Genomic DNA, 130,490 nt, shown 5'->3' on the forward strand with positions numbered 1-130,490 from the left:
AAATCATAAAAATAAAATTGTATAAAAAAATAATCTCTTAAATAAAACATAAAACAGAGATAAACAAATAAAGGTTGTTTGATGTACATATATGTGCCATCATGGTCGCTAATAATCCACCAACCTGACATACAATGGACCTTTATGTCCACCTATAAAAGTACAACTCCACTTCCTTTTACTTGCCTTTATGTTCTGAGTCACATTTTTATTCCCTTTTAGGAATGACAATGCAATGATACATCAGGCCAATGGACCAGAAAGATACTTAAAAATCTATTAGCAGAGTACTAATATGAAATAGTTTAGAAATGAATTTCTTTTTTTTTTTTCTTTGCAGTTTGTCCTTTATAGATCCAATTCTTCAGATTCCCTGTTAGATAACAAAAGTGTGGTCCAACATAATGTGAGGCTGTCAAATACACAGTCCTAGTCTTAGGCCTGACACGTTCTAACACTGAGCTGACTCGATGACAGTGGAAAAACATCACGACACACTGTAAGTGCAAAAATAATGGGAATGTATTCACAGACTGCTGAAGTGGTTAGAGATGTGACTTGGAATGAACATAACACGGTCCCTAAGCAGACTCTTCCAGTCCAGTTACGGTGCAGGCCATGAGGGAATGTCAGCCTGCTTTTTAGTGCATATATTCCAGTTGCTTCTACAGAAAATTCAAATGTACAGACAAAACAGTCAAAAAAAAAATAAAAGTGCTACAGTGACAACAATGATAAAGCATCATCAAAAGCTCAAAAGGATGATTTTTGAAGGTAGGTAAGGAAACCGCAGGCTTTCAAAATCTGAGCAAACACCGTCAACAAGTCACGGGAGCTGTCACTTTTTCAAACAATGAAGTTCAAATGAATTCAAACGAACATGTAGTGAATCCGAAAACATCCCAAAAAGTGGAGAAGAAGAGGTGTTCCACCAGTTTAGAAGAATTTCACCTCACCTGGAATAACACATAAAACAGGCTCTGTAATGCCAGAACCTCCTGTATCCTGGAAAATCTGAATAACCTCAGGTTTCTTTTCATTCCTGAAGCCAGGCTGACAGAGAATCACAGCTCTGCTGAGCCATGTGTTCCTTTAACTCTCAGTAGTAATGACTTCACAAGCTTCTTTACAAATAAAATGTAACTATTACAGAAAAAAAAAAAAAAAAACTCATCACCTCCTTCCCACACAGATGTACTGTCCTGTGCTGTGGCCTATTCAGACTGCTTCTCTCCCGTAGATCTCTGAGATAACTTCAACCGTTTCTTCATCTAAACCATCGACTTTTAGGATGATCTACCTTTAATTATCACTTCCACGTTAGATCTAATCAATCTGAGTCAGTTTTATTTCTACAGCACTGAATCATATCAGAAGTGATCTCAGGGCACTTTTAGCCCTTTTAGAGCTAGATCTTGATTCTCCTGTATCAGCTTCTCTGCACTGGCTCCCTGTAAAATCCAGAATAGAATTTAAAATCCTTCTCCTCGCCTACAACACTCCTAATGACCAAACTCCATCGTATCTTCAGGCTCCAGCAGCTCCCAGTATGGGTCCAGGAGGCAGATGCCCTCTCTACGTAAAAGATTAGGCTTAAAAGTCTCTGATAATATTATTATCACTCTAAAACCCAGTCCGACTGCTTTAATACGACAGTGAACACAGCTGTTCCTGCTACCGTACCCGTAATATAATACTGTCAGGTCTTGACCTCACTCTGTAAAGTGTCTTGAGATAATGTATGTTATGATTTGTTGCTATAGAAATAAAAGTACCCTGAACTGAACTGAATGTTCTTGTCTTACTCTAAGATGCAGCTTTACCTTCGTCTTAGATTTTCCCCTCTGTAGTGTCCAAACTAAAATACCTCTTCACATTATTTCTCAGGTGGCTCGTGATCACAGTATCCGTACAAAAGAGCTTCCTACTATATTTACAGCCCTCCAACTCTAGACTTATCTGTATCACTGAACAAATCTTTCCTATTGTCATCACTTCTATCCTTCTATGACAGTGGTGCTCAAATTTGGGTGCAGGCCATCTGGAGGGTGGGTGAGGGGGGGGGGGGGGGGTGGAGCAGGACTAGGGTTGAATGAATATGATATAGAGTGTGCTGCTGCTAGCAAGGCCATTCTCAGTTTAACCAGTTGTGCTAACGACTGAAGGAAGTTAAATTAGCTGCTGAGATGATAATAACACTGTTAATGCTTTAAACTTAATGCTTTCACATCCTCTAGTGCTGCTGTAAAAGAGTCAGCCCTTAGTCTGAATGCAGGGCAAGGGCTCCTGAATTATCAGCCGTCGATCTGGGGGATGCTTGTAACTTTTTTTTTGTTTTGTTTTTTTTAATACAGATCAACATGATGAAGTCAAGTATAGTTGTATTACACCCACAGGTTATGTGTCCAGTCCCACCACTGAAGCCAGTGGATCTGAACTGGAAACATACGACTTGAGTAAAAAAAAAAAAAAAAAGAACTGAACGGTTTCACTTACTGGAGAACTGCGTTCTCTACTGTACCACAGAGAGTGTGTATGTATGCTTGTGAATGTCCTGCATGTGTTTGGGAATGCCTACATGCTATCAGGAATGGACAGAGACCGGGTGTCAGGACCAGGCTGAACAGAGTTTGGGTTTGAAGGACAGCGGTACGTCCTGCGTCGGGGTCAAACAGTGATGTAGTGCTGTCGCAGTTTGGCCATAAGGAACTCGTGGGTTAAATTATGTCTTGTGATTATTCCAACAATCTGAAAGAGATGGCAGATAATAAACCAAAGGTGGGTCAGACACAACATCGACTACATACTCAACTAAAACATGAAACAAGAGTTTTTACTTGGGAGCCTTTGAATGCTCTTTCTGCAGGAAATAAAAACTTCTTTTCAGTGACTACTTACTTCTCCAACAGCATTGACCACTGGTAAGTGTCGCAGGCCCATGGTCCTGAACAGGTTGAACACCTGGGAGATGCGGGTGTTGGGTGACACCGTGTAGGGACATGGGTTCATGTAGGGGGTGACATCCTGGGAAGACAGGACACTGACACTGGATTACTGTTTAAATATCAAATTTGAAATTTGATATTCCACTGAGAAATGTCCTCCTCTAGCTTTTACATCGTGTTTACATCGGACGTACCACGATCATGCGGGGGTTGAGCAGGGAGAGGTCCAAGTCGTGAATGTCAGGGTAACGTGGATAATCTTCAGTCATTTCTGCGTAGGACAGCCTGGGCTGAGACGCACTCTGTGATGGAGGGTATGCAGAGATATTCAGTTGGACGTACATGCTGTGCAAATGTTTTAGGTCATTCTGCAGCAGGACATTTAAGACTCAGGGTAAGGGGCTTAGACAAGTGCTGGTTTAGTGTAGTGTCCTGTGTGTGTGTGTGTGTGTGTGTGTGTGTGTGTGTGTGTGTGTGTGTGTGTGTGTGTGTGCGACTGACCGACTGGTTCTCAGCGTAGCAGACCCCCCTGATGAGCTGGTTGACTAGCTGGGATCGTAGGATGAGGCCGTGGAAGGTGAGGGGCCTGAAGCGCTCTTCCATGGTCCACTCCTCACTGGGAGACTGATCTGGGTACAGGTTGGGGTAGGGAGCATGCCTGCATGTGAACAGCAACAGAACAAGGGGCTGTTTCAGCAATATTACACTGATGGGAACTGGATTTTCCAAACAGTCCCTCACTCATTCAAAAACAATGGCCACTATTTACACTTTAGATTATTCTACTATAGTGCGGCTTTGGACCGGACTGAGATCAGAGGGTCGCCGGTTCGATCCCTTGACAAAGCACAACGGATATGGGTGGTGGTGAAGGAGACACGCCACCCCCCCCGCCCCGCCCCGCCTCTGCAACCATGGCTGTGGTGCTCCTGAGCAAGGCACCCGATCCACCCCCAGCTCCCCGGGCACCTTAGTTGGCAGCCCTCTGCTCCAGTATCTCTGTGGTGTACCTGTGTCTGTCCTACCTCCTCTCTAACATCTGCTGCAGCAGGTCCTCTCCCTCCTCTGTGGGCTCTACCACGGCGCTCTGTTCGTCACAGACATTCCTCAGCTCGCTGGACGGGTACGACTTCATGGACTGGCAGCGTCGCCGCTGTTCCCCCGCACGGGACACAACGCTGGATTTCTACACACAACAGTGAAGGGTAAGTTTACTTTTACGAGTTTATCACACCCCAAGATCCAGTCACTTTGCTGCTTCATCACCTGCTGGGGCACATTAAAAATGTAAAGCCTTTGGATCGACCTGGTTGTTGTCTCTGGAGGAGAGAGCAAAATAAACTGGGCTTTACATATTTTGTCCACTGCTGTTAACACTACACACAGACCTCTACCTCCATCTACTGGCTGGTTACACTGCTGAACACACTTGTACATATAAGTCATGACGGTGCTGCTATTAACAGCAAAACTGAGTAGCATCATTAGGGAAATGTTTCAAATCCACAAGGTCACTCCTGCTTACTGAAATGTCCTTGGTGGGACGCTCAGTCCCTCTTGTCTTTCTCCAGCTCCCTCTGGATTTGAGGCTGGGCTTTAACAGCTAAAACTGTTCAGTGGTACAGAACATACCTTGAAGCGGATGTTGTTGCTGACCAGGATGTTGCCCTTCATGAAGTCCCGCTCGTTCTGCCGGTTTTCAGTGACCACAGGGAAGGCGTGGTAGACGGTGGTGCGCAGGATGCTGACCAGAGACTGGACTCGGGTGTGGGGGTACACGTAGGTCAGGTTGGGCTCCATGATATCACTGGCTGTCAGCCTTAAAAAGAGGAGGGAAACAATACACACCGATAACATGAAGACACAGGATGAGCTGCGATGTTAGGATTCACTCACAATGGCTGTGTGTCAGAGAAGGGTCAGAACAGGAGGAGGGAAAAAACTACTGACAGTTCTATTATATCTATCCAGACAACACAGACCTCTAAAACCATGTCTGTAAATCAGCAGTCCACCATTTTGGGATACTTTATGCACAGTTCAGTAACACAGTGTATGACTGGTAGAGATAGAGTCATAATGGCTTCCATCAAATAACAGGTGATAACGTCCTTTCCCTAACTATTTTTGACCTCTTTACCTCGATGGAAAACATCATGACGTCAAGAAAAGTGGAAGTAGAAAAGACTACAGGCTGCAGAATTACGCAGCAGTGGATGTTACTGACGTGGAATGGTGCGTCGCTTTAAATGATGCTGCCGCGAGGAATTGTGGGATAGCATTTAACCCACTGCTGCATGAAGAAAGTTAGCAAACTGGCACAGGTAAGGACCGAGCATCAGTGTGCCTCAGGAAAACATTAAAACACATTTAAACATAAAACTCTTACTTGTCCATCTCCACCTCAGTCTCCCACTCCAGCAGTGGCACTCCTCTCAGCTGGATGTGGATGTCATAGATGCCCTTGTTGAAGAAATCTCCAGTCCACTTGGCAACCTGATCATCGACAGAAAACCATGTACCAATTGAAATGAAATTGAATGAAATTGTATTGATTAAAAATATAGCACAGTAGCCGATGCTGGAAAAGGCTGAATGCGTAAATATGACGGCATACCATTAGAGTGATCATGATGGGAAGCCCGTATGTGATTTCATTGGTGGATTCAATGAGGATGACAGTCAGACTGATGGTCATTCTGACCACGCCTCCGAGGAAGGCGGCAGCTCCGATGAGAGCAAAAGTCCCCGAGTAGATGTCCATTCCCAGTTTCCTACCAGAGGACGGACACAGAGTAAGAAACAGTATCGCTCCATAGGAGAGAGGAGGCTGATCAGTGACAATGTGTCTCCCACCGTTAGCAGGCTTATGCTAACAGTGATTACAGTCAGCTGAGGTCAGGTCAAAGTCAATGTGTGACAAAGGAGGAAGTGAAAGAAGCTGACAGAACGAGAAGGAAACAATCGTCCAGTCAGCAGATTCCAACACATGTGCTGTGGACCTGCACAGCCAGCAGCCATGTTACCAGCCTCAGACCTGTTAGAAGTTTGTTGACTCGTTTGTGGTTTCCCTTGTATTTTTCATTTTTTGAACATTCCACTTTTTGTGCTTATGCACTTCCTTCATGTGTGTTTTTCTTATGTGGTGGAGGCGTCTGTGAAGATCAGAACACTGTTCTTACACTTTGAGGATGTTGGCGACAAGACGCCCAAAAGCCGCCCCACAGAGCAACGAGGGGACAAAGAGACCGCTGGGCACAGACACACCATAGGTCCAACAGGCCAACAGGAAGTAGAGCACGAAGAACACTGACAGAGTCACAGGGCTGAAGGTACCTGAGAGGAAGGAGGTTGGGAGGAGATGACAGATGTAGTCATTTTCATTTTCATCAGCCTGCACTCACAGAGAGCACGAGAACAGATGGCACCATGGGATCATGGAAATCTTACTAATGTTGCTTATAAAATTATTTATCAAATAAATAAATACTGGACTATGTAAATGAAAATTTAACTGTGTCTTAAATGTCAGGAAATTCAAGGGGAAATTTCAAAATAATATGATTTAGACAGACAACAGAGCTGCTCTGAATGTGTGTGCGCTCATCTCACCATCCTGGTGGAAGAGCTGGTGGATGGCCACTTCCTGTGGGTTGAAGAACAACGTGGCCATGTCATTGTAGGTCTTGTTGGTGCAGAAGTACTGGCGGATGGTGGAATTGATGTCCTCACTGCTGGACACCTAAAACAGATTATAAGATGATAAATACATGACCCTGAATGAAGAGTCTGGTGAGTGGACTGTGTCGCGGTGCCTCAGTTACGTCTCAGTTTTCAAATGTCTGTCACACAAACTCTGCACTGAATGTTTAAATACTGATTCAGAGGAGCTGACTATGTAAGAGGGAACAAGAGAGCAGATACTTACTGTGGTGTTATGAGTTGTGGGGGAGGACAGGTCACGACACTCCCCCAACAGCATGGAAGCTGCAAATATGACCACTGTTGTCACCATGGAAACCAGCAGACTCTCTAGAACTCTGGAAAAGTGAAGAGATCAGATCGACTCGTGTAATGGCTCTCTTCAAAGGAAATCAGTGTCCCATTTTTTAAATATTTTCTTTCCTAAACACAGCTGATGTTACAGACTATCTTTGGCTGACAGATGCCATGTACTGTAGGAGGACGGACTCTTTCATCTGTGAGTAGGTAGCAATCACCTGATAAACTTGGCCTTGGGGTGGATGTGTCTGATGCGATACTTGGCCAAGCACTTGTTCATGCAGTTGAAGAGCGCCCCCAGCAGGCCGCCCACCACACCCATCAGAACAAAAAAGGCCAGGTCCACAGCTGTCCACAGGTGGCAGCTCTTATCTCCATCTGGACACTGATGCGGAATACAGACAGAAATGCTCTTATATTTTATTTAAAAAAATGTGAGTTTCTGTAATCAATAAAAACATTTACTAGAATTAGGATTACCCAAACGTACACTTAAACATACATTTGTCCTAAATGGTGGCACAAGTTCAGAGTTTGACTCTTTACCTTGAACTCTCCAAAGTTGAGCAGGCCAGGCAGCTGGAAGGAGCCCCACTTGTTGAAGTTGATCCCCGAACGGAAGAAGTTGAGGGTGAAAGTGGCCGACATGGAACAGAAGAGCTGGAACAGAAGATGGAACAGAGGAGCTGAGCACCAAAAAATGGTTCATCTCACTCAGTGGTCAGTGCTTCGTGCTATATATGTATAACTGCACAGTTTTCAGAGAAAACATCCACTGATGGCTGCTCACAGTCCTCGATGTCATGTGTTGTGTCACAATGCTCAGTTCATGGAGCTTAATCCTCTAGATTTTGTCTGCAAACCGTACTTCCTGTCCGAAGTATTTAGACCCACTCAAATTAACGCTGAGACAGATAAATAGTAGTCTCCATTATTTCATTGCAAATTGAATGAACTAAAACTCAGAGTCTGAAGAAAAAAAAAATGTGTACGTGTCCAAATTCTTCCAGCCCAGGGTTGAATTTAGTGACATGGGCATTTCTTTTCAGAGCTTTCACAAAACCAGTTGGATCAGATAACTGTCATTCCACATGTTTTAGAAACATCTACAACATCATTAGCTCTGACTACACACTGACACAGTTTCATTGCTCCACTGTGTACAGTTGCTACCCTGTACCACTACACTATACCTACAAAGAACTGGTTGCCTATGGGAGTATAGAAAGTATCATTTGCATAATAAAAGAAATGAAAGACAGAAAAGCAAGTGGAATTGATTATTAGTTCAAATATGTGGGGCCACTAAAGTGATGCTCTGAGCTAAATGTTAACATCAGTGACAAATGTTAATGTGCAGAATTCATCTTCTGGGGAACAGAAGAAGAAGAAGAAGAACCAAAGTGGTGACTGATCAACCAGTCAGCACTAGCATGGCTAAAAACTACGGAGTCAGCAGGAAGAACAGGAAGCTCTGTCAGTGTTCACTGGGGAAGGTTACATACCACTTTCCAAGTGAGGGCCTGGTTCCAAAAAGAGGAGCCCTCCTCCAGACTGAAGAGGGTGCCACCTATAGGAGCACCAAAGGCGGCAGCTACTCCAGCAGCAGCGCCCGCTGACACAAAGTCCCGCTTGTCCCTGAAAAGTAAGGACAACGCAATACGCCATGCTTGACATTATCTGCACCAAAGTCCGGCTTCCAGGAAGGCGATGAACAGTGTGCAGCATCGGTGTGCAGTGTTTCGTTAATAAGAGTGTGTGCCACAGCCATACCTGTCACTGCGGAAGTAGGGAAAATCAAATTTGATCCTCTTGAAAGTGATGCTCTGAAACTGATACGGGGCAGAAAACATCTGATGAGCACACATGGCACACATCAGTGACCGGGGCATTTAACAGGAAGTCATTTGTCAAACAGAATCAAACTCAATGCAGAAAAGTCATATTTTTTTCCCAATAATTCCCTGTTTTTTTCTTAGGGAATTTTTTATACAAAAGAGTATATTTAATATACAAAAGGCTCTAACTTTGTTGTACTCAATGTTCGTCACTGATTGACAGTGTGTTCAAAACGTGTTGCAGTGTACCTGAGGAAGGCCAGCTCCCACAATGGCTCCGCTGTGTATCATCGGTCCTTCTTTCCCCACAAACAGACCTGAGCAGACACACACACACACACACACACTGAGTCAGAGGCACTGTCCACCCACCTGCTCTTCACTGACCCTGACTCATCAGCGGTACAGGACATGATGAGTCACTATATCTTTTTTTCATTTTCAACATCAGACCCTGATAAATGACACAGTATTACCTCATTACTTCATGTGTGTTTGAGTTTCACATAAACAGTTACTGCTGCACATCTGCTCCAACATCAGAGAAGCATTCATTGTTTCTCCTAGTATTTCTGATTTAATGCCGTTTGTACACAACGTTTATTTATACATGTAGAACTTTGGTGCAGTGGTAGAAGAACAACTCAGATCTTTCCTTAAGTACTAACATAATAATGTAATACTTCATTACACGTAAAAGACCCGCATTTAAATTTCTAGTAAAAAAAAGTACAGATGAATTATCATCATACCTTCATGTGCTTAAAGTCTCAGAATTTAAAGTAAAATGTCTCCTGTGACTGGCATATGCACATTCAGTCTGATTTAGGAGAAAAATGTCATCTGTCAGCCACTTCAGTCCAAACACACAACTCTGTGTCATACTTTACCTCCAGCCACGCTGAACAGAACTCCAGCAGCCTTGCACAGAAACGTTCGCAGTCGGACAATCCCAGGAATTTTCACGCCATTCAAGTAACTTTTAATTTCCGGGATCCCCGAACCTGAAGCTACTGGCTGGATGACAGGGCAGAAACAACACAGCATGTTAGCATCCTAACATGATTCTACAGGATAGGATCTTTTAAACAGGGACTGGTAAAACCTCCTGTATCTGAGCGGTCTTACCTCAATGAGGACGAGCACACTGGCAATGAAGACGAAGGTCAGGTTGAATGCCAGGAGCTCCAGCAGAGACAGAGGGAGACAGCCTTTGTCACTGCACTTCTCTACAGCTGGAGGCGTTCAGCTAAGGAAGAATAAAGACCCGCACTGAGGATAATCCCACCTCTCCAGAATTACTACTGAGATGAGCAACCCCTCTGACTGATGAGAAGTGCCTGCTTCTATTGTTATCACAGGGATGTTACTGAGTTAGTAAACAGGACGTACTGTAACTAATTGAGAATGACGAAGAAAGGAGAGATACTGACAAATCTCCAGCAATACAGCAATGATTTGAAAACAGCTGGAATTAATGTGAAGGGAGGGATTTTTCATTAACACAAAAACACCTGTGCATATAATTGTGCAAGCAGACGCCAGTCTTATGCACATTGTACTGAGAGAATGCAGAGCACAGAACAAAAGGGAACAAATTAAGATGTGTATACTGTACACTGCCAGGCCACTTATTTAGGTACATTTTAACAATCTATGATAAGCAATCCAATACAACAGATCTGCTACAAACTCTACATTTAAGAGGATGATTTGAAAACAAAAAAGTAATGAAACGTATGCAACCTAATGCAACTATAGCATTACCTTTAGAAATACCTCTCAATGTAATGGTTTCCAACTGAATCACATGGCAAACTATACCCTCAGTAATAAACACATAATTAAATGAATACCTCTAAACATGAACATTGTTATTTGTATTGAAAAGGTTGAATTTATGCCAGAGTCAATGTATTGGACTGCATTAGATTTTACAGGTGTAACATTTAAAGTGGCCACTGGGTGTAAATGTCTTACAGTCTGGTACAAAAGTTTACAGTTTGACTGTGAGAGGGGACATAGGAAGAAGAATAGTAAAGAAAGTTTTCAAGAAAAGGTTAAAATAGCTGTAGAAAACTTTTAGAATGAAGTCATTATTATACAAACTTCTTATCATATTATCTTATTATATATAATATTATGATTTTTTTCCTCATAAATTTATTTTAGCTGTGTGTTTGTAGTATTATGATTCTCGCAACATTACTAAAAACATGCCTGATTAACAGCAGCCCTGCCACTGCACATCACAGACTGTACATTTTCATAAACACCACTGTGGATCACTACACACTGGTGTGTAGGTGAATTCAGACACATTAAAGGATACAATCACCGACCACAGTAAATTTGATTTTGGTGAAGAGGTGCACAAAGAAATCCACAAACAGGCCCACCTGAAAGAGACACGAAGGTGACATTCCCTGAGCATCTGCAACATGTTGGGACTTAAGAAAACCGAAATATTCCAAAGATACCTACCAGACCCACTGTGACTCCAATAGCAAACACCATTATCCATCGTACCGCTTCATATTTTTTAGCTTTCTATTGAGGAAAACATGTTAAGAAAAAAAAAGTGACATCAGATATTTTAAACTGAGAATAAAAAACACGCAGAAAGGTGGTGTTTATTATGTTTTTCAATCTGTCACTCATTCTTTCCCCAAATTTTTAACACTGAAATCGTTCTGACTTCTTTTTTTTTTCTTTTTTTAAAAAACCTAACTGAAAAGCAGCAGCAACACACACAAATATTCCCATTTTATGTTGCTGTGAGTGGGGGCTGCACTCTCTGCAGACCCAGGACTGACCCTTGTGGAACACCATGTTTAATACCGAGAGGAGCTGAGTTAATTCTTTAATAAGTGACAAATTTCCACTCGTGATAATAACAAGAGAGCATGTTATAAAGCACACCTAGCCTCTGTAGTTCTTACAACAACAGCCTTAGTAATGACCGTATTATCAGGAGCCCTGTCTACATCCTAAACTGAATAAAACACTAACAGCATCTTTCACAGTTTTGCTTTCTCACCATGCAAAACAATAATCACATCCCATCTGCATGCTCTGTAGCTATGTTAGCAACGTCTGAACAGCTGTTCAACAAAAGACAATGTTACCCCGTCTTACCTTGTTGTCCATTCCCTCCAGGACTTCCACATAGGGCTCATTCATGCACCGGTCATAATCCAAGCTCTGTTAAAGCCAAAACAAACACTGTGTAACTATTACCTGGAGTCACACGTCCACTCGCTCTCATCTGTACCAGAGACAGCACAAAACCACCAACACTGACTGGAGATCTTTCTCCTAATGATGGTTTTTGACAAGTTTCTCACCTCATAATCTTTCCTGGGTAGAATCTCATCTTCTTCATCTCGGATTTCCCCAAGGATTGTCTGGGAGGGGGGGGGGGGGGGGGGGGGGGGGGTTATAATACAGTATAATCAGAATACAGACACATCCAGCACAATAGGAACCATTTACCTGAAACTAAGCCAGCCACAAACTGTACACCATCAGCTACTTTCTGATCTTGGTGTAATTCACAAAGGGAAACGCTTCAGAGTTCAGAGCAGCGACGTTACACTGTAAAGAGAATTACTGCCTCATGCATTGTGAATGGATTTAAGATCACTGTGCTTTGTGTGCACGCACTACTACAGACCATCTCGTGATAGGATCACTCCAGCTCAACGCATGTCAACATGTTGACATTAGAGTACTCAGTAGTCATTACTACACTACTACATTATTACATGAGTTCTCATACATATGCATGAGTTATGGGTCGATTCGGTCTTCATTTCTGATCTCAGCTACACACCTGTAAAGTTTCATGAATGCATCATGCACAGTTGCGACGCTATCACTGTCACAAAATCTGTCCACAGACAGACAGACACGTTTACACCTGCTAAAGTCCTCAAAAAGGACCACATCTTGCCATGGTGACACACACACACACAGACACTCACAGACTCACAAGATGAAAACAATACCAGCCCCACTGTCGCGGCTGGTAACAAGACAACGGGACATAGTCGCTGAGCAGCAGGGTGGAGCTAGTCAGCTAGAATATATGGCAGTGAGGAGAACTCAGGAAAAATTCAGAGGAAAAAAACGGATTGGAAAATAACCAAGAGAGTCTTGCTTTGCCCAATTATTTCATCTTTCCTTACCAGTTCTTCTGGTGTCCGCGTCTCTCCTTCTCTGCAGCAACATTGGCAACAAAAACAGTTTCCACAACACGCCATCTTCGTTGTTGTGTCACGCCGCGTTCAGGGTCTATGGCAAAAGCAGCGTCTTTTGAAAAGACCAAAAACCTCTAGAAGAACCTGAAAAAAAATATATTGGTAGGTAGGACATCAGAAAGAAAGGGTTTTTTTTACAGCAGATCGGATCGTGTTGCAAATGTGTCCTAAAATTCAATTTTAAAAAAGCTGTTCATAACACTAAAGCTAGGTCTAAAATCCTTTGATATTTCCGATGATATTTAAAAGCAACATGAGCATCTCTCCCTCACGTGATGCTAAAAGCGGAGGGTTGTTCCAAACTATCAAAACTGCGTGTAATTTACGCACAGGCGCGCATTCTGGAAGAAGCACATCCTCCTGATCACATCATCCACTTGACTGCCATCAGATCTGTTAAGGAGCTGATTTTGTAGTTGTGCATCTAATATTGGGGAATGTGGCGATTCCCCGAATGATGAATGAAACAATGATCAGACAAGGCACTGTGGAGGATCCTCCAGGCTGCATTTGCAGTCTGTGGGGAAAGCCGTAAAGACTGCCTTCTATTGAAACAACTGTTCACTTTTAAGTTTCACATAATCAACATTTGTTTATTGCTGACATTTGGTATTTGTTACGGTCCCTCGGGTTGACAAGGATGAGTATTAATGTCAACTAAATTTAACAAAATAAGCTAGCGCATGTACTGCCTATCAAAACTATTTCGCAAGTATGTATTATCATGTGATTTAGTGAGACATTCATTTAAATGCATAACGTGCCCGTGATAATTGTGAAAAGTTTATTAGAAAGTCTAAGTCAGAGTCAAGTTCATAAATACCATAAAACCACTTCACGAGCCCACGTGAGGAGCGGACTACTCGCTGTTGTCATTCAGTTGTGTCTCAGCTACAGATTTTCCCATATAACACAAATGCAGCACCTGGAGGTTGACGCTCGCCTCACTGCGGCGGGGAGCGGGGGGCCTCTCTCTCTCTCTCTCCGTCTGAGATCCCCACGTTGTAGCGGCTAATGTCCTGTCTTGGATGGAAAACCGTCTGGGACACCCGCAACACAAAAACAATTGGTCGGAGGAGGTGGGAGAAGCAGCGTTTGTGTTATGTGTCTGGGTTTAGATTGAGGCTTGGTGCGGCACACCGTAGCCTGGGCTGCTTCTGTGTTTCTCTTTTATTTCAATAACCAATGGGCTAGCATCGCTTCTGCGCACCTAGCTAGCTGTGCTCAGCCAGCAGAGGTGGTAGGCGGTAATTAGTTTGTTTTTTTTTTATCACGCGTACGTGTGCGCGCGCACGAGTGGGAAACCTGAATATAAAACGAGCGGCTCGTGTCACTCTGTGCTCTTTATCACCATCTGGTACAACTCAGTCACTTTGTAGCTCATCTTTGCGGTGAAGGGACGGAGCAGCAGATCGGTTATGGTGAGGGGAGGGGGGTGTTTGTGCTGATTGATGGATTCTGTACATGAACCGGCGACTGTATACACTGAGAACTTTCTGAGCTGGATGTGTTGTACAGTTTGTTTCCGTACTGTCAAATTATAGCTGCGTATCTCAGGGTCAGAGAGATTTGTTTTGTTTCCTTTTATTAGTATAGTTTGCCACCATGGTGAACCAGGTTCTGCGAGGAGACGGTAATTGGCAGTCATGCAAGAGCGACTCCAGCGGGGCCAGCAACAGCGGCGGGGAGAGCTCCAAGGAGAGCTCCCGGTGTTCGACGCCGGTGCTGGATGCGGACCGCTCGGACAGACTGCGGGACAAGATGCGGAGGAGGATGGAGTCCGGAGATCACTGGTTCTCTCTGGAATTCTTTCCTCCCCGCACAGCCAGTGGAGCTGTCAACCTCATCTCAAGGCATGTGAAATCAAACTGGACTTGAATGTTTTATTCAGGAAACATGGCGCGTGAGAATGAATAAAGCCCATTCAAAGGCCGAACAACAACAACAAAAAATTTGGTGAAAAGTTGCAACTTGTAAATAATTTGGTCTGAACACAAGCTCTTTGTCCTCTGGCAGCCTAGTTCAACACTGGCAGACCAGTAGCTCCAAGAGGCTTTTTGTAATCCTTGCAGCAAAACACCATGCTTAGTTTGCTTATATGTTTTAATTTGGTTAATGAGCACATTATCACCAACCACACAGGAGCTGTCTTGTATTATTACCAAACAACAGCTGGACCATTTATTTTGTGTTTGTGTCACTGTTCATCAGATTTGACCGCATGGGCTCTGGAGGACCCCTGTTCATCGACATTACCTGGCACCCAGCAGGGGACCCGGGCTCAGACAAGGAAACCTCATCCTTGATGATTGCAAGCACAGCGGTCAACTATTGTGGCCTGGAGAGCATCCTCCACCTGACCTGCTGCAACCAGACCAAAGAGAAGATCACTGGCCACCTGGCCAAAGCAAAGCACCTGGGCCTCAAGAACATCATGGCACTTAGAGGAGGTAGGAGAAGTGACATTCTTGGTTAGAGGACTGGTCCCATGCAGTGCAATCTTTTCTCAGTGTTTGGTGGTGTACCTGCAAAATGCTGCTTAAAGAGACAATCACAACCTTTTTTTTCTAAGTCAGTGAAATTCTGGTCATGGCAGAGTATAAGGAAGTTATAAGAGTAAAGTGTTATATTTAATAAAAGTCCTATTATTTTGAGGTAAAGTCATAATCTTACAGGGAAGAAGTCAGTACATTTCAGCTGCCAGCTGATGTGTGATATTGTGTGATGTCTCCATAGACCCAGTGGGAGAAGACTGGGAGGAAGAGGAAGGAGGCTTCAACTATGCCATCGACCTTGTGAAACATATCCGATCAGAGTTTGATGATTATTTTGACATCTGTGTTGCTGGTATGTTTTCAGCCTCTAGATCAGTAATAAACACATTAAGTGGAACTCCACTTGAAGTATTGTTCATTGATTTTTAAATATGCTGGTGTATCCAGGCTACCCCACAGGCCATCCTGAGGCAGAGAGCTATGAAGCGGATCTCAGACACCTAAAGGAGAAGGTGGACGCCGGAGCGGACTTTGTCATCACCCAGTTGTTTTTCAGGGCAGACACTTTCCTCAAGTTTCTGGATGACTGCAGGGCAATTGGTATCACATGTCCCATCTTACCTGGAATCTTCCCCATTCAGGTAACTCACCGCTGCTTCCAGGAACTGGAATGCTGTTATCATTATCTTGTGGAAATCACTGGGTGATCGCTGGCTGAGGTTATATAGGGAAGTTCTTTCTGAGAAAAGCATGTTCACCGAGTCCTACGACTTAAAGAGACAGAAAGATGATTGTGCTTTGTATGACTCCAGTCTTTTGTTGTTTTTATCTGTCACTGCCTTTGGTTGTTTTCACACTCTCACTTTATTTATTTAACTATGACCAGGAAGTAACCTAAGAAAAGCTCTTTGTATTATATCATTGTTTGTTAAGCACATTTATCATACTTCACCTTCCTTTTTAAAACACACACTCACACATATATATTATAGTACTGTAAGTTCACTGGGGTGATGTCTAGGACTTCTTTTGTCCTTTGCTGCTACTTTGTATTGGACTTTTCAGGATTTGAGTAGTGACTACTAACCCGATATCTATTATCAAATCATTTCAAACACAGCATTCGGGATAAAGCTGGACTTTAACCTGTTTCTTTCCAGGGTTACCAGTCCCTGCGTCAGCTTGTCAAACTGTCAAAGCTGGAGGTACCAGGGGAGATCACCAAAGTCGTCGAGCCCATCAAAGACAACGACGCTGCTATCCGTAACTACGGAATCCAGCAGTCAGTAGAGATGTGCCGCGTTCTGCTGGACAGCGGCAAGGTACCAGGCCTCCACTTCTACACACTGAATCGAGAGGTCGCCACCATGGAGGTGCTCCGACAGCTCGGCATGTGGATAGAGGACCCCAGGTCAGCTATCCCTCCGCCTGCTTACAGAACGCTGGTCATTTTAGCAAAAGTCAGGAGTAGTCACGTTTTGATGTGTTGTAACATCAGTTCCCTCTCAGTCAATATCCTGTTCATATCTACTGAGTAATACACAGAGACGACGTCTTCAGATGTAACTTATATAATTATATATTTACATTTCCTGAAGGATCCCAGTGTGGGCACTATACTACTAGTACAACAGCAGCAGAAGTGTGTCTAGAGGGGCAGTGCACCTTTTGTTGTTTTGTTGTTTGTCACTCAAAATGACTCAGATGTTCTTTTTTTCCCCCTCCCGGCCAGGCGGCCTCTTCCCTGGGCAGTAAGTGCCCATCCCAAACGGAAGGTGGAAGATGTTCGACCCATCTTCTGGGCTTCCAGGCCCAAGAGCTACATCTACAGAACCCAGGACTGGGACGAGTTCCCCAACGGCAGATGGTGAGCTCGGTTACACGTGACCTCAACAGATGTTACATTTTACCTGCAGTGGCGATTTCTTTACTTTACTAGTATCAATAATTTTGATGAATAGAGAGTTCTGTGTATTGGTGTTCCTGTACTTGTGTGAAATGGTGAAGCCTACTGTCCAATGACTGCCGTTGTTCATGTCCTCAGGGGAAACTCGTCATCTCCAGCTTTTGGAGAGTTAAACGACTACTACCTGTTCTACTTGAAGAGCAAGTCATCCAAAACTGCACTGCTGCAGATGTGGGGTGAGGAGCTGATGAGCGAAGAAAGCGTCTATGAAGTCTTCACCTGCTACATCACAGCCCAGCCAAACCGCAGCGGACACAAGGTGGACAGATGATGACCGACATGGTTAGCCTAGCTTAGCATGAAGCATCTGTATCTGAGAATCTCTCGCTCTCGCTCTCTCTGAAAGAAAAGCAAACAGACCCTTCCCAAAACGTGGACCTCTTTCTTTAAACCAATGATTTCCCCATAGCTGTGTAGCATTAAGTCATCAAGTGTCAGACAGTATACGGTGCTGATAGCTGAAGCTAAGGTTTCTTCTTCTCCTAGGTGATGTGTCTGCCGTGGAACGATGAGCCCCTGGCCACCGAGACCAACCTGCTGAAGGACGAGCTGGAGAAGGTGAACAGGCGAGGAGTCCTCACCATCAACTCCCAACCCAACATCAACGGCAAACCCTCCACAGACCCCATCGTAGGCTGGGGACCTGCAGGAGGCTACGTCTTCCAGAAGGTGGTGACTTTGGTGACGCAGTGGTTTGGGGCTGTGGAGTGGTTTTTTGTTTTGGTTTTTTTGTCTCATATGTTGCTTTAATGCTCTTGTTTTCCGGCCCCACAGGCCTACCTGGAGTTCTTCACCTCCAGTGAAAACGTTACCGCTCTCCTCAAAGTACTGAAGAAGTATGAGCCCCGTGTCAACTACCACATTGTTAACGTGCATGTAAGTTTGAACAGCAAGCGCCTGTCCCTTTGTGTTCGCGTGCGACTTTACATTATTAATATGTCATAATGAACATGTTTGTGTGCAGGGCCGGAACCTGACCAACGCCCCTGATCTGCAGCCAAACGCTGTGACGTGGGGGATCTTCCCTGGCAGGGAGATTGTTCAACCTACGGTCGTGGACCCAGTCAGCTTTATGTACTGGAAGGTAAGACACATGCTGAGCTGAATGATTTATTACCACATTTTTCTGAATTTATCAGAAGCACATTGTGTTTGACACCAGCAGTTTTTAGCACTGGCCTAGTAGATGTTCCCTTCACCAGAACTGTCCTCATGTTTCCCTCAGGACGAGGCCTTTGCCTTGTGGATCGAGCAGTGGGCCAAGCTCTATGAGGACGAGTCTCCATCACGGATGATCATCAAGTACATCCACGACAACTACTTCCTGGTCAATCTGGTGGACAACGACTTTCCCCTGGAGAGCTGTCTGTGGCAGGTCATTGATGATATGTTTGAGCTGCTGGATGCAGCTCCAGAGCCGCTCAGCAGTGAAACAGTCTGAATAAAATCCACCTTTTCAATCAACTTTTTAGCGAAAGTAAGAACACTGTGGAACTCTCTACATTTTATGCATTACCCATCAAAGCTGCTATTTATAAACTACAGAGCCTAAAGTAAGTGTCAGTGTACTTCACAGTCATTTTAAAGACTTTTTTATAAATGTTTTTGAACATTTGAAGAATGGAAAACAATGGAACAAAATCCAGAGGTTCATACTAAGGACTGTTTTTTGTTTTCTGTCCTGATCAGTAGCTTTGTCCTCTGCAGTTCTTCCAGCTAATAAACTACACATGCTCAGACATGCTGGGGCGTGACCCAGTTACCTTTTTAAAGAGTTCCCTCATGGATAGAGCACACTGAAAAACAACAAACAGGACACAGAACTCTCACAGAATGAATTGCTTGAACTTCTAAAGCTTTTTTTTTTACAAGCTTTACATTTTCATAGGAGAAAATTAATGGTAATTAATGGTTCTGGGTGAAAACCTAGTGTAGGGATGTGAGATGTGTGTGTGAGTGAAAGTCCTTTTTACTCTCATGCTGATGTCATAATACTAAGAATTAGACAAACCGTCTGATGTGGGAGTTGCTGATGACAGATGCACCGCTGCCTTAACATGTTTTTAATGTGCCATATTTATTTGTTCTGCCTGCTTTCTGAAGCTCATTAAAAAGTTTTTCAGTACTGTACAACAAGTCCCCTGTTAATTACTGTGTGTTCCTACGTTATGCAGGAGAGAGTCCAGCACATTTGTGTATTCCTGCTGAATGTGGAGCATTCGCTTTAAGACATACAGTGATTTATGAGGTGTTGAGAGGGAAGCGCCACCACTACATAACCCACGGGTCCAAAGGCCAGACCACAGCACAGAGCATGACACCGCAGCAGCCAGACGACATGGTGGGGATTTTCCACACGTTGAGTAACTCAGCCTATTAACAAATGAACGTACAGATCTTCACCATGCTGAGAAGTGGTGTGGGGTGATGTAGAAAAGTCCACACACTGGAAGCCTTACTTTGACCTGAGGCTTTAGACCAGACCAACCTACATCAGAGCCTGCCGTCGCCTTTGTCACACAGACTTACATCCCAGATGGAAAGGTGCCAAATAGTGTCAGCAGGGCACGCTGACAACACGGTGATCTCATGTATATCAAAATAAGCACAATTTGCACGGCAGCTTATTGCAGAGACAATAATACGAAATCTGGCTGGAAATAAGGGCTTTTATTCTGAGTCTTTAATGTTAGCATGCACACATTTGCTAATCACCACTAGATACCATGCACAGCTGAGGCTGATGGGATGTCAGTTTGCATCTAATGGTCACAAACCAGCATAGGACAAACAAAAAAAAAAATTGACCTGAAGAAAAGTGAAGGAATCACTCAAATTCTCGCAGGTCGCCCTGAGGGGAACACGAGGGGAACATGAATATATGCACCTGTGTGATTTAGTGTCAGCCTAAAGGCCTGACTGTGGACGGTGCAAATCAGGATGCAGCTCCGTCAGCATTACTCTTCCTCACGTAACATTTCATCAGCCAAACTTGTTCTGCCTGCAGTTGTTGGCAGCTGTTTGCTGTTTCCCGGTGACTCAAAGTGAAAGCTTGTTGTTATTTGTTTTTCTGCCCTCAAGGTCAGCGTCACCACTGCTCACTTTCACACATATAACAAGATCTGCTGTCATTTTCATAACAGGCCTAATCATGCCAACCTTAACACCATTACGATAGACAGACATAGATAGATCAAGAACAAAGAAGGAAGACCTAATGTTGTGTTTATCATCCATCAACCCAATAAAATAAAATACTTTAATAATGACCTCAGACAATGTTACTCTTTTTTTTTTTATTTACTTTTGTTGTAAATATAGTTTTATTTTTGTTGAAATGTTTTTTTTTTTTAGAATCATAATCCCCATGTGTAATATTCGGTCAGTATTACACAAGCCAGTTTTCAGGTCGTGCAGTTCGCTGCTCCGTCAGCCCTAACGTGGTGTCATGTTACAACATGCAGCATGCACGCAGCTTCTTTTCACGTGTGGAGCCCACTTCACGCTGACACACTGTGGACCTGACAACATCATCAGCTTCTAGAAAGGCCCCAGTGTTTTAAACTACTAAATCAGACCTGAGAGGAAATTGGTGCACAATAAATAATTACTATAACTATAACTAATAACTATAACATGAATATATGGTAATATATCTCACTTTTGTAGTATAACAATTATAAGTCATTGTTATCTATATTCAGTTATCAGTTATTAGAACATGTTCAATCCCACCAGTTCTAGAAGCTCTAAAAGTGCTGTTGCTGGCTTTGGCTTAGAAATTCAACCTTTAAATGGGGAAAAAAAATGGATTAATCTTTATCAGTGTCATGTGACTAGTGTGAAAAATGCCTACGTGGAAGCTCTGAGGTCGTCACACAGGGGAAAATGGTCCTGCTACGGTGGAAGGATAACAGTGTTGCAACCATGCTGCTGAGGTGCCTGTGGACAAGGTGTAAGCAAAGCTGGCATTTAGTTATGATGGTTAAGGTTTGGCTGAAGGGACTAGGGAAAAACAGGAGCCAGGTGAAAACCAACACTCCATTTGAAGCATTCACCTCCAGCTGGACACCCTCTGGGTCTGGGAGGGCTGCGGGCCTGGGGCTCTGTCAGGGACAGAGATGAGTGAGAGGGACAAAGTAAAGGACCAGGTCAAACGAGTTCAGTGATGGTCCTTTCAGACTGCTGCTGTAAAGGCTGAACACTGGTTACTGTACTTACCTGATGATTACTATACACACAGTTATCACAGCAGTACTAGATCACAATAATTTATACTGGCAGAAAGTGAAACTTACTCTTTTGAGGTAACACATGGACTAACTGAATCTCTTCATAGGCAGTAGCTGCTTATTATATTAAAAATATATTTAAAAATAATATATCAGATTAAATGTAAATGACACATGAACCTCAGTCTGGTCTGACATTTACAAAAAAATGTTCACGCTGTGTTCATGTTGAAGGTCATCCCCTGTTCTATAGCCATCTAAAGAGTGTGATGTCTTGTCCTGTGTACTGCTTGAGACACACGACAGTGTCCAGGGATGATCCATTATTGTCCTCCTCTGATTATCTGATTATTGATGATGAAAGTCTCACCTTTACATCATCTCTCTGATGAAGGAGGTGCAGCGCAGCGAGCTGTGACACTCACCTGTTTCAACAGTTCCAAAGACACTTCAGTCTTCAGGGGTGTGAGCTATACGTGCTGGAGCTGTTGGACTCTCCCAGGGTGAGACCGTCTACCTCCACCATGTCCCCAGCAGAGGGCGCTTCGTACTTAGTGTTGCTGATATAGTTTTCATCTTGTGTGTGTGTGTGTGTGTGTGTGTGTGTCTGTGTGTGTGTGTGTGTGTGCGTGTGTGTGCGTGTGTGTGTGTGTGTGCGTGTGTGTGTGTGTGTGTGTGTGTGTGTGTGTGTGTGTGTGTGTGTGTGTGTGTGTAAATGTGGTCCTGGAGACACCTACTGCAGCAGGAACCACCACAAAGGTGGATTTGTGGATTTGAGGAGCAGGTGTTTGACACCATGAGACTGAGGACTCAAGGTGAAAGAATGTAAATTTGACTATTGATTAGTCAATGTTGATCTTTCATCCACACTGAAATCTGACCTTTTCCAGAACTGACAGGACTTTGAATATGTTTACACAAAAATGTACTCTTCCCACCTTCCTCTCTGCACCATTGTTGTCAGCTTACCGGCAGCTGTAATAACTTTTTTTTGGCCAACGGGTGTTTACGGTTAGGCCCTAACCGTTAGGGCCACATCACCGCCTGTTGGTTTGGTATGTGATATATAAGAATAACAACAATAAAAAACTGATTTTAAAAACACACGTGACTAATATTCCCACTTTTTTTTCTTGAAAAATGCCACTTCACTATCATACTACAAATATCTTTATCCTCTATCTATAACGTTGTCATATCAACCTTTTTTTTTTTTCTCAAATGAATTTGACTTGATTTCTCTCATCTTGACAATGCCCTAATACTCTGTGCACCATCCATGAACTAGATTTATACATGCAGCAAACTACCCTGCTTCTATAGTCTTTACTGAACTGTTAGAGTCACGTCACAGGAAGCTGGTCATCATCACTCCTTTATTTTCTAAAACACTGTATAGTTTATCCGTTTGGTCACAGCACTTTCATAATGTACAAATTACATTCATTTTATGAATTCAGGAATGAATTCATTAATGGGTCAATTCTGTCTGTGTTCAAGTCCTGCTGTTGCAATGGTTCTCAGATATGACATGTAAACTTGAATTTAGCAACTTTAGCTACATTTCGTGTGTAAATGTTCTTGTGGATTAAGAAGATGTTCTGATCCGTGTGGAGAAACAGTTTCATTGCAACAGCAAACCTTTTGAATAGAGCTCAGACAAACTGAATATACACAGTATTTCAAGGTTAATCTTATATATAAATATTATAAAATATTACACCTCTGAGTATAACAGGACAAAGGAATACACTACATATAGAAACATAACTGTGTATATATGAGGAAGCATGCTGACTTCAGTAGGTTCGTTAATTATACAGTAAATATTCACAGGTTATAATATTTACTGTGTGACTTTACTCTAAAACCAGTTATGATGAAACCCATCTATACCAGAAATATACAGAACTTGGTTGAAAATAATGATTTAATAATGATAAAGATGAAATAACTGACACTAAATTATAACCTAAACAAAGAGTTATAAATCCTGTTTGTTTGTTTAGTGTCACTGACGCTGGAAAAAGTCAACTAATTGTGTCGCCACAGACATTTTCATGATTTAACCAAGTCTCTCTGTCAGACAGAGAATGTGCACATTTCCCAAAATGTTGGACTTTTTCCTCTTAACTTTGTATAAAGGAATGTGACGTGTCTGTGAGCTCCACAGTCATTTTACTGTAAAACTGATGAACAGCAGAAAGCACACACACACACAAACACACACACACACACACATTCAAATACGGGCTGTTTGCAACTAACCAACATGGAATCAAAACCTTTAACAGTTACATTCATGATAATATGAGATAATAAAAAAGTTCTTTTCATATTCAGACGGTGAGTCAAAACATGTACAGTATCAGTACAGTGTGTCAGAATTTTAAGGAACTAAGCTGGAAATCAAATTTCCATCCGCATGTGCTACAGAGCAAATCTGACCCAAACATCCAGAAAATTGGCAAAAGATAAATATTTTGTTTGAGTTTTCATCTACTGCTGAACCAAGACAGAAAATGGAACTGCATAACAGATGAGATGAGAAATGGAGAGTTTCAAATCAACTGAAGGTTCATGTTTTCTATTCTATTTAATCACTTCTTTAATCAGCGTAATCAATCATTCATTTTAAATTCCTATGGGACACCATACTTATCAGCATGGTACCTGCTGGATACAGACTTCCTGGGCTACAGACTGAGCCCAGAGTAACTAACAGTGATGTCCTCAGTCAGGTTAGTTTATGGGATAAACATTAAAATTGATAATATTCCAGCAGTGTACCCCAGAGTAACCGGTCACTCTGCTGCGTGTGCATGTACGGCACGTTTCAAAGGTCGGGGTCATCCCCCCTGAGGGTGCTGAACTCTTCAGGGGCCGAGTACTTGTCACTACCCTGACCAGCTGACTGGCGGAAGCCCGCTGCGATTTCATCAAAGGTGCGGCCCTTGGTCTCTGGCACCTTGAAGTAGGTGAAGACGAAGAACCCGAGCAGCAGGACGGTGAAGATGATGAAGACGTATGGACCACAGAGTTGCTGCGTCAAAGGTAAAACATCATTTCTTTTAAATAATGGACACAAGCCACAGCATGACCATGCAGCGCAACAGTAACAGGAAGGTTGATGGCATTTGTGGACTGAAGTTAAACTGTAATTAATGTGCAATGCCAGCATCATTTTAAATCAAAACTGTCGTACCTCAACATACTGGAAGCACATCCCCACTAAGAAGTTGGCAGACCAATTGGAGCAACCAGCGACTGCAATTGCAGCAGGTCGGGGCCCCTGGCTGAAGAGCTCGGCTACAATGAACCACGGGATGGGGCCGGGGCCAATTTCAAAAAATGCTACAAAGCTGAAGATGGCTGCGATGCTGACGTAGGACATCCATCTGAGCTGGTCCTGAGGAACACAGCACCACGCAGATGCTTTCAGTCGCTGTGTTTGAAAAGCCTGACAGACTGAGTAAAAGGTGATCTCAAAAACTTACCAACAGCGACATGGCAACAGTTAGAAAAACTGCTGAAACTGCCATCCCCATCAAACCGATGAGCTGAAGCGGTCTCCTGCCCATTCGCTCCACCACAAACAGCTGCATCAAGGAAGAGGACGCATCTTATTACAGAACGAAGGTAAATGTTACCGGAATCCTGGACTTAAATGGTTATGGTTTCAAATGGTTCTTTGTAGGACTTACAGAAACCACAGTGAAGGCAGTGTTGACCACTCCTGCTCCAATGGTTGCATAGACGGGCTGGGACACACCTGCTCGCTCAAAGATCCCAGTCGAGTAGTAAAACACCTGAAGACAATGACATAACACAGGGAACAGTTTAGCTCCTTTACACTAGTTGGAGTTTGTGTTGGAGTGCATATGAGCTGTCATGTAGACTTTAGACTGGACACCTGAAAACTAAAAGCTGGACTCCCTGAAACTAGAACCTGAAACTACAGCTTATCTGTACGGGTCCTGGTGGCAGCAGGCTGAACAAAGCCCACCAGGTCTTTCTGGGGGAACCCAACGCATCCAATGCCTGATGGGATATACAGTCCTCTGGGTCTTAACAGGGCCTCAGGAGCAGTGGCTATAGTCTGGCACCTTCTGGGGCTTCCAGGGTGTCTGGGCTCATTCTCAGAGATACAGAGAGGAGGCCACACACCCTGTGAAGGACTGCACCGCCTCATTCAGTCAGACAGCTGTCAAAGTCCTGACACACTCAAGAGCTTCAATTTCAGGTTCAGCTTCATCTACACCGCGACAGTCTGATAGTAGCCTGCACCCCCCTCCACCACTGACAGCACCAGTCCACCTGCTGAGCTTATAATCTCCCTTAACTCACCTCCTCTTGTGAAGTCAGGCTGTCTTGTGAAAAAAGGCAGTACCAACTAATGCTCATAACATATTTGTGTGGTAATACTTCACATCCTCCTATTTAGTTAGACAGTTTGTTCTGCCCTCTAGTTCATGTAATGATAGAAGTTGTTTTATTATAAATTCTCAGGGCAAATATTTAGAATGGCAGTACACAGTTTATAACCATTTAAGGAGCGGTACATAAACTATTGTCTAGTTATAAGCAGCAACAAGGACATTTTAAGTTTTTATAAATGTTTTTGTTAACAATTATAACTTCTCCTATAAAGTCATTCTATGTTTCTGCTTACAGTTACATTATATTGTGTTATAAAGCACTTATTAAATATTCATATAGTGCTTATAAATGCTAAACAAGGAAAAGCTTTGCCTGTTTTGGGACTGGGTATCTACAGTGATCAGTTCAAAAATACTACAATAACAACAATAACTGAGTGTAAATCACCAGCTGTAATTTACTGTCACCAAACATCATCCTGCAAAACCAACAAGTAACTACTGAGGTCCTACTGGAGAATTCACAAGTAGTTAGTTAATAATTGTGATCAGACCAGCTGGTCTGGGACCAACACCCATGCCACGTTCAAAGTTACTTAAACCACCTTTCTTCCCCATTCTGATGCTCAGTTTGAACTTCAGCAGCTCATCTTGACCATGTGACCATAAGTTACTGCCATGTGATTGGCTGATTGGATAATTGGGTTGAAGCAGTTGAACGAGTGTACCTAATAAAGTGGCCAGTGAGTGTATTGTGGGAAAGAATCTACCCGTGCAAATGGATGTTTATGGCACTCGCTCTTTGGTCCTTTAACTTACAGCATTGATTCCAGACAGCTGCTGTGAGAGCTGCAGCATGATGGCAACAAAGATGGGCTGGCGGTAGCTGGGGGAGCGGAACAGCTCGGGGATGGTCACCGTCTTCTCCCTCTTCATCAGCTGGCTCTCCTCCTTCATCTCCTGTATGTCCTCATTCACCTCGTCGGTGCCCCGCAGCTTCATCAAAACTGGAAGACAAGTAGTTCGGATTACATCTATGTCAGCACGGAAACGGGATTTATAAAGCTGTCACACACTGATGCGTCTGGCAGGACGTGTGTGTGTGCGTGTGTGCATGCGTGTGTGTGTGCGTTCGTGCGTGTATGTGTGTGCGTGTCTCACTGCTTCGGGCCTTGCTCTCCTCGTTGCAGTTGATGAGGAGGTATCGGGGGCTCTCGGGACAAAGGGGCAGCAGGACACACTGCAGCACTGCTGGCAGCAGAGTAAAACCCAACAGGAGGGGCCACAGGGAGGCATTTCCCATGATGGATTCAACCCCAAAGATCTACACAACACACACAACACACTGCTTACACACACTATATACAACCCAGTAGAGTACACATAGCATTACATTTGTTAGTCATAACCAATCAGGAACATTCTTTAAGACCCAGTTCAGGTTCAGCACAGATGGACAAACAAACAACACACATTCTTAAGAGTCTTACATTAGCAGCAACAACCTGGATGCAAACAAGTTCCTGTACATGTTGGTGGAATTTTGGTCAGTTTAAATTTGCACAATTGAAGTCGCCGGCAATGATGATTCCCTGTCGTTTTTTTTTTTTGGTGGTGGTGGGGGGGGCGGGGGGGGGTTGTTTTGTTTTTTGTTTTTGCAGTTTAAGACTTCTACAATGACAAAATCACTAAAGTATATGCACCATTGTAATAACTTTATTTTGGATTCATATATGAAATTTATGGCTCCATCATTTGCGGACGTCTGGTGGTGTAACAGACCACAGGAGCTGCAGCCAAGAAGAAAAAATTTTAAGCACACTGTCCTTGTCATTCACTTTACCAGGTACATTTATTTTCTTTTTTGGGATTTTAATTGTATTTAATAGCTGCTGCATAAATTTGTACATTGCAAAATATATTTTAAAACTCTTACGTGCGACAAAAATTAGAGAGATGGCTTAAATGCTGGGTTCTAATTTTAGAACGTGATATAATGTTTCTAATTGTTGATGACATCAGGAGAATCTCAGTGCTGATAGGCTTTCACAGCGCCATGCAAAGTTTTCGCTCAATTTGAAATATTTCCAACTCTATTCGTGTCTACTCACGTTGCCCGAAGCAAATTCGTTCACTATTCGCCGTCTTTGCATTGATTTTTGTATGTTAGTGCGCCGCAGGAAAAAGTCGCTTCATGTTTGATCTGAACAAACCTTTAAATAAAGTAATGTAAACACACCAGGCCGTTATTGACCGCATTTTAACACCTTCAGCCCTGCCAGATACATCATTACAAACATTACCCGTGTTGTGCAATCATGAATGAATCATGAATTGTCGTGACCCACAGAACCTGATGGACATGGACACAATAATCTAATTACGGCCAATAATCAGGGTAAGGCCTAAGTCCAATTAAGATGTTTTGTGCTTGCCACACTTTGAGTCCAAATGTCCTACTTGAAGCACAGGACATTTGTTTGTAGTCTAAATAAACAATGGAGTAAAGAATATAAATACAACAAATACAATGTATTTTATTTATTATATGTGAATATTACCAGATATACAGTATATATATTTTTTTTTTTATTATTGTAGAATGAAGCATCTTACCAATACAAAAACATGTTATCAAGCAGCTGGACTGATGTCAGTGTTTCAAAACTGGACAGACAGTTGGACTGAAGTGTTTCCATGACTCTACCAGTCACATCAGCTACACTAAGTCACATCAGCACCTTAATCACATTAGGGCTGGATTATTGTGTGCATGTTCACACAGCTGTTGTATATTCTAGTCAACATCCCCAAGTTTCCCAAGATACCAACTACTGTATTTCAGCCTGAGTTCTGGGGCATTTATTTACCTCAGCAGCAGAGAACTGGCTCTTTATGTCGCTAATAGACTTGGCTTAGAGACAGATGTAGACAGACAAATGTAAAAATGTTTTACCAGTTGATAAATTCAGTGTAATGCTTATCTTCACAGTACTTTTTGACTTTTGTTGAACTACAAAGGTCCCAAGCTTTCAAATTAAAGCCTGGAAAGACAGGGATCTGCTCCTGGCAGACTTTTCATGTGAAACAACTGGACAGGAAGTGCTGATTTTCATGTTGCTTAACACCAGACAAAAAAAATCAGCAAAGTAGGTAAGGATCTCACCTGTGCCACGAGAATGCCGATCACCACACCAAGCTGATGCAGAGTGCCTAATGCTCCGCGGAGAGACGTGGGTGAGATTTCTTCAACGTACATGGGCACAAAGCCAGTGGAGAGACCAGAGTAGAGACCCACTACGAAACGGCCAGTGATGAGCATCTCGAAGGAAGCAGCCAGCTTGGAGAAGCCCATAAACGCAGCAGCAACAAAGGCGAGTACATTGGCCATGAGCATGCAGTTCCTCCTTTAGAGATAAGAGGGTTCATTAATGGTTTGTTTGTCATTTTTAGTTAAGGTGTGATTAATAACGTTTATTAATAATGTTGATGGTGATGGGAAGAGTTATACCTGCCAAAGCGGTTGACTAAGACGCCAACAGAGAAGGAGCCGAGCATCCCCCCCACGGAGAAGATGGCCACAGAGAGAGACCACAGAGCTGTTAGAGTGGTCTGAGAGATGGGCTCAGAAAACCTGCTGTTCCACGTCTCATTGTAGAAGCTCTCAATGATCTGAAACACAGAACACACAGTAGGCTCAATGTGTCAGATGAATTAAAAACAGATTAAACTTCTAAACTTCTCCAGTTTCTTCTTGGTCAGTCGCCTCTTTCATCCACACTGAAATGTCTCAACACCCCACTTTAACTATTGGATTCATTTCCATGACATTTGCTACAGACGTTCATGATCCCCAGAGGATGAATCCTACTGACTTTGACGATCCTTTGACATTTCCTCCAGCACCACCAGTAGGTCAACGTTTTAACTGTCCAGTACTTCGGTCAAGTGGTACAGTAAGTGCAATCATAATGCCCTCAAAACCTGCTGCATATTCTCATTAACGTGCTAGTTAGGAAAATAACCTTTGTTATGTTGTTGTTTTAAACCTCTGACGTTACTATACAAAATACTCACACTCTGAGGAGCATTGATGACACCTGTGTTGTAGCCAAACTGGAAAGAGCCAATCACAGCTGTCCCCACAGCCATCATCAGATGGGGTGTCACCTGTCGTTATAGCAGAGAAACACAGTTGAAGGTTTGCATTTAACAAGACAGCTCACCCATGATGGTGAAAAAGGTCTCACAGTTTAAACAGGAGCGTTTCACTTCGGTTCTGTAGAATCAAAGACGTCCAACAGATATTTAACAGGCTTGTCACACTGCTCTGTGGGTGTTTATTAACCCAGCTGTCCTTCAAATCACTACGAAGACAGCAGAGACCAAAAAGTCTTTGGTCAGTTGCTGTCATGGGATGTGAGGCACGATGTGACGATGTGAGGGAAAGTTTGAGGGACAGAAAGCTGGTGAATTCATAACTGACAGGTGTCAGTTCGGATAAATTATAATTAAATCAGTTATCACAAAGAAATGAACTTTTTTTTAGGTATTAAAAAAAAAGAATAATAATTGCAAGTATGGCCATTCTCAGCTTCCGTAATTCCCCAAAAATCTTTAGGAATACATTTAGCTTTCTTTTTGTGACTTTTAATCAGCAGGGGTTGTCTAAGGTCGACTGATCGACTGATCGATTAAAGGTTTGTCGATTTTTACACAAAACTGCAAAAACAATATGCTTAGTGTAGTGCTTACAGGCGGTGGTTCACAGAATAAGAATGAATTAGGAATTTCAGAATAATGTGGAGTTAGTGAGTGAGTGTGTGTGTGTGGTTCCGAGGGCCCATGTTCTGCAGGGCCCATGTTCTGCAGGGACCATACTGCTTCTTAGAGGAACTTCATCCCAGATAAATGTTATTTATAATTTTTAATTTTTTTTTTTTTTATCATTTATTGTTGCCACTGTCTCAAAACTGTCTGAACACTAATCGAGCCTCTCTTCCATAATCAGTCAGTCGATAACGTGATGCGCGGATCACACAGCAGTTACCTTGTCGCTGAGCTCCATGCCGGCTTCTTGGCCCTCTCACAAACTCCAGACTTCCCCTTCCAGACTATGAAAGAATCCGGATCATTAGAAAGTCAGTCAAGTCAGAAAGTCTGCAGTCTACAGCGGCATGCCGTCATGACGCCGTCCGTGGTATCATTCAGTCCGATATCAGTGTAAACAAATGTTTCTCAGTTTCTTCCTCCATTCACCTGCTGAGGTAAGCGGCTTAGTGACGTCAGCGTTAAGTGGATCTTAATGGGCTGCCGTGCCTCCGAGAGGAGTGGGATCACCGCGCTGATTGGCTCAGAGGGAAACACTGCGGGGGGGGGGTCAGAGCGGGAATACATTAACAGATTCATAATCCAGGATATGGATCAGGTATTGATCACAAATATTCCCGATCATATAAAAAGAGGCTTCAGTGTGTGGCAGTAATTTTGAGGCCAATTCAGAGGGATTGACCTGTTAGAGGTAAATACCTAGGGTGAATTTGTGGAAAACTTCAGGACTGACCTGAGAATGATAAGGTTTCGATCAAAGTAATTCAGTGATGATTGTCAGTAGGATTCCCCTAACAGCTTGTTTGTCATGCATAAAGGTCTTTAACAGAAACAATTAGACTATAAGTCTAAAGTCAGATCCAACCTTCCTCAGTTTTTTCAGTGATGAAAGCACATAGGTTTTGCCAGAAATTCTTTGCAGCTGGGCAATGCCAAAATAAATGCACAGCAGTTTCAGATCTTTCATTGCTCTTTCAAAAGGAATTGGCCCAGACAGTCTGTATTACATCATCGGGGGGGTGTTTACAGGCAGTGCTGCCAACTTGGCGTCTTTCATCACTAGATTTACTGACCTTTCAGAGCCTTCAGTGACTCTTTGGTCTCATTCAGTTCAGCTTCTACCTTTCTCTCTCTGTGACTGATCCTTTGACAGGTAAATGCAGCTGAAACCACAACACGGCTGTTCTCCTTGTCGTGGTTATAAAATCAGGATTTTAGCAGCAGCAGAGCAGCAGTGTCTGCTGGTTAACATGGAGTCTGTGATAATTCCACAGTTACCTGACTGAGTAAGACAATGTTTATGGTTGTTTTGTTAAAAAAACAAACCTGCTACCAGGGCACAGAGACAGGGCCAGTTTATTATCAGGATACAACCTGCATCAGCTCACCGTGGTTGTGTGTACACAGTCCAGCACAATCCACGTAGTCCCGTGCTGTTGAATTTACAATCAATATGAACCATAAATCCTTCTAAAGGAGAGTAGAATGTTTTATTTAGTTTTGTATTTCTTCGAGGAGAAGGAAATCTTATAGGTTCATTAGCTGATTCTGGTTTTTGCTTCAGTATGAATTCTGACTGGGGTCAGTCATGGATGTGGGCTTGTGTCATTTTAAACAGTTGGAACAGTGGGAATCCCCCAGAGACCATGATAACATTCCTGAATAATTTCACGGTTTGGTATAAACTACTCACTCCGGTGCTATATTTACGCACAGATGTGACCAGAGGGGCCCCAATTCAATCCAGCATCACTGCACTGTGTGTGTGTGTGTGTGTGTGTGTGTGTGTGTGTGTGTGTGTGTGTGTGTGTGTGTGTGTGTGTGTGTGTGTGTGTGTGTGTGTGTGTAGCAGTCCCTCGTGTTGGTCCAGGTGAGAAGCTGTAGCTACCTCTCACTAATCCACTGAGCACAGCAGCTATTTATACGTCCAACTCAGCAGAGTCACTGTCTTGAGACTGTCTCACTCATGCCAACGTGCCTGACATGTGATCTGATGTTGTGGCTGCTTGTTAACACCTCGTTATACAAGCATGGTGCGACTTCATCAAACAGAAAATTCCCATACTCAAGTCAACGCTTTTCCATAAGTTTCAGTTCAACATTGAACATGAAAATGAACACATGAATATGTATGTGTGCTTGCAGTGTGAGAATGTCGGGGGTTGGGTGGTGTCCAACGTGGTCATCCTATCACATCAGACATCAGTAGTGGTTGTAGCAGGTCAGACGATGTCAGCCGTGGTCACCATAGATTTCAGTGCATTAGCATGCTAACATTTGCTAATTAGCACCAAACACAATGCACAGCTGAGGCTGATGGGAGTGTCAGTCATTCTGCAGATATTCCATCATGAACCAAAGTCCTGATCACAGCACTAGATGAAAAGTTAATCGATCGTCGATCAAACGATCAGCTTTCTTCCTGAGACAGTCGGTGCCAAACGTCATGACAATCCATTTAATACCAACTCACTCATGTTGCTCTGTCATATCATATCATGTATATATCATTATTACTACCACAATCATGGCATGGCGACCCCTGCAATGATGGTTATCTATTCATTTAATTTAATCTGCTTTTCATAATGAGACAGATGAGAAGATCTCCTCCTTAAAAATGTTATCATACAGAGAACAATCAAAATAATATTCCAAAAATATCATGTTGTGTCTCGTCCATGCACAGCAGACCTACGTGTCTTTACTAATTGAATTACTCCTCTCAGCTGCTGAATGTGTGTTTTTGCTGTCATCTGACTCTACCTCTGTTAGGATTAGACTCTTCTCTGTCCCTCATCCCTCGTGTCTCCTCTGTCTTCCCCTCCCGTGTGTCTTGTTTGTCCTTGTTTTGTCCTTTTACCTGTTTGTGTGTGTAAGAGTGTGTGTTGCGGCCTGGGTGTGGTGGCCCAGATTGTCTTCCCACCAATTCTCCTGCACGCCTGTTCCTCATCTCGTCATCCACCCGCCTCCAAAGCTGCTCTGTATAAGGACCAGTTCATCTCTCCATTCTTTGCCACTTCATCGCTTCATCACTTCCTCAGAGGTATTTATGTTCATCTGTGCTACTCAGTGTTTTCTCCTCATGCTAGTCTTTCTGGAGTTCATCATTGTTTTTTCCTGTGCCACAGGTTCACCTGCACCTACCACAGGAGAAGCTGCTCTTCATTCACTACATTCTATCCCTAACAAAGGACTGTGCTTCACATCTATGACTGGTCTCCGGTGTTGAGTTCAGCGCTTTGGGTTCTAAGGATTTACAAACTATAACGAACACTGTGTGCTTGATTTTATTTATTTGGTCACAATGTGGAAATGACAGAAAACCAACAAACCATCAGAGCTCAGTTTATCCATTTACAACCTGTGAATGTAGCTTCCACTCAGGGAAATGGTTTCCAACTTTAAAAGAAAGAAACAGATATTGTTTAAACCAAATCAAAAGAAATCCAGTACTATTGCAATACAGTACAAATCCGATGAAGCACAAATACAGCACAGTATATGCTACAGTACATGGCTGTGGCACATCTATGGGGTGAACAAAACAGAATAACACTGCCCTGTAAAATCCCTATACAGCACTGGTGCTAACAGGTTGTTAGCACCAGCCTGTTAAATACATAAAGACAAATAAAAATAGAAAAGAGCAACTGATTATTTACAGTGATTTTATTTTCCCAATGTTTGTACTACACTTTTATGACCTGGTTACACAAGAGGGCGCTATTCTCTCAAATACTGTCAGACTGTGTGGCTGTTGTGAAAGTCGTTAGTGCTGCTGGAGATATTGATCGGGGTTATCTCAGCTTGTTCTTAGAGACAGCACATTTCTAACAGAAACTATGTTCCTCAAGCCATTGTGTTTGAAAACTTGTGTTTACCCCATGGGGAGTGTCTACTGAAAGGCTCTAGAGACTTGCATTATGGGAAATGTAGGATCCAGAGTTTTTTGGACTAAAAGTCTGAATATTGTAGCCTCTGCTTCTTTGATTTTGACAGTTCTTGTTTTAATCTGTCTCTTGTGAGTCTTTCAGCTTTATGGAAATGACACACTAAATCACTGAGGTACCCCTTTAACCTATCATTCACCAGAGGAAAACTCCAGCTGCTGATTCAGTGGTAGAATAATGTTCTATTAACATCCTGTACTGAACAACTAGAGAAGTACCTCTAGCTGTGGCTCAGGTGGAAGGTCAGTAGTTCAATCCCTGACTCTTCCGGTCCTCATGTCGAAGTGTCTTTGGGCATTGATGGCTCCACTAGTGAAGAAAGACTAGAAATTATACTTCTCTGCTGTTTCCTAGTATTACTGCCTATTTAACTTTTATATTCTTCATACTTTCTTTATCCAGGGTGTTGTCCGCTGAACCAAAACTCTTCTTTTCAGCAGTGGGCTTCCAGACATCACGTAACACGAAAAGAAAGAAGAATTCTGAGTGATTTTACATGTGGAGAAATCATTCCTAATGTTCTGTACACCATAAATCACATAAAGGAGGTTTTAATATCTTGAGGAACATTGTTAGAGCAGCCAAACCTCCACACACACACACACACACACACACACACACACACACACACACACACACACACACACACACACACACACACACACACACACACACACACAGTGAGTAGAGCAAGCCTACACACACAGCTGAAACTGTGCTGCTGTGTGGAAACAGTACATCAAAATAACCGTGGGAATGTCTGTGTGCTGGACCATGTGTTGTTTCAGCCAGCTCTGTTCAGCTGCAGGCCTCAGGTCACCTCGGACACTTCTTGGAGAACACGGGTTTATATATTTACTTTCTGTGGAACGTTTCCACATTGATCTAATAGAGCTAGATTTTTCCAGTTTGCCTCGATTTGCAGAGCTGCCCACCACAAGCCGCCAGGCTCTTATGCAACCTCTGTGCTGATCACCTCTCCATATTTCCACTGTTAGCACGATTCCGAGGTCAGGAGCAGGAAGAGAGAGTTGAAACATGGAAAACAATTCAATAGGCCCAGTGTGTATGAGCAGACTTTAGAAGCCACGTGAACTCCCCACACAGCAATCCATCACCAGGGGCCTGAGAGAAAGTCACACTTAACTTGTTTTCTTTTTTTTCTCCTTTTTTTTTTGGAAAGGAAGAGGAGTGCCTATACATGTGACATCACAAGAAACGTGAAACCGTCATTTTCAGCAGACCTCCCTCTTCACTGCCCGCTCCCACATTTGCTCCCCTCTCCCCCAACCTCTCCCTGAGGCGCTCTGTGCTTCTCTGCTGGGCTCCAAAAACAGGCCAGTGTAATCACCTTCCCAGCCCAAACTACACCCTCTGATCCAGGACTTCACCACGCAAGTTCTCCCTCTGCTTCAGAGAGTCAGCTGGACCTGTTTCTGGAGGTAAGCCACTCCATTCTTCTTGGCTGAGCTGGAGCTCACTGTACTGCCACGTGGTTTGACCACTTGAGAAGGTCTGCTCAGGAAGAGTGACAGACCACGGGAGAGGAGCAGAGCAGAGCTTTGTTACAGACACCAACCGGTGCTCAGAGGCTTTGATTCTGAAAGGTTAATCAGAGCTAGGACACAGATAGTGCAGCTGTCCTCCAGATGTAATCACTTCCTGACAATCTGTTCTCTATGAGCCTTTTATTTATTTATTTTGCTATAAACTTACCTAAAGTAATTTAACTAACTACAAAAGAGCTTGAGCATGATACTTCTTGAGATTCTAATATAATTTCAAGCAATTTTCATATTTATTAACTCCATATGTTTGGTACTGGTTATTTTCTAAATGAATTACTAATGTTACGTAAAGTAATTTTAACTTTGTTAACAAAGTCAGGGGGCAGCATTAAGGGTTTTTATGCAGCAGTGAGGTGATGGCTTCTACTGTAGTGTACAAATATGGATTTTCCTCTTTGTGATATTTTATTTTCTATCATTTTTCATAAATGGCAAATGAGAGAACAAATTACTATGGGGGAACAGTTCAACGCACTCATTTACTTTTGACGTATATGTCATTGCTATAAATAAATGCAGAAAATACCAAAATAACAACAACAACAAAACAAGCAGTTTTGTTAGTGTTATGAGGTAAATATGAGCCACAGCTGATGCTTGCCATGCTGTAGGTCTCAGATAGAGGTTAATGTGCTGCTCATTAAAAAAACAGACTAAAACACAAAAAGGTGGAAGTATTACATAAGATGTAAATCTACACATTCCTTACTGGGAAAACAGGGCAGGGCCACAGCCAGGCACACATTGTACACTATATGTTCCCTCTCACCTCACTGTGTGTGTGGCAGACTCTGTATACTGTCCCAGTCGGGTGAAAACACAGTCTGTGTCTGTGTTTTCTATGCAGTGAAATTTAGGTAAAGTGTTAAAGGGTCAAATGTTCTGTGTTTCAAAACCCTTTTTTTAATCTCAAAAGATTACAAATGTGAAATTCAGACATGTTGAGGAACAAAGGGAATCATCAACTTAAAGGAATTTCCTCAGAAGAATAGTTCAGTATTTGAGGAAATACAGTGATTGACTTTCTCTTCAAGAGTGAGATGTTTAGATGGAAATAAATCTCATGTCTGTGTGTTAACTGCAGAGCAGAAGTCAGGATGTGGTTAGCCTAGCTTAGCGTAAAGACTGGAAGGAGGGGGAGACAAAGAGAAAACTAAAAAAAAAAACAGATTAAACAGATACAACATGTGAATCAGTGAGCTTTAGGGGAGTTGGTAGGAGTATTTTTGAACTGTGGACAGAGCCTGGCTGTTTTCTGACTAGCTGTTTTCCCTTGCTTCCAGTCTTTTTGCTAAGCTAGGCTAATCACATCCTGACAGCCCTGTACCTCTGAACACCTGAATGTTTCACTGTCAGAAAGAAAGCCAGGGTACTCCCTAACATCAAACTATTCCTCTAACTACCTTTCACTACCCAACATCTGTCCAGTTCAGAGAAATCATTTCACTTTCTATGTTACGAATGTTTTACACCAGCTGGTTCCCATGTTGGCCAGATTAAGTTAAACCCACACATGGACGGTGAAGACATGTATTGTGTGCTGTAAATTGTCAAGTTGAAACAACTTCCATATACTGTTTGGTCTGGTTTTTCTTGCATTAATCAAGCGGAAGCAGAGGCTGTCAGACAGAAAAGCGTCTGCCTACAGCTGTAAATGTGTCTTTTGGCCAAAAAGCATTGGCAAGAAACTCCTGAGCCTGATTGGTGCACAGGATGGGTGTGTGTACCTGCATCACAAGACGTCAGATAGCGTGCAGCCAACAGCCAACAGAAACTGTTTGGCTTTGATATACTCTCCTCTCACAGACTATTTTATTGTGTAATATTGCGTTATATTCATTAAGAAACAGAAATGTCATCTTTTAGCCATGTTCAATCAATCAGACATGGAATCCAATCAGTTATGATGGGAACACAGTTTGGAATTTAGAGCCCTGGTCAGGCTTAACAAGGGGGGGGGGGGTTAAGTATTATTTCAGTGAGGCCAGTGCTTTGTGAAAAAAATATCCTTTGAATGCACAGACAGGCAGAACCTGATCCTGATCTGAAACCCTCAAATCCACAGTTCAAGTGGGAGGTGTCCAATTTACATGGCTGACTTACAGTGACACTTTTCAATTTATAAGTTTATGTTTAAGTGGAGCTTTGATATATATATGTTATACATTATGTTTGTATACATGTTCCAACAGCTCTGCTACCACCTGAACCTGCTGCATGACCACATTATACTAAATGTATTTATTGAAATCATTAAAACTAAAATTTGTTTGAGTCCTCTCTGGGAAACATGAATATACTAAGTAATGTCCATAAAGTGCAATGAGACCATGAAGATGTCAAATGTGCATCTGAACAGGAACAGTATTTACAAATAAAGTCCATGTGACAATTACTGTACAAAATGTCAGTGTCTGAGGATCCAGCTCAGTCATGTTTGAGCAGGGAGGTCATTCTCAGCTGTTATCACACTGCCTGTCATTTGTGAGGCCTACAGGGAAAAGATATCCACAGCTCGAGCTGTTCAGAGTTGGCTCCACTCTGGCCTCTTATCTATAGAGCCACGTTGCTTTTCAGTGGGGTTTGGGAAATGTTTTGTGCCACCAGTACAAAACGTAACTTTGACATATTGCACTTTTGGCTAAGGTTTCTGCAATTGTATTATTTCTACACTGTTGCCCATAAAGTTGGAACAATTTTGTTTTCAGACACATTCCTCTTTTTATTCCTATTTATACACATCAGTGACCACATTGCTGCTTGTTTAGCTGAATATTTAAAGTCTGTTGAAAGCTATAGCTAAATAGATACCAAATTCAAAAATTGCTGTTCAGATACAGGGCTCAGACACTGGATAAAATGCAGTCAAACAAACCCAGCACACAGACATGTTCCAGTGAATTTGGCATATTTTTTTCCTCAAAATTTTTTTTAAACTAATAATTGATTATCAAAATGTTAGTAGAATCATTTTTCTGTCATTAAACCAACTGACTAATTAGCCTTGTAACGTTTTAGCCAGTTTTTAATGGTGGAAACTTTACACAATGATATCAACTGTAACCAAAAGTGAATAAAATAATGTGGTAGTGTTTGACCTGAAGTGTCTGTGGATGAATACTGCAATGCTTGTTGATCAGCTCTTCCATTGGTACTTGCAAACCAAACACAGGCACGTGGAGAGGGGTGTGTTTGTAGTGAGTGTGTGGGCGCAGATGTGTACTTTGACACTGATGACATGGGGCTGAATGTAACTGATGAACCACTTGTGTAATTCACTATCTCACTTTATCAATTTTCTCTCACTGAATGCTGTTTCATGAATCAGAAATCATGGGATAAGACATGGAGAGTTACACCTTTTCAATATGGATAGTGGAAATATATGTGTGTCTGTGTGTATATGTATATGTATACACACACACACATATATGCACATAAATACGGCCACTATAAAATGATTAAAATATGCAAACACTGATTTTTAGTTTATTGCATTCTCTTTCTTCTTTCAGATTTCACTTCTCAATATCTTTTCATTCATCTGAAATTTTCCAAGAAATAACTTTGCCCCAGCTGAACCTGTCACAAGTATGGAACTGCAAAAGCTATCAAATGGTCACCACCACGAAGCTGCTGTGGCTGTGGAGGGAGGGTAAGTTTCCTATGAGTGCCCTACTACACCGACTATCTATGAATTCATAGTAAATCAAGCATGTTCATATTTTAAAGCTGAAGAACTGTTTCTTGTTTTGTTTGGGATGGATATTGCAGAGTCCCACCAGAGAAAGAAATGTTCCTGCAGCACAAGAGCGATGGATCAAAGCGACCTCAGTTCACAGATGTGAGTATGAATGAAGCAGAAGTCATGTGTTCATTTCATATGCTAAGGGAGAACTGAACCTCAGGTTGTCTCTGTATGATATGTGAGTCCGATGCTGTGTTGCACAGCCTTGGACACTATATTTAGCTGACTTCTCATTTTGCAACATTGTGCAGCCGAACATGAAATAATGTCTAATGTCTTTTTCAGTTTGAGGGTAAAACTTCATTTGGGATGTCTGTCTTCAACCTGAGCAACGCCATCATGGGCAGCGGCATCCTGGGTTTGTCGTATGCCATGTCAAACACTGGCATTATCCTTTTCCTGTAAGTAACAGAGATATGCACACTCTTTATACAAACACTTAGAGAGTGCAACTGAATGTGGGACACAAACCCACACATACATCCCATACCTCAGTGGTTCCCTGAAAAAGACAGACAGTAGACAAACAGACGCACGAGGAGGAGACAAGGTAAATATTACACAACATTTACTGCTTATAGCACATGTACAGTAGTCATGATCCACAATGAATCAGTCATTTGTACATCCAAATCAATACCTTGTGTCAAATAGAACACAACATTATGTTTCATAACCCCCTCACTCTCTGTCCTTGTTTCCTGTCTCTCTTTAGACAAATAATCTTATAATCTTATGAAAACAAATAATCAAGGCAAATAATCTTATGAAAACACTGTGTTTACCAGCCAAAACCTGAAACATACTCACACATCACAGGCCAAAATCAGAATAAAATATTAATATTAATCCCAGTTGGGTCTTTAAGGATGTCCACTGCTTATTTTGCACTGCTTGGCAAAATCCAAATGTGGGCCTCTAACAGCTAAAACTGGCCAGGAAAGACAAACACGGTTTTGTAATGTTTCTGGGCAGGTCAGAGACTCAGATGCAGAGAAAGACTCGGGACACAAAGTAAAGTTCAAAAGGCAAAGTCTTTCACTGGAAAGCCAGGCAGCCCTACACAGGTAAAAACAGCCCAAACCAAACTAACAAATCCAGACAGGAAGTACACAAAAGTACAACAAGCAGAAAACAAAGCTAAGTCACCTACTAACAGAGATTAACACCAGGAAAAAGCTGCAAAGGAATGATCAGACAGGGGAACAAGGAAACCAGGAGAGTACATATATGTGGCTGGCTGGTGATAGTAATCACAGTAACAATAACCATTGCACTGATCATGGTCATACAAACACCATCAGGAAACAGAGAGTGGTCTTCTGTGTTCAAGTCTGATGTGTTATTGACCAGTGAATGAAGACTAATGATGGACCCCATTTCCAAAAGCATCTTGAGGCAAAAGTATGTAAACTTTGAGAGAAGAAATACTGCCTTCTTCCTGTTACAGGTTTAAGTAGAATTTGTAAAACACCCTCGGCTCAGTTCAGTGCACTCAGGGCTTTTCCAGCTACAGTCTTACTTGGTTTTAAATCCACTAGCTCATGGTGGCTAATGTTTGCTTATGTTAATGTAACTTCAGAAAAATATTTCTGTGTAACTGACATTACTGAGTCGATACAGTGCTACTGTTACACTTCATTTAACCATTTACCCCATATTGTCACTTGTGGCCACAGGGGCCTCTATTCAGTTACATAAGCTGACATAACAGCTAAGATGACTTCCCATTGTAAGTCTGTTACAGTCTAAGACTGTCTTAGCCCACAGATGCTTTTCAGAAACAGGAATTCAACATGGTTGAGCAGCACTTTCTGACTTAATGAGCTAACTCCATTAAGAGCTAATACGTGGAATACATTCATTTCCCCTCAAGAGAATCCTAGTCATAACTTTTAGTGACATTCCAGTACTACGACAGTGAGATTGACTGTCCAAGAGCCAAGAGCGATCTAATGTAGACTCAAGCCATGTATAATAACCAGAGGTGACTGTATGGTTGACAGAATCCCACTGAATCCACAGAGTTTTACCCAAACTGGGTCATCAGCCATCACATCCCTCAAAGGTTAAAGCAGTGATTTAGTTGATAACAATAAATTAAAATAAAGTAACAGCAGCAACCACGAAGCATTTAATCAATGAATGGGGCATATGATAATACTAAACCTTTGATAGGACATTAGTTCACAATATGACTGAGCACAAACTTAGCTAAGCCTTGGGACCACATGATATTACAACATACAATATTACAGTGTAATGAGGATATCTTGGTGGGGGGCATCCCTGGATCCATAAAGTCCACATTGTGATCCTCATTGTCCACTTATTGACGAGTGTCTTCTGCTGGCAATCCATTAAAATAACTGGAGAAGGTGACTGGTTGATCCCAATTCCTACACTGTAAATTGACACCTGGCACCACCAACTGTCACTTTCTGCCACCTGTTAGACAAATCAAACAGACATCTTCCAAAGCTACTGTCTTTTTTAGCACAAATGTCCCCCTTCATGTTCCTTACTGAGCTGCAGAAATGAAAAGGAGGAATGATTACTTCAAGACAGACTTTGAAAAATTGTGAACCCTTCCTTTAAGTGAGCATGGCAGGCATGTCCAACTATTTCTAAAACACACCACAGATGTCCTCCAGACATTGAAATAGCACCATGTTGACCCTTACAGCTTCTTTAGTCAAATTACACTTTAAATGAAGCAGCCTTAAACTGGCGGTTGCAGCAGTTGTGTCACGTTGGCTGGACTACTGTAAGGCCTTTTTTTACTCAGCTCCCTTAGAGCCACATCTCTCCAGTGGTAGTGACACTGTAATGGCTGATTGTAGCGTTTAGGATTCATTCCCAAGGCTTCAAAGCTGTGAAGTACAATACTGACACAAATCAATGCATAAGAAGTGACAGTAATGACATTACACACCATACCTGTTGTATGTTACAGGATCCTGTTGACATGCATTGCTTGTCTGTCCTGTTACTCCATCCATCTGCTGCTACGCAGTGCAGGAGTTGTGGGTAAGATTTTATTTCATTTAGAAAATATGGTCAGAAACCTGAGATTTGTCTCATAGTTCAAACTTTTCACAAGGCCTGTGTCTTTGTCTTTTTACTTCCCTTCCTTTGTATATAAGGCCAGCTCAGGTAGTAATGCTGTTAAAGTGTCTGTCCACAGTCTGTTAACACGGCTCTTTGTTATTGGTCTTTTCAGGCATTCGTGCCTATGAGCAGCTGGGCCTCAGAGCTTTTGGTCATCCAGGGAAGATTCTAGCAGCTGTCATCATAACGTTACATAACATTGGAGGTGAGAAACTGGTATAGAGGTGTGCTATTTGAAATGTTTATGTCAAATGAATAGATGGAGAAGGTGATGGTACGTTTAGCCACAGGAACCAAATGCACCAGAATGTCACTGTTTTGAGGGAACGTGTAAATACACGTGTTTATCAGTGTGTACACTGATAAAAGCTCTTCCCTCAGACTGTCTCTGTCTTTCTCTCCTACAGCCATGTCCAGCTACCTATTCATAGTGAAATATGAGTTACCACTGGTCATCCAAGCTTTTCTTGGCCAGACATCTAACTCTGAGTGAGTACCACTAACGGCTATGAAATCTACAAAATGTATTATCACTTTGATAAGTGTCAGACAGAGGTCCAAAATAAAAGAAGAAAAAACAAAAACCATCAATGTATCAGTCTGTCTCAGTACTTCCTCACCATGACTGTTCTTGTTTATTATTGTAACTATTACGACCAAGGTCCTCCAACCTTAACCCGGTACTTATTTGAACCCAAACCATGATCTTTCCCTGAACCTAACCACATTGCTTTAGTGCCTAAACCTAACCGAACCATGACCATTCCATAAGCTTACCCGCATGTTTATATTGCAACCATGACAACAAAGGTGTACGCCAGCTGCCATAGGAGACACTCCCATAGGTCACCTCAGTGGGTATGTACAAATGATCTATAGGTTAGTGCTGGAGCAACAACCTATATGGTCGTTTGTCCGTACCTTTGTTTTGTTGTTTGTCCGGCTCCAACCAGAACGACCTAGATGGCCATTCTGGTTGGCGCACTTGTTGGTGTCACGACTATGGGGAACAAGGACTAGGACCCAAACGCAAGAACCCTCAAGACAGGCAAAAAGGTGGAACTAAAAGTCTTTTAATAAACCAAAATTCACTGGAAGAGTCCAGGGCAAGGGAACAAAACTCAGACAACCAAAACTCATCCACTTGGGAGAAAAAACACCAAGGAACAAAACTAAACAAAAATACAAAAGTCCTTACTTGAAACAAAAGAAACCGAGGTAAGTCCATGAGGGGGAAAACGCAAGACACAGGAACATGAACAAACACAGGGGCATGGCGCAGACTCAGGCATGGAGACGGACATGGGCATGGAACACAGACTTGGGCATGGAACACAGACTTGGGCATGGAACACAAACGAACCGACAAGAACACAGGGAAAAGACGAGACTTAAATACACAAGGCAATGGGCAACAGGTGAAACCAATTAGGGCGGGGCAGACAATCACAAAAGGAGGGAAACAAGACAAAGACAGGAAGTAGAACAAGACAAGATACACAAGGGCAGTGATTTCAAAATAAAACAGGAACTATAAACAAAACTTAAACTAAACAAGAGTTCAGAAGTCCAAAAGAGTTCAGAGAACAACCCCCTTAGGGGCTAGTCATGACAGTACCCCCCCCTAAAGGGCCGGATACCAGACGGCCCATAGTCAGACCCGTTGTATTACACAGGGTGGGCGGAGGGGGTCTGGAGGAGGGAGTCAGGGGCCAGCAATCAGAGAGCTGGTGAGAGAGGCAAGAGACCTCAGGTGGACGGCCTAGGTGCCAAACCCAGGCAGGGCAGGAAACTTCAGGCGGATGACCTGGAGGTTGAGCCAGGGCAGGACAGGAGACCTCAGGTGGACGACCTGAAGGTTGAACTGGAGCAGATGAGGTGACCTCAGGGGGCCAACCCAGAGGCCAGACAGACTGGTGAAGACGCTGGGGAGGCCGACCACCAGGCTGGACAGACAGGTGATGGCGCCCGGGAGAATGACCAGACAGGTGAAGAAGCTCAGATAGCCAACATGCAGGACGACGGCGGCAAAGGCGAGCCACCACTGGAGGTGAGGCTGGAGGGCGACGGGGGTGAAGACGAGTCCCCTCCGGAGATGAGGAGGCAGCTGGCTGGGGAACAGGTGTCGGCCGGATCGCCAACAGGAGTTGTGAAGCAGGTGTTGGCCGGACCACCGACTGGAGTAGGGGAGCAGGTGTCGGCCGTGCCGCCGAATGGACACGTGGAGCAGGTGTCGGCCGGACCGCCGGCTGGAGTCGAGGAGCAGGTGTCGGCCGGACCGCTCACTGCAGACGTGAGGCAGATGTCGACCGGGCCGCCGACAGGAAGCGTGGAGTAGGTGTCGGCTGGGCGCGTGGAGCAGGTGTCGAGGAGCAGAAGTCGGCCAGGCCGCTGACAGCACCGCTGACTGGAGGCGAGGGACAGGAGTCAGCCGGACTGCCCACTGGAGGCGAGGAGCTGATGTCGGACGGACCGCCGACAGCACCGCTGACTGGAGGCGAGGGACAGGAGTGGGCCGGACTGCCCACTGGAGGCGAGGAGCTGATGTCGCGCGGACCGCCGACTGGAGACGTGAAGCAAGTGTCAGTCGGGCCGCTGATGTCAGCCAGACCGCTGGCAGGAGACGTGAAGCAGGTGTCAGCCAGACTGCCAACTAGAGACGTGGGGCAAATGTCGGCCGGACCGCTGACGGGAGACATGAAGCAGGGGTCAGCCAGGCCGCCGACTGGAGACAAGGAACAGGAGTCGACCGGACCGCTGACTGGAGGCGAGGAGCTGATGTCAGCCGGGCCGCCGAGCGGAGACATGAAGCAGGTGTCAGCCAGGCCGCCGACTGGAGACGTGGGGCAAGCGTCGGCCGGACTGCTGACGGGAGACGTGAAGCAAGTGTCAGCCGGGCTGCTGACTGGAGACATGGCCACGATCCCCGATGCAGGGACAGGGGAGACGGGCTGGAGGCTAGTAGGCCAGAGGCTAGCTGACTGGGAGGCTGGCTGAGAGTTTACATTACCCCCAAGACACTTGAAAAGTTCCTTAGCAAAACCCTGGGTGTCGACCAGAGCTGGATCTGATAGGGACACCCCCATCGGTTCAGCTAGCTCTGGAAACAACTCCACCAACCAGAGTTTTTCTAAAACCAGCTGTCGGAGCAATTTCCAGGCCAAATTCCTCGCCCAGTTGCTTGTGGGCGGCCGCTGGAACTCAAGCACAAAATCCAGATGACGGGAGACATTTGAAAGCTCTCCACTGATCTCTTTCATTTCTGCAAGGTCTTGCGACATGGATAAGAGCTTGATCTTCAAATCAGCAACACAAATGGGGTTTGCTGGGTCCATACTGGTCGGTTCGTTCTGTCACGACTATGGGGAACAAGGACTAGGACCCAAACGCAAGAACCCTCAAGACAGGCAAAAAGGTGGAACTAAAAGTCTTTTAATAAACCAAAATTCACTGGAAGAGTCCAGGGCAAGGGAACAAAACTCAGACAACCAAAACTCATCCACTTGGGAGAAAAAACACCAAGGAACAAAACTAAACAAAAATACAAAAGTCCTTACTTGAAACAAAAGAAACCGAGGTAAGTCCATGAGGGGGAAAACGCAAGACACAGGAACATGAACAAACACAGGGGCATGGCGCAGACTCAGGCATGGAGACGGACATGGGCATGGAACACAGACTTGGGCATGGAACACAAACGAACCGACAAGAACACAGGGAAAAGACGAGACTTAAATACACAAGGCAATGGGCAACAGGTGAAACCAATTAGGGCGGGGCAGACAATCACAAAAGGAGGGAAACAAGACAAAGACAGGAAGTAGAACAAGACAAGATACACAAGGGCAGTGATTTCAAAATAAAACAGGAACTATAAACAAAACTTAAACTAAACAAGAGTTCAGAAGTCCAAAAGAGTTCAGAGAACAACCCCCTTAGGGGCTAGTCATGACAGTTGGTGCTTGGACAACAATGGAGCTTGGCACATAGTGACTTTCTTTTGTGCTGCCATGTTTACTATGTTCCCACTCTACAAAAAAAAGTATTGCTTAGATCTTTTAGTTTTTTCAAAGTAAATGGACACAGGCAAGTTTGTGACCACTGACAGACATCACAGCCATTTGTCTTTGTGTATGTGCAGGAAAAATGCTAATTCATCACATGTATACATTTGACTTCCTGTCTGTGGAACAAATTGAAAATGTTTTAGAAAGGAGCAGAGGTCTCTTTTGTTCCTTTGACTTCACTTTTGGTTGTATGGTTTTACACTGTTTGTGAGTTTGCTTCACCGTATGTGTGTGATGTCTTGTGCTCTGCACCCAGCTCCTGGTTCATGAATGGAAACTACCTCATCATCATTGTCACAGTCTGCATCATCTTCCCTCTGGCTATGATGAAACACCTGGGTATGCTCCTTCTGTTTAACTTCATCATAGTCAACAACTTGATGGCTTTAAGTAATGCTTTTAACAGTTTTCGTACAAGGAGGCAATGAATTACTTCCTTCCCTTAGAAAGAACTCAGCCCCCGTGTTTCCTTATTGTGTGGTGGAAACTGTATCTGACACAGACTTCACAAAGTCACGGAGGAGAGAAAAGACTGGTTCTACTCTCCAATATAATTCAAAAAGCCAAAGTAAATGCACATAAAAAATGCTGTAAAACACTAACACTTGGACTGTAGTAACACTGCCTACATGGGGTTTTTATTTTGATGTGTGTCTGTGGGTTGTTTCTTGCGTTCTGCAGGGTATCTTGGTTACACCAGTGGATTCTCTCTCTCCTGCATGGTCTTCTTCCTCTCTGCGGTGAGTCTGTGGGTCATCACACATAATGTTATGGCTACTGTCACAGCACAGTTAGTGCTGGAGCAACGATTGTTGTTAACTCTGAGGAAACAAATTACCATTAAGTTATAGTCGCTACTACCAGGCAACAAGATACACTGAGTGTCAACCCTGTCTCCGAGAACTTTTCTGTATTAATCCAGACCGGGATCTTTTACTTGACCTTAACCAAGAGCCTAAACATGTGAGAGTCTAAATGTAACTATAAAAAGTGTAATAATGCTATAGTCACAGCAACAAAACAAAAATCTTATCTAATTTCCAGGAGACAGGGTAGCACTATTCATACTATGGGCAAAAAGCAACACTGGATGGTTCCATAATCAAAAGTATTAAAACTGTCCTTTTAAACCTAGTAAAAAGTTGACATGCACAAAGAATTATCAACAACTCTGAAGTTCCCCTCAGCTCTGCTAAAGTTTTAGCCCTTTTCAGCTCGTTGTTTTGGTTTCACAACAACAACCTGACTATTTATGGTTCAGTCTCAGTGTTCCCATCAACCTTGTTTCCAGCAGCAGACAGCTGTTAATAAAAAGCTTTAAATAAAATCACTGCTCACTGTCCAAACAGCAGACAGATGCAGTCAGAGAGCAGCTGGAGAACATATTGGAGCATTTAGCTGCTAAAGAGCCAGATATGTACCTCAGGAGTTGGTGGAGACCAAAAACAGAGCTAAAAGAGAGGGGATATTGGGAATTTATTAGGTTGACACATACATGACTCCTGTTTGCTTACACATTTACCAACACAATGTCACTGTCATGCAGATATATGGACAAGCATGCTGGCAGGTAGACAGGGACTCAAAGACAACAGGTTACCAGACACAGGTTAGGAGGTCAACATCTTTGAGATGCACGCTTCCCTCGAGCTATTTACTTTTTGGAAATAGCTGGGCGAGTGCCCATTGGACAGTTCAAGTGAAAACTAGTATAGTCTCTGTGTCACTTTCAGCTTATTCTTCTCAGTATCTCCAGGCTGAATCCCCCTGACTGACAGGGATGAGTTACCCTCACCAGCTGCTGTAGTGTACTGTTTGACCCTTTTGGAAAGGTATGCAAAAACCCAATATATATGGAGACAAGGCAGAGAAGAGTTAAAATACCAAACAAACAACATATGTTGTTTGTTTGGTTCCAAAAATCACCAAAAGGTATGTTATTTAGTTACCAAAGGCAGAAAAGGCAGAAGTTGTTATGCCTCCTCAGACTCACTCTCTCTGTCACATCAGGTTATTTACAAGAGATTCAACATTGCCTGCCCTCTGGAGGTGTTTGGAAACTACTCTGTGAACGCAGCCGTCCCTGAAGACACATGCACCGCCAAACTCTTCACCATCAACCAAGAGGTCAGAGATGAACTCCCTGAATTTCAAGCACAAACACAAAAAATAACCATTTGCATTTGAACAGTGCATTTCTAATGAGATCTGTTTAGAGGAGTGCAGCGTGCTCTGAACACGTGCACGGTCTGAAACTATTTGTGGATGCATCAAATTACACAGAGCACATGGCCACGTGTGTTCAGAGTTCGTATACTTCCTGGAAAACAACCAAGTTAAGTCCCTCTGTCACTTGATTTGCAGACGGCGTATACCATCCCCATCCTGGCATTTGCTTTTGTATGTCACCCTGAAGTGCTTCCCATCTACACTGAACTGAGCAAGTAAGATTCACACATCACAGCACATATACAAGACATGAAAACACACTCTTGATTCATTTAAAGCACTTAGTTTCATATTTGGGAACTGTAGCACTACAAGGGGGTGTATGTTTAAATATAACTTTCCCTGAAATTAAACCATAGCAATAGCCATGCATCTCTCTCATGCCCTCATGTGCCATATTGCTAAAACATCTGCCCTCTTGTTTCCCTAAAGCCCAACCAAGAGAAGAATGCAGAATATTGGCAACGTTTCCATCCTGGGCATGTTCGTCATGTACTTCTTCACTGCCATATTTGGTTACCTGACCTTCTACGGTGAGAGCAGAATCCCTTTAACTCAGCTGCAACACGCAGCTCAGTTCAATGACAATGAGAAGTCACAGATGCTATAATTGTGTCTGTGTGTGTTTGTGTGCGTGTACAGGGAACACTGAAGCAGAGCTCCTCCATACCTACAGTAAGGTGGACCTAATGGACACTCTCATCCTGTGTGTCCGCCTGGCTGTCCTGGTGGCTGTCACTCTGACTGTACCTGTGGTCCTGTTTCCTGTGAGAACCTGTCTTGCCTTCACTCACACACACACACATCCATCCGACACAGGTTACTCTGTGGCAGTGACATACTTGTGTGTCGTGTATTAAATGAAATACAGAAGTGGGCAGGGTTCAAATCATGTTCAAATAAAGAGTCTTGCAGAGACATGTAAAGGCCTGTCTCTGAGGAAGACCAAGTGAAAACACTGAGGAGGAGGTGGAGGTACCTGTGGTACAGTAATTCACATAGAAAATTCACTATAATGTGCATTTCCACAGCAAAAATACATCAGTACAACAACAGAGATGTATCTACTGCCATCTACTTCCTGTAGAGGTTTCACATTAAAAGCTTAAGAGGAAAGGGAATGAGTATGGAAGGTTTTTGAAATGAAACATCTGTGCAGGAAGGTTCAACAAACACTATTGTCACTTACAATTAATTTACATGTCCATTTGGTAAATTTCTCCAATAAAAACAAAAAACAAAAACAGAAAAAAACTCAATTATGACTTATTATATCATAACTACAAGATCTGGATCATTTTCTAATACAAAAGGTGTTGTTTCTGACACAGCTGCTCTATATTATAAAGTTGTTTGATTCATTGACTTGATGTGACACCTGAGCGGCATCATGTGCCTCCTGTGTGTGTGTGTCTCCTTCAGATCCGTCGTGCCCTCCTGCAGCTGCTGTTCCCAGGGAAACCCTTCCACTGGCTCCGTCACATTGCCATCGCCGCTTGTCTGCTGTTCGCTGTCAACCTGCTGGTCATTTTTGTTCCCAACATTCGAGACATCTTTGGCATCACTGGTGGGATATTAGACTTACGAGCAAATAAAAAAGGGATATTTGTAAAAAAAAACAACTGTATAATAAACTCCAATATGACACTGATTAAGTGCACTGAACAAATCCCTGAATACATGTCCCAAAAAAAAAAGTCAGCGCTCGAATCTCTGATGTCTGAAGACCACAAACTGAGCCAGAAGAATTAAAGGACTTATGTCAGCAAGACCTTCAGTAGGCTCAGCTGCTGTGATGGTATCATTATAGGACTGACTTCAGTTCTCAGGCCTTTGTCTGGCTTCTGATCTGGAAACATTCTGAACTGTCCAGAAGGTCCAAACCCCCAGTAAACCTGAGCTCTGCTCCAACTCTCAGTACATTTAAACTTTTATGTTTGTCACTGCATTTTTCATATTATTTAATATTACTTTATAAGTTTTCACATAGACTTCTGTTTCTTTTATATCTCATTTTTATGTCTGATTTAAAGCTCCTCAGTTGCCTTTAGCAAGTGCAGCAGTCCAAAGTTAAAAAAGTTAAACTAAGCCCACATAACAAACACAGCAAACAGACTCAGTGATGTCAGTTGCTTTATTGTCAAAGCACTGTAAACACACAGCAAAGTGCAGCACACTGTGTTTTAAAATGTAATGATTTTTGTGCCTCGTCTGTGTGTCCCAGGAGCAACTACTGCTCCCAGTCTGATCTTCATCCTTCCTGGACTGTTCTACATCCGCATCATCCCCACCGACCAGGAACCCATGACCTCCAGACCAAAGATCCAGGTGGGTTCACTGAGAGGGGGGACACTCAAACAAAAGCAGGACCTGCTGATTCTGTATTGACGCGTCTCCTTTGGGTTTTTCAGGCTGCGTGTTTCACAGCACTGGGTTTCATATTCATGACCATGAGCCTGACATTCATCGGGCTGGACTGGACGAGCGGAGAAAAGCGAAGTCTTGGCGGCCATTAAAGTGCACCTCCCAATCCCTACAGCAACAGCAGCCCACTGCTGCGCCCCTCCTCCAGTCCTTTGGATAGGAACCAAGACTCAACCCACTGCTGGAAGGATCAGGGCTTTGGTGGGACTGTTTTCATTAATCACATGGACAGTCTGTTCCTCCAGAGTGTTGAGAGGAGCCCGGTTTTGTCCTGTCACCCACCCAGGTTGATATAAACCACCAGGATCCATCACAGGTGGAGTTCCTCTGTTCTACATGAAGAGCTGATGTAGACGTGTAGACCATGGAAATCCCTCAACCACGAAAAGTTTTGTTCCTCAGCAGGAGATAAATGTGGTGTATAGTAACTGTCATATTGAAAGCAAATTGGGGCAAATGTCTAAAATAAGAAATGAAAAAACGTGTTTAATTATCAGTTTGATGGAGAAAAATGATTTGGTGCTGCTGACGGTGCTTGTTCAAAATGCTGCTGAAAAATAGATCCCAATTATTTCTGCTCATCAGGAAGCTGTACAGTATGAGGCAACCAATTGAATGCATTCACATAATTGGCTTCAATTGATGTGCTGTGTGTTGTAATTCTGCAGAGGAGTGTTTGGCAAACTGGAAAAAAAAAAAAAGATGTGGTTCAATCAGCCAAAGTGACATTAAGTTTATACAACTGTGAACCAATGAATTTGGTATAATTGATTTGTGAATTTATTCTGCACAGCATGTGTGGATATTGTTTAATAAAGATTCACAAAAGATGAATCCTGTCTGTTTTGATTTGTGGGTGTAAGCCATTTATATCTGCACTAAATAAACACACACTGTGTTTCGGAGTCTCTCTGTTCTCAAAAACTGCTCAGTGCTGCTTCAAGAAAGAAGAAGAAATCACTTCATTAAAGGAACAGCATTATTAGAGGGCACAACCCAACCCAACCCAATCCAGTCCAGACCAGCACTGTCACCTCACAGCAAGAAGGTTCTGGGTTTGAATCCACTTTCTGTGTGGAGTTTGCATGTTCTCCCTGTGAAGCTGGCGGCTTCCTCCCACCGTCCTAAAGACCGATTAGGTTAAATGGTACATTGTTCACAGGTGTGAATGTGAGAGTGAAATCATCACGTTTCATTGGCAAAATTAAAGTGAATTAGTTTCAAGTGCAGGATAATAAAACTTTATGACCTTATAAGAGACAACACATAGACTACACAAAGCTCCAGTATCAAAATTTAAAAAAAAAAACAAAACAAAAAAAACCACTGACTTAACACAGATAATATAGGTGGTGTTAAATAATAACGTGTTGTTATTCATGCACCAATTTTCTGGTGCATAAACATGATTATAAAACTCTATAATACTACAGTAAACTGATCATGTTTCTAAAGGTCTTACTCAAGAGACATTGCACATTATGAGCAACTTATGAACATCATCAAGTTGTGTAATATTGTAAAATATTGATGACATGATAAAACGTAATACTTGACTTCACTTGCTATGCTGTGAGCTCAGCTTGTCTGACGTCTCTAGTTACATACTTACTTTTCATTTTCTCGCCTTTCTCTTACTTTTTAAATTTTACATGTTTGTTTCAAAGCTCACCCCCCTGCCTGTCACTCTGTCCTAACTTTCAAGAAACCTATAAGACATTAAGTTACATTAATGTCAAGCGACATATTTGAACCTAAGAGACTGTTCTGTGGTGTTGATAATGTAGATGACATCAGGTCCACTCATCACGTCCATTCCAATCCAAGTTTGTAAGGCATCTTTATTTAAGCTGGTGCCATATATACAACAATACTTTGCTGATGAGGCTGGACGACATTATTGATGGACTACATTCAAATGCCATTCACTCAACATTTTCAGTTCAAATATAATCATGACGACAAAGGAACTGCTAATGTCTGTCTGCTGGAATAATTCCTGTTAAAAAAACAAACAAACAAAAAAAAAACCTCCAAGTCAAAGATTTGATTTGAATCAACATATGAAAACGTTCGATACAGCGACAGGAATGACTGTGAATTTAAACAGGAGAGGTGTGACAGCACCCTCTGCTGTCCAGTGTCACGTTTCATTTAGCTACAGAGCAATCAAACCAGAGCGTGGACCCTCAGAGAGCGTGTCCAGCCACACAGATCAGTTTGAAATGAAAAACTAATTTTCTTCTCCATCCATCCGTCCATCCATCCGTCCATCCACACAGGCTGTGCATTAAAACGCCAGATTAGTTTCCACGGTACAAAAATCAGCTTGCCTTTCTAAAGAAAAGCAGGTCTCCAATGGCAACAGAGGGCAGTGTTAATGAACAGCAGTCTCTTCAGTGTGAAACCTGGAGTGCTGTTTCAGTCCCATTCAGCTCCATGTTTTTCCTACAGCTTCGGCCTCAGCAGGCAGAGCAGAGCGAAGCAGGACTGCCTTCAGCCTTCTCGCACTTTGGCAGCGAGTGCAGAGTTCTCCTGTCGAATGGCCTTGTAGTCGTCCAGAATCCTCTCCAGGTTGGTCACAGTTTTGTTGCCGTTTTCTGTCTCAATCTGTGGACAATTTAAGACACCAGTGGAAAAAAAAAAATGTAGTACCCACTTACATTTCTGTGTGTTCAATGCAGAGATTCTGCAGGTCTGAGACAGGTTTAGGTAGGGGTGTGAGGGGGGACCGCTAACAGAAGTGAAAAAATACACCGTGCATAGAGTCTGAAATTTAATCCTTCAACTCCCAAAAGACAAGGTGTGGATCTGCCAGGTCCTATGCTGCAGAGCTCTGACCTTTGGTGCACTGGTGTGATACAAGGTGTACAACAAGATGGGAAGGTGGTGAGATGCCATGTCCACTGTCATGTTGTTCAGTCTGACTGAGAAAAGGTTTGACTCAATACCTAAATATACTGTGTATGTCTGTGTTGTTTCTTATGCACATTTGAAGATGCACACGTACATGCTAAGGGTGCACCGTCCTGCCAATTAAGTACAGAGAGGATGTAATACCGGCTCTCAAACACACACTGCAACTCTGAACTTCTCTAGTCATTACCTGGAGGAGCTGTAAGTGTCACCACAAATGTCCACGCCAGCTGAACTGGTCATTAAATTGACTCTATCCTTCCAGCTCGCAGGTAAAACTCTGTGTGAGGTCTGACTGAGCTGATGTGTGAATAGAGCAGCTCATTGTCCAGAGAATTCACAGCGAGCGAGTGTGTTGATGACGTTTCTATCCTGCCTCCTGCACACTCCACCCAGGCTCCACCAATCACCTAAACCAGTGGTGTCCTAACTGTTCCACAAAGGGCCGGTGTGGCTGCAGGTTTTTGTTTTCATGAGATGATGTAGTAATATTAGGTTTATTTTACATGTGTTTTGGTTGGAAATGGTGCAAAGAGGGCTCTCCTACTCTGAGACACAGGTTGGACATTGGTGAAGACCTGTGGGTTATGAAAAGACTCAGACCTGTTAAACAATCAGAGCTTAATGAAAAACGGGGAAATGGACTGTAAACAAACCACACCACAAACACACCACTATCACCTTTATATAAAGACTGACACATCAGTAACATTATGTGGGACACCTCACTGACACTCACCTTCTTCTAAAGACGGTGTCAGGGTTTGTATTTCTATATTAGTTAAATCCACCTGTTCTATGTAAATGATGTAGGCTAACGGTTCCCAGCTGCCTCCAGTCTTTATGCTAAGCTACACAAACCACACCCTGCAGCTCTCTGTACTGAACACAGAGGGGACACTCGTACTGGCTCTGTATAACAAAGCAAATTAATATTTGATAAAATGTTGTGTTGTCGTCACGGATAAATGAACAGATCCTACCTGCTCCTCCAGATCTCGAATCTCTCTCAAGATTGTACCCGTGTCCTCGATGGTTTGGATCAGCTGATTACAGTTCTACAGAAGGAGGACAGACAGACATGTAACATGCTCTCTGATAAGAACGTCAGGTAACACAAACTATGAGGGATCCACAGAAACACGATGACCTACTTCATGCAGGGCAGCCAGGTACTTGTAGGATTTGCGGACAGACTCGTCTTTTTTGGCGTCCTACAAAAATAAACAAGAGAAAATCTGGTTTGTTCAAAAGCACATACATAAAATGACAGAATCATAGACTGACTCTGGAAAGTGTTTCAACCTCTCCACTTTTCCACCTTGTTCATTTTGTTGTGTAGTGAACTGAACTTTGATATTTGTGTTTATGTATTAAGCATTACTTCATCCAGTGAACTGTTTTGACAGCTGGAGAAGTAGAGGTGTGAACTGTGGTTTTGCTTTAGAGTGGTACTGGTTACACAACATCAGAGGTCTAGTTTGAAGAACTAAACAGTTCACCAAAAAAAAGAAGAAGAAGAAAAAAAAAAAAAGAAGAAACAACTCAGCTACCTTGAAGACCAGCTCATCGGTCACAGCAAAGGTTCTGTCCAGCTTCCCAGTCAGGTTGTTGATCTCCTTCTGGAGCTCCTTAGTGTCTGACAAAATCTGCCAAGGAGAGTCAGCACAGTGCTGATGATGTTACAGCTCATACACAGTATACAGTCACAGCTTAGTCTGACTGAGTGCAGTGACGACACTGAAATGAACTGTCTGACAGACGTCTACCTGTCTCTACAGACAAACTGGATCTTTTCAAACTAGCATTCATTTGCTTTCTGGCTGACTTCATGTGTTGGTTATGCTCTAAAAAAATCTCTTCTCTCATCTTCTTCTGATTTGCTTGTAATCGTACCTTTGTAATTTCCTCCTTCTGTTTCTTGATGTTGCTGACGATCTCTAGAATCCTCTGAGTGTATGCTGACCGAGACACATCCTGAGGAAGGTTTTCTAACTCTGTTACCTACGACGGAAGAGAGCAGACACGACACAGTCAAACACACATTCAGCAGCATTCGAACTCACTGTGCAGAGAGATTAACTGTAAACTAACTCAGCTGTGACTGGATTAATACACCTGCATCCATAAGGATTAGCTGACAGTGTTAGGTCCATTACCAGCTGTTTGTATGTCTCCTCCTTCTTCCTGGCTTCCTCTGTGGACACACGGATTTTGTCATGCAGAGACTTGATTTCAGACAGCTTCCTGGATGACTCCAGCTAAAGAAAACGGAGACAAATGAACAGAATCTAAATGTGTTTTGTTTTTTTTTTTTTACTTTTTACTTTAACAAACATCTGTTCTAAGGACCCACTTACGTCCTGGTTGCTGCAGATTTCTTTGAGTCTGCGGTGCTCGTCGATCAGCGGAGCACGGTGCTTCTCCCACTGTGAGGCCAGGTTCACCACCCGCTTGGCGCTGGCCTCTACCAAAGCCTGGTGAGAGAACACATTGGTTTCCAGCAAATCTGAGCCCTCGTGGGTCTGATGCCATGTGTCCACTCAGCAAACTATCAGAGCTCTCACTCAGCCCTCCTACCTGAAGCTTCAGCAGGTTGTTGTCTGCGTCTGGCAACAGGTCGATAGTTTTCTTCTTCACCTGCGTCTTCTCCTCTTTTTCGGAGTTCCCCAGCTCCCTCTGCTTCAACTCATCCAACACCTACACCAACACACACCACACATTTGAAATCAACAATCATCCATCTACGTTCATTTTGTTCTACTTCGTTTGCATGTGCCAACACAGGCTCAGTTCAGTGTGTGTGTCTGTGTTTTACCTGTGTATTAGTGACACTCATGTGCTTCATGTCTGCTGTGAGCTGGTCAACATCACTGCACAGCTGCTGTAACTGCTGCTGGAGTGAGGCCAGCTCCTCCTGCTGACGGAGCTGGATATCACCCTCTGACTGACGCCCAGAGGGGATGGAGCTGGTCACTGCTGCTGACTCCTGGAGGGAGGGAACACACACACACACATACTGTAACTGTAAGGACAATTGATGACATAATGCATTCCCTAGCCTCTTACCCTAATCCTGTCCTCACACAGTATCTGCTGTCATTTATAGCTAAACACAAGGTGTTTAGTTATTTAGTAACAAAGTACAGACATTTAGGAAACTGTCTTAAAAGTAAGACTATTAAGCATGTGGCCTCTGACCTCTACTGGAGAACATGCCCAGGACATGAGCTCATCCGTGGAAAGTTCACTGACTCGCTTTCCAAAACTTTCCCTATAAAAGATAATCACTGGAATCTTCACCTCCACACAGCTGCTGTGACACCGTCTTCCCTTCTCCTGACGCCACCGCGCCGACTCAGCTTCTACCGCTCCACAGACACACACAGTACACAGCTGTTCTCCTAACTGTGTGAACTGAGAACCTACATCAGGCTTCTCTATCCAAACACGACCCTGAATTCATCACCACTTTTTCCAGCTGATTCTGGTTCTTTTCTACCTCAGATCAGGTTCCTTCTTTCCTGAAGTTAATTTGCCCCCTGACATTAATAAGCGTTTAAATGTTATTAATGCTATATTTCCCCAGATTAAGCTAATCTCCCCTACAGGTCCATGCAGTATTTTTTAACGCTCTGCTGGTGCAGTGATCCTCACCTGTGTGAAGGTGAACTTCTGTGTGTGGGTAAAGTGGGTTCCCTTGGTCAGGATGTGGTCTGAGGGGGCGGAGCCTCTGAAGGCCTGCAGTAGCTCAGACAGGTCAGAGGTTGAGCGAGGACCTCCAAAGGCACTTTCAGGGGAGGGCAGCGCAGCAGAACGCAGCTGCTCCTCGATGCGTTTCCGCAGCCGGGTCAGTTTCCTTGACTGATACTCCTGTTTGACAGACAAACTCCTTTAACATGGATGATGATTCATAATAAACATGTATACATATACACACATGCACAGTACATGTTCATGTTTTCATGCAACTGCATGATCAGGCGTCAATCACCTGACAATATACTGTATGTACACAGGATCAAAAACACAGTAACAGACATATAATGGAAAAGTGTCTGGAACGGAAATATGACTGTATCCAGTGTGATGATGACAGTGAGTGTGATGATTTGCCTGTGGAGTGAGGCGAGACAGGAGTCCCTGACTGTTCCACTCGTTGTCCCACTCCTGAGCAGCACTCAGCTCAGCGGTATGCTGCTCGAGCAGGGACGCTGCCACAGAGGCATGATGGGAAGGCTGGGCGGTCACAGGAGGAAGAATGTCTCGCTGGTAGTCCTTCACTTCTGAAATCACAGTGTAATAGAGAAATTAAATGAACAGAGTAAACACACACACATATACACACACTTTATTCCAATTCCTTCAGCACGTAGTGTGTGTGTGTGTGTGTGTGTGTGTGTGTGTGTGTGTGTGTGTGTGTGTGTGTGTGTGTGTGTGTGTGTGTGTGTGTGTGTGTGTGCGTGCAGTAGGAGGCCTACCTTTCAGCTGCTTCTTTCCTGGACCTTTAGTGCAGTGTGGTAAACTGAGGGGCTGAGCGTGGAAGCTGTGCAATGCTCCTGGACTCTAAACAGGAAAAAAAAACATGTAACTCTGTCAGGAATCAACTGATTCTCTATTTAAGGATACACTGATTAACATCACGCATCCAGAGGCTGAGACTAAAGTCACAATCAGGACACAATCACTATTTCTGCCACTAGAAATATTCCAACTCCAAGTTCCTAAGTCCTGATTACTTGCTGGCAGTTAAGTTGCCTTCTGTATGAGTGAGTTTCTTTACATAATACACAGTCAGCCTGCATTAAAATGAGTTTGAGTGAACTTTGCATCAAGTCCAAAAATACTCCAATGTAAACCATGTTGGGTGAATTGTTGGCATTCAGATGCTTTGCTTAAATAACGGTAGCAACACTACAGACAGAAGTACAGCTCTGTTACAACGTTTACAAGATTACTTAAGTACATAAGTATAAAGAGAAAACGGATTCAAAGTATCACAAGTAAAAGGACTCATCAGGCACATTATGTATAATTCTATACATACATACATACACTGAAATACTTAAGCAAAGCACGAGCACATAAATGAACTCAGTTACATTCCACCAAAGAATAATCTGATATGTTTAACTGAGTGATACAACAGATTTGGGTCGTTACAGCTGTTTTTTTTTTTCAGTTATATTTCTGGAGAATCACATTTCTTCCATTAGTTTCACAAGGCAGATTACTGTCAATACTACAATACCCATAAGCCTCTTCTGCTGCTGCTGCAATGTACTTAACAGTTAGCTCATCTTTCGTACTGATGATTCAGTTCTAAAGTAGAAACAAACCACTCAAACTGATGTTAACTGACTTCTCTTTCTACGTCGTGTGTCTCTGTGGACCCTGACTCACGGCCAAACACTCAGTCCCAGCACTGACTGAGACTCATGGCTGCTGTTTAACTTGTCTGCTTCCAAAACAACACAGCAGGTCATTTTGAGGGCAGCTTTACAGAGGACATAAACACAAGTTTGCAAATAGCTTTATGCAGCCAGTCTGACTGATCTAAAGAAGCTATGGTCCCAATCCTGCTGATGGACATGAGACATCCTCATGTATTGAAGCTTTTTTTTTTCAGACACCAAAATACAACTTTAAAGAGTTTACTTGTGTTTCACCATGCAGTGGCAGTCTGCAGTTCATTGGCAGCCAGGGGACAGCCAGCTGGGCTTTGATGGCAGCAGCAATGGCTCTCTGGAGGACCACTGATTTACCTGTAGGGTGAAAAGACAGCTTTGGATGACTCGAGTTTCTTAATCTGTCGTCATACAATGTTTTCTTTTACACCTCTAGACATGTAACACACAGATTTCTTGGATAGGATTTTGATTTCTTATATGTGACTGACTGGTGTCTACTTTTTAAATTTTATTTTTAGGAATTTTTGGCCGTCATTGGATAACTGGAAGTGAAGAGGGAGACAGGAAATGAAGGAATAAGGGGGAAGGGGGGTTTAGATCACTGTCCTGCTGAACGAGTGAAATGTTGTCCAGTGAACACTGATGCACTTGAGTGAACCTGAGTATATAATGTTCTTGTTTACCCCCATCAGCAGTGAAACCATCAGTAACTGTCAGTATGCCAGGTCCATTGGAGACATCCGTTACTTTATTTCAAAGTGAATGTGATAAAGCTCAGAGCCTGAACAACAAAATGTGTGTACCTGTCCAAATACTTATGGCCTGGGCTGTAGTTTAAGCTTCTTAGCCATTATGATGTAATTACACATGGACTAAAATGTTTATCTTAACATACCTTAGTCATGAGATGATCTTGAAACATCTTTTTGTTTGTTTGTTTTCTGTTGCAGGACCCTTTCTTCTATTCTGACCTGATGTCAGTCATTTCTCTTAACATTATTTTTACTAACCTGTATCTGCCTCTCAGTTTTCAGAGAACTTGCAGTGATGATTATCTACAAGGCCCATAAATAAGCCAGTCCTGTCCTAAAGATACTGATAGAAACACACAACATGGGGAGGAGGAGGCTTTCTGCTCACCGTCATATCTTGCCTGTACAAAACACACTGTGTCTGTTATACAGTGCGTTAGAAATGTAACACACATTTGGTCCATGTCAGCTATGTTTTGCTGATCCAAAAAAAAAAGGTGGTACTCAGTAACAAAAGCCGCCAACTTTATTCCTCTTCAGATTACGACACGTCTTCAAAATCACAGTTAGGGTTAACGCTGAGTTTACTCATAGTTTGTTTTGACAACAGTGAAAAGTCTCAGACAAAAAAATAATAACTATATGACAGACACAAACCAGGATGACAGCAGCTTGCATTATGGCATATTTGTTTGCAAATGAGACAGCAAATGTATCAACATAGCAATACGTGTAGACTTTTTTCCTTTCTTGATATGAACCTGTGTGTATGACAGGCAGACTGGTCTCCATACCTGTTGGCTGGTCTGAGGCCTCTGCGCTCTCTCTGGGCAGCTTCTCCACCATGAACATGAGCAGGGAGCGGATCTCTGGCTCGTTGCTGTACAGAAAAGTCTGGTAGCCGATCTCTCCTTTATAACCAATGTCCTGTAAACCAACATGATATATTAGGAAACTCCTGAGGAACTACAGGCAGTGCTTCTACATAGTTTTTTTTCATAAGGAATACAGGATAACATCTTATTAAACTACACTGACACACTTTCCACTCAATAGATTTACTGATTTACTGCTTTTATCACTATTCTTAGAAACATTTTGATAATATGGGTTCTGTATCTTCTTCCTAATAATTGAAGTCAGTGTTTCCCATAGACCAGTTTATGAAATACGGACAGACTGGGTGATATACTTCATTCATCTTGAATAAGGGAGAGTTGTGTTACCTGACAGGCCTGTGCCAGGCTCATGCCCACTCTGAAGCGGGCAGACATGCCTGGAGGAAGGGAGGTGGGCAGCGCGCTGCCCAGGCCTGGATCGATCACCCGGATACATCTGACCACCGCCTCCACTATCAGCTCACTGCTGAACTGTCTGACACTGTCCACCTCCTCACTCACCTCCCTGCGGGTCACAGATCAAACATTAACGTGCTGTCAGTTACACAGATACCTACACTGCTGTGATGGGCTGGTTTAGCTGCTGCCGACGCTGTAGTTCAGTACATGAATGCTTTCTGACAGAGATGTTGCTAACCACCAACTTTAACATGAGTCGGCTAACGTCCCTTCAGTAACTAGTGGTAGGGTTGGCACTGAATTCATAAATAGCTGTGGATACTTACGTTCCGACTTGTTTAAGGGCGTGAATCAAGATTTTGTCAACTTCCTCCATGGCGGACGTTTCTCCGAAGACAAACTAGCTAAGAGCTTCTAACTGCACGTGTGGTGCTAGCGGGGTTATTGAATAACACCAAGGTGGCTGATATTAGTGAGGGTTTCCCGGGGAAGAAGGCAGAGAGCGAGCTTCCATCTTCTGTTAGCCAGGAACTAGCTACTAGTTAATTAGCCAGGCTGCCACTCCTCAGTGCCCCAACAAAATCCATCGTAACTCTGCGCTGCATCTGAGGCGTCTTGCTACGAACAAGCTTGGATGTAATGAAAGAATCTGTTGCATTCCCTCCCAAAAAAAAAAAGAACCTGGACGGGACTGTCTGCTACCAGCGTAACAAACCTGACATTTCTGTGTCTTGTGTGGAAATGAAGTAATAAAGGAATATAGCGGTGGTGTTTCTGGGAGATGGAGTTTCCTCTCGGCCTACTGTAGTCGTGAGCAAATAGAAAATGAGTAACCAAGAAATACACTTCCCAGCGTGCACCAAAAGCGACAGTCTCATGACCGGATGGGTGCTGGAGAGTTGGATGGATATTTGGTTGGGGGGCTGTCAGATGTGTGAGTGAGTGTACATCAGCTGATCTCATTTTCTTCTCCAGTGAAAACGGTAGTTACTGGATGTAACTCGAGTTCTATGAGCGCGTGATCTGGCCTCGGTTCGTTATTGGTTAATCCATTCGAGGCACTGTCTGAGCACCCAGAGACAGATCTGTGAACTCACCCACTCAGGGGGTAGAGACTGCACACTGTGGTCCCCTCATAAGAGATAATGGAATTCAACGTGTCAGAGGGCTACACGCCTACTCATAGAACTAGAGTGACCTCCAGTAACTTCTGTTTCTCTTTCATATGTGCTCTGACCTCTATTAGTTAACACTGAAAGTGGAGAATGAGACACTGAACCAGCAGTCATGACTCTGATGTATGACTGCACAAAGGTGGAAGTGGAAGACCAAGATGTAGCCAAGCAGATGTGTGATTGATGTGGAGGTGAACATAACCATGGGAAATGCAAAGAAGGAGTTAAACTTCAGTGTTGCTACTATGGAGGCGAGCACTGTTCGGCCTACCAAGGGTTTGAAGTCAGCAAGGAGGCAGCAGAGATGCAGGGAGTTACAGTTTCCCAGGGGATCACATAGTCAGAGGCAGTGAAGAGGGTGAAGCACATACAGGCAGATGATATGGGTTTGGTGTGTATTTATGATGGAAAGGGTACAAGATGTAACCATTCACAGAATAAAGGAAGTGCAGTTAATCTGACTCTCACATCCACTGCAGATTTTAGAACATGGGGAATTTTAAACCAGTCAACAGTAGGCAATGAAAAGTCATTTGCTTCTCTAAACACCATTTATCCATTGTCATTTCCATTGTCAGTACACAGCTGAATTACTTTATTAGTTTACTACTTCTTGATAGTCTTAGCATTGCAATGGGTAGAAGAAAATAATCAACCCAGTGTTGTGATCACTTCTGATAGCTTTTCAGTGCTTGTTTGCATTAAATTAAGTAAAGTCATCAGGCAGGATACTGTGTTTGAAATCTGCCATGTGCCACTCAGGCTACATTATAAGGGACTGCATATTGGATAAATGAGACAGATGATGTATGGGCTAAACGATCATTGGTTAGAACCATCATATACAAATTGCCTGTGCAAAGTCTGGCAGGAATACTGGGACTTAAGAGACAAAGGAAGATATCTTTACAGTATTTACTCTACAGGAAACTGACAAACATGGATTGCAAGAGGTATGATGAAGAAAGAAGTAAATGGTAGAAAACACAGTATCACGATGGGAAGTCTGTGCAGTTACTTGAGAGTAACAAGAAGAGAATTTGTTTTGGGTTTTTTTCTTGCTATTGTTCAATCCAGCAGGTGGCGGTATTGCACCTATGAGGTGGTTTGCCAACCGCCAAGAAAACCCAAAAGAAGAAGAGAAACTCGACCAGTGCTCCCCCCTCGTAATGTTATTGATCACCATGTCGGCGTAGAAGGAAAACAAACCTCAGAACAACCGTCCTGTTCCAACACGGAGTCTTTAAAATGGCAGGCGAGGAGGAGCGGGGGGTGGTCCGTGTCAAAGTCAAGGTAGGATGACCATGGTTTGAGCAACAAATAGTGTGCCAGCGTCAGCTAGGTAGCTAGCAAACCCGTTGTCCTGTTTATTCAGTTGTCTGCTTGATGTTTGCTAGCTGTCTGTCAAACACGCATTCGGGTGCTACACGTCGACAGACACACCTGTAACAGTGGCTGTGGGACAGTGTGTTTGGCGGGAGCGACGCTACCTGCGAATTTATCGTGTTGTTTATTATCGCCAGCATCGTAGGTTTCACTGAGTCCAGTCTGTGACAGCTGGGGGAGGGGGGGGGTGCGAATCGGTTCTTTCTGTCACGTTATTTGGGCCGACTTCAACACCTAGTTATAACTGACACTCATCTGTGAAAACATTATCAATATCCAGGTTCAGGCTCGGTCCAAAGCAGTGAACCCTCACAGACTTGAGCTGACGTCACCTGCCTTCTCAGCAAGTGCGTGCGTGCATACACTGGACCTCGCTTCGTGACGTCACACGTTACCTGGAGCAGAGGCATTGTGTGATACTGTATGTTTACGGTCACGATAAGACAAACCACATACAGTTCTTTATTAATAGCTGTTTGTATTGCATACGGTGCACTAGAGTCGGACAGTAACAGCGCGGTCTCTCAGGGAACGGCAGAGCACAGCTTATTGCTCTGAGCATTGGTTCAGTGATTTCGCATGTGGTTTTGTACGTTTGCCATATCCTGATGTATATGTTGAAATCCATAAAGCATATTTCTTATTATAGTAATAATTATTTCAACCACACAACCCCGCTTTTCTATAAATAATGTTTAAGCACACATTGATTATGTATGCATGTACTAAAATGGCTTTCTTGACTCAGGTGTTGATGGACACTGTTGTCCCCATAGTGCAGTGCACAGTGGACATGGAGTCAGTAATCACCCAGGGAAAAACTTTTAAAAAATGTGGACACTGGGGTGACAGCTTTGTTGTCCGCTCACAAAACAATGTAACAAACACAGAAACAAAAATATTTTTGATAACCTTGCAAATCTAAATATGATGTACACGCCTTCTGTACTTTAACTCTCACATACTAACCACCACCAGTATATTAAGAACGGCAGTGCATAGACTATGTTCTACTGTTTATAGACTATTCTGTATTATAACATACTTTACGGTATTATGTCATGTAATGGAGTTTAGACTGTTGTTGCTGCCACCTCCTTCCATGTTTATCATTAGAATCAGGGTTTCTTTTTTGATTGGTATTGTATGCTTGATTGTTATTGTATTGTTATTGTTGTTATGTGTCAGTGATGGTATTTTAGAGAATGGGATGTGATGCCTTTCAGAAATGTGATGGAGCACTTCCTGTGGAGTTTCGCTCCTTTGCGGTTGATCCTCAGATAACTTCCCTGGAGGTCCTGCAGCACATTCTTATCAGAGCCTTTGATTTGAACGGGTAAGAGGTGATCACCCTGGCTAAACTATTGTTAGACACAAATAGTATTGGACTTTGTCCTAACAAGAGTTACAGTACGCGTGTCAGCATTTCCTTTTGTGTGTCTTTCAAAACAGGAAGCGGAACTTTGGGATCAGTTACCTGTCTCGAGATCGGAGTGGTGCTGAAATGTATCTGCCTCTGGTGGCTGACTGGGATTTGGATGTTGCATTTGTCAGTGCTGCCAAACCATATCTGCAGCTCAAGATGGACATAAAGCCTTCAGAAGACAGTGAGAACACCAGTGTGTCAATAAACCTACTTACAAAACCTAAAAGCTTAAAGGAAAACTGCAAAACTTTGGAGGTCACAGCGTATTACATCATGTATACCACATATTATCCATGTATTAACCTAAACTGCAAAAGATGTTGACCAAGAGGAAAAAGGATTCTAGATATCACCAAGAGACATTTGGATTGTAGATCCAGGAGAGTTGTATTAGTTGCCCAATAATTATAGAAGTTATTTTTTGTAAAGCACTCACTTCAGCAGATTTACACTTATGCAGCTGGGGTTCACACAGTTTAAAAAGAAGAAATGGGGGAGTGTGAGGGCCATTCCCAAAGCTTCAGCTTCTGTTTCTTGAAGTAGCTCACGGTGGACTTTGAGGTTTGCACAAAACAGGAACTGTGGATTTTGTCCCCCATCATTTCCATTAGCAAGGGATCTTTTAATGAACAGCAGCAATGATTACAGCAGCAAAAACAAGTGGCTATTCCTTTGAAGCAGGGAGTATAACGTAGAGGTAGAACTGAAATGGATGATTGTTAAATCTGCTACTTTTTGTTCAACTGCAGGTCCTGTTATGGAGGACTGGGACATCATAAGCCCCAAAGACGTGATTGGCTCTGAGCAGCTTCTTGCAGAGAGGACTAAGTCTTTAGCATCTGCAGCTCTTCCCTTCACCCAGTCTCTACTGTCCCAGGTTCCTCCACCTTCTTTAACCTTCCTCATATAGTCTTTTTTACCCTCAACCTCCTATGAGTCAGGGTCTTTGCTTATGTGCTTGTTTCACCTTTGTTCAGGTGGGCCGGACTTTGTCTAGAGTCCAGCAGGCCTTCAGCTGGTCGTACGGGGAGGAGATCAAGCCTTTCAAGCCTCCTCTGAGCGACGCCGAGTTTCACAGTTACCTCAATGGACAGGGCCAGTTGACACGACCGGAGGAACTCAGACTGCGGATCTACCATGGTGGTGTGGAACCTTCACTGCGCAAGGTGCAGCCCCTGAGTTTTATTAGCATTACATACCAATCCCATATACTGCAGGCTTTCCCCAAATAATCAGGGTTGCATGTCAGTTAAATGTGATTGATTATGATTATGACTCTGATTCTGCTTCTGATCTGATCACACAGGAAAAGAAACCAAAATCAGCTGAAACCACCATGTTTTTTCAGCAGATTTAGGCTGCTGTAAACAGTCATTTGTCTTTAGTGATTATGCTAATGTTTATGGTTATGTTTCCCTCTCTGTCCTTCAGAGAACAAAGCAATAACAGCACCATTTTCTGCCTGTGTCTCATCCACACAGAAACACGTGCAAATTTTAATTAGATAATGAAGTGAAAAATCATGTATTCATATTTTAAATTATGTAATTAATATTCTATGACTGTGAATCCATGAACTTTTGCATTGTCTGCTGTCTTGTTAGGTTGTTTGGCGGTACCTCCTGAACGTCTACCCTGATGGGCTGAGTGGACAGGAAAGGATGGACTACATGAAGAGGAAGACGAGGGAGTATGACCAACTGAAGAGAGAGTGGACGGCCAGGGTCAGCCACGAAGACCTTGAATTTATCCGTGGAAACGTTCTCAAAGACGTCCTGAGGACGGACCGGGCTCACCCATACTATGCAGGCTCAGAAGACAGTCCACATTTGACTGCCCTTACAGACCTGCTCACCACATTTGCCATCACACACCCACAGGTTTGTAGAAATGTTCAGTCAGTTGGCTTATACAACTTTCCCAGCATGCACTGGTGCAGTATACTTACGGATGTAGTCTCATTTTGTCCATGTGTTGTTAGTGGTGTTACCGTATTTCACATTGTGCTTCACAACATTTTTACTGTTTCCACACTTGATGTCTTACCGTACAGTTATTACACACAGTTATTACAAGTGAATGAGTTGAGACCACAAGTGATCGACTGATCAATTGAATTCTGTGTGTAGAGATGAGTGTGTGCATGATAAATTAGGCTCCTGGTCTACCACTGAACTAAAAGAATTCTGTTAATGAATATGTGGTTTCTTTGAATTTTCCTATAATCTGACAACTAATCTTATTCTGAAAAGCATGCGAATATCTACATGATTTAATTGTTATTGTGTGTGAACTGCTGACCTCTGTGACTTTGTGTGGATGTGTTGTTTTTCAGATATCATACTGTCAAGGCATGAGTGACATCGCCTCCCCTATACTTGCAGTAATGGACAACGAGGCACATGCCTTCATTTGCTTTTGTGGCATCATGAAACGTTTGGAGGGGAACTTCCGGCCAGATGGACAGCTCATGTCCATTAAGTTCCAGCATCTAAAGCTGCTGCTGCAGTACTCTGATCCTGAATTCTACTCTTACCTGGTGTCCCGAGGAGCTGACGACCTCTTCTTCTGTTACCGCTGGCTGCTTCTGGAGCTCAAGAGAGAATTTGCGTTCGACGATGCTTTGAGGATGCTTGAGGTCACGTGGAGCTCCCTGCCCCCGGATCCCCCTGAAACAGAAGTGGAGCTTCTCGGACCACCACTGGAGCCTGATGAAACGGCGACCTGCAGAGACAAAGACAAGACAGTGGAGAACTGCCAGGAAGATGATAAGGAGCAGAAAGAGAAGCAGCGCAGGCGACATATGCTGAGACCTTCAAGAGAAGAACCAGATGTGAGCAGGAACGCTTTCATAGAAGAAAAAGACAGGCAAAACACAGGTGCTGGAAAAGGAAGTGAGGGCAGCGATTGTGAAATTCATCAAGTGGACATGGAAAAGGCAGATTCACAGGCTCCTGCTTTTGAAAGGCAAACTAGTTTTGGAGAGTTTAAATACTATACTGCCCGCAATGAAGACAGCTTTGATATGGAAGATGCTGAGCAGCCACAGGGTTTGGTGGCTTCAAAGGCAGTGGTGACCATCCCAAGACGCCAGTCCACAGTTGACAGTGAGGAGGACCCGGGAGAGAGAACGCCTCTCATAAAAAACTGTGAAAATGGTTTCTCTCCAATGTCATCACCTCCCCTCTTTCCTAACGGCCTACCAATGTGGAAAACTGGCTCCTCAGTCTCTCCCACATCTTCAGCCTCACCCTCCAGCTGGCCAGGAGCTTCTCCAGACTCTCCTCCAAAGTCCGCTTCCCCTTCCACAACCAATGGAAGAGAAGCCTTACCAAGAATCTCCCCACAAGTATTGACTTCCTCTGCCCAAGTGCTCAGCAGCACAGGGATCAACTCTCCGACAACCCCCACAGTAAAAACATCTGTTGCGTCTCCCTCCCACACTCAGAATCGATCCCTACTCTCCTCACCTATTTTGTCCTTTGGAAGGGGCCCATCGCTGTCTGGCAGCAGGTTGTCCTCCAACAATCTCCCTTCCCCGGGAAACAAATCCCCCAGCACCACGGCTAACACGCCCAGTTCTTTGAAAGCTGAGACCACCAGCATCAAACCGTGTTCCCTGCCGCCTCCTCAAGAGTTTGGCAAAGGCAATCCCTTCATGCTGTTTCTGTGCCTGTCCATCCTGCTGGAGCACCGAGACCACATCATCAAGAACAGCTTGGATTACAACGAGCTGGCCATGCACTTTGATCGCCTTGTGCGGCGCCACAACCTGAGCAGGGTGCTGCAGCGGGCCAAGGCCTTATTTGCAGACTACTTGCAGAGTGAGGTGTGGGACTCAGAAGAAGGGGATGAGGTTAGCTCGGACTCCCCGACAACGGCTACCGCTGCTCAACACTCCCCTTCTTCAGTCATCTCTGCGCGGCCCATTTACAGCCCTTTAGCATCGCCTCAGTCGTCATCTCCAAACTCAACCTATAACCTCGCAACCACCATTCCCTCCCCAACAGCTCAAGTTTCCCTTTCCCCCACTTCCTGATTACATCATGCATCATTGGCTTCTCATCCTCAGTGAACTCGTCAGAAGACTGTGGCCCATTGGAGGTGTCGATCTTTTTTTTAGTCAGCCTTCCACATTGAATTGGGCTGTTATTAATCTTCTCGTTCTGTGTATGCTTGAATATATATTTATATTCCTTATGTCAATAGTCATTGTAATGTTTTATTTTTTTCCCATCAGCCCCTTCGGTCGATGGAAGGGTTGTCTGTCCTTGAATAGGGGATGAAAGAGCTTCATTTCTCGTCGTGTCCTCTGAGGTTGCTGGTGCGTGACATTGTTAAACCCTGTGATGTAGGCGTTTGACTGTCATACAGTTGCGAGTTTTGCCAGAACCAACAAAAGTTTAGCCACTTGGTGCATTTAGCCTGCGTTGCCCTCTTTATTAACTTTGTTTACAAGCTCATGTTATGTCCAGTAAGCCACGTAAGTGTCTTAACTAAAGCACTCAATTTACATCAGTTGAAAACCTAAAGAGAAATCCAAACTCTGATTAGCTGAAAGTTGAGGTTTCAATAGTTCGTTTGTCCATAAAGACTTTTTACAGAAACAGCTCTTGTTAACCGAGGTCAGTCAAAACAAACGATGATGACAAAGCCAGCACACATACTTAGCTAAGCTTCCTGACCCAGCCTGTCACCACTAACCTTAAAGGATAAATCAATAATACATTTTCACAAGGTAAAAAAAAAATCCACTTCATAAAGATATAGAGAAGAAAACTGGAGTTCCTGCTGAGGTCTGAGATCATAGACACACACTGTCACTGTGTACGTCGCTAGCTAGCTTCAGCTAACATCTGTAACGTCACTGGCTGTTTGAGGCCAAGAAACACAGACTGCACAAACCAGTCCAAATGTTCAAATTCCTGTGAACAACAAAAGAACACACTTTAAAGGCCCGATTACACCAGCACTTTAAACAGTGAAATTTTAGACCTATGTCCGCTGATTTTCAAAGGGATAACCGCAACGGCTGTGAAGGAGAGCTCTTGCGTAGAGTTCATGTTTACATGAACTTTTGACACACAAATCGGCAGCGTTAACAAATTCAGACTGCCTTCACACTGCTGACCTTTTGAGGAAACAGAGCTACAGAGTCCTGAATAGAGGAACCTAACCTGTAAGCTGTGTCTTGCCATCCAGCCTTGTGTAAACAGCTTTGTGTATAAGCTGCTCAACAAAAGAGCTGCAGTCAGTTGTTGCCTTTATTTAACTGTGTTAACTTATTTCAGGAGGGAGACGGGAATGAATTTCTCTGTGCCATTTTCTGGTGTGACCGGGCACTAAAGCCTGAAACCCTTCCAGCACTTGGGCCTCTAGAGAGTGGTGTCATCAGGAGCATGTCAGGTTGGGTGTGGAGACAACAGATTTAGAACAGAGAGCCTTTCATTACAGCCAGAGTCTCAAAGATATGGGCATTTTTACCAGACAGGGAGGCTCTGACAGAGATAGAGCCTGTTGGGTTGCATTATGGGAAATGGAGGATCCAGTGTTTTTGGAGTTTGACAGGTCCGAGCTTTATGAAAATGAAAGACTAAATCAGTGGAGTACTTTATTTTTAGCGCACACATTCAAGACACATTGCTGCTGTGAACCAGTGCTGTCTGTTGGACTTTTCTTTTTACTCTTCTGAAGTGCTATTGCATCTGGACTTGATGGCCTGGTGAGATGCCCAGAGACCTGGGTCTGAACAGAGTAATGTTGCAGTGGCCCATACATTCCACCACTCATTGATTCCCTTTCATACCATGTATGTTTTACGCTGTAGATGATCCAAAATGAATTAATGTCCTTTTTTTTTTGCCTCTCACCTTAATGCTTGATCTTTTTTTCCTATTTCTGTTGTCAGCAAACCAAAACTTTGCAAAGGTTTCATGTTGCTTCAGTGTCTTACTGCTTGTGTAAGGAAAAAAAAGTGGTTACACGATTTACATTTGATTTACAGTGCAGTATAAGTAAGGTTAGGTTGAGGGGATGTGAGAGATTTTGGGTTAGTGCAATAAATATGCATCAGTGACATGTTGAGAAGGGGGTTTACATTACCCCGAACAACTCAAAACAGTCACAGGTGTTTGTTTTTATTGAGTTTTTTATTCTTTTTTTTTTGGTTTTTCTTTGTTTAGTTCTGAAGATGACTCAGCCAATCACAAAGTCTCAAGTCCGACTTTGGTACGTAGTTAGGGTCTCCGTAGTTACAACAGGATGGAACTGCTGATCCTTCTTGTACTGAATTGATGACATCACATAAAATAGCGACATCTTGTCATGTCGTCACGTTACAGCACAAAGACATGTGGATGCAGCACTGTAGGGAGCAGTGAGGTGCTGATCTGCGTGAACAGCTGATACACCGTATGTGCTGGACTCATGCATTCAAACCACCACCGTAGCAAAGCAAGTACTGTACATGATTAAATGCTTTGGTGGGTCATTATTCTGTGACGTATCGTTTTATTTCTCTGGTTATTGCTGTTTCCCAAAGACTGTCTTTTTTTTTTTTGCTCTGTGTTGTGATTTCAGTGAAACCATGGATAGGTTTGTCTGAACGAGACGGATGTGATGCACAGTTGCAGGTTTCACATGACGGTCTTGTGTGGTTCCGTGTGTGGTTCCTTAAAGAAGAGAGGAAGTAGTAACTGATTCTTATTCAGTATCCTTACAGCTGATTCTTCAGTGTCATAGACAGATTATAATGTGGGATATATTAAACATATTAGCACATGTGCAACCTTTTGGCAGAGAAGTGCCTCACTTGTTTTAATCAGTAGCCTTGATTTCCATTTTGTTTTGTGCGCTTAGCCACTGTCTACATTGTGTCGTCATACATGCTGAGCTAAAAGCCAGTTTCAGGGCTGGCAGATATTGGAATTAAATAATGTGACTGGATTGTACCGATGATGCTTTCATACATGGTGTTCACTCCAGAAGGAAAGTCATCATCTAACAAGATTTCACTGACTCTGCATATTTCTACACGGTTCTTAATTTCATTGCCTCATTGACTTTTTCTGGAAGCCTCTTCCTGGCACTGTAGTGCGCATATTTTTGATATGATAGATGTGAGAAGGCAAGATGTAACTAAACTTTCCACTGCAGTGGACATCATCCATCCAAAAGGTTGATCCTGTGTCTCCATTTGGTCCAAAAATGGATCAAATGCTGCTAAAACTGTGATGTAATATTTCATTTGTGTCATTGAAAGGGCTGAAGAGCTGTTTTCAAATGTTTAAAATTCATTGATATTCAGATCGGGACACAAGAAAACCACCAGTCAGAAACACTACGCTTGTGTATCATGGAACCATAATATTAGTTTGTGTTTGTTGTTGTTGTTGTTGTTCCTCAAATCCCCAGATTTTCTCTCAGCTCACTGTTGATTTTTCAGCAGTGTGGGAAAATACGGGGATATATGGACACCAGAGCAAAGTCAGGAAGTGTCTCTCTCCTTTTTGTTTTCTCAACATTGTTTACTTTATTCTTGGTTCTGAGTGGCCTGTATTGTGTGTTCTCAGTAGTCTGTCATGCAGAAGACCAAACAGGATGTCTGGAGATGTGCGATGGCTCCACCTCCAAAAGGGAAATCCCTCTCTGACCAGTGCTTCTGTTTAAAGCAGAAACTAAAGTACTCTCATGTCTTTAGAAAGACCCTTGTGATTATTGTGATTATTACTCTCACACTTCGTTCGGCCTCCTTTTGTATATCAGTATTTAATAGCATATTTAAAAAGAACTGAAGTAACTGGACTAGCTGGACTATGAGCTTACAATATGTGCATTTGTAAAGAAAAAAAACTTGATTTGTTTATCTCATTAAATTATATATGTGCACAAAGTTAAACTTTTTAATCATACAACACACAACAGTGTTACTGATTGTATATTGGACACAAATAAATTATAATCAATGAAACTGATTGGGTGAATTGTTGTGTTTTTGAGTTGACTGAAAAATTCTTCAAAATCCTGAGAGGTCAGCTGTGTATATTTGGAGTTTGATGCTTTGTTGCTAATAATGTTCTTTATTCACACAAGCTGAAAATCCCTGTAACTCATTGGTGATTGTAGCAGAGTTCAGATTTCACATAAGCAGCATGAGCTAAATACTGTAAAGAGCTGAACATGTGGTAATGTTTGTTGTGTCAGCCTTACACTTTACTTCCTGTAAACCTAACCAGAAAGGCCTCTTCCTCTGTGGACTGAGTTCATCTCCAGAATAAAGGATCATCCTCTGAGGACCATAAGTATCCTCAGTGAATGTCCTGCTGTGGGTAATTCTTCTCTAAACCAAAGTTAAAACACAGCAGAGTGATACTGTCAGGTCTAACATGAAAGAACACACTGCAATTCATGTAATAATAGAGAAGACCACAGTTTCACCACAGACCGTACTGCTGCTAAATCCTCAGGGTGCATTACCGTCGATCAGCTCCTGGTGGCGGTAATGGTCTGCTAAATGAGGATGAAGAAGAAGCACGATCTTGTTTCCGGTTCCGGGTCAACCATATTTTTCCACAAACAGTCAAAATGTTGACCCGACTGTCACGGTTCGGGCCCGTTCTTCCCCGGTTACTCGCTCGTCCACCGGCACGCTTCGTCTCCCACTCAAAACCGTCTAGTGCCGCTGGCTCGACCGCTGTGACGGAGCTGCACCCCGCTGCGGACAAGGCTGGACACGGGGAGGTCAGCGAGTATGTCAAGGTGAGTTGCTGTGCATGATACGCTAACGTGACTCTCCGTGAAGGTTCACCACCCTAGCAAAGGTTTATTTAACACATGCAGACAGCGGTGGGCTAACTGGTGAGAATACGCCGTGACACCAATATGCATGAACCCGCGGTGAACTGTACCAGCTAGCTAACGTTAGCTAGCTAAAGCTACAGGGACAGTCCAGTGTTCTCAGGTTACTGAGGAGTTCAGCCTCGGTTGGTGGACATCAGTCACAGTGTTTGTCTCTGTGCTTTGTGACACTGATCAGCAGGAGAAGCAGGAACCATATCAAACATTTACCAGTGGAAAACACACGGTCCTGTCCACGGCCACACAAGAAACTCTGCACTCTCTGTCTGTGTGCAGCATCAAACCTCACTACATCTCAGGGCTGCAACCAAGAGCTATTAGAAATATTGATTACTCATCACTGTCGATTATTTTCTCGGTTAGTCAGTTAGTGGTTTGGTCTATAAAAAGTAGTGTAATTGAAAAATGCCCACTACAGTTTTCCAAAGGATTGGAATCGATCATTGATTAATATGTATTGATGTCTCCACGACATCAATTCATATACACCTAAAAAACCCCGTTATTATTGTTATACATTTAGGGCTTGGTGAATTGTGATGTGGACAGCCACCAGCATTCTTAGCAATGGACCTATTTGAGTCACACTGTGTAACTGAGAGAAAGTCATTTGGATTAAACCAGTGTGTCCCATCTCCTACATGGAAAAGTGTCCGCAGGCCTCTGGATGAACTGCTTCTCTGTAAAAGATGTGTCAGATTCCATGGTTTCATGATTGACTTTACTCTGATTCAGCACAGTGTTTTGTTTCCTTCTGTAAATTGTGGTTTTTAGTAAGATTGTTGGGATTATCATGATCATAAGGTGTTTGCCAGGAAATCCACTGATTAGCTATTGGATCCTCTAGATGCAGCTGTGTTTAACCTAAAATTACACTTCTAACAGAGACTGTAAGGGTCAGGAGGAAGACCTGAACATTTGCCCTGTTTCTCTTGTGTATAATTTGTTCCTCCTTATGTTTGGTCAGAATCCAGATTACCATGGCTTCTCCAGTGATCCTGTGGTGGACGAGTGGAACATGAGGGTGGGCTTCTTCTTTGGAATCTCATTGGCTCTTGTCGTCGGAGCAGCATTTATCCACTATTTACCAGATCACGGGTGAGTTCCCACTTCTTCATCTCTTCTTATCTGCTGTCAGTTTTGGTGTTACATGCGCGATGACAGTGATCAAGACATTTTTTCTGAGCCATGGTTTCCTCTCAAAGGACAGATGCTTTTCTTTTAGATACTTTTCATGTGACGTAGCTTTGGTATCACACCCACTTTGTATCATTGAGCATAGACTAAATAGTAGAAACATGGAAGCAGGATCAGCACGTGTGATTGGTTGGCCAGCAAACGCTGCAGCTGAACATACAGATTAGACCTCAGTGGAAGAATTCAGTGTTTCGAAGGTTTTTGGGGTTAGCAGTCAAGCTGGAGTTTATTATCAATGCTAAGTAGTAAAAGTTTCTTTCTCTCTTACTGTGTGTGTGTGTGTGTGTGTTCCAGAATGCGGCAGTGGGCCAGAAGGGAGGCAGAGCGTGTGATCCAGCAGAGGGAGAACGAGGGTCTTCCTCTCATCGATGAGAACTACTATGACCCGAGCAAGATTGTTCTGCCCTCAGCTGGAGAGGAGTAGGATGTCCAACATCCACTCACTGTATTTCATGGTTATTGTATTCCGCTGTAATAGAATAAATGATGTACTTGTTGAATTGTGTAATTGTTGCGTGTGGACAATGACTCATTGAAAAAGAAATCTGAATGTTTCCTAATCACAAATGCCAGCTTCCAGTGTTTGACAGTTTCCAGTGATCAGAACCAAAGAAAAAGAACTGAGCTTTGATTCATTTCTTATTCAACCTACTGATTTTTTTTTTAATCATTCATGGGTTTTCACTCGTGAATAAATAAATGATGCACTGATATTTTAATCTTTCTTAAATAAAATCAACCTGATAATATCACTTTCACAAATGAGAAAATTAATTGGCACAAGTTATTAAAGAAAAGAACTGTCTAATGTATTGACAATGAAAAGATCTGTTGGTTGCAGCCTTCCGGTTCTTCTATGATGGGATAATAGACCTTTCCAGAGGTTTTGTATGTATTAGTTTACACATAGAAAAGAATTAAAACAAATGAATAAAACGTGATCCCTCTTAAAGACCAGGGCCACAAGATGGAGGATCCCACATAGCTGATATTCTACTTCAGTAGATCACGTTTCTGACAAATGATACAGCATGGACCTGGAGCTTTTGGGGCCCTTGCACCTCTTTGCTCTGTTGGTAATTCAGCCTTGACTTTAACCAGGCTGGCTCAAAGATAATCAGCTCAGCTTAGCAGAGCAGCAGTAACTGCGTCTTAATTGTTGGTTCTACTGGAAGTCATGTGATTTAGTGTGGTTACGCTGACTATCTGCTACACAGCTTGTTGGTCACTGTGAAAACTTTAAAACAAAACTTGTGTTATAAACGTTACACCTTTCATTCTACACATCACTTCCACCATCAGTTATCTGCATGTCTCCGGGCAGAGACGTCCATCATGAGAAACATCTGAAACCCACCCTCTGCAGTCCGGTGTTCATGGTTTCCGTGGGCACCTGAACGCAGCACAGGTGCGTCGCCACAATGCGCATGAGCGCCGCGCTCAAAGCGGAAACCTGGCGCCAAGTGTTCAGACTCAAGTCTGTGTCTTCAGTAACGACAGTTCACTGCGGCGGAAGGAGTCTGTTAAATAAAACACTACGTCTGTTCAGTCCGTTGCTAGCCTGAGCTAAGAGACGCAGAATGCCTTCACTGACTCTGCGTGGAGTGACCGTTAATTTCCCTTTTCCTCCATATGACTGTCAGAAAGACTACATGAGCAAAGTGATTGAATGTCTTCAGAGGGTGAGTAGTTTTCTTAGTAATGAAAGCAAACTGCACAGCCGCTACACTGCTGCTAACCGAGCTGCCATGGCTCATCAGTGTACTATTGTTCAGAAAAACAACATCATTCTCGCTTTGTTAGAAAGCTTCTACACTCCCCTGTGTGATAGACGTTTGTTGATGTGCATAAATCTTAGTGTTTACTAGGTAACCATAGTTATCAGACACCTCAGAGCACATGGCATACAGCAGGTTGGGTCTTTATGTTGATAACAGCTGCTTGATGGAGCAGCAGAACCATGAACTTGGGAAACACCATATTCTTAACTCCTGCTGATAATGAAGAAAACATCTCAGACTTTGGCAGTAGCTCTGTCTACTCGTGCAACCAGTGTCCACGTCTGCCTGTTTGTTCCAGAAGACGAATGGGGTTCTGGAGAGTCCCACAGGAACCGGTAAAACCCTGTGTCTGCTGTGTGCCACCCTGGCATGGAGGGAGCACTTCAAGGACACCATCTCTGCCCGCAAGATAGCAGAGAGGCTGCAAGGGGGGGAGATGTTCCCGAACACACCGCTGGCATCCTGGGGGACAGCTGCTACCGACGGGGACACGCCGAGTAAGTTCATGTCCCACAAAGCTCAGTACACGTAAACGAAGAGGCCTATAATCCTGTAGCAGCCTGTCCCTGTTTCATAGGCACCAGACTGGTGATTCAGTTCTCCTCTTTGGAGCAGACCAACTACAACCACTGACCAACTACATCACTGTGCTTCCTGTAACTGAAATATAATGTGCCTATTGTGTGCTCTCATTGTCTTCCAGCCTACTACACTGATGTCCCCAAGATCATATATGCATCCAGGACACACTCTCAGCTCACACAGGTTATCAGTGAGTTAAAGAACAGTTCATACAGGTAAACTCTGTTATCTCATCAGTACAAGATGTACACAACACTCAACACTGAAGAGCTGAGCTGTCAGTATCAGGCCATTCAGGTAAACCCACATGTCCATTTAACCCTCATGTCTCTGGTGGTTTCAGGCCAAAGGTGTGTGTGCTGGGGTCAAGAGAGCAGCTGTGTATCAACCAGGAAGTGATGCGCCAGGAGAGTAACCACGTCAAGGTGAGCAGAGTACACTGTTGGCTTGTTCGGGCTGTAAATTCAGAGGAGAATCATCTTAAAGATGCAGACACATCCCAAAAACCAACAGGGCTCTCTAACAACATCAGGAGGACGTTTTAAAAAGCTACTGCTGGGTTTGCGTGGATGCACTGATTGACTGACTGTGTGTTGATGTGTCTCTTTTAAAGAATCTGCTAATACACAAAAAATGTGGTTCTGGTCTTGGGGGACAGGTGGTACTGAACTGGTCCTCACAGATGTTAGTGTAATTAAATGCTGTTGATTCCATGGAATCAAATGTTTTTCAGGTCCATATGTGCAGAGGGAAAGTTTCCACCAGGTCATGTGTCTACTACAATAATGTTGAAGGTAAAGGTTAAACACTTGGAAGAGCTACATACCTAGATTATGAGTGACATAATGACTTGACATGTCTTAATAATAAACAGACTTTAAGTTATGTTTCATTATCAGTACTTAAAATGTTAAGAACATCGGGCCATGGCATAAAAATTTAAGATGCTACTTCTTCCTTCTCTAGAGAAGAGCACTGACAAGGACTTGGTGAACTCCATCCTCGATGTTGAAGACTTGGTCAAGTTCGGCAGCAAACAGAGGTAGGATTTGTGTTTTCATGCTCTTCTGCTCGTCTGTTTCACTAACAAGTCTTTGTCCTGCTTCATTAGGAGCGAAAGAGCTGCTGCACAGCGTTTGCTAGATAGTTGTGTGCGGAGCGTACGGCTGCAGCTAACAGTCAGTTTGGACTGTAAAATGTCAGAAAACACTGAAAGCGTCATATATCAGAATCAGTGCTCCTGACAGTGGATTTGTATAAAGATCTGATGAGGGACAGACTTTGCAAACCAGACTCTGGGTTATGTGACATTCATCTCTGCTCTGTGCTTATGTACTCCCTGTTTTATTTTTATATTTGCATAACTAAAGAGTGTGTGGAGATATATTTAATATTTGTGAGCTGCTTTAAGTGCCGTAGCTGACTTTGTAATTAGCTATCTAGCTGGTAAGATAGCATTAGCATGAATCACCATGACAGTCACCCTAACACTCACTGAACAAAAATCCATCAACCAACCCAGAGACCATGGTAGCCATCTGGCATATCCCAGCTACCCACCACAACACCCTAGGTGTAGGATAAAGGTTGTTGCACTCACTTAGCAGACCCCTCTGAACACCTTAGCTTCCACTTCACAAACACCCCAGCAACCTCCCACATAACCACACAGCCTGGATCTGATTGATAACTGTCCAACAACCATAACAGGATCTGGAACAATGGTTCTGGTGTCGTTTATGGTGGACAGCAGAGCAGAGGTCAGTGGGGAGCAGGTGGAGCTCAAATATGGAACATTATAAATGTGTTCAATGGGCATAAAGATGCAGAAAAGCAGGCGAGCTGTTTTTCCTGTTCAGTGCTGGTATGTCTTACTTATAGTAGATGCAGTATTGCTCTAGGAACAATGTTTTGTTTTCATGTCCTCTGTTATTCAGCTCTGTGAGACGAGTCTTTTTTGCTTTTGCTCCTTGTTGAACATTCTTCTCCAGGGTCTGTCCTTACTACCTCTCCCGTTCCATAAAGCAGCAGGCAGATATTATTTTCATGCCATACAACTACCTGCTGGATCCAAAGGTGAGCTCACTCATTTTCACATTGACCTGTACTGTTGGTGCCTCAGTCAGTCCATGCCACTCTGTTTACTTGGTGCATTTTGGAGCAATATTTTATTTCAACATATAAATGTATGTATTCTGTTCTCTGTCCTTGTTCAGAGCCGCAGGGCGCACAATATTGAGCTGAACGGAGCTGTGGTCATTTTTGATGAAGCTCATAATGTGGTAAGACAATATCTTGGATGTTAACACTGTTGTAATGTCATAATTGATTGATTCACACTTTCCTTAATTCCCCAAATATATTTATAGTGATAGATTGATTGTTGGTTCTTAACCATGTTTTAAAAAAAAGAGTTGAATTTAGAGCAGCTTGGCTTAATTAGAGATCTGAAGATGTTTCTTCCTGAAACGCCTTCAAGATCTTCAGCCAGTTCTTGGAGAGCCATGACCTGGATGACTGACAACCTTAACCATCTAAGAACACCTCTGTCTTTAACGTCTTTATACTCAGGACATGAGCAAATCGCACAAATGGAGATGATGGCACACACTTTCACAGTTTAAGAGAGAAGTTTAAAGCCCGCCTACTTTCACAGCTGGCCAATCACCATGTGAAGTGGGCCTGACTGTCTGTTTCTGTTGTCTGCAGGAAAAGACGTGTGAAGAGGTAACATCGTTTGACCTCACTCCCTATGATGTGGCCTCAGCCATTACCGCTGTAGACAGGCTGCTGGTGGACCAGGCTAAACAAGTCAGCCATGGAGACTCTGTGACGGAGGACTTCAACGTGGAGTCCCTCACCTCTGGTCAGGATGCTTATTTGTCTCAACCACTGAAGTTATGCACAAACAAGGAGGGATTTATGGTGTTTTACTGACAACATATTGAAAACATATTTAAATGTCATAAATGAATCTATCCATGCATGTAGTGAAATTTCTGCTGCTAATATTTTTTTTGTTTCAGGTTTAAAAATAGAATTAGACACCATTGCTAAAATCAAACGTAAGTATTCTTTAAGGAATAAAGAAGCTAAATAAGCCTTATTTTATAGGTTTACGATAATCATCTCACTCATCAATGCTTTGCTCTGTGGGATTTTCCCAAACTGCTTTTGTCTGCTTTGACAGAGATTCTGCTGGATCTGGAGGCTGCTATTGATTCCTATGACGTTCCAAGTGACAAAGGCATCACAAAACCTGGAATGTACGTCAAAGTGTGGTACTAGATAGGAAGCAGAGTGCAACAGTTTTGCTTTGCTAACTGCTTCAGTGTCTGTCAATGGATCAGTCCTTCTGTCATGCACCTGCTCTCACCTGCTGGTTAGACTGATAGATTCGATTATATTAGGTTGATAAAACCTAATGAATGAATTCTAAATATGAATGAAGTGTCTTCTGTCCGTCTCCTTCTCTGTCTGTCTCAGCTTCATCTATGAGCTGTTAGAGAGAGCTCACCTGACCTACAGCAGCAAGACAGCTGTGTATGAAGCTCTGGAGCAGATCATTGGATGCTTTGCAGGACGTCAGTATGGTTTGATTTCTTCATATTACTGTTTTTTAAACGTGTTGCTTGATTTAGGCTCTGTTATATTTTCTGACGTCCAGCTAGAGATGCATTTTTGACCAATGGTCTCATTTCCTCTCATACCTACATTTAAGTAGCAACTGTATGTAAACCAATAGTATTATGCTTTAGTACTCGTCCTTACTCATGTCATACAGGGACTCATTGTCTGCTGACTGTATCATTCAGACCTTGTTCCAGTAAATAATCATATGTTTCTCATCAGGGACAGGAGTATTCCTGAACACAAGTGGACTGCAGAAGCTGGCTGATATCATACAGGTATGCTACAGGGTGGAGATAAAGGAGGAGTTGGATATTATTTACACCGACCCTGGGGGACAGATAACATAACTTCAGTTTTGTCTGAGTTTAATAGCAGGAAGTAGCAGGTCATCCAGATTTCTGTGTCCCTAAGGCATGTTTGAAGTTTAGCAGCAACAATAAATCTTCCTTTCTTTCCTTGTCTTGAAGCTGGTGTTCTGCGGTGAACCATCAGAAAAAGACAGACAGCAGCAGATGCAGTCCAACACGTCTAACTTTAAGGTGCATATTCATCAAAACCCATGAACTGACAATAAAGGAGGTGATTGTTATGTATATAGTGACATCAGCTGTCACATCTGTCTGTTTGGCTCAGGTTCATATCCACAAAGACACCAGCTATCACAAGAAAAAGAACACCGATGTGTGGGCTCCATCCTCATCAAAGAAACAAGGTAATGACACCCTTGACCTCCTGGAATATGATATTCATTCAACTACAGCTACAGCTAACTTCTCTAAACATAGATTTAGAGAAGTTAGATCCTAAATGTTAGATCCTAAAAAGTATTTTTCTGAACTTTTCTGTGTGGATATCAGACTCAGAGGATAAACTCAGGTTAAAGGTTTAGTTTAGCTTGTTATTAGTTAGTCTCACTCGCCTTCCTGTACTCTGACTGTGTAAACCTGGTTAAATGGGTCTTATGTGTTCCTTGGCATCTTCTAGGCAACATTCTGAGTTACTGGTGCTTCTCTCCTGGCTTCAGCATGCAGGACCTGAAGAGTCAGGGTGTTCGCTGCATCATTCTGACCAGCGGCACCCTCTCTCCCCTGACCTCATTTACCTCTGAGATGAGGATGTAAGTTACCCTTTTACCTTTTTCTCCTCAAAGCTCATTTTCCTCACAGATGCACAATTATGCAGTGCAACACTATAGACTCGTGCCTGAAATCAACAGCTGCTATAATAAAGGGACTAACTCAACAAAGTGGATTTTGTGTTAACCCTTTGCCTGACTCGCTCAAACCAAGTACAGATCAGTGTAATTTTTAGCTCTGCCAGCTCCTGGTACGGTGATGTTGGTCTGCCCAGTCATCCTTCTGATGTTGATCCAAACTGACATAACTCAGCAGAGGGTAGATGAGCCTCATAAAGAGCAGCTGAGCTGAGCTCTTGGCGAGACACCAGCATCTGCAAAGTGCCAGAACGGCAAAGCAGCCAACTCCTCATCAGAATCATCAGGACTTGTTATCGAAGAACATCAAAATTCTAAGCTTTCCAGCATTTTTGCAGTCAGCCCTAAGGCATTATTAATTTTGTTGGACTAACAGCAGGTAAACGTCGACCTGGATCTCAGTGTGTTTTTGTCCTTGGTGTTCTTGTAGAGAATTCCCAGTGTGTCTGGAGAACAGCCATGTGATTGAGCGGGACCAGATCTTTGTTAGCATCATTGAACGAGGCCCAGATGGAGAGCAGTTAAGTTCAGCTTTTGATAGAAGGTCAGTATTCTGTTCTACATTCTATAGTACATTCTAAGTATTTTATTCTACATTCAGTTCTACAGTCTTCTGTTCTGCATTCTTCTTCTACAACATACTCGTCTGCGTTCTATTCTATAGCAATCTGTTTTGCTTTCTTTTTCTACAGCATTCTCATCTGCATTCTATTCTACAGTATTCTGTTCTAAGTTATATTTTACAGTGTTCTACGTTCTCTAGGACAGAATTCTGTTCTACGTTCTATTCTACAGCATTCTGTTCTGCGTTCTCTTCTGCAGTATTCTATGTTCTATTATACAGTATTCTCTTCTAAGTTCTATTTTACAGTATTCTGGGTTCTATTCTATAGCATTCTGTTCTGTGTTCTATTCTACAGCATTCCGTTCTATGTTCTATTTTACAGCCTTCTGTTCTATGTTCTATTCTACAGTATTCTGTTCTGCGTTCAATTCTACAGTATTCCGTTCTCTGTTCTATTTTACAGTATTCCGTTTTACGTTCTGTTCAACAGTATTCTGCTCTACGTTCTGTTCTACAGCAATCCGTTCTACGTTCTATTCTCCAGCATTCTGTTCTGTGTTCTAGTCTACAGTATTCTGTTCTGTGTTCTATTCTACAGCATTCTGTTCTGTGTTCTATTCTACAGTATTCTGTTCTGCGTTCTATTCTACAGCATTCTGTTCTACGTTCCATTCTACAGTATTCCGTTCTATGTTCTATTCTACAGTATTCTGTTCTACGTTTTCTTCTACAGCATTCCGTTCTACGTTCTATTCTACAGCATTCCATTCTACGTTCTCTTCTTCAGCATTCCGTTCTACGTTCTCTTCTACAGTATTCTGTTCTACGTTCGGTTCTACAGTATTCTGTTCTGTGTTCTCTTCTACACTGTTCTGTTCTATGTTGTATTCTACAGCGTTCTGTTCTACGTTCTCTTATACAGCATTCCGTTCTACGTTCTATAATATTCTGTTCTACGTTCTCTTCTACAGCATTCCGTTCTACATTCTCTTCTACAGTATTCTATGTTCTATTCTACAGTATTCTCTTCTAAGTTCTATTCTATAGCATTCTGTTCTACGTTCTATTCTACAGTATTCCGTTGTACGTTCTCTTCTACAGCATTACATTCTACATTCTATTTTACAATATTCTGTTCTGCGTTCTATTCTACAGTATTCCGTTCTACGTTCTATTCTACAGTATTCTATGTTCTGCATTCTATTCTACAGTATTCAGTTTTATGTTCTATTTTACAGCATTCCGTTCTACGTTCTCTTCTACAGGATTCTGTTCTACGTTCGGTTCTACAGTATTCTGTTCTGTGTTCTCTTCTACACTGTTCTGTTCTATGTTCTATTCTACAGCATTCTGTTCTACGTTCTCTTCTACAGCATTCCGTTCTATGTTCTCTTCTACAGTATTCTATGTTCTATCCTACAGTATTCTGCGTTCTATTCTATAGCATTCCGTTCTACGTTCTATTCTACAGTATTCCGTTCTGCGTTCTATTCTACAGTATTCCGTTCTACGTTCTATTCTACAGTATTCCGTTGTACGTTCTCTTCTACAGCATTCCATTCTACGTTCTCTTCTACAGTATTCTGTTCTATGTTCGGTTCTACAGTATTCTGTTCTGTGTTCTCTTCTACACTGTTCTGTTCTATGTTCTATTCTACAGCATTCTGTTCTACGTTCTCTTCTACAGTATTCTATGTTCTATTCTACAGTATTCTGTTCTGTGTTCTCTTCTACACTGTTCTGTTCTATGTTCTATTCTACAGCATTCTGTTCTACGTTCTCTTCTACAGTATTCTATGTTCTATTCTACAGTATTCTGTTCTGTGTTCTCTTCTACAGCATTCTATGTTCTATCCTACAGTATTCTGCGTTCTATTCTACAGTATTCCGTTCTACGTTCTATTCTACAGTATTCCGTTGTACGTTCTCTTCTACAGCATTCTGTTCTACGTTCTCTTCTACAGTATTCTATGTTCTCTTCTACACTGTTCTGTTCTATGTTCTATTCTACAGCATTCTGTTCTACGTTCTCTTCTACAGTATTCTATGTTCTATTCTACAGTATTCTGTTCTGTGTTCTCTTCTACAGCATTCCGTTCTACGTTCTCTTCTACAGTATTCTATGTTCTATCCTACAGTATTCTGCGTTCTATTCTATAGCATTCCGTTCTACGTTCTATTCTACAGTATTCCGTTCTGCGTTCTATTCTTCAGTATTCCGTTCTACGTTCTATTCTACAGTATTCCGTTGTACGTTCTCTTCTACAGCATTCTGTTCTACGTTCTCTTCTACAGTATTCTATGTTCTATTCTACAGTATTCTGTTCTGTGTTCTCTTCTACAGCATTCCGTTCTATGTTCTATTCTACAGTATTCTGTTCTACGTTCTGTTCTACAGCATTCCGTCCTACGTTCTATTCTACAGCATTCCGTTCTACGTTCTATTCTACAGCATTCCGTTCTATGTTCTATTCTACAGTATTTTGTTCTACGTTCTCTTCTACAGCATTCCATTCTACGTTCTATTCTACAGTATTCTGTTCTACGTTCTATTCTACAGCATTCTGTTCTGCGTTCTCTTCTACAGTGTTCTATGTTCTATTATACAGTATTCTCTTCTAAGTTCTATTTTACAGTATTCTGCGTTCTATTCTATAGCATTCTGTTCTGTTCTCTTCTACAGCATTCCGTTCTGTGTTCTATTTTGCAGCATTCCGTTCTACATTCTATTCTACAGTATTCTGTTCTATGTTCGGTTCTACAGTATTCTGTTCTGTGTTCTATTCTACAGTATTTTGTTCTAAGTTCTATTCTACAGAATTCTGTTCTGCGTTCTATTCTACAGTATTCCGTTTTGCGTTCTCTTCTACAGTATTCCATTCTACGTTCTATTCTATAATATTCTGTTCTACGTTCTCTTCTACAGCATTCTGTTCTACGTTCTCTTCTACAGTATTCTATGTTCTATCCTACAGTGTACTCTTCTAAGTTGTATTTTTCTTTATTCTGCGTTCTATTCAATAGCATTCTGTTCTGTGTTCTCTTCTACAGCATTCTGTTCTACGTTCTATTCTACAGCATTCCGTTCTACGTTCTATTCTACAATATTCTGTTCTACGTTCTATTCTACAGCATTCTCTTCTGCGTTCTCTTCTGCAGTATTCTATGTTCTATTTTACAGTATTCTGCGTTCTATTCTATAGCATTCTGTTCTTTTCTCTTCTACAGCTCTACGTTCTATTTTACAGAATTCTTTATTCTACAGTATTCTATTCTACATTCGGTTCTACAGTATTGTGTTCTACGTTCTCATTTACAGTATTCTACATCCTATTATACAGTATTCCCATCTAAGTTTTATTTTACAGTATTCTACGTTCTATTCTACAGCATACCTTTCTACCTTCTATTCTACAGTATTCTGTTCTACGTTTTCTTCTATAGCATTCCGTTCTACGTTCTATTTTACAATATTCTGTTCTGCGTTCTATTCTACAGTATTGCGTTCTGCGTTCTACAGCATTCCGTTCTACGTTCTATTCTACCGTATTCTGTTCTACGTTCTCTTCTACAGCATTCCGTTCTACTTTCAATTCTACAGTATTTTGTTTTACGTTCTCTTCTGCAGCATTCCATTCTACGTTCTATTCTACAATGTTCTGTTCTACGTTCTATTCTACAGCATTCTGTTCTGCACTCTTCTACAGTATTCTATGTTCTATTATACAGTATTCTCTTCTAAGTTCTATTTTACAGTATTCTGCGTTCTATTCTATAGCATTCTGTTCTGTTCTCTTCTACAGCATTCCGTTCTACGTTCTATTTTGCAGCATTCCGTTCTACGTTCTATTTTACAGCATTTCGTTCTACATTCTATTCTACCGTATTCTGTTCTACGTTCTCTTCTACAGCATTCCGTTCTACGTTCTATTTTACAGGATTTTTTATTCTACAGTATTCCGTTCTACGTTCTGTTCTACAGTATTGTGTTCTACATTCTCTTCTACAGTATTTTTTTCTAAGTTCTATTCTACAGAATTCTGTTCTGCGTTCTATTCTACAGTATTCCGTTCTGCGTTCTGTTCTACAGTATTGTGTTCTACATTCTCTTTTACAGTATTCTACATCCTATTATACAGTATTCCCATCTAAGTTTTATTTTACAGTATTCTACGTTCTATTCTACAGCATTCTGTTCTGTGTTCTGTGTTCTACAGTATTCTATTTACTATTATACAGTATTCTCTTCTAAGTTCTATTTTATAGTATTCTGCGTTCTTTTCTATAACATTTTGTTCTGCATTCTCTTCTACAGCCTTATGTTCTACGTTCTATTCTACAGCATTCGGTTCTACGTTCTACTCTACAGCATTCCGTTCTGCGTTCTCTTCTACAGTATCCCATGTTCTATTATACAGTATTATCTTCTAAGTTGTATTTTACTTTATTCTGCGTTCTATTCTATAGCATTCTGTTCTACGTTCTGTGCAACAGTATTCTGTTCTACATTCTGTTCTACAGCATTCTGTTCTACGTTCTCTTCTACAGCATTCCGTTCTACTTTCTGTTCTACAGCATTCTGTTCTACGTTCTATTCTACAGCATTCCGTTCTACGTTATGTTCTATAGCATTCCATTCTACGTTCTATTCTGCAGCATTCTGTTCTGCGTTCTATTCTACAGTATTCTGTTCTGCGTTCTATTCTATAGCATTCTGTTTTACGTTCTATTCTACAGCATTCCGTTCTGCGTTCTATTCTACAGTATTCTGTTCTGCGTTCTATTCTGCAGTATTCCGTTCTACGTTCTATTCTACATAATTTTGTTCTACGTTCTCTCCTACAGCATTCCGTTCTACGTTCTATTCTACAATTTTCTGTTCTTCATTCGGTTCTACAGTATTCTGTTCTGCCTTCTATTCTACAGTATTCTATGTTTTTTATACAGTATTTTTTCTACGTTCTATTCTACAGTGTTCTACGTTTTATTGAACAGTATTCTCTTCTACGTGTTATTCTATGTACACACGCTCTCGTAATCTGTCTTGTGATGAAGATTAAAGTCATGGTGTGAAAAGTCATCATAGCACCATTCTGCTCATGTTTTGCTGAGCTTTCTGATGTCCAGATGTCTTTCACAGAAATATCCACGTTCTCATATACCAACTGCATCTGATGTGTTGGGTTTATTTTATTCCATCATGGTTTACTCTTACATCTGATATAAGTGCCTGATGGCCTGACTCGGCCTTTGGAGAAGTTTAATATTTAAACTTTTTAATATTCAAACAAGTCAACTCTGACAATGACAGTGATGATTAATCTAAAACTACCGATCTTTCCTTCTGTGATAGGTTTGTTCCTGAAAATATGACGTCTTTAGGCAACACTGTGGGTAAGACCAAACATTATGCCGTGTGTACTGTATGGAAATATTTTTATTCTGCGTCATTTCTGTCGTCATCCCTATATGAACGTCTCTCTTATTGTGTTCTCTCCTCAGCCAACCTGAGCCGTGTGGTTCCTCATGGACTGCTAGTGTTTTTCCCCTCCTTCCCTTTGATGGAAAAAACTCTTGAGTTCTGGAGAGTAAGTGGAAATGTGGCTCTCAGGAAATCATATCACTTTTATCGTGTCATATTTTTGTTGATTTATTTATTAGAGATGTTCCAAAACTTTTCTGAATTGAATGTTGAAATATCAGCCACAGTGTGTGTGTGTTCTTTCTCATTAGGCAAATGGTCATGCAGATCGCATAGACAGCATCAAACCCATTTTTGTTGAACCTAAGGGAAAGGGCACCTTCACTGAGGTGAGTGTGGTTTAATTAAATATCTGTAAACCACTCTTTAGACAATGTCCAGGTTTCCAGACCTTTACAGGTCTCACAGTATTTCATGAGCTGGACATGGTGATGAGTTGGTAACAATATCTGATCTCTTTGTCTGGCCTTAGGTTATGGAGGGATATTACAGCAAAGTCAATGATCCAGCATCCAAAGGGGGATCCTTCTTTGCTGTGTGTCGAGGGAAGGTGAGGTTATTATGTGTTCATGGAGTCTGGAGAAATGTTGCAGAATATACTCTTTCTACTTTGGCACCAAACTTTTATATCCAAAAGATAGAATGTCTTCAGTGTCCCCATCACCTCTCCTTGCTATTTCTGTGCCAGGCTAGCGAGGGTCTGGATTTTGCCGACACCTTTGGTCGGGGTGTCATCATCACCGGCCTTCCCTTCCCTCCCAAGATGGACCCTCGAGTCATCCTGAAGATGCAGTTCTTGGATGAGATGAGCAGGAAGAAAGCTCCTGGGCTGAAGGTGAGGGAAACTGCTTAATGAGTCTTACTGAAAAGGCTTGATGATGTTTTCTTGGTTCAGTCTAAGCATGGTTGTCTGTGTCTTCCTCTGTGTGTGTGTGTGGACAGTACCTGTCTGGGCAGGAGTGGTACAAACAGCAGGCTTTCAGGGCTGTGAACCAGGCCATTGGCAGAGTCATTCGCCATAAAGAGGACTATGGAGCCATCTTCCTGTGTGACCAGAGGTCAGACTTCTGACTTCTATTATACAGTATTCTCTTCTAAGTTCAATTTTACAGTGTTCTGCGTTTTATTGAACAGTATTCTCTTCTATGTTTTATTCTATGTACACATGCTTTAATCTGTCTTGTGATGACGTCCTGGCAAGAACCACCTGTACAAACATATCCATCCTGAAGTGGATGGATATGTATTCTGTAAGCTGAACGTGAAGTGTAAAATCTGTGGAGTAATTAAACAAACTTTTAGCTTTACTAACATCAGTCAGACAGAACTGATCTGTTCAACAATGATGAAGGTGATTAAATCTATCTTCTCCCACAGGTTTAAGTCCTCTGATGCCCGGGCCCAGCTTCCCTCATGGGTTAGGCCTTATGTGCGGCCCTATGACGGCTTCGGAAATGTGGTCCGGGACGTCTCCCAGTTCTTCAGGGTTGCAAATAAAATGGTGGGTCCTAGCACGCACACATTTCGCCAAAAGGATTAACTGACTCAGTGCCCTTTGGTGTGGTTTGGCAACAGTTGGGTTTATATATATATATATATATATATATATATATATATATATATATATATATATATATATATATATATATATATATATATATATATATATATATATATATATATATATATATATATAGTACACCCATCAACTGTCTTCTCTCTCTTCACACTAATACATGTCCCAAAGTCTCAGGACAGTGTCCTCCAGGATGACGAAACATGAACTGGAGTCACATGTTTCATGTTTATCTTGTAGTGTTATGAAGCAGAATAAATGTCTCTTAAATGAATGGTAGACCTCTCTCACAGGAGGTGTCTGTCTTTCAGAGAAGTGTAACAATAGCAGTCATAACAAATAATGTTTTGATGTAACAGAGGCCTATGGTAGAAAAGAAGACTGCTGCAGAGAGCTGTGGGGCAGTGTGTTTGCTGAATACCCAGCCCTCTGGCTTCCCTTCCCACTCATCCTCCCAAAGCTCCCACACCCAGAAGGCCAAGGCGCTGGACGCCCACCTTCCCAGCCTGAAGAGGAGGAGGCTCAGTGAGTATAAATATAAAGGGAATGTTTCCATGACTCCTTCAAATCCTGAAACAGTTCACAGAGGAGAAGTTAATCCTTAAAGTGTTTTTTTAACCTCTAATTTTGGTCTTTGTGATCAGATGGACACACTGGAGCCAACGGGATGGACAGGATCTGTATTGAGTATGAGTGCGAGGTGCAGGAGGGTCAGAAGAGACCAACAAACCTGCTGGATGCTCTGGAGCGAGGCGACCGTCACAATGGAGGAGATGACGATGGAGTGGTGGGAGAAGAGAAGGTAGTGTGTTTTCTGTGAGACGCTGTGGTCTGTCCTACAAGTCCAAAGCTGTTCTCTGTTTTTAATATGTATTAGTTTGTACATCTCCATAATTTTATTTCCAACAGAGCTATATTCATTTGTTCAACTGTGTATTTTTCTTTTGAAGGCAAACCGTTTGTCCACACTGTCTCTTCAGTATGACAAGAGGATGGATGATGAGTTGCGTGGAGGAAGACGTAAAATCAAACTAGTCCAAGAGCAGGTGCGTGTTACGCTTAACACTTCCAGGTTCTGATGGTTAGATTTTCTGTTTTTAGATGCTTTACGAGCAGAGCTGAACGGCCTCTCAGCAGCAGCTCCAGTCACAGTCTCCTCCTGGATCTGTTCCCGTCACAGTGCTGCTGCTGTGCACTTATCAATCAAATCAAATCACGTTTATATAAATATTGGATGGTATGTGATAAAGTTTTGTGGAGAGAAAACGTCCTCACACTTGGCAGCGGTCAGCTCCAGGCCAGGCAGCAGCAACAGGACTGAGAACTGAATTCATTGTGTGGAACAGGACTTTAGGACTGTCAGATTTTTTATTTATTTTTTTTTTTTTTTGGAGATGATGGAGGCAAAATGTTTCGGTCTTGCAGCTTTGACAGATTGCTGGTAACTTGCCAGGCAGCAGCTTTTCAATATCTCAGATCAAACCTGTAGCACAGCTGCAGGTTTCCTGACTTTCACAGAGGGGCAACAGAGTCCAAGTCTCCACTTATTGAATTAGATAATTGATCTGTTCTCTATTCTCAATTGAAAGAGTTGGACCTTAAAGCTACTTAACTGGGAGGAAACTCTGTAAACTCAGACAGTAATGTGGCTCTTTCATTTTCTGTGATTCTGTTTGGAGATTTAACCCAAACAACAATGAATGCTTTACATTTTACATTATACACACATCAAATCAGGTCACAAGGTTCCAGTTTATTGTTGTACGTTGTTAAACCCTGTGTAATTTTGGCTGAGTTGATTTGACATGACAAAAATAATAATTTTATGTCATAACTTTTAAGTTTATGTCAGTGTATTTAGTTTCCACAGTTGATGATCGGATTCGTATTTATGATTGAATGTGTTTCCAATGTGCTAATTGCTAATGTAAGCAGTGTATGTTTCTCTGTTGATGGTGAAGAAAGCGAGCGTGTCGGAGGACGTGTCTGAGGAAGGTAAAGCCAGCAGGGCTAAGAGGTTCCTGGCAGAGATGAAGAAGTCGCTGTGCCAGGTCAGCTTTGATCGCATCGTACAGGCTCTCCAGACCTACAAGAAGACCGACAACCTGGACGTCCTGCTGACTGAGACAGCTGTCCTAAGTGAGGACAGTCATACCCACAGTCTGCTCCGCGGTACGTCTTCTGCTGTGATGAACACAGAGGCATCTTATGAAACCCACACATTTTACACTGGGATTTTACTGAGCTTCACATTGTGGTGAATCACAGTCTGCTAAGACTCATACTGTTTTATTTTGATTCAGTGTCAGTGTCTTATTATACTGTGGGTTTAATGGGAGGTGACAGGGTTTGACAGTGCTCAGAGTGCTCCAACAGGTTAAACTGGCCATGTTGATCAGCCAATCACGGGACTGATATTGTGGTTGATCCAAACACAAATTATGAAAATCGAAGAAAAAAAAATCGAGTGATGTTTCTTCATGTTTCTTCCTGGGCTTAAACAATGTGTGTTAGTCTTTTCGTGTGTTGTGTTGTGTTGTTGACTCTAACACAGCCACTGTGTCGCAGGCTTCTACCAGTTTGTTCGTCCACATCATAAGAAGAGCTTTGATGAGAAATGCCAGGAGCTGACCGGACAAGGCTGTGGATACAAAGCTGATCACTCACTGTCAAAGGATGAGAAGAAGGCACTGATGGTGCAGAATGGTATGATGCATTCATCCTAACCCAGCTCTGCACTCTTCTTTATATGTCTGGAAATGTGTTTAACAGGACAAAGCTCAAACATGCATTATTTTTTAGTTTATGTGTAATTTGTTCCATAAAGTTTTAGAAATTTGTGAGAAATGATATTTATTTCATAAAGTGCAAGGGTGGTCATCAGTGACCAACCATACAAACCTGGAAGATTGTTAGTTATTTTAGTTTGCAATGATATAAAACAAAGAAGAGCAGGACATTTTCACATTACATGAACTGGACTGAACGGGCCGAGTTTCAGTCTCCGCTTCATGCTTGTTCTGTTTCTGACAACACAAACACAGAAACATGCAATACAACACGATGATATCATGAACATACCAGTTACTGGGTTATGTTGTCTAGTGACATTTAGCAATTTTTGAGCAGTCTTCATCTACTCACATTTGAAAGTACAAGAATTTTCACTTGTCATGTTTTCCAACATGATAAAGAGGAAAAATCAGGTTGTTCTGAAGGCAGAAACTGCTCCTACTCTGCCTTTCTGCTTGATATTTGTGTTTTTGATTAAAGTCAGAACTGATCTGTGTCTTTGTATTGATTATTGATTTTTCCATTGAACATGGAAACAACAACAAATGAGGGGTTGATGAGGGTTAATCTGTGCTGATTCCTGTTGACAGATGAGTTCACTGACAGTACAGTAGGAAAGAAAGACACAATCTGTGACTGTTATGTTTTGTTTTCTTCAAGCTCCAGACACACAGCCTGCTGTGGGTCTAACCTCCTCCACTGGGACGTCTACCTGCAGTCAGCTAAATACACAGCAGCTCAACAGAGGGGGACACCACCTAAACCAGCAAGGATTAAGAGAACCTCAGACTGGTAGGACATAACATCCTTTAACCACTGGTGCTACGTACAGTGAAATGGTCCTTTAACCTCTATAGTCTCCAGAGGAGAGCAACCACAGTATATATGACATGAAAAACACAAGAAGCGGGTAGCTCCTGCTTGTATAGTTGTTAGCACATGTTGACAGAAGAAGCTCTCCTCTACTGTCCTCCCATGTTCATCAGGCTCTGCTCCAAAGAGTGAGCTCCACGCCGCTTTTCTGGCTGATGTGAAAAAAGCTCTGGGAGCAGAAAAATCAGCTCAGCTCTTCAAGGCCATTCACAGCTACAAGAAGACGGACAACTACGAAAACCTGGTGACCACAGTGGTGAGCTTATTCACAGAGAGAGATGAGGACTTCGGTCTTCTAGTCAGTAAGTTCCTTCAGATCACGTCATGTGTTCATGTTCTTGTACAGTTTTGAGGTTTGAACCCCAGTTTCCTGTCAGTGGTTCTCACTGTTCACTCTCTTTCATATTTCTTCTCTTAAGGATTTGGCGTGTTTATTCGCCCTCAGCATAAGAAGCAGTACAAAGAGATGTTGGATGCTTTGATAGGTCAGTCAGCATCTGCTGCTGATGTTCCTGCTGTGAGTGAAGACCAGCAATGCAAAGGTGAAGGACAACTCAGTGTATCATAGTACATATATATATATAATTTCCTATATCTTGCTTTATATTTTTGAGAAGAGCTCAGAGGTTACTGAAATCATTAGGAATCCTCCTTAGTGAGACTATTAATATCCAACCTTTCGGCAGTGCATCTGGTACATGTGAGTGGTTGATAGTTACTGATATTTTCACTGCACCACAGTGCTGGGCAAACCCTCTGATCTCAAGGGAAAATGCTAAAAGGAAAATCCTACCAAGGTTTAGATAAGAAGATCAGTCAGTACAGAGGCTACTAGTTTTCCCCTGTTTCCAGTCCTGGGCCTAGCTAAACACACAACTTAGAGAACACTTTCAGTTTGTTATTTTGCAGTCTCATGCTAAATTCATTTTACCCTTCATCAGTGTACACTCAGTGTCCCATAATACTGGTATATTCAGTTGATTGGACGTGATCTGAAAGTAGCAGAGCAGAAACCAAGCTATGAGGTTGAAGGAGCTGCCTGCAGAGTTCAGAGGCAGGGTTGACCTGTGGTGTATTGAAGGTTCCCCAGAGAACAGAGGCCTCCGTGATTCTTAGGATGGAGCAAGTTTGGAACAGCCAAGACCCTTTCTAGAGCTGGCAGCCTGGCCAAACTGAAGCAGCTGGATGACTTTGTACTGAAGTCTTCTTTAAAATCACTGACGATAGAGGTTGTTTCTAGAAAAATGAGAGTTCTCTGTGTTTTTGGGTCAGATATGTGAGGCTGGTGTATCAGCCTCCTCTGCTGTTTGCCACTGTCTTCTTTTACACTGTCTCTGACGGTAGATCTGTGTGTCCTTACAGATGTCAGTTCCCACATACACAGTGTTATTATTTACAGGATGAAATGCTCTATCATATCAAGTTTATAATTCCTTTTGGTTTTTTTTTCCAGTTTCATCACTACCTCCTTTGAGGACACAAAGCAAAGTTACCAGTTTTTTCTCAAGCAGCCAGAAAGATTAGAATCGGAGATGATGGAACGTGGTGTTCGTATTTCAAACAACACCTGGCTGTTACTGCTGACAAAACCATGATCTGGCCAGGTTCTGTTCCGTGACTGTAATGTGGCCGTGGAGGTGTCTTAACACCGAAGCTGGATCTGTTGCGGCTGGGAAGTACACTGCACTACTGGACTTTTAATGTATCTACTCAGCAGTGAAGTGGAGATCACTCATTTACTATGCCTTCTGGGATAAGGACTGTGATGTCTTATATCAGTGTCATGAAAAGTGAAAATGTACTTTTGAGAAATAAAACATATTTATATTTTTTTACTTAATTAAAGTCACAAAATCAGCTCATGGCTCAGGTTTCTTTTCTGTAACTCCAGCAGCTGTTCTGCTGCTCATTTGTAATGAGTGGCCACACTGGTCAGCCACAACATTACAACCAGTGACCAGCTTTAATGTTGTGGCTTAATGGTGGGTTGTCCTGTGCTTTTCGGTTTCCCGGTTTGGAAAAAAAAAACGTTTAAATAAAGCAAGTTTTTCATGGAATGGGTGAGATCACCCATATTCCTGTATCACTACAGTCACGGGTGGATTAGCCCACTAGAGGGCCCCAAAGAAACACTGAGCTGGGACAGTTGCTTGTTTTCCTGGTTAAGTGCTGCTGTATTCACACTGCAAACACTTCTCAGTATCTTGTTATGACACAATAAGCAATTGAATAGTAGTAAAATATATCAATCAATTTTTTAAAAATCAAATTTTACTTAATGTCTGTGGGCCTTTCTAAAAACTCAATCCCCGAGCCAGAAATGGACATCACGCGGTGTTCATTCAGTTATCGCGATAGTTCCTTTTAGCACAGGATTTCCAACATGGCAGGCAGTAAGTTGCTGTTAGAAGGAAGAGTTAGTGTAAAAGGCTTTATTTTAGGGCTCAGCGTACTTATAATCCCACTGATCAGAACCTGGTTTGGACATCTTGACTGGGTCTTTGATTATCTGACGGAAACTCCTGGGAAAGTAGCGATTTGCGTCCACATTGCAGTTATCAACGGCCTCTTGCTGATCATATACAGGGGACCTCTGTACAAGGTAAGCATTGACGTTAGGCAGCCAACTTCCTGTCTCGATGCTGATTTTATCTCCTTTTGACCAAAGCACACACACGTATTATTAGTGCTGTCCAGCAGTAAAGTCTTTCATCTGCAACAAGCTAATGTTGCGGGGTCTGACATAACTAACTTCGCCATGTAAATCTTAATGTTGCACTGCTAATGTTTGCTAGCTTAACCAAATCAAATAGCTAGCTAACAGTAGCTGCCTCTTTAGTTAATCTTCTTAGCTAAATAGGAACGAGACAGCTGGAGTTGATGTGCTCAAGATAGAAACCTAAGCCAGGCAAAGCTGCAGGGGCTTACTCTCTGTTTGCCACTTGGTATGTTCAATTTTATATCATAAGTAACCCTGGCACGTTTTTGATGTGCCGTGGAAACACTGAGACACAGAACCCAACCCAGAAATCTGGTAATTTAGTGTTGAATTTAATTTGCCTGTATATCATGATTTGCGGTATTTCATGAATAACCAGGCTCCTGGTACAAATTCGGCGGAACCCATTAAATAAAACAGTAATTACACCAACTGTGGCTAAAAAGAGCCACAGTTGTAGAGTTGGTTTTCTACTCTACACCTTTGAAGATGGTGAAAAAGCAGCCAGCGTTAAGAGTGAAGTCTGTTGATTTGTAAAACACCTTTTTCCATATAATGCATAATGCTAAGGGGTTTCCTGGAGTGGGAGTCCACAGTGTTGTCCCCTGAAACCAGTTCATCTGAGCTAGCAATTTGGCCATCTGGTCTTGGGGCTGTGTATTTTGTTTGTGTAGGTAACGCTGGCTGTTGTTGTTGTTGTTGATATTCTAGGTTGCCGTGAGAGCCTGCTTTCTGGGAGTTACTTTTGGCTGTGGCTTAATTATAAGCTTCTCTGATACCACTTGGACACATTTTGGCTGGTAAGTAGATACAAACGTCACTAGTCTTTTAGTACAGTCAGCTGGACCAGTGCAGCTGGTCCAAAATGCTGCTGCTGCCAGAGTCCTGACTAACACCAGAAAAATGGACCACATTACAGCTGTCCACAAATCACTGCACTGGCTTCCTGTGAGTCAAAGGATACAGTTTAAAGTTCTACTCTTGGTCTACAAAGCACTGAATGGTCTCGGACCAAAATATTTCATGGACCTACTGGTTCCTTATGAAGCATCCAGACCCCTTAGATCATCAGGGACATGCCTACTGTGTGTTCCTAGGGTCAGGACTAAACAAAGTAAAGCAGGATTCAGTTATTCTGCCCCTCACTTGTGGAATAAACTTCCAGAATACCTGAGGTCAGTCCAAACACTGAGTTTATTTAAGTCAGGCCTGAAAACACACTTGTTTACTGAAACATTCTCTTAAATTGTCTTAACTGCACTCTTCTTATTATTTTACTATTTTCTATTTTTTTCTGCTCCAATGTTTTAATATATTGCTTTTATTCTATGATTTTTATGTAATCTGTAAAGCACTATGAATTACCTTGTGTATGAATGGTGCTATATAAATAAACCTTGCCTTGCCTACAGTCAGTCATGGTCAGTCAATAGAATCAGATCAGAATCAGAAAAACTTTATTAATCTCCATAGGGAAATTCTTTTGTTACGGTCAAACTCCCAGTTGAAAATGAAGAAAATGTAACGTATAAATGAGAAAAAATGTTTCTAAAATATAGATATTATATTATTATAATATATTTGTTGAATCACAGTGAATTAAATTAGACTGAGAACCTGAATTGTGATAATTCCTCTGTGAATTTTTCAGTTCTACAGAGATGAGTGTTGAACCAGGGCGTTGTCCCATATTTTGACAGCAGGATGTGTGTTGTGTAATCCAGGCCTGCAGCAGCTGAACATGTGTAGTTGTGTAGTAACAGCGACTCTCTGCAGGTACATGTGCTCCCTGTCGTTCTTCCATTACTCTGAGTACCTGGTGACGGCCATCATCAACCCTCGCAGCCTGTCCCTGGACTCCTTCCTGCTCAACCACAGTGTGGAGTACACCCTGGCTGCTGTCTCATCATGGGTGGAGTTCACTGTGGAGAAGCTGACCTTTCCAGGTTGGTTCATACACTCAATCCACTCGGAACTGTCATGTGTTTTTTATGTTTTTTTGGGGGGGGGGGGGGTTCACTTAAATTTTTATTGTTTTTTTTTCCAACATACAAAAAAATGTAATTCAGTGTAATAAAGTGTAATGCAAGCTCAGAATGTGAGTAATTAGTTTGGTAATTGGCTTAGGAAGTGTATCCACTTAATTTTTTATAGAAATCAAACTCCCTGAGTCTTAAAATATATGTCATTTTCTCAGAATGATTGAATTCTAGGGCAGCTCCAAAAGATACGAGAATGGTGCGCATCTGCACTGCCACATTTTCTCCAACAAAACTGGCACTGTGAAAGTTGTTTACTTTTTAAATGAGGAGTGATATTGAGCCGAATGATTCTCTTCCAATTAAATTCTCTCCATTTCAGAGAGTTCGTGGAAGTTTGAAGTGAGTGGCAGGTTTGATGCCATTCTTCCATTCTTTACATAAAATGATGTATTATTTAGACTACATATATCTATATATCTACCACTGGATTATTATTCTCTGCAGCCCTATCTCTGATTACTTTATTATAGTGATCTCTTATTTGAAGATATAGAAAGAGATCTTGATACCTTAAGGAAAACATGTTTTTCAGTTCCTGAAAACTCCTCATCATGTTATTTTTTTTACTACCATACAAAATACGGTCAAGCATTTTTCCATCCACACTTTAAAGGTTGAGTCATACCTCCCCGGCTTGAAGTCTGACTGTCTAGGGCAATCCATCTTAATAATTTCTGGGAATTTCCCATTTGCAATCGTTTAACAAGAGTGAACCATGTTTCTAATGTGAATGTTGTTATTGGGATACACCTATCTCCTAGGATCGCTTGGACTTTAAAACCAGGGATGCCGGTCTCAATCATCTTCCATTTCACATTATAGACATTCTCACACCAGTTACACAGGGGCTTCAGCTGTGCTGCATAGTAGTACATCTTCAAATTTGGCAGTGCCATTCCACCTTTTTCTTTTGGACGCTGTAGAGTAGAAAAACGTATTCTGGGTCGTTGACCTCCCCAAATGAATCTTGATATTATTTTATCCCAAGCTGAGAACTGTTGACACCTCTATTGGGAGGGAATGAAAATAAGTACAAATATCGTGGTAGAATATTCATTTTCACCACATTTATCTTACTACTAAAGTCCAGCGGGTAGGTAGACCATCTTTCTAGGTCCTGCTTAATGTTTTCATTGAAGAAAAGTGGGGACTGAGGCAGCAACCCTGCCTCGTTCCTCTGCTTAACTCCAATCGGTCTGACAGAGAACCATTTACTTTAATTCCAACTGTTGCTTGTTGATAAATTGCTCTAATACATTTTATCGAGTCTTTATTAAAGCCAAATCTTTCTAATGATTGGTATAAAAATTCCCAACTGACCCTATCAAAAGCCTTTTCAGCATCAAGGCTGTGTATTTTATGTTTATGGCACACAAAAGATATGCCTGTCATATAAGCAACATAACATTTAGCTCAAGACATGTACAGACAGGACATGGATGAGTTACTAGTGTAATGGCTAAGTCATGGCGAGTCTCTGATCTTGTTCCAAGCCAGGAGACTCTTTGCGAGAACTCTAGCGTTACAGTTTGTGCTCTGCTCACTCATTTGATGTCGACACAGCTCTTTCAGGAAAAGGTGACATCACATACATCTGTGGACCAGTCAGATTTGAGAAATATCAGAATTCGAATCTGATGACATTGGTGTGGTTGTTTGCTTAAGTTCCCGGAAAAGGTTGAGACTTTACAACATATTGTCAGATCTGAGCATCACATGTGTTCATGGAGCTCTAACTGGACCTAATCAAGGTCTGCATTAACATTTGCAAGTAACTAAAGTTAGAAATAAGTAAAACTGAAAGGATTGTAGATGCGCAGTCACATTTCATGGGCTGAGAAGGCAGAAACACTAGTTTATAAAGCTAAAACCTGTCGCTCCAACCTGAAAATGAGATGAGCCACAGAAAATATCCAGTATTTATCTGACACCCTGCTGTAACAGCCGGAGTCTGCTGACTTATCACCAGATTGTTTTATAAGCTACTTGATCCAAATCAAGAAGGTGCTGATTCACTACAGTTAAGCTGATCAGCTTCAAACTGTGATTTTGGTGGAGATGACAATCCACTTGGATCATACAGTGGTGTTACAGAGTGGACTTTCCCTCACCTTTGTATACAGCCAGTTTTTACTGTTTTGTGTCCTTAATTTAACTTTTTTTTTAGATTGTAAATATGCTATTTTTTGCACATTTTCTTGTACTTGAATTACATGCACACCTCTTGTTTTTCTGCACTTTATCCTTTTTCCTGTTTTTCTTGTGAGCTGCTTAACAAGTAAACTTCCCCGTCGTGGGATCGATAAAGTCTTATCTTACTAATTGTCTCTGGTTGAGTAGAGGGAACACAGTGACTGCCATAAACTTACCGCATTAACCTTAGTTAGTTACAGCTGAAATAATCAGCCACCGGTCATCATTGTTCAGCCAGTGAAAGGGAGTCTTGCTAACTTTACCTGAGTCTTTTTCAGGTATAGTTAGCAGGACGTTTGTACTTTGATGCATGTCCTTCTCCTCCTCTCCTCCATTCCTAGCTGTCCTATCTTCCTCCTTTTCCTCCTTTCACCCAGCCCGGCCATCGGCAGGAGGGTCCCCCATCTGAGCCAGGTTCTGCTCAAGGTTTCTTCCTGTTAAAGGGACTTTTTCTTGCCACTGTCGCCTTAAGTGCTGATCTGGGGTCAGGCTCTGGGTCTCTGTAAAGCACTTTGAGACAATTTTGATTGTGGAAGGAGCTATATAAATAAAATTGAATTGAATTGAATTGAATTGTTTCTTAATTTTAAAAAAAAGTGAGGAGAGAAAAAAAAGAATGGACAAGAGATTTGTATGTGTCAGACTTTAATGAATGTGGGTATTGTGCCAATTGGAAACCAGATCCAAAATCACAGCCCAGCTCTGGTTGCCTGGGAGACACCACTATCATTAAAATCCACCGTCCTGACGAGGCAGAATAGCTGAGTCATTCAGTTATGAATTTTCAGTGTTTCAGAGAAGTGAGATTTTAAACCAGATTCTCAGGATCTGATTCCACGCTGTGCACAGTGCAACAGAAGGACACAGTCAAAGAAGCTGAAGTTCTCCTAAGTAGGAGACATCTTGCAATGTTTGTATTCTCTGATTTTTCAGTGAGGTCTGTGGTTTAAACCATTTTTAATGAGGTAACTGAACATTTAATGGAATAAACCATGTTATTCTCTCTCTCTCTCTCTCTCTCTCTCTCTCTCTCTCTCTCTCTCTCTCTCCCTCTCTCTCTCTCTCTCAGAGCTGAAGCAGCTGAGCTGGTTGAGCTTTGTGGGTCTGCTCATGGTGCTGTGTGGTGAGGGCCTGCGTAAGTCGGCCATGTTGACCGCCGGGTCCAACTTCAACCACATCGTCCAGAATGAGAAGGCCCAGAGCCACGTGCTGGTCACTGGCGGGGTCTACTCCTACTTCAGACACCCCTCCTATGTGGGCTGGTTCTACTGGAGCATAGGAACACAGGTGAGCTCCAGCAGCACTGCTCAGCCTCGTGTTCGCTTCATTCTCTGTCACCATAGCGATGTTAAAGAGTCACATGATGAAGGATAAGCCCTTGGCAGAAATCTAAAAGTCAGAGCAAAACCTGGTCCAGCTCTGTTGGTGCTTGCCCCTTTGAATAGCTGATAGATGAAATCATAATATAATGGCTTGCTGTTGTGTGGCTGTGCAGAGACATGTCCCACATGGTTGTGTTTTGTGGACTGATGACTCTGCTGCCTGTTGCAGGTCATGCTGTGTAACCCGGTGTGTATATTGGGCTACACGATAGCCAGCTGGAGGTTCTTCCGGGAGCGGATCGAGGAGGAGGAGCTCTCTCTCATCCATTTCTTTGCCGAGGACTATGTGGAGTACAAGAAGAAGGTTCCCACCGGGCTGCCCTTCATCTCAGGCATCCGTGTCAACTAGTCCCAGGAACTGGATGCTGGATGTAACAGACTTACAGCACTAAAGCAGGTCAGACCTGGTGGGTTTGTGGCGTCATGCCGTTGACGGCTGCCCTTCCGGAGGGAAACCCTGCAGCTGGGTGAGAGCCTGTAGCTCACAGACAGAGACTGTGACAGCTAGGGGGGGGACGGCGGCGGGCAGCTGGGCTGCTGTTTTTCTACCAACCTCCAAAATCCAGTTAAAGACCAGACAACCTCCACTACGCTCCATGTATTCCAGTAACAGCCACCCTATCTGTTTCAGTTCTGTTTGTGTTTGCATGCTAAGGCCATGCGTAGTGTTCTCACTGATGACCTGCTGTGTTGAAGAGTGCTTTGGTGTCACACATCAGCAGAACAGGAAGTGACGGTTCCCTGAAGTTTCCATGTTTGAGTTTCACAGGAATCCACCAGGTTCAGTAGCTGTCTGTGTGATAGGCTAGTTTCTACCACTTTTTTTTTTTCTACCACCATTTTTAAACCGAACCAAAGCTTAAAGGAATACTCCCCGATCACCCGCTGTAGTAGAGCCCTTCACTGGCCCTCTCAATGTCCAGTATCTACGACTCATCCCTGGACATTCTGCCGAGTCAGGTCTGGTAGGGTCCCCTTGTATGCCTGCAGGTCTCAGATCTGTGCGTGTCATCATTTGAAGGCTGATGGAGACTTGAGGCAGCTGCGGGTTTTTCTTTTTGTTTTGTTTCGGTTCAAGTAGGTTTTCCACGGGTCTCTCTCCAGATCAGTTCGGCAGTGAGTCAGCCACATCAGAATCTCTGTACACGCATCTCAAACCTCATCTGCAGCATAACCCACCTCCATCACAGCTGCTCCACACCAGAGATCAGATCTGTCTTCTATATATTCAGCGGGGTATTCCTTTAAGTGACCCTGATCATTTCATTTGTGCTTTTGTGAGCCTCTCTTTCACTACAGCCCGTGGGCTCCTGAAGCTGTCCACGAAAAGACAAAATCTCTGAGACACTGTTTGCAGCACTGTCTCAGAGATTGTTCAGAGTTTGTCTCTGTAATGTTTGGGTCCCAGAAGCAAAGCCTGAAAAATAGTTTTGTTCATTTCTAATAGTTTTACTTTTCTTTTTTTTTTTTTTTTTTTTTAATTTTCGCACTCAGAATGTCTTATTTGATTTAAATTTTATTCATGTCTTCAAAAGGGGGGGGGGGGGGGGGGGGGGGAGTGCAAAATTCCTAAAAGCCCATTATTTTGCACCCATATGATATCAATGATTTTCTAGTTTCAATACAATATTTTATTAATTTTGTACTGATACTGGAGCTGTGTACCACCCAGGGAGCTTTAAATGTTCCTGGAAATTGCTGATGTGTAGTTATGAAGGGCACACAGGGTTTGGAAAAATACCAGAACAGAGGATTAGAACAGAAATATCTCATTCGCCTTAGTTTTTGGACCCTTTGATCATATAGACCAGGTCTGAACCTGGTGCTGCTACAACCTCACCTGATATAACAGGGAATGACCCCAGCTAACACAGGGTGTACGAGTGGATCCAAACTATGGTAAAGGGAACAATAGGAGACTTTTTTTTTTATCCTCAGTCGTTAATAATCGTTATAATTATGATAGAACGATTAAACTGTGTAAGGAAAGTAAAAGGTTTTTGAAAGTGTTTTAAATGTAGTCAGTGATGAAGCTCCATCACTTACAGCTGACTGAATATAAGGCCTGTAGCAACCTGGTTTATGTCTGACCCTGATGTCCACGTCCTTAATGCCTCAGTTTGCCGCTGAGGAACGGTGGGCGGGTCTCTTGAGAGATGAACGCGAAGTCATTTCACTGATGCATGTTTGTGTTTCACCCTCTGAGCACTGTCTGTGTTGACATCACTTCCTGTGCTGTAGCCTCTTTTGTGTTTCCTTTTTTTCTTTTTCTCCATTGTTTAATTTTAAATTTTATTTCATTAATTTTTTTGTGATGCGTCACCATCCTGATCCATGTCTTGTCATTTCCACCAGCATCGGTTTATCACAGTGTTTGTCCAGTTTTCAAGAAACCAACCAAATGACTGACTCTGCAGCTTTCTCTCCGTATGTCTGTCTCTCTGTCCATCTGTCTGTCTGTCCATCTGTCTCTTTGATCTCAGTGGCCTCACTGTGCCGCTCTTCACTCCCCAAAATCCTGATTTCATAGTGTGTTGGAGACATTGGTGCGACAGAAGCAAAGAGTCTCTGTGGGTGAAACTAAACAAAACCAGGTCTAAACCTCGTGTGTGTGTGAAACTGAGGTGGTAGCTAAATGTCACTAGTTTCAGCCCTTTATCTGTTTGCTTCTCTCCTCCTCTCTGCGCTCGCATACACAGTCATTTCATCCAGCTGAATTCACAGTAAAGCTGTTCTCACTGACTGCCCATTAAGATCCATGTTAACCAGCAGACACTGCTGCTCTGCTGCTGCTAAAATCCTGATTTTAGAAGTTAAAGAGAACAGCTGTGTGAGAGAGAAAGGTAGAGGCTCAGTAGAATGAGACCAAAGAGTCACTGAAGGGTCTGACACTAAGTTGGAAACCCTGCCTGTAAACCCCCCTGGTTTGTCTTCATCACTCAGTCGGTCAGACCCTGCTGTTGTGGTCACGTATTATGGTTTAGGAGAAGGAATCTATTTATTGAGAGTGTGGAGGCTGAGTTTAGGAATCCAGCATGTTTTTTGGAAGATTGTTCCATTGGTCAACTCATGTACAAACAAATGAAAAACATCAACATCAAAATGATAATGGACGTCTTTGCTATCACAAATATAACCACTGTAAAATGAAACAGAGGTGAAATGCTGTGATAGTTTCACAGCCAGGAAGGAAAGGAAAACTAATCTGTGAAACTCGGGCAAATAAATCCTGCAGTGTGATCTGTATAAGCACCAGGCATCATACTCTAAACATGAACATTGTCTGTTACCTTCACTCAACATGGTGTTTGATAATGTTAGAATGTTATGTCTGTATGCTGCAGTTGTAGCATGATAACTACCATCACTTCACAGTCTGCGTTTAAGCTTCAGAGCCTGCTAATTCCCACTGATCCCAACACTCAGGACCCGACTTCATTCATTTCAGTTTTCATTTTGACCAGTGGCACAGTCTGCTGAGTACTGGACTTCTGTAACACAGTCAGAGAATGCGTGTGTGTGTGTGTGTGCGTGCGTGTGTTTTGGAGCGGGGGGGTGAAGAGTGTTTTACAAGTGAGAGTTTAAAGTGACACACTCGTAGCATATCTGTGAAGTGCACTGTATAGGGTTAGATAATGAAACTACTGTATGCAAGGTGTTGAGGTAATGAGGCGACGGCTGCAGCATGGCACCACAGTGGAGTTTTGGATATGTTGCACTTTTACTGTATAGAGTACCATTTATCATAGGCCTGTATGAAACAGTATGTCACTGACTGGAAACTCTTGGCTGATTACTGTGCATTTATTCACAAAGCAGATTTTCTCAACACCATTTATGTGAAATAAAATCAAAGCAGTTACTATTAAAGCTCTGTCTGTGTGAGTCTCATTCTGCTGAACACTGTTTTTCAGCACTGTTTTAACTGTCTGTCCTTTTTTTTTAACGGATGGAAGAGAAATGTCCCTGACACATCATATAATTGGAAAAAGCGCAGGTAAACAGTGTTTGACACTGCAGTGTTTGTGCTTATGTATGTATACAGTGTTTTTCATGCAGAGTAGATCATAAAATAAGCAGCAGCATTTAAGCGACTCTAGTGTGTGAAGCCAAAAAGGCATGCTTTCAAATATGAAAATGAAGTTCTGCAGTGAGTCTTAATGAAATTACATCAAATTTTCCAGAACTTCAGACTAACTTCACATTACCAGTGGTTGTTCCAAAACAGAGTCAGAGTTGTGTCCCTATTCTCAGCTTTAAGTCCAACATGTCAGTCCTACACCTGGGTTGTCCCTCGTCACAGGTACTGACAAGGTGGATGAACTTCTCTGGTTCCTCTGGGAAGCTGATCTGAATCTTAAGCCTAAACTCAACATGTGATGATAATGAGATCATTATTGTCTCATTAGGTAGAATAAGGATGACTGGACCAAAGAGTCTCTAACTGATGTGAGGGAGGATGGAGGAACAGATCAACAATAAACAATCATAAGTCAATATATATCCATGCATTTATCATAACTAAGAATAATACACAAAGTGCATAAACTGACTTGTGTACTATTTTCAAGATCCTGTTTATAAAACAAGTAAATACAGGATAATAAAATATAAACCACTTTCCCCTTTAACTTGGAACAGTTTGCTTCACTTACAGGTTTCAGCTTTATCTCACACGTCAGGAGACTCAGTGGCTCCAGCACAGAGAATAATCTGCTTCCATACAACTCTGCCTGACTCAGAGGTCGATATGTCAAACAGCTGCTCCAAAAGTACGAGGTCTACGAGTGCTTTGCAGTTTTACAGGCTCTCAGACTCCTGGGGGAGGAACAAGACTCTGATCAGAAGCTTCTTGAGGAAAACCAAAGAGGCACTAAGGCCGGGAAAGAACCCACCTCTTCATCTGTGACAGGCTGTGACTGACACAGCTGTGACTGACTCAGAGTCAGTCAGCGATGACATCAGAAAATCTCACTTCTGCTTTTACTCTACGGTTGTATTTCATAGAAGTTTATTGAATAAGTGGGGGGTGTCAGTAAACCTTAGGCTGTATACGCAATAACATATACAACAGCTATGAATGTGAAACTTACAGCAGCCAATAGCAGGGTAGCAGGGAGTGTATACACCAAGGGGGCAGTTGTAGGTTTCAGCAGTGAGGATCACTTCCGCGTTCAAAAAGCTGCAGTTCCCCGGCTGCTGCTGGGGGCTGGCTCCAGAAGTGAGCAATTGTCCATTGACCCCCATGTTAAAATAGCCAACTTTACAGCCAAAAAAAAATGTATTTACAACCTGGTACATTTTTTGTTTTTGGTCTCTATTGATAGTTTCCACCTCCGTGAACACTGTGAGGGGGGTGATTTTTTTTTGTACAACAACCGTTTTAGTGTTATTTAGGCTTAAAATTCTTACATAAATTAGGGCGTGGTTACGTTGAGTGACAGCCCGTAGACAGGCACTGGCAGTTAGCTCTTTGCTAAAGCATCGGCTGGGCTAGGCGGCTACATCCAGAGGCCTCCGGCTACCTCCAGCGGTTGGCAGGGGCTGCAGTGTCTGTGTTTGTTTGCCAATGTTCGGATAGGTTTTTGTAACAGTATGGCTTGTTGTAGTGTAGTCTGTACTAACCGACCGTCTAAGGAGTCTGTGTTGCAGTTTTTCCGGTAAGTAAATTTCTCTCTATTTTACCTGGATGTTTGAACTAATTAGCATGTATTAGCATATTTTGCCGCTAGCTTATGACTTCATTGCCGATTTATTGCGGGAATACAAGGCTACAATTTTATTTCGTCTCATTTTTCTGTTTAAAAAGTCCGACATTGCATGGACAGAGCAGCTCCGTTAGTAAGCGGCTGCTGTTGTTTGTGTGCTGCTCTAACTGGATAGTGGATGGAGGCAGCAGTGAAAGCCGGTAAATATTAAAAAAAATTAATATATTATTATCATTATTTTGGTGGTAATCATTAATAATAATGTTTTAACATACGTTATACATATAACGTTTTAATATATTTTATCAATATGAAATAATAACGGGGACTGTTGTGTGGTGGATGTAGCTGCGTGTAGCTGCTGATTAGCCTTAGGCTAGCTCAGTTGCTCCGAGCTAAGTGTACGGGTTCCCGGCCAGCTGACCCCGGCTGACCCGTAGGGTAACCGCCAAATATGGAAAGTACACTCCCACTAAAATCCAAGATGGCACAGCTCAAATGCCCATGGTTTGGTCACAAAACCGACTCCCCGAAACCAATGGGTGATGTCACGGGTGCTACGTCCATGTCTTATACAGTCTATGGTATACACACACACACACACACACAAAACAAACCCAGTGTGTAGATTCTGTATCAACATAGTTTGTGGTGTGGTTTGGTTTGGTTTTCGTTATTCTTTTTACCATTTGTTAAATATCTCGTTAATCAACCTCAGATTGCCAGATTCGATCGATGATGCATCGTTTGACTTGTTCATGTAGCGCATGCGCACGAATCCCTCTTCCTTTCTGCTAGCTTCTCCGCCATGGCGCCTATTGTAAGTAAAAAAACGCGTAGTAATAAATCCACCGAAACGGCTGATTTTCCTTTGTGAAAGTCGGAGAAAACGCGCGGGGTGAAAGCACGGCTCTGTAGTGACAGTCGTGGTGAGGGTTCCGGGTTCGGGGTCGGCTCTGAGGTGTTTTAATAAGCACATATGTAGCTGAGTTTTTTTCCGTGGCCTATGGCCGCGTCTCCGCCACGGTTAGCTAAGCTGCTTCTGCGGGGACTGAAGCTCACCACGTTGTTACCTCAGCCAGGCTGCATGAACGGACGGCTGCGTGACAGCCCTTTGTTTAACAGCCTGCGATGATAATACACCTGTAGAGGCTGTTGTTGTCTAATGAGATAGTACACGTAGCTTTCCCCGTTTGTTGCTCCGACAGCTGTGTGAAAGCCGAGCCGAGCTCTGAGAAATGTCCGAGAAGGACCTAAGGTTTCCTTTGCTAATGGGTAAAGTCAGCGCGTCTGCTAACACCGAGCCTTTGAATATAAAATCCATTTATTTTTCTTGACAGCTCCGGTTTAAAACACATTGCTGCTGAATCTTAAAGATAGATTCAGGTTTTTGACTCAACAGCTGCTTTGTTTAGCAAGACCTGTGTGTTGGGCAAGTAGCAACACAACGCGTCTGTCTGCTTTACATGTGTGGTGTGACATTCTTCCTGAGGAGGAAGAGTTGAGTGTGTTGATTGTTTGGTTTTGTTTTGGCAGCAGAAGAAGCAGAACACCGGTAAAGGTGCTAAGAAGAAGAAGCAGGTCCTGAAGTTCACACTGGACTGCACCCACCCTGTTGAAGATGGCATCATGGATGCTGCCAACTTTGTAAGTTCACCACTAATCAGACGTCAGTGTGTTTCAGTCCATTCAGCGCTATTTTAATACAGACAGAAGTTACAGTGATCAGTCTCAACAGTGTGAAAAGCAGCTTATATGGTGTCTGTGTGTGTGATGTTTCCAGGAGCAGTTTCTTCAGGAGCGCATTAAGGTGAATGGGAAAGCCGGCAACCTGGGTGGTGGTGTGGTCTCCATCGAGAGGAGCAAGAGCAAGATTACAGTGTCCTCTGAGGTTCCCTTCTCCAAAAGGTAAGAACCAGTCACACTGCACTCCCTGCTGTGAGCTGTGCTGCCCTGTGGACTCAGGGTCCCAGTATTTTACACACTGAGCTGTGTGAGCTGAATCCACATTGACCTGCAGCATCACTGACGATCATATAGATTCCATCCATTTCCACCTGGTGTTAACATAGCAGTCTCTATCTTGATAGTCTGAACACATTCACAAAAAAAAAACAACATTGCCTGTCATGTTGTGAGGTCACCTGACTCCCTGTCTGCTGAAGCTGCCTGGTAAAAGCTAAAAGTATAAACAAAAAACATCCGTCCATGGCTACGAGGTTGGTTCAAGGTGAACTGTACCTCGTCTGGGAAGTGGGCGAGAGCAGGGAGCAGGAAAAAATACTCACATCCTGTTAGATCTGTGAGATTTAATAAACTGTTATCAGACCTGTCTGATTAGCCTGCACTGAGACTCCAGCTGTTTTAATGATGTTCTTCTGTGGCCTGTTAAAATGCCATATATTCAGTGTGTGATCATCATGACAGTGTTTAGGATTTAACCTCCATGTTACACCATCATTTATGCGTTCAGCCTCTCTGACTGGTTAAAGAGGCCTGTGGGTCACGTTATTATTCAGATAACTGATCCAGATACAGATCACATGTTCAAACCAGGTGGAAACTGACCATTGATTAAATGATTGCCTGTTGCTAATGACCCTGCTGATTTTAAGTTGATTGATTGAGCAGCAAGGATAAAATGTATTGGCGAATAGTACAAGCTGCTGATCTGTCTGCTGTGGTAATTCACTAACCTCAGCTCAGTCTGCTCTACAAACTGCTCTCATGTCACACGAGGACTTTTAACACCAGACTAGTCTCCGTCCTCAGTAACTCAGTGCAGGCTCTTAGTCAGCCTTTCTTTGTCAAAGTTGTAAAATGTAATGGAAAAAGCACTGTAAACTACAAGTGTGGCATCACTGTCATAACATGGTTTCATCCATGTCCATAAAACTCATCAACATGCTCTATAGATGTGAGCAGCTCCAATTAGTTTTGTCTCAGTAGTGATACACACTGTGCTCTCTCATGAATTCTTAGTGAGAGGCTTCACTCTGAAAACCTGAACGAGCACTGAGCTGTTAATGAAGAGCTGTTGTTGGACCATCAGTGTTGGATTTATTTATTTATTGTTGGGATGGACCTTTATTTGCTTTCTTGGTCCCACTCTCATGTCTGGACCGTGGAAGTGAAGACAGATTTCTGTTCTGAAATCTCATTCATAAAAGCACAAAGAGCCGCTGCTGTTTCCTGGTTCACTGTTTGACCGTTTCCAGTCTTTACGCTAAGCTAAGCTAACCGACTGCTGATGGACGCTTCGTATTCACCAACAGAGTGCTGTCAGTTCTCTCATGCTACATTACCAGTCTCACATAATGTCTGCAGAGAAGCTCCGTTGGTCAGGTGAACACTGGACTCCTCGTACCTGTTCATCTCAAAGTGTGTCTTACAAAGTGTTGTTGTTGTTTTTCTTTTGTTTTGAAGATACCTGAAGTATCTGACCAAGAAGTACCTGAAGAAGAACAATCTTCGTGACTGGCTGCGCGTTGTGGCCAACACCAAGGAGAGCTACGAGCTCCGCTACTTCCAGATCAACCAGGATGAAGAGGAGGAAGAGGATGAGGATTAAACTGACAATTCACCTGATTTTGTACATTTAAAATAAATCTTGTTTACAGTACAGAAGCTGGTCTCAGGTGTTTTCTTTGAGGTTCTCTGTCAGTGTGTCACAGACGCACTGATCTGTCAAACCCGAGACATCATGTGCTTAAAACTACAATATTCACAGCTACAAATCAACAAATGCTGAACACTGAAAATATTATGCTCAGCACATGGTTCATGTGATGTGGTTGAAGGCGTTGACTTTTGTGATGCCAGGTAAGGACTTCCACATTCAGGTAAAGTGAATGCTATCAGTGAGTGGCTGTGAGTGTTGCATCTGCTCCTGCACACAGGTAAAACTGAACATGGTGAAAATGTACCCAAATAAATGCAGTTTTAAGATAAAGAAAAATATTAAGAAAAATCGATTTCCATGAATCTTTATTTAACCATTTCAATGAAAAAAAAAACAAAACAATAGAGCCCAGAGAAATTTCACTATAAAAAAAGAAAGCAGTACAGAGAGGAGGAAAACACCTTTGATGTTTGTAAAACAAGGACATGCCTTCTTTTACCCAGCACACCCTGATGCACTGAACCATTTCCAGACAGCTCATTATTGGTTCTAAAAAAATCTGACCTGCTTGTGAAACTGCTTTGAGCATTGGAATAGTTAATATTACTCAAATTAGCAAAAACAAGAGCTTGTAGACACTGTGGTCTTGGAAGGACTGAGGTGTGCATCCTCGATGCAAACACTGAAGACTGAAGAGGACAACAAAAGGAATGTAACATCGCGTGGAGTGCACCCAGAACATTGTGTTCCAAATCCTGATTGTAATCTGTGGCAGCTACGCGCACACATACACACACACGCACACAACACACACACACCTGTTTATACTGCCGTATACATTAAATCAGAATGATCAGCTGATCCTCTGAACAACACAAACAAGACTTCCATATCCTGAACATACATGTAGAAAAAGGCACAGGTATGGAGTGTTGGTCTTTGAAAACCCCTTAGTAGGAAAAGACTGAGGGTTCTGCTGTAGCACCCGTAAAATGTGACAAACAACTCTATCATTACAAATACTGCAACAAAGAAAACAACAGAACAAGAGACATGAAGACATCAACGTTTGGCTGTAGTACAAAATGGAAAAGGGTTTTGGGAAGCACAACTCTGCTGGGTGTGAAGTGCTTGGAGCAAACCGTTGCCGGTTCACTCGAGGTGGGAAGTGTAGATATCTGACCGTTCACTGTGACGGCTGGACCATCCAGAAGATCTGTCTGTCTCCAGTCCCACTTTCTCTGATTTCAGTGTCCAAATTGGTGCAGAACAGGTTTGCTGGTAGTTGAGATGTGTGGATATCTTTCAGACTTTTGAGTACCTGCCCCCCCCCCGCCCCCCCAACTCAACCATCCCACTTATAGCACACCACCATGACCAGTGGGGACCACACAGGCCAGGTGTTCCTGAGGAGCTTCGCTGGTCTCTGCTCCAGTGAAAGAGGTTGAGGTGTTGCTGTTGCGGGCGCACTTAGATTGTTCGGGGGTTGTACTCGGGCAGCTTCTTCAGCTTCTCCTGTTCCTGCTGAGTGTCCTGTCTGGCGATAACCATGGAGTGAGCGTAGCCCATCACCACCTGCAGAAAACACATGAGACTCAGCCGTCTGCTCCGAAAGGACCAGGACACGTCCCTGCTTCAAACCTCAGCTGTGACACAGCATCTCACAGTTACACCTTTTATTCTCTGAGACCCTCTGAACTGCAGGTATGATAACATGTACAGAGACCCCTGTGCTGAGTGAAGTCCACGTCTGCATGAAGACAGGCAGGTACTGCTACACAGGTAATCCATTTACTGTAATGTCTCAGCTCATCATTGCTTTAATCTGAAGTTGTGTTCAAACTCAAAGTGAATTTAAGAAGAAGAAGAAGTGTTTACATGAATACCTGCAAAACTAATGACATGTCCATCAGCCTGAGCTGTGTTTACTGCTAAACAGTCTTTCTTTTTTTGATACTCCATTTCCAGTCCATGGTGTGGACAGAGTGTCAACACAGAGAAAAACAACTGCAGGTTCAAATTCAGCAGCTCAGTGTGGACATTCTCTGAGGGGTGGACGATGTGTTCACAGTTTCCTCCATTAGGAGCTGATCACTGCTTTTTATTTTATTACCTGCTCGATGTAGATGCCATCCAAGGTCTTGACCTCCTGGGCAGTGGTGGAGGATTTAGGTTTGTTGTCTCCATATCCCTTAAGGACAAAGGACAAGATACCATCAGCACCTGCTTATCACAACAGGAAATGCTCTACTATCAACCAGTCTTCTGTCAGTATCCGCACTTATTTTCTTGGGGACAGTAAAAGGCTTCACTGTGATTAAAAACACAGCTGTCCTGAAGACAGCGCCACATGTCATGACCCCGCCGTGGCTGAGGCCTCGGGTCTTACCAGCTCTCCAAATGTGGGCGAGGGGCCCCAGCTGATCGTACTCTCATCTGCAGCAATGATGATGCTGCTCTTCCTGTTAGACACAAACACACAGTCAGACTGGGATCAGGACACAGTCATGTTGTCCATATTCTGTACTACTACTACTACTAGAGGGCAGAGCCTGTCTAAACACATTCCCCTGTTGGTGAATTCTACTGTGTGTGTGTGTGTGTGTGTGTGTCTGTGAAACCTAAGACGTGTGTCAAACAAACTGCTTAACTGGACTTATTGAACATTGTCTGAGTGATGGACTTTGTCTGAAGCACACTGAGGGTCAGAGAGATTTGACCCCTGGTAACCAGAATGATAAAGTGTCCACACAAATGAACAAACACTCTGTGTGACTGAGAGACTGAAGAACACATAAGGTCAGCACTCACCCGCAGGCCAGACTGCGGATCTTCCAGCCACACAGATCCTGCACAGCTTTGGGGTACATGGTTGACTCTCTGGAGGTGTTTGTCACGCCCCAGAAAAACAGCCCCCCTGCAAATACAACGCTGATCACACTTCTACACGCACAGCAGCACACAAACACCATCATTTATCATCAACATTACTTTGTGATGTGCTCTGCTCTTACCCATCTCATTGACAGCGAAGGAACACTGGTAGCCTGTATAGATCTGACTGGCTCCACGTCCAGGGAAGTCAAACAGTTTGACCAGGCGGGGAACCATCTCGTCCTTCTGCTCAGTGTGGCCCAGGCGCCCGTAACCACCAAAGCCCCAGCTGAACACTCGCTTCTGAGAGTCCAGCACCAGCTACAAACACACACACACACATTTTAATGATTAGCATAAATGATAGCAGCATTATTTCATAAGCTTTCTTAGAATCATCATTGGAAAAACTATTGTTTCATTGTATGTAGTTGTCATGAGACTGAGTGTATTTTCTCACTGTGTGGTTACCCCCGCAGGCCACATCTCGGACCACCACGTTGGGCACGGGCATGACCTGGCCATCCTTGGACTTCTCAATGAAGATGGCGACGCGGCGAGGGATGAGCTCGCAGTCAAACTCGATGCGCTGAGCGCGAGCTATGAACTTCCCATCACTGTTGTGACCTGCCATCAGACACAAAGAAGTAGGTATAGAAAAACCCAACCAGTTACATGCTTCTGAGGTCACCACCGATGTCTGCTGCTGGCAAAGACACATCACATTAAAACTAAACATGGCAAAGATGGGAAATAAAAAGCAGTAAGAGCGACTGCACGTTGTGAGCGTACCCAGCTGTCCATACTCCGGGCAGCCAAAGGAGTACAGGTTTCCTTTGCAGTCCACCACCATACTGAATTCAGCACCGCAGGCCACCTTCACCAGGGGCTGGCCATTGTAGGAAATCTAAAAGGAGAGAGAAACACACACATACAGATGACGCCTCTGAAAGGCCAGTGAGTTGGCTGAAGTTTACAGTGTGTTGGTCTCGTTTGTTGGTGATGGAGTTTGGTGCTCCACTGACGTAGGTAAGCCTGTAGGTGATGGGGTTTGAAGAACAAAATACTTCACCTTTGTCTTGCGAAAGCTAATTATTAAATCATCAAACAATATGCTCAAACACTGCCTTGAACTGCCAGATTAGTCTAGTATGTGCGAGCTTGACACTGTCCAGGTGTTTACACACAGCTGAGCTCCATCTTTTTTTTTTATTTTGTACAAATGATCTTAAAAAAAAAAAATCTAAATTCTATTTTTTGGCATCTGTGAATCGATTCAGAAGACATGAATCGATTTACAAGATAAAAAATCTCTGGCGTGTGTCAGTGGTGGCTTACCGGTGCTGGGCTGAGGACTGCATCAGTCTGGTTTCCTTGGCCAAGCTGGCCCAGCTTGTTCTCACCAAAAGAGTATGCAGTGCCATCCTCTGTGGGGAAATAATGACAGCAGCATTTACCAACCATCACATTCTGTTAATAGGACCCGTGCTGGTTTACATTCCAACCAATGACTACAGCAAATCAACAGCAGCTCAGTGAAATCAGCTGCTGTGGAGTTTGGCAGGAATGAAAACACAGACGTCTCTGATGATAAGCTCACCTGTAAGTGCCAGGGTGTGATTGCGTCCACAGGCGGCAGCAACAATCACATGATCTGCCAGGGCCTCGATTAACTTGGGGGCCTCCAGGCGCTTGGTGTCGCCGTGACCCAGCTGACCTTTGTCGTTACGACCTGAGGAAGCCAGAAAGCAAACTCAGTGATGGATAACTCCACCCACTCTGAACTCAAACCTGCATACAAGTCCACTTCCTTACAGTCAGTGATCAGAGCTGTACGTACTGGATATGAACCCATAACCTCTGGGGGTGTGGCTTATACAGGAAAATTGTTTGCACCTGAATGCAGCATGTTACTTACCCCAGCTCCACAGCTTGCCCTCAGTGGTCATGAGGAGACTGTGTGCAGCACAGGGACCAGACACCACACAGCTAACCTGGACATCATTCAGACAGCCGTAGCGGTGAGGACCCCACAGATTCTGGCCCAGGTGGCGGAAAGCAGCTTGAAACACAGATCAACACACACATTTTTTATATTTGAAAACAGACAAACTACAGTGACCAGCAGAGTCAGGAAATTACTGAAAAAAAAAAAATCAATCTATATATTTGTGAAGTGTTTTTGAAGGTTTAATTCTTCAGTAGGAACTAATGGGTCTGGAGCTGAGAGGCACAGACAGGGCAGAAAAATCAAAAGGCACTGAGAGACAGACTAACACATTGTTGGTTTGGATCTGCCCATGGGATTTGTTGACGAAGAAGGAAGACTATAGAGCAGCACCAGCTTTATGTATTAAACTAGAATTATAGCCTGATGGTCACCAGTTCAGTATACAACCAAATATGAAATACGGTCACAACCTGCCTCTCTGTTCCTGAGTTATGCTTTTGGAAAATGGCCAGAAAATTGTTTTTTTTTTTTTGCAGAACAACATGATCTCTAAGTGAAGCTGACCTTTCAGATATAAAATGTCATCCCTTCATTTGTGTGACATTTTGTCATAATTAGCCTAATGTTTTTTGTGTCACAGCAACTTTGACTTTTCACCACCTAATTCTAATCAGTTCATCCTTGAGTCCAAATGAACGTTTGTGCCAAATCTGAAGAAATTCCCTCATGCTGTTCCTGAGATATGTAGTTCACGAGAACGGGACAGACTGATGGACAACGTGAAAAACATAATGTCTTAGACCATGGCTGTCACTGGCGCAGAGGCACAATAAGTAAGAGTTTTTATAGACGACAATGTTTATATTTCTTAAAGCTATTTGAAAAAGTTGTACTGTTTCCATTCACTTTCAATGGAGGCGGATCAATTAAAGACAAACTGCTGCCACACGTTCACAAGAAGTGCTAAAAATACCCAGCTAAACCTTTCCAGAGTATCTGTAAGTGCACAACAAAAGAATGATTTGAGTGTGAGTTCGGTGCTCTGGCAGGCACAGCATCTCACCCATCTAGAGATGGGCTTTGTCTATGCAGCTGCTCCTGCTGACACCCCAACCCCCCCATTCAGTCTCAACAAAGCTGATTTATCAGTGTGTACCAGAGTAGGAGACAAGGATAGAACAAGGCAATGCAAAGCCTGCCCCAGGCATCAGTGGGCCTGCTGCAGCAGGGGGGGGGGGCAGAACAGAGCATGCATACATATGAATGGACATTACTGTCACAATCAATTAATGGGATCTCACTGATTTGAACACATATGTTGCCTGTGCAACCCAAACAAAGACCCACATGTATGCCTAACATGTGGGCATCCTTACTCATTTCTTTCTCTGCTGCAAACACACTGGAAAATCTCATCAATGCTTTATTGATTCTGTCTGGCCATACAATTTCCTCCATTTCCTCCATATGCCACGGATCAGGAAGACAGCCAGGTAGAGAACCTGTTTATCCATCCGCCCTGTGCAGAATCCCAGGCTACAGTGGAGGTTGCCAGACACAGTGAGCATGGCTTTTTGTTTTGGTCTGGACAATGATACTAAACCTGGCAACCCCACTGTGACAGCAATGCTCCAGGAAGCTGTACACTGTACACAAGAAACAGCTGCAGTGTGAAACTCCCCTTAAAAGTTGTTGACACATGAGCTGATTAGTTCAAAGATAATTGTTGTGCTCACTTAAGTCAGGGTTCAAAATTTTATCCTGAAAATAGGATCAACATCTGCTCACTCTCTTGCATGGAGAAATGATAATGGCAGTAACTTCAAAAGACTTAGATGTGAGATATTAATCATTGTTGTTGTCAAGGTTTAAATAGTACCAAAGTATGGAAATCAGTAACTGAGATGCATCAGCAGCTAAAAAAAAAGGGAAGTTATCAGGCACAGTCATCTGTCCTATGCTGGACCCCACCCCACTACTTGCTATAAAAATATTCTACCTTGTTGTTTGGGCACCTCCTTTCTTCCAATCAAATCCCAGTTGGTTGCTCCAAAGATGAGCATCTGACCTTTTACCTTTGGGCACTCAAGTTTCTGTAGAAAGAGAACAAGGTGGTCAATAACATAAAAAAAAAAAGCTTATTATTTCAACAAACAGCTGCATCTCTGATTTGATTAAAGGAACATTCTGACATTTGGGAAACTAGATTTTGGTCATCTTGATTATCAAGTTTGAAAATATGCTCATTACTCTGTTTTTTTTCCCTGAACCTTTATCTAAACCTTGAACAACAAGGACTTTTAATCATTATATTGACAGTAACTATCCTTCTGCAATCTTAGAAACAAAGAATCCATTAGTGTAGACACTGTGGACATAACTAAGCACCTGGACACCAAGAACAAACCACACCACCACCCTTCCTGTAAAGAATACTTCCTTTCATCAGAAAACAGATACAAGATGCTGTATAATACTAAATTCCATGTAAAGTGTCAGACTGTCCTAGATTATAAGGAAAACAATACTAAAACACAAATACTCGCTGGCTGGAAGTCGTTATGAGGTACTAATTCAATATCCTGAATTCTTACTAAGTCAGAATCATGAGATAATTAATTTAATCCCTGTCACCCCCCCCCCCCCCCCCCAGGCCCCACTAAAACAACTTATCTTCCTGGCATTCACAGATGGAAGCAAGGTATAAATTAAACAAATGTTTTCAATTACAAACACATCATTCTGACAGTTTCCTTAAAATAGTCAGTGGGTTAGTTTTCGGTCGGCGCATCAAACCCACTATTTTCTCTTTGACGTCGTCGGCCACAGTGACAGGCTGGAGACCAGACTTGGCGGCAGGCTTGCCAGGTTTCTTGTTGTTCTCCTGCTCGTAGTCAAACTCATCATCGCTACTGAAGTCCCTCTCTTTCCTTTTCCCGCTGGCCCTCTTCTTTTTCATCCCACCATTCCCTGAGATGTCTGTCACCTTCTTACGTGGCATTTTTAGATCAGAAGCTGTTCTCGTGAGAAAGAGGAAGTGATCAATTTATACATGTAAAGTGCAATAATTATGTGCGACTCAGACTGAAACTGTACTTGAACTCAGATCTTCAAAGAAACAATAAAAATGTAGTGATCTAACTACATACTGGGCAGCAATGAAAAGCAATAAGAACAAGACAACTTATAGATCTTATATATAACATAAAAAACATAGTTAAGGTAAGTAGAACTATGAATAAAAAAAAAAAACTAATTACACAATTATCCAAGCTTGAAAAACAGCACAGCACACAACGACTGCCCCAAAAAAAAGTTTAAAAAAAATAAATAAAATAAAAATCAGTCAAATTGTGCCTCAGTGAAGAAGCTCCACGTGAAGAGAAATAAGTATGTAATTCATTTTACACATCACATAATGCTGACATTAATTACAAATCCTGAGCGGGTTGTCGAAGAACTGACATCATTACAGCAATAACTTTCACACCTGTGTTTCCGTTACATGAACTTCAGCAAGTGAACAATTCAGACTTACTGCCTATAAACACACACACACACACACACACACACACACACACACACACACACTTAAAGCAACCAACTAAAGTATGTGTCTTTAAGAAGTAAGTTCATTATGCATAGCCCTGGTTGCCTCTATTATCAAGTACCAGCCATTAAAGTAGAAAAATTGAATTGGTTTTCTCAAAATACCTTCCTGAATGTTTGTTTAATCGATAACCAGTGAAAAGTAGCGCAATAAAAGACAAACCAGCGAGAAACTAAAACACGTTCGGGTGTCAGTCGAGTAGCTAGCCGTTAGCCTCATTAGGCTAACGAGCTAACCACTGTCGCTCTTTGTTCACATAATGCCTGGGTAGCGGGCTAGCTGCCGTGCTAACGCACAGCATGTAAAGTTAACATTACACACTTTACACAGCCGCTATACAAACGGGCTGAGTAAAGTTTGTATGGCCTGTAATAAGAGCAGGTTCCATTGACCGCACACCGAAATAAGCTCGAGTAAAATTTACAAAACAGCGGACTGATGGGATTCATTGTGCTAACATTACCTCGCTACTGTAAGCTAACAGGCACTCTAAATAAAGACAGGGTCACTAACGTTACATGAAACGATGCTACAACAAAAACTTTTTGATATTTTCTTGACTGGACACATTTTTAGTTTAGAGTACGTACAACCTCTACGATTTAAGAAAAAAAAACATTTTGTTTGTAATTTCTTAAAGGTAAGAATAAATCCTGTACCGGTGATTTCCTGATTCAGCAGCTCTCTGTCCGTCTCCGGTTTGATTGATTTGAACAAAAGAAGCTGCAGTCTGCTTTCACACCACGTGGTTTACATTTACTATTCATACAGGAAACCAAGCACTCACCAACACACAGAGCAGGACGGAGGAGAACCCCGGGCTGTGATGGAGGAGCAGGGACCGGACTACATTTCACTGGGACTAAAGGCAAACTTCAGCTGAAGTGGCTCTGACAGACCTGGCTTACAAGAAGTTGTGCTGGCACTGAAGAAAGGTTCAACTGAGAAATAAAACACTGGAATACAAAATAACCAAAACTTTAAATAAAGCATGAATCTAACAGTAAATAGTCTGGTTCGGTTTTTTGGCCACGAACTTCTTGAAAGGCTTCTCTCAGCACTTGGAAAAAATGAATGAATGAATGAATCTAACGGTTTCTGACCTGAGGCTTCTCATAGTCCTATTTTATTTTTCATTTATTATTATTATTATTTCCTATTTTTCATGTATACGACGAGGCTCTAATACATCGTCGTCTTCTGCAAGACTGGATGAAAATCACTGCAATGTATAAACAGCAAAAATCGATTTATAGAACTGAAGAGTAAAAACACTGACCTGCTTTTATTCTTTTGTTCCTCCATTAAAGCTTTAAGTTGCTGAAATATATTATAAAAATGTTGTAGCCTACTTTTTATGCCACTACATTTATCTGACAGCTATAGTTTCTGGTTACTTTTCAGTTTTTACCTTAAACAAAACCACATGGTAAGCTGTAAATCACATTGATCTGTTAAGGATTTGCAGATCTGAAGAGATATTACATTTATGCAAACACAACTAATATTCTTATCACTGAATTTTCAAAGTATACATTATCCACTCTGCCATCATGTGATGTCATGAAGGTTAGCTCAGCAAATGCTTTGTCAGACATTATTGACCACACTAAGCTCAGTCTTAAAGACTGGCACCCTGGACAAGTGAAGAGGACCGCGTGCAAACGGTGCAGGTCCATCCTGCAAGCTGAATTTGATTTGTACAAAGATGCACTTTAAGATCATAACAATGAAATGAAATCCTCCAAACAGCCATACATTTTTCAGCTAACCTTAATAATAATAATGTTTTGTTTCTTTTCCATTGACAAACTGATTCATTCTATCAAATCATATCCTTATGAATTAAACTGCAGAGAAATATGACAAGTTTCCCTGTTTCCCTCATAACAGAGTGTCTGCTATCAGAGATAATGATGCAGGTCCAAACAGCAGTGCCTCTGGCTCCAGTCCTTCACACCAATGGACTGTAAACAGATGACTGTGTAAAACTTCAATTTCTCCATCTGTCCTCTGCAGCGTTTAAGTCTTTGTTTCCAGGTTTCTCACGTAAGACATGGCTTTGTATTTAGTGCTGGAAAGTCTATGCTTCCCTCTGCTGGACAACACTGAAATGAAGCACACCTCTTCACTTTGTTTTCAGTGTTGTGATTTGATTTTAATGTGGCGTGGAAATTTAAGTCACAGTGAAAACAGTTTATTCAGTTATTTTACAGAAAAAAACACAAAGTTTCACTTTAATTTTTCTTTATTCAGACATTTTAAATCTTCCATAATTAATCACGGTGCAGGCAAGATAGCTGATGACATCTGGTAAAAATAATAATAATGTTGTGAAGGTGAAGGAATGCATTACATGACATAGTTTTATTTTGAAATAATAAACTGGCCATAAGGTAGGGACAGTATAGCACAGTAAATGCAGTGAAGGAGGGACACTTTAAGAAGTCAGTGCACACTTCCTCTGAGTGCAGTTATCAAAGACTTTAACTTCTCAGTGGAAACTGTTTTCTCTGTAGATTTGATACATTGTTAGTAAATCAGTTACAGTTGCTTGAAGTATGAATGAGTCCCACATTCTCTCAAAAGTTTATAATTTTATCAAAGAAATAAGAAAAGAAAGGAAGGAAACAAACTTTATTTATACTTCACATTTCAGACACAGTGTTTCACAGAGACAGAAATCAAACAGAATATATATTATACATATAAATACAGATAGGCCACAGAAACAAACACTACTGCTACAAAAACTATTAGACCAGCTTTAAATCTACAGTACACAAGTTATGGAAATAAAGTTAGCACTAACAGGAGACTGCAAGCAAACCACTATAATCTCCTAGGATAACTGGTGTTTTCATGGTCACTCAAGTCCGGAGCTGGTTAGAGCCAGGCAGCAGGTCAGGTTTTTGTCCACCGCTGCTCCCACCCCGGCTGGGTAGAGGGCTCTCGTCTCCTTGCAGCCCCCCTATCATAGAGCCCAGGGTACCATAGCTGCCACCATAGGGCTCCATCTGAGCCGCCACGCTCAGGCCAGGAATGTCTGTGCGGGGCCGTGGTGGAGTCTGGTTCAACACTGAGGAGGGAAGGGAGACTGGGGTGGTGGCGTTCTCACTGAGGCTCTGCACTGTCACTGATGACTGGCACAGAGGTACAAATGTGAGGTAAATCCACAATTCTTATTATGTATATTATGTCAAACAATAACACAAAGATTGAAGTCTGGTGGCAAAGAAAAAAACCTGAAGAAACCAGAAACCTGCTGTGTCACTGAGTCTGTGGTGAAGAACAGAAAACTATTTGGGAACAAATTCTTTTACCTATGAACAATGGAACACAGTGTTCCAGACCAGCTAACAAGCTCAGCATGACAGATAAGCTATAGCTTATTGGAATCCACCTCCATCTCTGGAAATGTACATATTTCAGTCACTGAGTAGCCTCTAAATGTATTAAGGAAAGAGCGCTGAGAATATGAACTCACCAGATAGTGGGTAATCTTCTTTTCAATTTATCAAGAATAAAGTTCCTGATTGATTGATTGATTGATTGATGAAGGTGAAGAAAAATGTGATGAGGGGGGCAAAGTAACAACAATACGTGATTTAACGTCAGCATCCTAAGCACGTCAGCATGCCTAGAGACGTCAGCATGTCTTTAGGCTTCACTGGTGGGTGCACTCAGTGCTGCCACTGGAGGCTCGAAGCTACAGTACATTACATAAACACTACTGAATAAAATAAAATAATAAAATAAAAATAATGTAATCTATATATTTCTATATCTTTTGTTACTTTGCAGTAGGAATGTGCCAGATTAGCACTGACATTGATACTGACTTTATGAAGTGGACTGTGTATCAGCCATAACATGACCAATCCATTAGTACAAATACAGTTATTCAGTCATAAAATTCAGAGATTAGGGGTGGATTAATACAATTCTACTTTGCACCCATCTCACATAGTTCTTCCACCATATTGCAAGTCAAAACGAAGATTTTCTACAATTTGGTGAACATTCTTCCCAAAACATAGTTTATGTCTGCTCAGACACTAAAATGTTCAGGTCCCAGGAGGTAGCGATCAAGGCTCAGGATCAGGGCTAAACTATAGGCTACACTTTAGGTGAACAGCAGGTCAAATAAATGAGGGAAGGTCAGACTGAAGTGAAATGATCTGGTGGCATAAAGATGCTCAGCTGCCAAGTTTGAACACTTGAGAAATTAACCCCTTCAACGCAAGGATGTACCTTCAGTTCACTCTGACAGAACTGTCCTCAACTGAAAAAGCATGTGTGAATTTTGTGGGTTGGAATTTTACTATGAAAGTGACAGTGAGACTGTATGACACAGAAAAGAACAAAGGAATATTTACACCAAGTTCACATCACACAGCAATGGGAAAGACTTCCACGTTCATGACATGCAAATGCTCAACTTGGTGGACAAATGAAGACAGTTGTATGATTGTACAATAATTATTGTGAATGCAAGCATTCTTTGCATTAATGATACAGCACTCTGTGTGTGACAGATTTAGGCTGATATGTCTCCATATTTGATTAAAACATGATGTGAACTTCATTTACATGTCAGAAACTGGTAATCACAGTAACACAGATATGACATGAACATGACATAACTTATTTTACATATCTATCAACTCATACAGAACACAAAAAATATATATGAAAAATTAAACAAGTGCAGAGTTTACAGAGTGACATGGACATGTGAATGAACATACGCATGTGGATATCTAATATGAGGAAGAATAAAGGAAACCAAAAGAAAAATCAACCCATTTCTGGCTTTTGTGTGTGAGAAGGCTAAACCTAAACCAGGCGGACGGTGGATTTGAAGCAGAGAGAGAAACAGAACTGTAAAATACAGAGCACAGCAGCTACAGAACAGGGACAAACGTTCTGACGGGAAAACTGAACCAGTTCAACTCACAGTGTCCACAGAGACCTCGCTGCCTGCCACTGTCTTCTTCTTTCTGGCCATGTTGGGATTCCAGTGACAAACCAGACTGTCGTTCTGCACACTGTAGTTCTTATGGCCGATCAGCCAGTATGTGTTCATTTTACCTTTGCCCTGATAGGAGAAGGAAAGACACGAGAGTAACACGTTGTGTGGTGTGACTACCAGTCTGTTGTTACTGTCAAACCACACTTGGGTCTGTTCACCCAAAAAAAAAAAAAAACTATCAACAGCACTATCGGTAAACCAGATAATTATGTTTTTTTATTGCCAAGATTTTGTATTTGGACTGAGTGAGAAGATATATACTTTGTTGAAATTGGCTTTGGCTGAAACTTTTGTAAATCTAAACATACTGTGCTAGGACATGAGATTACATATAGACTATGACTGAACTTAGTGATTTTACATTCACAATGTGAGGTGACATTTTTGTCTCTTTGTTGCATTGTTGTATGTTTTCATCCAGCTGCTGAGCAAATTCTTCATTAAGCTTTTAAAATGACAAGACTTCCTTGATGTAACAACAAACAAAGTTTGATACAGCCCAGAAAATGAAGTTGACTGCATGGCTGGAATCTTTTACCTTAACTTCAATCTCTCCACGAAGCTGCAGCTCGTAGGCGTTGTCTTTGATCAGAGCCAAGTAGGTTTCCGAGCTGGTGTGGATTCTCTGAGCTGACAACAGAATGATGAATAAGGATGGATCTGAACACTACTCCTGTTTGCAAAATTCAAATACATAATGTGTAGTGTCGTCTATGGACACTGCCACTGAGAGCCTCCAGGGTCTGAAATGTTCAGCTTCTTCAAATACAGGCTTAAGAGGTGTGTAGTGATACATGGACATACATGTAAGTGTTTGTGTATTTGTGTGTCTAAGTGCACATACGCAAGCTGGTGGACTCCATTCTAGAGGCTGTGTTGACAGTATCTCCAAACAGACAGTATCTTGGCATCTTGTAACCCACTATTCCAGCCACACATGGACCTGTAGAGCAAGGAGACAAAGAGCTGTGCTTTACTTTGTTGTAAGAATCTAGAACCATTTCAGTAAAAGCTCAATACATCCCACAATAACACATTAGAGAAAAAGAACAACATACAGGTTACTGTGTTGTTTTTAAAGCCTCACCATCCTGACAGCGACACTGCTAACATGCCGATGTTTAACATTTGGTGGAAAAGTCTTTGGTTTTGCAGGTATTTGGTCATAAAAAAAGTAGGGAACAAAATTTTGTCCTGATGATGATGTGAGATGAACAGTTAAGGATTCACTAAAGTTATTACAATTACAAGAGCGGCCAAAAAATAAATAAAAAATTAAGCAGCTTTTTCCCTTCAGAGCATAAATGCTCCAGCAGACTTCATGAGAATGGACTTTACTATGACCAGCACAATAGCCGTATGTACTTTGGTTGATGTAAGTGTAAGTGTAAGCAGGGACAGTATGGAGTGTAGGTCACTCCATACTGTCCCTGCTCACCTGCGCACCTCACAGTGAGCTCCTCTCACCTGTGTGGATGCCGGCTCGGAGCTGCAGTCTCTGGTTGGGCATGTGAGGGATGGTGATCTGTCTGACGGCTGCAACCAGATCCAGCGCCATCTTGGCAATCTCATCAGCATGCCTGTCCCCGTTCCTCTCAGGCAGACCGCTCACCACCATGTATGCGTCCCCAATTGTCTCCACCTGGTTTGATAATTTGGTCAGATTTTGCTCACAGATACAGTAGATAGACAGACAGACATAGAGTTGGTTCCACCAGGGGGCAGTGCTCCCTTACTTGTATAAAAGTATGTCTCTGTCATCAGTCAAGTCTAGTGATCACACTTTAATACATTCTTAATTTTCACACGTTCACCCTTGAGACCAATTGCTCCAGGCCAATCAGCGCTGAGTGTCAGTGCGTCAGGCCCTCTCACTAACCACCTCACACTAAAAGTCGGTCATTGGCATTGGGGGGGGTAGGCTTGTTTACGTTAGCTAGCTGAATATTGGATGGATTTGAGTTTACCATCCACTGTCCGCTGTCAGGGTGACAGACTGGTGTCTGTCACAGGTGTGCAACCTGGTGTCTGCTTTGATGAAGGTCGATAATTGCCCGAGCTACCTGTGGACCAGGAGTGGTATGATCCAAAAAAAAAAAAAAAAGTGCTTGTGAAGAGGTGCACAGAATAGCACATGGGGGAACTGCAAGCCCACCCTGCCTCAGCTCAACCAGACAGCTGAGTGATCATGTATTCTTTGCTCGTTCTGTAGAAAAGGTAACTGACTCTGGCAGTTGTCTGAGGCCCCAGAGAAAAACTCAGGTCTGGACAGGTGGGGAACTGTCGAGGGAGAAATGGTTGCCACAGGAGCTGGAGGGGAGTCTAACACAGGAGAGGGAGGAGGGGGTGACACATGACCAGAAGCCAGGGAGCTCCATGCAGGCGAGACTCTGCTGCATCTAGTCAGTGACATGACGGGAAACCCTGGTGGCAAACACTGAGCTCGCTTATCCCCTAGCAAGTTAAGGGTCAGAAAACCAAGAAACTGGTCACACACAAGAGAAGCTAAACACCAGGGAAAAGGATGGGAGGCTTATTACTGAGAACTGGCAAAGGCAGACCAGAGACAAACACACGAGGAGAGGGGAGAAAACACAGGTGCAACACAGTAGGGCAGGACAGACAGTCACAGGAGTAGGAAACAGACGAGGGCAGGAAGTGGGATCTGAAACGAGAGGGAAGGTTAGAGACACCAAAATAAAACAGGAAATACTGCAAATGGAATGAGAAAAGCTATAAACATGACCTAAACTTTGATGAGAGTCACAACACTAAGAACATTTACTCAAGTGCTGTACTTACTATTTTTCTTAATTTGCAGGACATTTACTTGTAAAAGAGTATTTTTACATTGTGGTATTATTATGTGGTAATTATATATCTTTACTTAAGCAAAGGTTTTGAGTACTCCTTCCACCTTTGTTAACATGCAAGCCTCAGCTGCAGCTTATCAGATCAATTTACAGTCTGAGAAACTAATGTTAAAGGAATAGTTCAACCCTTTGGGCTGAATTCTTATCTTTCTGACATGTGACACGTGTGGACATTTGATTACCTTGTAGACATCATAGGAATCAATACGTGTATCAAAACACATGTAGAGGTTGTTGAGCATCTCCACCACTTGCAGAGGAGTACAGGACGCAGAGATAGAGGTGAAGCCCACGATGTCTGAGAAAAAAATGGTCACCTGGAACAAAATGGAGAGAAGTGACTCCATCAGTGTGTAAAATTACTGGTTGTACCAAATAAATGCGGTTTAATACAACAGTGCTGCAGTAAATCCAACCCTCATTTATATCAAAGAGAATAACAGAAACAGCTCTTTGTATAATACAATACAGTTTAACAGCACCACAAATAAAAATGATCACATTGTTGAATCAACAGTTCTCTAAAACAATTTCTACAGATAACTTAATATTCTAACCTTCATGAAGGAGATTTTATTGCAGGACTGTTGTATTAGACTACATTATATTGAGCTAATTGGAGCTAATAAACTGGAAATAGAGCGCACACGTTTCTGTGAGAAATAAAAACCCAGGAGAAAGGGTGAGAACAAGAGAGAGAGAGGGTGTGTGTGTGACATTTGGCTTTGATGTTCATCAGTTGTCAGTCAGTGCATGTCAAGCTGAGCCTACTGAACTTAGTGCGCTGTCAATCTCAACCATAGTAATTAGAGGAGAGGATGCAAAACCAGAAAAGAAAAAAAAAAAAAACAGATCTGGCAACACTGCTCCACAGACACTGCTTTTTTTTATATAAAGAGTCACACAAAAAAAACCCAAACAATGTTGGGAACTACTAATTAAATAAAAGTGCAAAGTACGATATTTAAATCTGATTTCCTCGCTAGTTAACTCATCACAGGTGTTGCATTTGCTGCTCCAGACCTGGACAGCATTCTTCTCGCCTTAAGTAAGTCATATTTTACTTTTCCGGCCAGTTTAGGACAAAAAGAAGAATAAGAAGAATTAGTGGGTCTTCCATTTTCTTTCCAGAATACTCCAAATCAGTTTAAAAATGAGCCCACGGTCCTTTTCAGCAACACCCCCCCCCCCTCTGTGCAGAGTGCTTTTGGTACAGCTGCTTCAAGCCTCTTCAATAAGCCAGAATCAATTTTCACCCGCCTAACTTGTTTTATCTCCTGATGAATATGGAACAGGGCAATTATAGGTAATTACGCCAACAATAGCAACAAAGGCAGCAAACACACACATTCATTCAGCGTGTTTGCAGATCTTGCAGAGGTAGCCTCTTTGCAGCAGCGCCCCTCAACCCCTTGCAACATTATAAGCTCTGATTTTGCTTGGGGGAAATATTAATAGTGAATGGGGAGGAGCGCGGAGGGAAAGGTTGTTGTCTCGTCCGCCTTCAGCACTGTTGT

General features: G+C 42.5%; 11 protein-coding genes across 16 annotated transcripts; 7 read left to right on the plus strand and 4 right to left on the minus strand.

Annotated features, from left to right (window-relative positions):
- Positions 1-256: 256 nt before the first annotated feature.
- Positions 257-14,065, minus strand: clcn6 (chloride channel 6). The gene is made up of 24 exons (XM_041062251.1): positions 13,973-14,065; positions 12,976-13,131; positions 12,133-12,192; positions 11,924-11,989; positions 11,270-11,335; positions 11,118-11,184; positions 9,914-10,020; positions 9,676-9,802; positions 9,035-9,102; positions 8,721-8,779; positions 8,453-8,585; positions 7,494-7,607; positions 7,166-7,332; positions 6,874-6,985; positions 6,558-6,687; positions 6,128-6,281; positions 5,563-5,719; positions 5,335-5,441; positions 4,578-4,764; positions 3,971-4,131; positions 3,447-3,603; positions 3,140-3,247; positions 2,899-3,024; positions 257-2,748 (listed from the first exon to the last, which is right to left on the minus strand). Exons 2-24 carry the CDS (start codon positions 13,048-13,050, stop codon positions 2,668-2,670), a joined length of 2,589 nt encoding a protein of 862 aa, XP_040918185.1. The 5' UTR covers positions 13,051-13,131; positions 13,973-14,065; the 3' UTR covers positions 257-2,667.
- Positions 13,984-19,638, plus strand: mthfr (methylenetetrahydrofolate reductase (NAD(P)H)). 4 transcript variants are annotated; one of them, XM_041062391.1, is made up of 12 exons: positions 13,984-14,126; positions 14,639-14,900; positions 15,259-15,497; positions 15,784-15,894; positions 15,990-16,183; positions 16,703-16,953; positions 17,275-17,409; positions 17,587-17,767; positions 17,995-18,177; positions 18,283-18,384; positions 18,473-18,592; positions 18,734-19,638. In XM_041062391.1, exons 2-12 carry the CDS (start codon positions 14,653-14,655, stop codon positions 18,947-18,949), a joined length of 1,980 nt encoding a protein of 659 aa, XP_040918325.1. In that variant the 5' UTR covers positions 13,984-14,126; positions 14,639-14,652; the 3' UTR covers positions 18,950-19,638. The 4 variants fall into 4 exon arrangements, with proteins under 4 accessions (XP_040918325.1, XP_040918301.1, XP_040918316.1 ...); XM_041062367.1 differs by having other exon boundaries at positions 13,999-14,126; positions 14,644-14,900; XM_041062382.1 differs by lacking the exon at positions 13,984-14,126 and adding an exon at positions 14,335-14,468.
- A 4,938-nt stretch (positions 19,639-24,576) lies between these two features.
- Positions 24,577-30,768, minus strand: LOC121198529 (solute carrier family 2, facilitated glucose transporter member 1-like). The gene is made up of 10 exons (XM_041062758.1): positions 30,754-30,768; positions 30,197-30,289; positions 29,631-29,791; positions 29,286-29,526; positions 27,281-27,443; positions 26,939-27,126; positions 25,445-25,549; positions 25,238-25,339; positions 24,946-25,149; positions 24,577-24,783 (listed from the first exon to the last, which is right to left on the minus strand). The coding sequence occupies exons 2-10, from the start codon at positions 30,272-30,274 to the stop codon at positions 24,577-24,579; spliced, it is 1,449 nt and encodes a 482-aa protein (XP_040918692.1). The 5' UTR covers positions 30,275-30,289; positions 30,754-30,768.
- Positions 30,769-35,894: 5,126 nt separating this feature from the next.
- Positions 35,895-52,881, plus strand: LOC121198430 (sodium-coupled neutral amino acid transporter 3-like). The gene is made up of 16 exons (XM_041062573.1): positions 35,895-36,344; positions 39,986-40,125; positions 40,245-40,314; positions 40,504-40,619; positions 43,175-43,248; positions 43,442-43,534; positions 43,737-43,818; positions 47,653-47,735; positions 48,078-48,136; positions 49,407-49,523; positions 49,761-49,840; positions 50,058-50,158; positions 50,268-50,392; positions 51,048-51,192; positions 51,850-51,953; positions 52,037-52,881. Exons 2-16 carry the CDS (start codon positions 40,064-40,066, stop codon positions 52,139-52,141), a joined length of 1,416 nt encoding a protein of 471 aa, XP_040918507.1. The 5' UTR covers positions 35,895-36,344; positions 39,986-40,063; the 3' UTR covers positions 52,142-52,881.
- Positions 52,882-53,380: 499 nt separating this feature from the next.
- On the minus strand, positions 53,381-63,155 carry ccdc22 (coiled-coil domain containing 22). Of its 2 annotated transcripts, none has more exons than XM_041062412.1 (16): positions 62,753-63,155; positions 62,355-62,532; positions 61,923-62,055; positions 60,624-60,730; positions 59,447-59,531; positions 59,082-59,251; positions 58,623-58,838; positions 57,784-57,954; positions 57,546-57,665; positions 57,326-57,442; positions 57,125-57,226; positions 56,862-56,969; positions 56,519-56,614; positions 56,120-56,179; positions 55,949-56,023; positions 53,381-54,659 (listed from the first exon to the last, which is right to left on the minus strand). In XM_041062412.1, exons 1-16 carry the CDS (start codon positions 62,800-62,802, stop codon positions 54,546-54,548), a joined length of 1,902 nt encoding a protein of 633 aa, XP_040918346.1. In that variant the 5' UTR covers positions 62,803-63,155; the 3' UTR covers positions 53,381-54,545. The 2 variants fall into 2 exon arrangements, with proteins under 2 accessions (XP_040918346.1, XP_040918337.1); XM_041062403.1 differs by having other exon boundaries at positions 59,082-59,260.
- A 1,572-nt stretch (positions 63,156-64,727) lies between these two features.
- On the plus strand, positions 64,728-74,362 carry tbc1d25 (TBC1 domain family, member 25). Its single transcript, XM_041062241.1, has 7 exons — positions 64,728-64,894; positions 66,214-66,323; positions 66,440-66,594; positions 67,163-67,290; positions 67,391-67,579; positions 68,018-68,293; positions 68,749-74,362. The coding sequence occupies exons 1-7, from the start codon at positions 64,850-64,852 to the stop codon at positions 70,450-70,452; spliced, it is 2,607 nt and encodes an 868-aa protein (XP_040918175.1). The 5' UTR covers positions 64,728-64,849; the 3' UTR covers positions 70,453-74,362.
- Positions 74,363-74,943: 581 nt separating this feature from the next.
- ndufb11 (NADH:ubiquinone oxidoreductase subunit B11) lies at positions 74,944-77,218 on the plus strand. Its single transcript, XM_041063660.1, has 3 exons — positions 74,944-75,170; positions 76,237-76,367; positions 76,761-77,218. Exons 1-3 carry the CDS (start codon positions 74,997-74,999, stop codon positions 76,888-76,890), a joined length of 435 nt encoding a protein of 144 aa, XP_040919594.1. The 5' UTR covers positions 74,944-74,996; the 3' UTR covers positions 76,891-77,218.
- Positions 77,219-77,982: 764 nt separating this feature from the next.
- On the plus strand, positions 77,983-96,815 carry LOC121198224 (regulator of telomere elongation helicase 1-like). Its single transcript, XM_041062208.1, has 33 exons — positions 77,983-78,148; positions 78,546-78,744; positions 78,951-79,044; positions 79,173-79,254; positions 79,563-79,623; positions 79,796-79,871; positions 80,821-80,905; positions 81,046-81,111; positions 81,539-81,695; positions 81,856-81,894; positions 82,020-82,095; positions 82,316-82,413; positions 82,682-82,737; positions 82,930-83,001; positions 83,096-83,174; positions 83,447-83,579; positions 84,106-84,219; positions 89,594-89,634; positions 89,743-89,828; positions 89,974-90,051; positions 90,195-90,272; positions 90,411-90,557; positions 90,665-90,780; positions 91,100-91,223; positions 91,658-91,823; positions 91,943-92,100; positions 92,249-92,344; positions 93,260-93,470; positions 93,867-94,004; positions 94,752-94,883; positions 95,078-95,266; positions 95,384-95,506; positions 96,418-96,815. The coding sequence occupies exons 1-33, from the start codon at positions 78,047-78,049 to the stop codon at positions 96,486-96,488; spliced, it is 3,543 nt and encodes a 1,180-aa protein (XP_040918142.1). The 5' UTR covers positions 77,983-78,046; the 3' UTR covers positions 96,489-96,815.
- A 527-nt stretch (positions 96,816-97,342) lies between these two features.
- On the plus strand, positions 97,343-107,170 carry icmt (isoprenylcysteine carboxyl methyltransferase). The gene is made up of 5 exons (XM_041063221.1): positions 97,343-97,566; positions 98,395-98,483; positions 99,460-99,629; positions 102,988-103,205; positions 103,470-107,170. The coding sequence occupies exons 1-5, from the start codon at positions 97,348-97,350 to the stop codon at positions 103,647-103,649; spliced, it is 876 nt and encodes a 291-aa protein (XP_040919155.1). The 5' UTR covers positions 97,343-97,347; the 3' UTR covers positions 103,650-107,170.
- A 2,601-nt stretch (positions 107,171-109,771) lies between these two features.
- LOC121199161 (60S ribosomal protein L22) lies at positions 109,772-112,632 on the plus strand. Of its 2 annotated transcripts, none has more exons than XM_041063662.1 (4): positions 109,772-109,828; positions 110,545-110,655; positions 110,792-110,916; positions 112,435-112,632. In XM_041063662.1, the coding sequence occupies exons 1-4, from the start codon at positions 109,817-109,819 to the stop codon at positions 112,577-112,579; spliced, it is 393 nt and encodes a 130-aa protein (XP_040919596.1). In that variant the 5' UTR covers positions 109,772-109,816; the 3' UTR covers positions 112,580-112,632. The 2 variants fall into 2 exon arrangements, with proteins under 2 accessions (XP_040919596.1, XP_040919597.1); XM_041063663.1 differs by having other exon boundaries at positions 109,793-109,828; positions 110,548-110,655.
- Positions 112,633-113,005: 373 nt separating this feature from the next.
- rcc2 (regulator of chromosome condensation 2) lies at positions 113,006-121,831 on the minus strand. Its single transcript, XM_041062560.1, has 13 exons — positions 121,725-121,831; positions 120,256-120,470; positions 119,455-119,548; positions 117,423-117,566; positions 117,105-117,236; positions 116,843-116,931; positions 116,297-116,411; positions 115,965-116,131; positions 115,645-115,825; positions 115,442-115,547; positions 115,020-115,092; positions 114,744-114,821; positions 113,006-114,205 (listed from the first exon to the last, which is right to left on the minus strand). The coding sequence occupies exons 2-13, from the start codon at positions 120,454-120,456 to the stop codon at positions 114,101-114,103; spliced, it is 1,485 nt and encodes a 494-aa protein (XP_040918494.1). The 5' UTR covers positions 120,457-120,470; positions 121,725-121,831; the 3' UTR covers positions 113,006-114,100.
- Between the last annotated feature and the right edge of the window lie 8,659 nt (positions 121,832-130,490).

This window comes from Toxotes jaculatrix, chromosome 2, assembly GCF_017976425.1.
Source record: "Toxotes jaculatrix isolate fToxJac2 chromosome 2, fToxJac2.pri, whole genome shotgun sequence".
NCBI classification, from domain to species: Eukaryota; Metazoa; Chordata; class Actinopteri; family Toxotidae; genus Toxotes; species Toxotes jaculatrix.

Excerpts from the sequence above, each read along its gene's own strand:
- clcn6 (XM_041062251.1), bottom strand. The coding sequence starts at position 13,050 with ATGGCGTGTTGTGGAAACTGTTTTTGTTGCCAATGTTGCTGCAGAGAA. Across the intron at positions 4,132-4,577 it reads GCAACAACATCCGCTTCAAG|AAATCCAGCGTTGTGTCCCG; the intron begins GTATGTTCTGTA and ends TGTTGTGTGTAG. Across the intron at positions 3,248-3,446 it reads GCTACGCTGAGAACCAGTCG|AGTGCGTCTCAGCCCAGGCT; the intron begins GTCAGTCGCACA and ends CCTCCATCACAG.
- mthfr (XM_041062367.1), top strand. The coding sequence starts at position 14,076 with ATGGAAAACCGTCTGGGACACCCGCAACACAAAAACAATTGGTCGGAG. Across the intron at positions 17,768-17,994 it reads CAAACCGCAGCGGACACAAG|GTGATGTGTCTGCCGTGGAA; the intron begins GTGGACAGATGA and ends TTCTTCTCCTAG. Across the intron at positions 18,593-18,733 it reads TCAGCTTTATGTACTGGAAG|GACGAGGCCTTTGCCTTGTG; the intron begins GTAAGACACATG and ends TGTTTCCCTCAG.
- LOC121198529 (XM_041062758.1), bottom strand. The coding sequence starts at position 30,274 with ATGATGGCTGTGGGGACAGCTGTGATTGGCTCTTTCCAGTTTGGCTAC. Across the intron at positions 27,444-29,285 it reads TCGGCATTCTCGTGGCACAG|ATCTTTGGGGTTGAATCCAT; the intron begins GTGAGATCCTTA and ends TGTGTTGTGTAG. Across the intron at positions 25,150-25,237 it reads CTGTTGCCATGTCGCTGTTG|GACCAGCTCAGATGGATGTC; the intron begins GTAAGTTTTTGA and ends TGTGTTCCTCAG.
- LOC121198430 (XM_041062573.1), top strand. The coding sequence starts at position 40,064 with ATGGAACTGCAAAAGCTATCAAATGGTCACCACCACGAAGCTGCTGTG. Across the intron at positions 47,736-48,077 it reads GGCTATGATGAAACACCTGG|GGTATCTTGGTTACACCAGT; the intron begins GTATGCTCCTTC and ends TGCGTTCTGCAG. Across the intron at positions 51,193-51,849 it reads AGACATCTTTGGCATCACTG|GAGCAACTACTGCTCCCAGT; the intron begins GTGGGATATTAG and ends TGTGTGTCCCAG.
- ccdc22 (XM_041062403.1), bottom strand. The coding sequence starts at position 62,802 with ATGGAGGAAGTTGACAAAATCTTGATTCACGCCCTTAAACAAGTCGGA. Across the intron at positions 59,261-59,446 it reads AGGAAAGAAGCAGCTGAAAG|TGATTTCAGAAGTGAAGGAC; the intron begins GTAGGCCTCCTA and ends TCTATTACACTG. Across the intron at positions 57,955-58,622 it reads AGAAGTTCACCTTCACACAG|GAGTCAGCAGCAGTGACCAG; the intron begins GTGAGGATCACT and ends CCCTCCCTCCAG.
- tbc1d25 (XM_041062241.1), top strand. The coding sequence starts at position 64,850 with ATGGCAGGCGAGGAGGAGCGGGGGGTGGTCCGTGTCAAAGTCAAG. Across the intron at positions 64,895-66,213 it reads TGGTCCGTGTCAAAGTCAAG|AAATGTGATGGAGCACTTCC; the intron begins GTAGGATGACCA and ends GATGCCTTTCAG. Across the intron at positions 66,324-66,439 it reads AGAGCCTTTGATTTGAACGG|GAAGCGGAACTTTGGGATCA; the intron begins GTAAGAGGTGAT and ends CTTTCAAAACAG.
- ndufb11 (XM_041063660.1), top strand. The coding sequence starts at position 74,997 with ATGTTGACCCGACTGTCACGGTTCGGGCCCGTTCTTCCCCGGTTACTC. Across the intron at positions 75,171-76,236 it reads AGGTCAGCGAGTATGTCAAG|AATCCAGATTACCATGGCTT; the intron begins GTGAGTTGCTGT and ends ATGTTTGGTCAG. Across the intron at positions 76,368-76,760 it reads CACTATTTACCAGATCACGG|AATGCGGCAGTGGGCCAGAA; the intron begins GTGAGTTCCCAC and ends TGTGTGTTCCAG.
- LOC121198224 (XM_041062208.1), top strand. The coding sequence starts at position 78,047 with ATGCCTTCACTGACTCTGCGTGGAGTGACCGTTAATTTCCCTTTTCCT. Across the intron at positions 90,273-90,410 it reads TTGCTGTGTGTCGAGGGAAG|GCTAGCGAGGGTCTGGATTT; the intron begins GTGAGGTTATTA and ends TTTCTGTGCCAG. Across the intron at positions 90,558-90,664 it reads AGAAAGCTCCTGGGCTGAAG|TACCTGTCTGGGCAGGAGTG; the intron begins GTGAGGGAAACT and ends GTGTGTGGACAG.
- icmt (XM_041063221.1), top strand. The coding sequence starts at position 97,348 with ATGGCAGGCAGTAAGTTGCTGTTAGAAGGAAGAGTTAGTGTAAAAGGC. Across the intron at positions 98,484-99,459 it reads ACTTGGACACATTTTGGCTG|GTACATGTGCTCCCTGTCGT; the intron begins GTAAGTAGATAC and ends GACTCTCTGCAG. Across the intron at positions 103,206-103,469 it reads ACTGGAGCATAGGAACACAG|GTCATGCTGTGTAACCCGGT; the intron begins GTGAGCTCCAGC and ends TGCCTGTTGCAG.
- LOC121199161 (XM_041063662.1), top strand. Across the intron at positions 110,656-110,791 it reads TCATGGATGCTGCCAACTTT|GAGCAGTTTCTTCAGGAGCG; the intron begins GTAAGTTCACCA and ends TGATGTTTCCAG. Across the intron at positions 110,917-112,434 it reads GAGGTTCCCTTCTCCAAAAG|ATACCTGAAGTATCTGACCA; the intron begins GTAAGAACCAGT and ends TTTGTTTTGAAG.
- rcc2 (XM_041062560.1), bottom strand. The coding sequence starts at position 120,456 with ATGCCACGTAAGAAGGTGACAGACATCTCAGGGAATGGTGGGATGAAA. Across the intron at positions 119,549-120,255 it reads ACGACGTCAAAGAGAAAATA|AAACTTGAGTGCCCAAAGGT; the intron begins GTGGGTTTGATG and ends CTCTTTCTACAG. Across the intron at positions 117,237-117,422 it reads GGGCAAGCTGTGGAGCTGGG|GTCGTAACGACAAAGGTCAG; the intron begins GTAAGTAACATG and ends TGGCTTCCTCAG.